This window comes from Bos mutus, chromosome 1, assembly GCF_027580195.1.
Source record: "Bos mutus isolate GX-2022 chromosome 1, NWIPB_WYAK_1.1, whole genome shotgun sequence".
NCBI classification, from domain to species: domain Eukaryota; kingdom Metazoa; phylum Chordata; class Mammalia; order Artiodactyla; family Bovidae; genus Bos; species Bos mutus.
The window spans coordinates 111345166-111489344 of NC_091617.1; the positions used below are offsets into that span (position 1 = coordinate 111345166).

The 144179-nt window shown below is 38.8% G+C and overlaps 1 protein-coding gene across 4 annotated transcripts; it reads right to left on the reverse strand.

Annotated features, from left to right (window-relative positions):
- Positions 1-1362: 1362 nt before the first annotated feature.
- On the reverse strand, positions 1363-117474 carry MME (membrane metalloendopeptidase). Of its 4 annotated transcripts, none has more exons than XM_070374443.1 (23): positions 117302-117474; positions 111902-112064; positions 111162-111197; positions 78044-78205; positions 76787-76867; positions 76605-76700; positions 76368-76486; positions 71088-71153; positions 58319-58453; positions 54035-54136; positions 52273-52409; positions 52070-52163; positions 50801-50929; positions 49949-50047; positions 46554-46634; positions 45182-45285; positions 30046-30104; positions 20294-20413; positions 18686-18819; positions 18497-18562; positions 15186-15281; positions 14765-14841; positions 1363-2586 (listed from the first exon to the last, which is right to left on the reverse strand). In XM_070374443.1, exons 2-23 carry the CDS (start codon positions 112059-112061, stop codon positions 2487-2489), a joined length of 2253 nt encoding a protein of 750 aa, XP_070230544.1. In that variant the 5' UTR covers positions 112062-112064; positions 117302-117474; the 3' UTR covers positions 1363-2486. The 4 variants fall into 4 exon arrangements, with proteins under 4 accessions (XP_070230544.1, XP_005896780.1, XP_070230534.1 ...); XM_005896718.3 differs by having other exon boundaries at positions 111902-112071; positions 117302-117473; XM_070374433.1 differs by lacking the exon at positions 117302-117474 and adding an exon at positions 117032-117185 and having other exon boundaries at positions 111902-112071.
- Positions 117475-144179: the final 26705 nt, after the last annotated feature.

A 144179-nucleotide genomic window follows, 5' to 3' on the forward strand; every position in this document is an offset into this window, starting at 1 on the left:
AAACACGTGCCACTTGGACACCAGTCACATGTGGCTTCTCTCGTCACCTGATCAACCAAAAGTCAAGTCTCAGTCCTGGTACATTGCACAAAAACACTTTGGTTCCTGCCTAAGTCATCTGATTATACCTGTAATTCTCTATAGCATTTGGCAATCTTTTTTCTTAACTTCTGAAAACAAATCAGATCAGAAAACTATGGTATCTTTGCAAGATAGGTGTGGTGAAAACAAGAAAATACAAGTCAAAAACATCTGTCATTCATTTTTAAAAGATTCAATTTGAAGCTAGCAGGAAGTATAAGATTACAGTGACAAATGCTCCGTTTGGCCTTAATGTTTTTCCAGGCATAAATGCTGTGAGGGTTTACATGAGGGGTGGTGGGGAGGCTGGAACAGAGACTAGAAATAAGAGCAATAGTATGAAATATATGTGTTTTCACTATATATTTTTGAGACTGGAACCTGATAACAAAGGACTCCTCTCCCAGGATAGCATCCTTTCCACTTTGCTTCTAGAATTTATGTAGACAGTGCAGCACAGAGCAGGCACCTCACCAAAGTTGTTGCCAAGAACTTTTTCCTATTTTCATTCATGAGTAACATCAGCCCCCAACCCTTAGTGTCTCAGCTTAGGAACTCTTTTCTTGACCAGGATTCAAGCATGGTTAGACTTATGTGTGAGATCATTATAGATAGCTTTTATCTGATGGGATAATACCAAGTGATTGGGCATGGTTAAGAGAGACCATATCATCCCATACAACTCAACACAGTGCCGCGTACAATGGATGATGTCCACATGTGTCAGGGTGGGGAGGCGTTGGTATTCTGACTTTGGTCTATCTGGTAGTCTTCTATTTCTAGAGATAAAAAGATCCAGTTGACAGTTGGGAGGAGGGGCTTCTCAGGCACTGGTAATGTTGAGTTTCTCAGAGTCCTAGGCTATAGGACGTGCTCAGCTGAAGAAAGTTCACTGAGTTGTATGCTTATGCTTTATGAAATTTTGGTATATGTATTTCAATACCATTAAAAAATGTAAACAGGCATTTTTCAAGAGGTAGGAAAACCAACACTTGTATTTTGGATATTCCATTTTCATGTTTCACTAGGAAAAATAAGGATTTTGGACCCCTTCTGTAAAATATTACTCAAGTAATGAACTGAACTAGCTAACAGTGACAGGAAAAGAGAACAAAAAAGCTTCAAGAACTGAACTGCTCTCAGGGACTAGATCCCTGCTTCCAGAACTCTAGGTGAGTCAGAATTTTAGAAACAAGCCCACTGGATATGCAGAAGCCTCTTATTTCTATTCAGAAATGCGCTTCCAAAGCTGGACGGCTGGTACAATAAGCTTAGTGAATAATGGGTTCACAATTTCAATTTATTATCAAAATATTTCCATCATGACAAATTTGAAAAGACAGGAGATGCAGAGCTACATAAATGCAGTTGTGCCCTTTTATCATAGCCACCCTCAGAGAAGATTTCACATTGAAAATCCTGCTTATAAACTACAACTTTTATGTTATCTTTAAACCACAACTCTTATGTACCTCTAGCCAACTGTCCAGGGGCAGTTTTTAACCCAAAGTTTGTGCTTAAAGCTTTTCATCAATATGATTTATAAGTTTAAAAAGTCTCAAATCTTTATCTGTACATCACTTTACAGACCTTGTTGGTTCATTAACTATTTATCTTGATCTGAAGCTTCAATATTCAATGGTTACTTATAATAACAATTATTTAGTCATAAATGTAGTTAATAATTAAATATAAAAATTATTATTTATACATTACTACAAATCTCTTAAAAAGACCAAGTTTTGAGAGAGAACAAGAAACTGCTTAGAAAATTGCAGGGAGCCTCAAGAATCTCATTATCAGTGGAAATAGGTACAACAAAAAACAGTTTTAGACATTCATTTTAGCCCTAAGAGTGCTTAGAATACTCTCAGAATGAATAACTGATAACTGGTAAAATTAGATTAAAACTATGTTGAGTCCCAAGGCCCCAATATGTATAAGATTTCTTTGGAAGAGTTCTGAAGGAGTGTAAATGTTGCAAATAAAGGTAAAAATAGGTACACAGGCTTCATGTTTTTAACTCTTATGCTACTGCTGTACTTTTGGGGCCAAGTGAATTATTCTACCTTTTCTTTCTCCGTTTCATTAGAAATTCCAGTCCACATCAAGAGACAACATCAAACTGGCAGATCATATGGGAAACTGAAATGAATGGTAATATTCTGTCTAGAGATTAAGCATGATTTAGACACTGAGAATGAGTGATTTGATAGACAGTAGACCCTTCCTCCCTCCACACCTTTTCCAGAAAACCAAACTTCATTTTTATTGCCATGTTCTCACCCCTGTGAACCACCTCCATGTAATCAGTGACCTCTCTGACCCCTTCTCTCTCGGATAGAGTTCCCCATTTCTGTGATTTGGGCAAGCTTAGCCAAGGGCTGCACCACTTCTTCTGAAGATTACCAAACCCGGCATTTCTTTTCTGGATTCATGTATGAATTCTTGCGACAATGGAAGGCTTCTGAAAACTGAGGAGAGTTCTGCAAAGTCCCAATAATCCTGGGAAACAAACAAAAATCACCATCAGCATTTGATACTCATGTCCATGCCATGTAAGAGCTCTACAGAATTTATGTAGATCAATTGAGTGAGTTTGGAACTTTAAGTTTAAAAGGAAACTAAAACAAAATAAAACAAAAAAACTGGTAGCCCACTCCTTTTCATTAACAGAATGTTTTAAATAGAGAGATAGCAAACTACAGGGGTTAAGTGCACAGATTTTGAAGACAGACCACATGCTCTGAATCCCAGTTATGAGCTGTTTTTATTTAGCGTGTCTGTGCCTCAGTTTCCTTTTCTGTAAAATGCATATAATAATATTACCTGCATTTTAAGCTTGGTTTGGGGAGTTAATTTATAAATACTCTCTATATTTTGGTAGGATAAATGAATAATTCAAGTTTGGAAGTGCAGTTATTTTAAGAAGAATTTGGTCAAAGAATAAAATTATGATTTCTTAAAAAGCAGAGACATTTCTTTGTCAACAAAGGCCCACCTAGTTAAGGCTATGGTTTTTCCAGTAGTTGTGTATGGATATGAGAGTTGGACCATAAAGAAAGCTCATTGCCAAAGAATTGATGCTTTGGAACTGTGGTGTTGGAGAAGACTCTTGAGAGTCCCTTGGACTGGAAGGAGATCCAACCAGTCCATCCTAAAGGAGATCAGTCCTGAGTGTTCATTGGAAGGACTGATGCTGAAGGTGAAGCTCCAATACTTTGGCCACCTCACGTGAAGAACTGACTCACTGGAAAACACCATGATGTTGGGCAAGATTGAAGGCAGGAGGGGAAGGGGACGACAGAGGATGAGATGGTTGGATGGCATCACTGACTCAATGGACATGAGTTTGAGTAAACTCCAGGAGTTGGTGATGGACAGGGAGGCCTGGCATGCTGCAGTCCATGGGGTCACAGAGTTGGACACAACTGAGTGACTGAACTGAACTGAATATATCTTGAAAGGTATCACAGTGTAACTTTATGATAGATTTTAAATAGGTATCTGTTGATTTAATAGGAAAAATAATAATTATTTCCCTTTCCCTCTCAAAGAACCCCATAGATTATCAGAAACTGGATTTAACCTGAGAACCTGGGAAAGGTTGGAAAAATGCCAATTTCCTCTTATCTCTGAACCCCAGTGGGCAAAACCAACACTGTCCAACCCACTATTGGCACCAAGCAGTACTTGAAGGACACTGGTCAGTACAGTGATGGAGAGGTGATGTTTTCCCATCAACCATGAACCAGCTCCTTCCCTTCTCTTTCCACTGGGACCATCCCAACTCAGCCACCTTGGGTTGGGGGCATGGGGTCAAGAGGCAAGCAAACTGGAGTCGTCAGAAGACTATGAACATGTTCTAACTTGCTGAGATCTCCCTACATGGCAGATATATGAACTTCATGACTGTTGTTTAGTTACTAAGTTGTGTCCAACTCTTTGAGACCTGTGGATTGTAGCCCATCAGGCTCCTCTGTCCATGAGATTTCCCAGGCATGAATATTGGAGTGGGTTGCCATTTCCTTTTTTGAACTGTATACATCCCAACATTTCTCTCCTCCTCCAACCCATTTTCCACACAGCAGTGAGAGTGATGTTGTAAGTCAGAAAGAGAAAAAACAAATATTGTAAATTAATGTATATATGTGGAATCTAGAAAAATGGGACAGATGAATCTCTCTGCAAAGCAGAAATAGGGACACAGATGTAGAGAACAAACCTATGGACACCAAGCAGGAAAAGGAGGGGTCAAGTGAATTGGGAGACTAGGACTGACATACATACACTACTATGTATAAAGCACATGACTGATGAGAACCTACTGCGTAACACAGGGAGCTCTACTTAATGCTTAATACTGAATGTGGTGACCTAAAAGGGAAGGAAATCCTAAAAAGACGGGATATATGTATGACAGGTTCACTTTGCTATACAGCAGAAAATAATACAACATTGTAAATCAACTATACCCCAATAAAAAGTTTAAAAGTATTTAAATCAGTAATTCTTTTACTTATAACCTTCTAGAGACTTGAAGAAAATCCAAACTCCTGTCCATCATCTCCAGTGTCCTGATGGCTCCAGCCTACCTTCCAGCCTCCTCATGATCTGTTTCCCCTATTCCTCATTAGGCTCAAACTACATGGATCCACCTTCCATTATGCAAACTGGCTAAGCTCTTGCCCTTGTCTGGCATTGTTGTGCCTGCCAACCCCACTCCCTACAAAGTTACTCCCCAATGACTATGTGGCTAACTCCCCATTGACTATGTGGCTAACTCCTCAGCCCCTGCTTCAACACATCATCTTAGAGGCCTTCTTGGAATACTGTCCATGTGAGCCCCTCTCACCTGTACCAGCCCCATCACAGCACTTATCATGAAACGTGATGATTTTTTTCTCCTTCTTTCCTTCCTGACATACTCTCGACACTGTAATCTCTATGAGGACAACATATGGAATATACTTTGCTCCCTGCTGCTCCACCACAGCTTAGCACAGTCCTTGTTTATTGCAGAACTCCAGAAATAACGAATGAGTCCATCACCTGGTCATGGTGATTACATATAGAGAGTAACAGGACATTATGAAGAAAAACAAAGCTCAGTGTTTTTGGTATATTTGTTATAATGAACCAACAGGAGGGAAAGAAAGCATTTCCTTCCTCTATTTCATTCCACATAGAATTTGTAAAAGTCCTACTTCCTAATGTGTAACCCATCACCACATTAGTTATTTCTCAAATTTCCCATTCAAGGAGGATGTAAATTTTTTTGGTTGTATGTTTTTGAGGATTCCTAGAGCGATCTTTGGGGAAGGCAATGGCACCCCACTCCAGTACTCTTGCCTGGAAAATCCCATGGACAGAAGAGCCTGGTGGGCTGCAGTCCATGGGGTCGCGAAGAGTCGGACACGACTGAGCGACTTCACTTTCACTTTTCACTTTAATGCATTGGAAAAGGAAATGGCAACCCACTCCAGTATTCTTGCTTCGAGAATCCCAGGGACGGGGGTGCCTCGTGGGCTGCCGTCAATGGGGTCGCACAGAGTCTGACACAACTGAAGGGACTTAGCAGCAGCAGCAGCAGCAGCAGCAGCAGAGCAATCTTGGGGCTACCCTGGTGGCTTAGACAGTAAGGAACCTGCCTGCAATTCAGGAGATGCAGAAGACACGGGTTTGATCTCTGGGTTGGGAAGATCCCCTGTAGGAAGGCATGGCAACCCACTCCAGTATTCTTGCCTGGAGAATCCCATGGACAGAGGAACCTGGTGGGCTACAGCCCATGGGGCTGCAAAGAGTCGGACACGACTGAGTGATCTCTCATGCATGCGCTCAGAGCACTATTAAAGATCAAAAGGAATCTTCCCAGCATAAAGTGGAATAGGGGAGAGGGGTAGAGCAGAAGAATCTATCTGTTCACTGGCTGAAGAGGGAGGTCTCCTCAAGCCTGAAGAGGGGCCCAATAAAGGCAAGGATGTGTCTGCCTCTGAGCAGGGTCCAGAGAGGACCCCTGATAGGATGGTACATGGCTGTCAGTGAGGCTGAACGTCAAGAGCAGTGGTTGCTGCCTAGCTTGACCATGACCAACGGAAGGAAAAGGAGCCACTTGACTTCAGATAGGACGAGAGGACTGCAAGGATGCCAGTACCCATGGCAGACCAGAAAAGGAGGTAATTTCTTGATTTCTAGGCTCATCAGATGCCTTTGGATTCCTGTATGACCCCAAGAAGGACTACACTGAAAATGACTGAAACTGAATTTCTCACCTCCTGGCTTAGTGTGGGAGCTTAGACTTTGAGTTAATTTGATTAATGATAATAATAATGTCCATGGTGTAATTTCTTACACTTGAAAGCTCATGAACAGATTTACTCGATACCTGGTCAAAGTGATCATACATATAACAATAGGAAGATTTCAGACATCAGGGATTTATAGGTGTACTTAGTCTTTAAGGTTGTAGGCTCATAGACTTGGAGTTGAGAAGGGCTTTGGTTCATTTAATCTGATTCTCTTCCTTTATTAGAAACCCTAAGTGCTCGCTGAGGGACAGTATGCTGGTGGTCTGACTATTCCTCTGAGGAGCAAGCTCCCTGATGGATGGGGTCATGACCATTTGAGCATCACTGGCTGGAAGAGCTGATCTCTTTGCTCTTACTTTATTAATATTTTTTCAAGGGATCATTATCTTAGACATCACCACATGGGGATAAGTACTTCAGTAAAAATGTCCAAACCCAAGACTTAATTCTACGTTTCTCTTAAAAATATTAAAGACATTTAAAAGAATATACCTCAAAACAAGAAAGCCCACAAAACACCACTGGGAGTTGGCCATGCAATGACACTCAAAGTAAGGAACACTCAGCCCTCCATTTCCATTCCAATTCCTTTCTTTCCATCCAAAAACTCCAGTTTAGATAATCTGATTCTGAAAAATTAGGTCAACAGTGTACCAGGGCTTCACTTACTTTCCTAGGACTCTAATTAGTGCTTGTGTGTTTATAACATCAACTCTTTGGATGGATGACATAAATAATCTATTTCAAAAAGTAGATATATTATTGATAAATATAAATTTCTTCTCTAAGAATAGGATCATATTTCATAATTTTTAAATGCTATATGAAAACTATATATATTTGTGTTTATAATAAGAGGAGACAATAACATCTTTTATTATTTCCTAAAGTAATTTTCTTGAAACTTTTAGTTTATTATATAAAACATATATTACTGCTATCTTATCATATTCCTACTGCTTATTACCTTGGCAAATAATCACTTGTACTGAAAATATCTAAGAGATGTGCAGTTGAACATCATGTAATCAAGAATGAACTTTATCTACCACAAATCTGACTACTCCTGCTTGAAATTAACTGTTTTTTAAATTACTGAAGGAGCTTTTAACAATTTATGAGTTCTCTGAAAATCTTTTGTTACTTGTTTAAAACACACAACAGGGATACAAGGTTAATTAGCTTCATTCATGAATAAACTGTTTAAAATTTATCATTAACTAACATTCATGATTCTTTTAAGGTAAGGTCACATTGGTCCACATGTGTTCCATTATAAATTCATCAAGAAATAAATGTGTGAATAGATTCGCAGGCATGGGCTAAAGATTAGTAAGTGCTAAAAGAAATTCTACAAAGCCCACTAATATCCACACCATGTATAAAATACCAGAAATGAATCCTAATATTTAAGGTAAATGGAGGAAACATCAGTATTTCAAAGAGGGCTTAGCTTCGACATGCTAAATCATAGAATGTGCTGTGTTGTGCTTAGTCACTCAGTCGTGTCCGACTCTTTGAGACCCCTTGGACTGTAGCCCACCAGGCTCCTCTGTCCATGGAGATTCTCCAGGCAAGAATACTGGAGTGGGTTGCCATGCCCTCCTCCAGGGAATCTTTCCAACCCAGGGATCAAACCCAGGTCTCCCACATTACAGGCGGATTCTTTACCATCTGAGCCACCAGGGAAGCCCAAGAATACCGGAGTGGGTACCCTATCCCTTCTCCAGGGGATCTTCCCACCCAGGGATCGAACCCAGGTCTCCCACATTACAGGCAGATTCTTTACCATCTGAGCCACCAGGGAAGCCCGAGAATACTGGAGTGGGTAGCCTATCCCTTCTCCAGGGGATCTTCCCAACCCAGGAAATAAAACTGGGGTCTCCTGCATTGCAGGTGGATTCTTTACCAGTTGAGCCACCAGGGAAGACCAATCATAGAATAATAAGGAATAAAATAGCCACATTACTTTAAAATGTCTAAATAAATCATTAGAAAGAATATTCTTTTAAAAATATTAGATATTGCTGCTGCTGCTAAGTCGCTTCAGTCGTGTCCGACTCTGTGTGACCCCATAGACAACAGCCCACCAAGCTCTCCCGTCCCTGGGATTCTCCAGGCAAGAACACTGGAGTGGGTTGCCATTTCCTTCTCCAATGCATGAGAGTGAAAAGTGAAAGTGAAGTTGCTCAGTCGTGTCCAACTCTTAGCGACCTCATGAACTGCAGCCCACCAAGCTCCAAGCTGTGTTAAACATTTCTAGCATTAATAGTGGTATAGAATCTATCCAAGAAAAAGAACACATGACTTTCTGAGGAGGCCTTACACAAAAAAGCAACATGGCTGTCTGAGGAGGCCTTACAAATAGCTGTGAAAAGAAGAGAAGTGAAAAGCAAGGGAGGAAAGGAAAAATGTACCCATTTGAATGCAGAGTTCCAAAGAATAGCAAGGAGAGATAAGAAAGCCCTCCCCAGTGATCAGTGCAAAGAAATAGAGGGAAAAAATAGAATGGGAAAGACTAGAGATCTCTTCAAGATAATCAGAGATACCAAGGGAACATTTCATGCAAAGATGGGCTCAATAAAGTACAGAAATGGTATGGACCTAACAGAAGCAGAAGATATTAAGAAGAGGTGGCAAGAATACACAGAAGAACTGTACAAAAAAGATCTTCACGACCCAGATAATCACAATGTGTGATCACTGACCTAGAGCCAGACATCCTGGAATGTGAAGTCAACTGGGCCTTAGGAAGCATCACTATGAACAAAGCTAGTGGAGGTGATGGAATTCCAGTTGAGCTATTTCAAATCCTGGAAGATGATGCTGTGAGTGTTGCACTCAATATGCCAGCAAATTTGGAAAACTCAGGAGTGGCCACGGAACTGGAAAAGGTCAGTTTTCATTCCAATCCCAAAGAAAGGCAATGCCAAAGAACGCACAAACTACCACACAATTGCACTCATCTCACACGCTAGCAAAGTAATGCTCAAAATTCTCCAAGCCAGGCTTCAGCAATCATGAAATTCCAGATGTTCAAGTGGGTTTTAGAGAAGGCAGAGGAACCAGAGATCAAATTGCCAACATCTGCTGGATCATTGAAAAAGCAAGAGAGTTCCAGAAAAACATCTATTTCTGCTTTATTGACTATGTCAAAGCCTTTGACTGTGTGGATCACAATAAACTGTGGAAAATTCTGAAAGAGATGGAATACCAGACCACCTGACCTGCCTCTTGAGAAACCCATATGCAGGTCAGGAAGCAAGTTAGAACTGGACATGGAACAACAGACTGGTTCCAAATAGGAAAAGGAGTACATCAAGGCTGTATATTGTCACCCTGCTTATTTAACTTATATGCAGAGTACATCATGAGAAACACTAGGCTGAATGAAGCACAAGCTGGAATCAAGATTGCCGGGAGAAATATCAATAACCTCAGATTTGCAGATGACACCACCCTTATGGCAGAAAGTGAAGAGGAACTCAAAAGCCTCTTGATCAAAGTGAAAGAGGAGAGTGAAAAAGTTGGCTTAAAGCTCAACATTCAGAAAACTAAGACCATGGCATCTGGTCCCATCACTTCATGGCAAATAGATGGGGAAACAGTGTCAGACTTTATTTTGGGGGAGGGGGTTCCAAAATCACTGCAGATGGTGATTGCAGCCATGAAATTAAAAGACGCTTACTCCTTGGAAGGAAAGTTATGACCAACTTAGATAGCATATTCAAAAGCAGAGACATTACTTTGCCAACAAAGGTCCGTCTAGTCAAGGCTATGGTTGTTCCAGTGGTCATGTATGGATGTAAGAGTTGGACTGTGAAGAAAGCTGAGCACAAAAGAATTGATGCTTTTGAACTGTGGTGTTGGAGGAGAGTCTTGAGAGTCCCTTGGACTGCAAGGAGATCCAACCAGTCCATCCTGAAGGAGATCAGCCCTGGGTGTTCATTGGAAGGACTGATGCTGAAGCTAAAACTCCAATACTTTGGCCACCTGATGCAAAGAGCTGACTCATTTGTAAAGACCTTGATGCTGGGAAAGATTGTGGGCAGTAGGAGAAGGGGACGACAGAAGATGAGATGGTTGGACGGCATCACTGACTCAATGGACATGAGTTTGGGTAAAGTCGGGAGTTGGTGATGGACAAGGAGGCCTGGGGTGCTGCAGTCCATGGGGTCGCAAAGAGTTGTACACCACTGAGCGACTGAACTACTACTACTAGGATCTGTAAAATATACTTTATTCTGACTGGTGGATGATCTCAAGCAATCTAAGTATCTAGATTAGCACCCGTACTATTTAGGAAGCAGACATGGGTATCATTTTTGTCTATTTGGATTTACTTTAAAAATGATCAGACCTTTATATCTTATACAGAAATATTATATCTGAATAACCTTAGAAACACATTTATAGATTGTATAATAAATAGTATCATAGCAACCATTCCCTGAAGTGACTGTAGAGAGCTAACAAAAACTAGATTTCCAAATGAAGTCATTTAAATTTCCAGAATATCAGGAGGAAAGGTTTTTAAATACTAAAGTTTAAAGTACATAAGACTTTAGTTAGGAGGAATAAAACAATTATAGCCTAAACCTAGTGTTGTGTGTGAGCTTCCCAGGTGGCTCAGTGGTAAAGAATCCATCTTAAATGCAAGAGATGCAGATTCAATCCCTGCGTATGAAATGGCAACTGGGTCCAGTATTCTTGCCTGGAAAATCCCACGGACATCGGATTCTGGCGGGCTACATTTCATGGGGTTGCGAAAACTCAAACATGACAAAGCAACTGAGTGCACACACACACACACACACACACACAATGTGCTTCTATAGATTCAACTTAAACCAACTATACTTGGCCTTATACTTTTGATAGTGTGGTTATTTAAGTATAAAGTTACAAACTCTCCCTTCATTTCAGGTATATTTCTACAGAAACCACTATGCACAGTTTTTCAATAGCAACTCAGTGTCTATTGGTTTTTAAGGTTCTTTTAAAAAAAATGTATTTTACTTTGTACAGCCAGGAAGCAGCCTGTTTCCAAAACTAAATATGACCTCAACCTTTTGCTGAGGAAATCCCTTTACCTCCAGAGAAAATAATAATTTTCCTGGAAAAAAGGTTGGCATTCCATTTACTCTTTTATAAAAAAATCAACACATACTTCTCTTATTATGAATGAAAAATAGTCAAAGAGGCATCTTTTGGGCCAGAACAAAGAAAACAAAAGTTACAAATAATTTTACATATTTATAACAAAATACTATTTTCAGTTTAAAATTGGGAGTGGAAAAAAATTCCTTGTTTACCTATATGATCACTTACTGGTGATCAGTTATTGACATTTTGAACTATGAACACATAAGAAATGAGAGAAAAAAACCCAAAAAACCCTTGACTGTCAGCTAAATAGGGAATGACTGCAATATCCATATGCTTTATTCATAGGAACTCTTATTCTGTTCACATTTCTCTCACATAAAAGTAATTCAGGCACTAATTTTCAAGCACATACATGTAATAGAGATTTCATATACATTAACATTAGCCCCCCAAGCAACTCTTATTATAATTTACTTCTCGTTTTATATATCAAGAAATTGAGACCCAGATGATTAAGAAACAGCTCATAAATGGCAGAGCCCTGAATGGAACTCAACACTTTTCTTAATTCAAGGTTTGCATTCATTTTCTACCATAAACTGTAGGATATGTTTTTTGAGCCAATAGGAATGGACAAATGGGATGGCTGAAGGCAGGCAATTTCATAATAAGAAAAAAAAAATACTAGGGAAGAGACAACAGGTAGAAAAATCCTAATAAAAAACCTTAACTGAAAAGTAAATAAAATCACCATAATGGCTCTATAGTGTAGGAATTACTCCACATGCTACAGCCTCTGAGGCCGTCTCTAACCTAATAAACAGTGAAACCATAAGTATTACTCATAACAAAAATCTGTATCATCAAAAAAGAAAGCTGAGGTTTTCTTCAGGATGCTGTGTTAATAAGGCAGGAAGTTGGAAAATTTATTTTAAACACAGAAATTTTAATCCACTGGTTAAAATAAAAATGGTAATACTCAAGAGATAAACATTAGCTGTCAAAATATTAATATGCTACCCCTTGTTCTTTGAGGATGCTGTACATACAAAGTACTGGATAAAATTACTTAAATTAACCTGGGCATTTTATGGATATATGCTTTGGTTCATGATGCTCTATAGGGCAGAGCTTTGACAGATTAGTTATGGTCATTTGTGTGAGCTTATAAATACTCTGTTATCCCCAGATTTTTAGACCTTAACTTCTAAAGACTTCAGTAAGGAAAAAGACAACTTTAAAAAATTAAAGCTATTGAATCACTGTTTTGGAGCAGGAATTAACATGGTATTGTAGGTCAATTATACTCAATGCATGATACAGGATGCTTGGGGCTGGTGCACTGGGATGACCCAGAGGGATGGGATGGGGAGGGAAGTGGTAGGGGGGTTCAGTGGGGAACACATGTACACCTGTGGCGGATTCATGTTGACGGATGGCAAAACCAATACAATATTATAAAGTAATTAGCCTCCAATTAAAATAAATAAATTTATATTAAAAAATAAAATAAAGAAACACACTCAGAGGAAAATCTATCAGATTTGTGGTTATCAGGGGGAGGGGAATTGGATGAAGGTAGTTGAAAGGTACAAACTTCCGGTTATAAAAGAAATAAATACTAGGGATGCAATGCACAACATGACAGATAAAATTAACACTGCTGTATGTTACACATGACAGTTAAGAGTGTAAGATGGAAGAGTTCTCATCATAAGGAAAAAGAATTTTTTAGTTTAATTTTGTATATATTTGAGACGATAGTTCAATAAAGTTATTAATGTTATGGTAATCACTTCATGATGTATGCAATTTGAACCATTATGCTATACATCTGAAACTTATACCGTGGTGTATGTTAATTATATCTTAATAAAACTGGAAGTAAAATTTTTAAAATTAAAAAAAAAAAAAAAACACCTAAAAATTACAAAACCATAATGAGAATTGGTCCAGGGATTATGCTGCTCATGCCTCAGACAGTACAGGATCTGCCTGCAATGCAAGAGACCAGGGTTCGATCCCTGGGTTGGGAAGATCCCCTGGAGAAGAGAATGGCTTCTCACTCCAGTATTCTTGCCTGGAGAATTCTATGAACAGAGGAGCCTGGCGGGCTGCAGTCTGTGGGGTTGCAAAGAGTTGGATGTAACTACGTGACTAGCACTTCACTTTTTTATCTAAAAAAGAACTTAATTTGTACATCTTAGCAAGGATAAATTTAGTTTGCACTATACATATAATAGGCATACAATAATCAATTGTTGAATGAATGAATTTGAAAAAACTGTTAAGGCAAATACTAAATGGTGATGATGCTACACCAAGATGAGTAAATTCTTTAATTTTAAATATGCTTTTTTATTATTTCACAATTGAATGTGTATTTTTCTCAGGAATGAATGATCTGGGTAGTATGTTTGTGTTTGTTTTAGGAGAAGCTTTTAAAATTAGCCCATTAGTTTCCTTTTGTTCTCAAACTGTTTCCCAATAAGCCTACAGAAATTTTAATTTGTTTCTCATACATTCATGCCTGAGAGGTGCTGCTGCTGATCAGCAAATCAGTGAGGAAGAGTTTAGAACCTGAGGAAGGGGTAGGAATTAGGAACTCGGCCCTAAAACAGACACACAGGGACTTAAATTTAACATTCAAATGATAGCTGGTTGATCTTCTTTCAATCTGGTGTTCTCTTAGATTTTCTGAATTGGGAAGGACTTTAGATACCTTATAATTCAACCTTCTACTCTGCACAGAGTAGAATTTTCCTCCAGCATCCCTGCCAGGCTATTCTCTGACCTCTGCTTCATCATACTCTTTCCTGGAGTTTTGGGAACAACTTTACTCCACGTTGGGACCTTTTAATTACTAGAAAATTTTCCTCTGTGTTGAATGGAAATCTTTTTGGAACAGCTACTCACTGGTTCTAGGCCTTTGCCTTTTGTAGCCTTAGAAATGTCTCTGCTAGCTTTAAATAGAGCCACTGTTCCGAGGTGACATCTTTGTTGGAATTCATTAACAACTGGGCCTAGGTTATATACAATCTGAAGATAAGAGCAGTCAAGGCTATGCTTGGGTAAACATGACATATATCTTGACGTGTTTGGTTAATTCTTTCTGAGACCCTCAAAAAACAAAACGAAAAAAATGAAAGGAAAAAGAAAAGCACTGGATTTCCAAATTGTACAGAATCAGAGTCAAAAACAACCCTCCAAATCTGAAATAATGGAGCCAATATTGGAGCACTTTGACCCTATTGATACCCACACACCTGAAATTGCCTGGACTGTGCACATCTGTTTTAATGGAGTTGAGAGCATACTCCGTCCTGTAGGTTCCACACCACACCTAGGGACAGAAATGGAGAAAGGAAAGCAGTATTCTCAGGTTGCATCAAGGATTATTTGTTTGGGCAGTTTGGAAGAAAAGCAAACTTCCTATTGCAGAAATTAAATAGAAGTTCTGCATTCCACAGCCAATTACTCTTCAAATAATGTTTAATAATAGGCAACCAGAAACACAATTATCATTAATACGGTCTGACAGACTATTACACACAATGAAAGTCAGTCAATCAAATGCTCTGCCACAATCAATTAAAACAAGAAAACTCAGTATGCAATATCTAACTTAGTATGAAATTATAACTCAAAATGATTTTCATATCTATCAATCAAGAAAGATAACAATACCTGGGCAAAATTCAGGAAGAACAGTTGTCTGTGATTTAGGTCAAGTCCAGGAAGTAATTTTTCTTCACCATGCTTTTTAACATAGTTTTGATAGGCCTAGGCAGTTAACGAAATAGAAACATGATGTTTATAATTTTTAAATTTATACATAAACCTATTTGAAGATCATGTGACCAAGTAATTAATATCAGAATCACCATAATAATACATTTAGTTATGGCAACCTTCAAGTATTTAATGGATTAGAAAGAAAACTAGAATTTATTTACAAATACTCTGAAAAGAATAAGATTAATGATTAACAGATGATAAAAGCCTAGCTAATGTCAGAAAATCAACAAATGTTAACTGAAAGGATGGATTTACATAAGTGATAAAAAACTTATCTAAATGTTGTTCTATAGATGAGTAAGTCTAGCTAGTTGGAAGAAAGAGTAGCCAAGAGAATCTGTAATTGTTATACTTGACTGGGTTATCACTCTCGGTAAAAAGAGATTCACAACAGATTTCATTTGAGAGATACTTGAGAAAAGTTAAGGGCGTCTCCTGAGATTCCTTAGAGGTTTAGCACCATATGATTCTAAGAATAAGGATGAGCAATTATTATGGCCCCTGAAGACAGGGCAAAATAAATTGAACCTCAGTCATCCTACGAAGGAGGAATTTAGATTACTGAATGTCAGGAAATGTCCTTAATTCTTAAGGATTTATAGACACTATTGGAAAATATAGTTTTCCGCTACAAAATATACTTAAGAATGGGATTGACAACAAATTTCTGAGATGTGTTAGCTTTAACTGAAAAAAAGAAAGGTGATAATTAGATACACAGAAGATATATTTCATTTCTTCTTGCTTGTCATCAACATAGATTTTCTGCATCTCTAATGTGCAAAGATGCTGGAGATATAGGAAAGACATGAACCTACTCCTCTGAGGGATTTCACAATCTACCAGGGAGTATTACAAGTCAAGACTTCATATATAATAATATATTTGCACAATTGTAATTTGCTTTGTTATTCTTAACCTGTACTTGTTCTACATGAGGATCTCCATGGAAGTACACTTAACTCAGACTTTGGCCGAATTTTTACAGCAGTGATTCTCAATCTGATTGTGTATTAGAATCACCAAGGACTATTAAAAGGGTCAATTCCTTCCACTTCCAGGCAAGATGGAGAGACTGAGACTGAATTTATCCTTCCGCTGAAACAACCAAATAATAGACAAAATATATTAAACAATGGTTTGCATGACGCTAGACATCAGGCAAAATCTGATCTCTAGGAGATAGTAAACAAGAGGAGCCCTATGACTGCCCTAGCTAATAACTTGAGCACTATGGAACACAAAATAGAGCAGGAAACCCCAGTGGAGCCTGGTGGACTTTGCGAACGGGTGAGGAAAAGGCATTGAGAATTCAAGGACATCAAGGACAGGGTGAAGAGGAGAAAATGCAGAGAAAGAGACTCTCAGAAATCAAACATCCCCTCAGTATTCAGCTGAGTACCTGAGTATACATGTGGGCAAACTATCCAAGGCTACGGAAGGGACTGCAGAAAAGGATTCGAGATAAAACGTCTGGTACTCACACAATACAAGATTGGAAGACCTTTAGGTTCACACAGGGTGTTGCTCAGCAGTGAAGAACTATCCCTAGACTGAGCACTACCCCAGACATACCTAACACGATGTAAAAGCAAGATCTAAAAGGATCTAGCCATTTCTGAGGGACTTAACTGCACCCTAAAATAAAGCTCAAGAATATTAACAGGAGAACAAAAATTTTCCCCACCCAAAGATGTAAAATGTACAATATGTGGCATCGAGTTTAAAAAAAAAAAAAAACAGATCAAATATTCAAAGAAGCAGTAATCGACCATCCCCCAGGACTTGGCTGGGATTCATTCTTTAGGAAAATTTCCAGCCAGATTTATCTCCCAAGTCTCACACTTTGATCATTCGGGTCACTGCCAATTTACAGGCCTCACAAGTCACCTCTCCCACATTGTTCTGATCATTCCTTCTTCCTGACCCAACCACCAAGTCTCTTCTCCCCTCCAACCCAAACATCTCTATGGTGAACAAATAACACTACATCTTCATCCACTACAATGAACATTCCATCCATCTTATGTCAGTAGCCTGATTCTCTCCTGTGGACACCTTGTCCCGTGTCCTCTCACGTAGCCTCTGCCTTTTTCTCCCACATGTGGGCTATCTCAGGGTTGGGAAAACAACTCAAAATCATACTCACTCCGTATTTACTTCCAAGATCATTATTCCCCCACTCTTTTGTGAAAAACTCTACTTTTTTTTGTACACATAGTATCCACTAGGCCATCTTTGGAGAAGGCAATGGCATCCCACTCCAATACTCTTGCCTGGAAACTCCCATGGATGGAGGAACCTAGTAGGCTGCAGTCCATGGGGTCGCGAAGAGTCGGACACAACTGAGCGACCTCCCTTTCACTTTTCACTTTCATGCATTGGAGGAGGAAATGGCAACCCCCTCCACTGTTCTTGCCTGGAGAATCCCAGGGACGGGGGAGCCTGGTGGGCTGCCGTCTACAGGGTCACACGGAGTCGGACACAACTGAAGTGACTTAGCAGCAGCAGCAGCAGGCCATCTTTAATCCTGGTTCAGATCATCAAATAATGGCATCTTTTATGAAGGGTTTGAAGCTGGATCTCTAGCACCAAGAATAGTGCCAAACACAGAGTGAAGGCCTCAGAAAGTATTGTTGAATGCAAGCCTAAATGAGATTCTAAAGGATATTCCAACAATATACTCCTCTGCGTTTACGGTATGGACCATTACAAGGCTACTTGCAGGAACCATATCACTTCAATCCTTCACTTATCACTGTAATTGGACTGGGTTTATGTTGATTATTATTCCCAAATACTGCTTCACCTGCTAAGAAACTGAGAGTCCTGTTCAGTACGTCAGTGAATGATTCTATAATAAATCTTTTTGTAGACTATCTTTCCTAAAAAACTATCTCAGAGATTATTTCTTAGGAAAATGTTGCCTCCTCTATGGAACTTGCATACTCCTCAATTCTGTCATTATAATATTCTGTTTCCTTTTCTCTTTCCTTTCTTTGAAGCTTAGAGAATGGTATCTAGCTCAAGCCTATCAACTGTATTGTCCCTTCTTATTAGCATATTTACAATCCCCTTTCTCCTGTGTATTTTCAATTTTCTATTGTTACATGTATCTTTTGCAAAAAGCTTTAAAATGAATGATTAAATGTCATCAATATCCACTCTAACCACTAAAATGGAAAGAAAATATTACTCACTCTGTATGCTTGGCCAATACCACCATTATCAGCAATGTTTTCTCCCAGTGTATTAATTCCATTGAGCTGTTTAAAAAAAAAAAAACAAAAAACACTTAAAGATCCTTAACTATGTTTGGATTGTTAAGAAAACATCAGTAATTCACTTAAGGTTGAATACAACTTTTGAAGAGAATGCTGATGACATACATGCTGTCCATTTGCTAGGTCCCAGGAGAAGTTCCCATACTGGTACACCATGCACTGGGATAGGTCTTTAAAATTATTTGCAGACTGTTGAGTCCACCAGTCAACAAGGTCTCCATCCTTGTTAAAATTTCTGCCTGGAATATATATTTATCTAAGTAAAATGAGAACTCATTACATCAAGAGTTGCAATAAGATATCTTTAATTCAAAGTGCAAGGACTGAAATACCAAGCATGCAAGAGAACATTAACCTGGACAGATGAGTAGATAAACTGTTCTGCTTTCTCATCTAGGGTTGATAAAAACCAGACCATTTGGGCTCTCTATGCTGATATGCCCTAGTATTAATCCAGATTAATCCAATTTTACCCACTTGGTTGTTGATGTCTCAGCCAAGGCCACCAGATAAATACTCCTGAAATCATGACTTGTTTCTGTTGGATGATTTTTGTTTGGATGAACCAAATCTGTTCACTTTGATGTTCTGAGATTTTTAAAGAGGTCAGTATTTCACTATGGCGTTCATTTCCTATCTCAAACCCTTCATTAGTAATTGTGGGCTCATAGTTTTGCCCTACTTCAAGCATGAACAAAAAGTCACTTTTACTCTTGGGGCTTTCTTGCTGATCCTAACTACATTGATCTTTCTCCTTTTTGAGCTTCAGCAGCATTTATATACATTATAATTTTGACACTTGATTTTGTCATCTTTTAAACAGTTATCTATGATGTAGTGAATAAGGTAAGGGCTATAAAGACAGACTACCTGAACCCATATCCTGGTTCCACCAATTCCCAGTTTTGTAACTTTGACCAAGTCTTATGTGTCTCTATATTTTTCTGTTTGAAACGTGGAAATAGTATTAATATCTACTTGTGAAGATTGCTATATAGTTTAATTGAGTTAACAGACCCTTAGTATATCCCTCCTGTCTCCTTTTCTTCTTCTGAAGCTTTGAAGTTAGATTAAGGCTTAATTATTTTCTCTCTACTGTTTTTATTTTCTTTCCAATTGTGAACTGATCTTTGTTACAGCTTCAACTCCTACCTCTTTACATCTCTCATGTCTTTACTTCTATTCCTCTCAAATTTCATTGAAACTCGAAATCTATGTTGCTGTTTGGGGCAGCATGTAAACATTTAATTTCCTACTGTTTGCAAGGCTGTGAACTAAGTAGTAGATGTGAGATGCAGTCAAAAAAAAAAAGTCTCTGACCACAGGAAGTTTAAAAGTCCTGGGGGCACCTTACTTTCCGAGTTTACATCTAATTTTAAGACATGGACTCTACCCTCTAAAATTCTGGAGAGATAAGACATAATCATGAAATGAGAACAAACATTATCATTGGTGTTGACAAATATCAGTGTTTTCTCAATGTGGATATTGTTTTATTCTGTCAGAGTAAAAAGCACACGTTACTAAACCTCACTATTAGAAAATTCTGATCTTCTAAAGCAACAATTTAAAAGGAACATTAAAAGTGCAGTGATTGTTAGGCTAATGATACACTGATGAATAAATGTGTTTTATATCGATACATTATTATAACTCTTAATTAGGTTTACTAGGGTATATCTCAGGCAAATAAAAGCATCAGTTGTACTTTACCATTGTCATCGAAGCCATGGGTGATTTCGTGTCCTATGACCATGCCAATGCCCCCGTAGTTCAATGACTTAGGCTGCTGGGCACTGAAAAAGGGTGGCTGCAGAATGCCAGCTGGGAAGACTATAAGCAAAGAAGATGGTTAAAGATTGCTTGTAGTTTTTTTTCTGTAATGACAGGCATTGGATTGGCTGTTTGCCTGCTAAGCTGCTTTCCAGTATGTCAGTTTCACTTAATTGTATACAAAAATCTTCTGTGACAGAAACAAATGCAGGTCATCTATTGGTTTTTTTAAAAAAAAGGATATTAAGATGCTGTTATTTCTTTATATTTTATTTTATTTATTTTGGGTGCACTGCCAAGGCAAGCGGGATCTTAGTTCCCTAACCAGGGATCGAACCCATGCTCCCTGTAGTGAAAGAGCAGATTCTTAACCACTGGGCCACCACGGAAGTCCCCAGGTCATCATTTATTGTTGATGACAGTAAAGAGTTTATCCCAGAATACATCATATCTGTGATTTATAATTACAACTGACTGTATAACATCCGTTAAGATTGTTTTCATGCTATAAGGAATTTAGAGCAAGGGAAAATTATCATCTCATTCAGAAGGTCTTTCCACTGCAAATATTTGGGAGAAACAGTTAATAACAGAAGTATTGTTTTTACCATGTCTAACAGTTTATCCATCTACAATAGCTTAGTAAATAAACAGAGACAATCAAAAGTACCCCCTAATCACATAACCTTTTTAAATTTTCATCAAGGCATGTGACTATTTATTTATTTATGGTTGTTTAGTCCTTCGTTTTTCATGTCTTCCTCAAAGCACCTCAAGTATTAGCTCTTTGAGAGCATAGATTTGTTTGCACATACATGTATTTGTTTATTTGTTTTTGAGTCCATTTGAATTTTTAATTATCTCTAGCACTTTAAATTGGATAGTGCCTGGAACATAACAGGTACTCAGGAAATGTGCTGAATAAATCAATAACTGATGAATGAATGAGTGAATTTTGTACAGTGTCCTAAAGACTTGTAAGTAAATGAATTGTGATTTTTATATCTACCCTGACATCTGTCTTAACTAGCTAATTTTCTATACTTAGACATTTCATACTGTTTAAATTTCATGTGTCACACATCTAACTCCTCATTTCCCTTCTAAACCATCTGAGTTTATTATTTCTGCTAATAGCATGTGAAGAGTCTCGATCACCCAAAGTGAACATTTTTCTGTTTATCTTTCATGTCTCCTTTCTTTCTACAAAGTCCCTATATGATCTAGTATGGAAAACATCAGGTCCTGTGCCTTCTTTCCAGAAGCATTTCTTCTGTTTATCTCCTCCTATCAGTCCTACTGGCCACCTTCTGAGTTCATGCTCTCATTTCTTACCTGAAGAATTACTTAATTTCCTAATTGGCTTTCTTAGATCTTCTTACTTCCAGTCTCCCCCAACTTCAGTCTATCCTAAATCTACTCTATCCTGCCTGCCAATTAAAGTGCCACTGTGGTCATTATCACTATCCTGCTAAAACACCTTGGATGGCTTATCATTGTTTCCTAACTAAAGACAGCATATTCTTCCTGGCCTTTGTCTCTATGGTGTTCTACTTCTCCACCTCCCCTATGCCCTTCCCTTCCCTCATAACATTCATAGTTTTGAGATTTTATCTTTCACATTGTAAAATTCTAGTATCCACTGAAGTATTATGTTCTGTAAGCAAAAATAAAAAATCATTAGTATCAACATCTGCTACATGTAAAGGCCTGGGCTATTGCTGCATGGAACATTAACAGCACAAAACAAAGGCGCTTATTTTAAGAAATATAAGACCTAGTTAATACAGAGTAGCAAACGTTGTTTTGTGTCATTCAGCTGGTGTGTGAGTATGACCTTAACTTGTAAGTGTTTCAGGGATAAATACGAGCTATTTACAGAGGAGACTTTAAAATATACACTGGGCAATTTAAGTGCTCGTTAGATCTTTAAAAAATATCTGGAAAGTTGTCTTAACAATCAAAATGACTAAGTTAAAAAAAACACACAAAATTTTTGTCCTTGGAGAATTCTGATGAACATTATACGTCACGTGTAGCTGCCTGAGCTATCAACGGTGCCAAGAAATTATTTTTAGCTTGAAGTATAAAAATTATGTGCAGTACTTTATTAACTTAAAGTGAGGACTATCTCCCACACTATGTACTTTGATTAAAATCCATCCGTTATATAAAATGCTCTTATGAAACACACTATTAAGACTAAACATTAACTATAAAGATCCTGCTGCTTTAATTATACCCTGATATACATTTTTCAGGCAAGTGATAAGATTTTTATGGCTCATATTAAATACTAGTCTTCAAGTTCAACTTTGCAAATCACGATTTCTCCTTTTACTCCGTCAGCTAAATATTTATGAGGATTTTACTGATTAGTCTTATCGTTGTTACTAGTAGACATCACAACTGTTGATAATTACCAACTGCTTAGTTGTGCATTTTTTATGTTCATGACTGTCAACAAGTTAGTTAGTTAAATACACCATTGTTCCATGAAACAAAAGACAGTGTTTCTCCTCACGCCTATCCCCTCACTTCCCTGGTTTATTTTGTCAAGGCTGCAAGCAACTCAATTTTAGAATCTTTGATATAAAGCTCAAGAGTGCAATCAGATAAAATCAATTTTGGTGGAAAAGTTAAACATTGTTTTTATATTAAATGAAATAGCAACCTGTTTGGAAAAATTTACTCTTAATTCTCAAGTCTGAAAATAAGAATCCTAATGACACCACTCTTATGGCAGAAAGTGAAGAGGAACTAAAGAGCTTCTTGTTGAAAGTGAAAGAAGAGAGTGAAAAAGTTGGCTTAAAGCTCAACATTCAGAAAACGAAGATCATGGCATCTGGTCCCACCACTTCAGGGGAAATAGATGGGGAAACAGTGGAAACAGTGTCAGACTTTATTTTTGGGGGGCTCCAAAATCACTGCAGATGGTGATTACAGCCATGAAATTAAAAAAGACACTCCTTGGAAGGAAAGTTATGACCAACCTAGATAGCATATTCAAAAGCAGAGACATTACTTTGCCAACAAAGGTCCGTCTAGTCAAGGCTATGGTTTTTCCAGTAGTCATGTACGGATGTGAGAGTTGGGCTGTGAAGAAAGCTGAGCACCAAAGAATTGATGCTTTTGAACTGTGGTGTTGGAGAAGACTCTCGAGAGTCCCTTGGACTGCAAGGAGATCCAACCAGTCCATTCTAAAGGAGATCAGTCCTGGGAGTTCATTGGAAGGACTGATGCTAAAGCTGCAACTCCAGTACTTTGGCCACCTCATGCAGAGTTGACTCGTTGGAAAAGACCCTGATGCTGGGAGGGATTGGGGGCAGGAGGAGAAGGGGACGACAGGGAATGAGATGGCTGAATGGCATCACCGACTCGACGGACATGAGTTTGAGTAAACTCCAGCAGTTGGTGATGGACAGGAAGGCCTGGTGTGCTGCGATTCATGGGGTCGCAAAGAGTCGGACTGAACTGAGCTGAAGGATGAGTAAGACAATTTTACAAAGTTTAATTATGTCAAGGTAGTCATAGATCACCCAGGCTGAATATACTCTAAATTACTTATAAATTACCTAAAATTGGAAAAGAATTTTGTTGTTATTGAAAAAGGAGAATGCAGCAGTATTAAGACTTCTCAAATGACTTATCATTTCCTTGGATAAGACTTGAAAGTTTAATAAGATGATTGGATACTGCCTGAAACTTACAGAGAAACACTTAACAAAACATTCAAGTGCAGCTTTTCTAATAACATGAAAGGTCCCTAAAGCTCTATGGTACAATTACATAAGGAAGAGGAACAAGTGAATTTACTGCTTTCAGCATGTCTTCCTGTCCTGAAAGTTGACTTTTTGTTTTTGAGAAGGGGCAAGGGTAATGGCACCCCACTCCAGTACTCTTTTGCCTGGAAAATCCCATGGACAGAGGAGCCTGGTAGGCTGCAGTCCATGGGGTCGCGAAGAGTCGGACATGACTGAGCGACTTCACCTTCACTTTTCACTTTCATGCATTGGAGAAGGAAATGGCAACCCACTCCAGTGTTCTTGCCTGGAGAATCCCAGGGACAGGGAGCCTGGTGGGCTGCCGTCTATGGGGTCGCACAGAGTCGGACACGACTGACGCGACTTAGCAGCAGCAAGTGTGCATAAAAATTGGAATGTAGCCTACATGTGTGAGTTATGACAAAAAGTGGTCATAACTTTTTGACCACTTTTAGCCTACATGTGTGAGTTATGACAAAAAGTGGTCATAACTTTTTTCTACTTTTTAAAAAGTAGAAATTTTTTAAAAGTAGAAATTATTAATATGGATAACTCCCTATATAATGATAAAACAAGTTCTTTTTTCACCATAACATAAAAAGATCAATCCTGCAAGAAATTGCATGTGATATAGTTTAAGGGATTTGTGTGAAGGTGGGGGGGTCATTTATGAGACATGTTATTCTATACCAGTTCTAATTCTGTGATGCACATGATATCAAATCCATTAAGAGAGTTGCAAAAGCTGTATATCTAGGTATGGATGGACATGGATAGGCATACAAATACACTTTTATGAAGAAGAAAGTGAGAGATCAGGATCTTCAATTGTTTTTAGTTAAGACAATCCCCATTTTGGAGATTTAAATGAATTGTCAAGGAGAAAATGTACGCGTCAAAGCGTTCTCATGCATGACACTTTCCCTTTCTCTGAACTGCTGTTATTAGCAGATAAGCATATGAAAAGAGGTTAGCAATTTTTCAGATTTCTTATTTCCATCAGAGGAATTTATATTAAGCATCTTTAAGAGGTCTTTCTTATACATTAAGAATGCTTATTACAGCCAATTCTTGATTATTCAGATGATAATTGTCTGCTTTGTGAGATGTCAGGCCACTTTTAACTTCTTTTTCCTTTTGCTGTAGCTTGTTTGGTTTAAGGGTATTAAATTCAAAATGAGAACATACCCAGGTCTTCTCTGCTCAGGGAATCTCTGAGGGAGACCAATTTTGAGCCAGCTTCAGGAACAAGGGGTAATTTAGAGACAAACGAAGTCTGTCTTGACCTGCCCTAGAGGACTGAGAGGATGAACATGCCAGAGTGGTCTTCTTGGGAATGCTTCAGCACTAGGTCTGATAGGATACTGAGCTGGATTAATAGAAAGCAGTATCCTTTAGTCTGCCCTAATGCACAATTGAAGTTGAGGCTGCCTCACTTTGCCTTGGGAATCCTTTAAAAGTCAATTATCCTATTTAGTTTAAGTCTTGAATGAATGAGAGGCTTCCTAGGTAGCTCAATAGTAAAGAATCCACCTGCCAAGCAGGAGATGTGGGTTCAATCCCTGGGTTGGGAAGATCCCCTGGAGAAGGAAATGGCAACCCACTCCAGTATTCTTGCCTGGAGAATCCCATGGACAAAGGGGCCTGGCAGGTTATAGTCCATGGGGTTGCAAAGGGTTGGACGTGACTTAGTGACTAAACAGCAGCAGCAGCAGAATGAACTAGACTTTACACCGACAGAACTACTGAACATCAAAGAGGTCTTCAAAGTAAAGACTCTCCAGAGAAAAAGCAAAGGTCTTTAATGATAAAGAGTTTCCCTTGTGGCTCAGATGGTAAAGAATCTGCCTATAAGGCAGAAGAACTGGGTTCGATCTCTGGGTCAGGAAAATCCCCTAGAAAAGGGAATAGCTACCTACTCCAGTACTCTTGCCTAGAGAATTCCATGGAAAGAGGAGCCTGGCAGGCTACAGTCCATGTGGTCACAAACAGTTGGACGCGACTGAGCAACTTTCAGGAAAAGATCTGAATGGTTTCTAGGAATACTTTACAAAGGACAGACTGCATGGGTTCTCAGTTGATAATTAAACAGGCTCTGACCTAGTTTCAGGTAATCATTTTACTAGCTGGGAGATGTATCAGACTAGTTTTAAAAGCAATGTTAAGAAGTATCATCAAACTTTACCTTCCCACTTGATTTTTGACTACACTTAGAAATGAAGGGCTAGACTGAACAAACCTGGAGAAGCTGGCTATACTGTTGAGAATACTTCCACTGAAGTACTAAATCAGTTGGTTGTCTTTCTTCATACTAAAATCCTTGGGGCAGGGGGAAATGTATCTATTTGTAAGATACTTAAGAGAGAGCTTCAAGATGACAAGGTATTCCCAGGAAGAGAAAAAATATATCTTTGGTTTATTAAGCCATTGCATTATTCATAGTGTTATTCACCCAGGTATTAATTTCTTTTTTTTTATTTTATTTTAATTTTAAACTTTACATAATTGTATTAGTTTTGCCAAATATCAAAATGAATCTGCCACAGGTATACATGTGTTCCCCATCCTGAACCCTCCTCCCTCCCCATACCATCCCTCTGGGTCATCCCAGTGCACTAGCCCCAAGCATCCAGTATCGTGCATCGAACCTGGACTGGCATCTCATTTCATACATGATATTTTACATGTTTCAATGCCATTCTCCCAAATCTTCCCACCCTCTCCCTCTCCCATAGAGTCCATAAGACTGTTCTATACATCAGTGTCTCTTTTGCTGTCTCGTACACAGGGTTATTGTTACCATCTTTCTAAATTCCATATATATGCATTAATATACTGTATTGGTGTTTTTCCTTCTGGCTTACTTAACTCTGTATAATAGGCTCCAGTTTCATCCATCTCATTAGAACTGATTCAAATGTTTTCTTTTTAATGGCTGAGTAATACTCCATTGTGTATATGTACCACTGCTTTCTTATCCATTCATCTGCTGATGGACATCTAGGTTGCTTCCATGTCCTGGCTATTATAAACAGTGCTGCGATGAACATTGGGGTACATGTGTCTCTTTCCCTTCTGGTTTCCTCAGTGTGTATGCCCAGCAGTGGGATTGCTGGATCATAAGGCAGTTCTATTTCCAGTTTTTTAAGGAATCTCCACACTGTTCTCCATAGTGGCTGTACTAGTTTGCTTTCCCACCAAAAGTGTAGGAGGGTTCCCTTTTCTCCACACCCTCTCCAGCATTTATTGCTTGTAGACTTTTGGATCATAGCCATTCTGACTGGCGTGAAATGGTACCTCATAGTGGTTTTGATTTGCATTTCTCTGATAATGAGTGATGTTGAGCATCTTTTCATGTGTTTGTTAGCAATCTGTATGTCTTCTTTGGAGAAGAAGAGCTAACACCTATCCTGCTCAAACTCTTCCAGAAAATTGCAGAGGAAGGTAAACTTCCAAACTCATTCTATGAGGCCACCATCACCCTAATACCAAAACCTGACAAAGATCCCACAAAAAAAGAAAACTACAGGCCAATATCACTGATGAACATAGATGCAAAAATCCTTAACAAAATTCTAGCAATCAAAATCCAACAACACATTAAAAAGATCATACACCATGACCAAGTGGGCTTTATCCCAGGGATGCAAGGATTCTTCAATATCCATAAATCAATCAATGTAATACACCACATTAACAAATTGAAAAATAAAAACCATATGATTATCTCAATAGATGCAGAGAAAGCCTTTGACAAAATTCAACACCCATTTATGATAAAAACTCTCCAGAAAGCAGGAATAGAAAGAACATACCTCAACATAATAAAAGCTATATATGACAAACCCACAGCAAACATTATCCTCAATGGTGAAAAATTGAAAGCATTTCCTCTAAAGTCAGGAACAAGACAAGGGTGCCCACTTTCACCTTTACTATTCAACATAGTTTTGGTAGTTTTGGCCACAGCAATCAGAGCAGAAAAAGAAATAAAAGGAATCCAAATTGGAAAAGAAGAAGTAAAACTCTCACTATTTGCAGATGACATGATCCTCTACATAGAAAACCCTAAAGACTCCACCAGAAAATTACTAGAGCTAATCAATGACTATAGTAAAGTTGCAGGATGTAAAATCAACACACAGAAATCCCTTGCATTCCTATACACTAACAATGAGAAAACAGAAAGAGAAATTAAGGAAACAATTCCATTCACCATTGCAACGGAAAGAATAAAATACTTAGGAATATATCTACCTAAAGAAACTAAAGACCTATATAGAAAAGTATAAAACACTGGTGAAAGAAATCAAAGAGGACACTAATAGATGGAGAAATATACCATGTTCATGGATTGGAAGAATCAATATAGTGAAAATGAGTATACTACGCAAAGCAATTTATAGATTCAATGCAATCCCTATCAAGCTACCAACGGTATTCTTCACAGAGCTAGAACAAATAATTTCACAATTTGTATGGAAATACAAAAAACCTCGAATAGCCAAAGCTATCTTGAGAAAGAAGAATGAAACTGGAGGAATCAACCTACCTGACTTCAGGCTCTATTACAAAGCCACAGTTATCAAGACAGTATGGTACTGGCACAAAGACAGAAATATAGATCAATGGAACAAAATAGAAAGCCCAGAGATAAATCCACGCACCTATGGACACCTTATCTTTGACAAAGGAGGCAAGAATATACAATGGATTAAAGACAATCTCTTTAACAAGTGGTGCTGGGAAAACTGGTCAACCACTTGTAAAAGAATGAAACTAGAACACTTTCTAACACCATACACAAAAATAAACTCAAAATGGATTAAAGATCTAAACATAAGACCAGAAACTATAAAACTCCTAGAGGAGAACATAGGCAAAACACTCTCTGACATACATCACAGCAGGATCCTCCATGACCCACCTCCCAGAATATTGGAAATAAAAGCAAAAATAAACACATGTGACCTAATTAAACTTAAAAGCTTCTGCACAACAAATGAAACTATTAGCAAGGTGAAAAGGCAGCCTTCAGAATGGGAGAAAATATTAGCAAATGAAGCAACAGACAAACAACTAATCTCAAAAATATACAAGCAACTCCTACAGCTCAACTCCAGAAAAATAAATGACCCAATCAAAAACTGGGCCAAAGAACTAAATAGACATTTCTCCAAAGAGGTATTAATTTCTATGCTTATTTATGTGATATTACTACTAGTGAACATAAATTTTGGGGGGGATCAAAAGTGGTTGCTGCTGCTGCTAAGTCACTTCAGTCGTGTCTGACTCTGTGCGACCCCATAGACGGCAGCCCACCAGGCTCCCCCGTCCCTGGGATTCTCCAGGCAAGAACACTGGAGTGGGTTGCCATTTGTGGTTAAGTAAACACAATTCCACATGGTTCAACCTAGTAAAACCGACTTTGCAACTTTCTGAGCTTCTCTCTTGGAACCTTCTAGGAAAAAACAATGATACAGAGCAGGATCATCTCTACCAATGCCTGCATACAGAATTGAGAAAAAAATTGGATTTCTGAAACTTTGGTTCTTGAAACTTAAACCACTTAAGATGCTGATGCTTAGAAAGTCCTAAAGTTAGTATAACTTTATGGAGATATAAGGGAATTTTTTTAAAAAGCAGTTTGAAATAAAAGTACTTAACAATAAGATAAACCACTTAGCTATAAATGAGAATGTTATAAAAGAAACAAAACCACTTAATGTGACTTATACTGATTTAAATTTTGCTATTATAGTGAAAAGAGGTACATGGATACATTTATTTCCAAGGAGGATATTCAATAAATCAGTAACTCAGCCTCAACATTGCTTTTATAGGGAATATAATAAATTGGTCATGCAAAGCACTAAAGCGTGGGACCAACAGAGAAATATTATACAGTTATTTAAGAACAGACCTTACCTATCTGATTTCTGCCTGACGAGTAAAATGCATTGACTACAGCTGCTCCGCTTATCCACCTATAGAAAACATAAGAACTTGTTACAAAAGATACTAAATTATCTGATTCAATCTGTTCACAACCATAAAAGCATTACCACTATTCCAAGATGAATTTTAATTTTCTGTTTGAAATATGATCAACAAATTAAAATTAATTCACTAGATGAGAGCATTCATTTAAAAATATTTCCACTTCTTGAAAAATGAGTGTACACAGGTCTGCAATCTGTTATTTAATTTGCATACATTTTTAATGATGGCATCTCACAGTGCAAAACCCATTCTAACACATCTCTTTGGAAACTGCAATGGATTAAAATTATATTGAAATTTATTTAGTTCTGTGTTCCTGATACTAGGTGACTATGCCAACAATTCTGGAACAGTTGACAAAATATAGAAATAATGCTAAAATTTCAATTCAGCAGATTTCAGGTTGCTAAAAAGTACATTTAAACTTTTTAAATTCTTGGTTTACAAAGAGCCTCTTTGGGGACTAAGAGATCCCCTTGACAGGTATTTAGCTTTGTGTAGTGTGCCTACTCTGATTATTGTCACTTAAAATTTAAAAAAAAAAATATGACAGATAAGTGAGCAAAGGTATATTTTTGTATAATGACTGCAAAATGAAATCCAGGTGATTCTTAAATAAATCTGTCTGTCTGTATATGCCATGAATTAGGCTCTATATTGGACCTAGAGATTTTATAAAATACAATTCTTGACTTCAGAAGACCCTAGTTGAGGAAATGATAAAGAAGCATAAATAGCTTATACAAGAGTGAGTGAGAAAAAAACCAACAATCCAGTTCCCCAAACAACAATCTGAGAGCAGCAGTAAGGTAAAGGATGGAGCCAGTGTTCCCATGTCTTTCTGCTAAGATGTTATGAAGACTGCATATCAACAATCACTGTTAAGCACTTTTGTGCAACAGGAGTAATACTGTCTTCATAGGCTGTATTCTTATATACTCATTAATAGACACATATCCTTATATTGAAAGTGTCAATTTACTTGAATTCTGATACCTTCTTAAATGTCAGCACACATACACACACACACTCAAAACAACCATATATTGTTATCTAATGGCCGCATAGTTACCCCACTTTTAGGGCAACAATTCAAGTGAAAATTATTATCCTACTCATGAAACAAGTTTATAGTAATTAACACAATGAGGTTAAATCAGAACTGTTTCCAGACCCTGCTTTGCAAGGTAAGCAGTCCAAAGTCAGCTGCCCAAATCAGCATTTTAGTTAAATTTTCAGTAACTATTCTGGGATATCAGATGTAAGTCCTATTTTGATCTATTAAAAGTAACTCAGACAGGGTCACATATAACAACTGTTAGATAAATTCTAATTAAGCATGAGTTTTACCTCCAATAACAAGACTAAGACATTCATATGAAGGATATATGGCTTAAAAAAAATTCAGATAGAGTTTCTGTAGATAAAAAAAATTCAGATAGAATTTCTGGGAATTTTTCTTTAGGAAGAAAATAAGTTTGAAGATGGAGGGTTTGGGTTGGGGGATGGTCAATCAATGTGTTTCTTCTTTAGTTTGATTTTGTTGTTTCAAATAGAGAAAAACATTTTCAAACAGGATGGTATGACCAATATTTCAGTCCTCCCTAATTGCACCACAGCTGAGTCATCAATATTTTAATTTCTTGCAGGTTGATGATTATAAGCATACAATTTTATTTATTTTAATTAAACTTGACTTGCTTCCCACGTGCTTTGTAGTGACTCACAACAAAAACACGTATTTGTAAACCCAGGGATGTTAGACTAAAATCTTGATATCAGAAGCTACATAGGAAAAGTTGATTTTGTGTGGCCCAAAAGTATTATGAAAGAAAATATATAAATAAAACTCACGATCAGGAAAAATGATGCATTAGGACTATGTTTAAATAAATTCACACAGAACCACATGACTCACGTATGGTTCAAGGCTATCTGGCAGGAGCAGAAAATAGGAAACATGCTCACCCCACTCCTGAGCAGAAACACTGCTCCTTGTGGTGAGTTTAGAGGTATTTCTGATGTGTCATCAACATTCTGAAAGTGTAAGACAGCAAAACTTGCCACCCATAAAAAGTCTCTTTGGCATGAAGATAATTTTGAGATGAAAACAAATCTCCCGGAAGACTTAGGAAGAAACTTCGACCTGCCCCATGACTGCCTAAAAAAATTTAGATAGAGGAGACCTGTTCCTGAAAAAGAGCCATCACCAGAGGGATCTTCAGGGAATATGGACCAGATGTGGTGGGGCAACTATTCAGAGCCTAGAGATCAGAGTCCATTCTGTATCCCTTTGTGACAGCATGACGCACTGAATAAGCATTTCCCAAACATTTGATTTTCCATCTTCATGTGAATTGTCTTCCTCCCCTTTGAGGTCCCAAACCACTATTCTCAACATCCTCTTTTGTCTTTAGCTGAAGATGGTATTTAGGGTTAGGGGTTCAGCCTTGGCAAGTTACTCAGTTTTCCTGGGTCTCTCTTGTGTATACATGGTATTAAACCTTGATTTTTCTCCTGTTAATCTGTCTCATGTCAATTTAATTCATAGACCAGCCAGAAGATCCTGGAAGGGTTGAAGAAAATTTCTTCCTCCCTGATAATAGCCAACATAACAGATTTTATGCATAAATAGCTTATACCTATTAGAATTTCAATTGTTTAAAAATTACTTTAACATATTTCTAGGCCCCAGTTGTTCAGTTCTGAACTTCTGATTTAGTGATAATATACTCTGCATGGACATTAGTGGGTAATCACAGATAATATATACAAATTGTTGGTTTTGCACTCAGGCACAGTACTAATAATGAAACACAAAAGGTGCCAAGTCAACATGTTTTCTATTTTTAAATTAGTATATTAGAGAGGAATAAACTAGATACAGCAATCTGATGTTGCAGATAGCAACAGATCTCAAAAGTTGGACATAGATGAATGGAGTTTGTATTATCCATCTCATGTTTATTGCTTTTGTAAAAATAAATGTCCCACCTGTTGTTTTAATGATTTTTTTTTTCTGCTCTTCTGTTTAAAATTGTACTTTGATCAATGTTTGTAACTTCTTAGCAGGGAAAGTTTTACATATTAAAATGTCCACTGTGAATTACACCTTCAAGAAAATAGGTAGCTATTTATGACCACAGAACACTCACATAAAATTAGAATCATAGTGGTTAGTTTCACAGAGCACAAGTGTGTAGTGTTTGCCTTTTCTTCCCCGAGACCTTTCACAGTGCATCCTCAGGCCAACCCTGGGTAATTATCCAGATCCAAAAGCACAGGGCACTTTGTCCCTGGGAATGACCAGAACTTAAGGTACTGTAATTGGATCATTCATCTTAAAGTGATGATAGCAGTTACAGACTCAGTGTCTAATATTTGTGGTCAATCATGAAATATCTCACTATGTTACAGCAAAAGCTAAATTAAAGGACAAAGAATATAGTTTTTAAAGTAAATGGTGATATAACAAAAACTGTAAGATCTTCTGATTTGGATGCAGCCTCAGAGTTTCAGGAGAGGCTTTCGTTTATGGAAAACAGACAAATGTGACCCTGAACAGCAGCACAGAAAAGAGAAAATGCACAACTAACGAGAGAACCAAGTGTCCAGTAACAAAATGGATAGTGCAAGTTATCTGAAGATACCTTTAAAGTATGGAGGCCAGACACTAGCATCTCCTACAGCAGGTACTGGAGCTGAGAGAGAGTGCACATCACTCTGTTCTTTGACTTCTCTTCCTGCCTCCACTATGTGGCTGTAGAAGGATGGGTATGTGCAGTATAAAGTGAAGGGTGGGGAAGCAAGAGGTAAGCAAACTTTACTTTCCATTTCTGAGAAACAATTTTGTCAAGTAATCTTATTCTGGTTTGGGGGCATTTACATACAACAAACTGAACTAACAATGTAGTTGGGAAATATAACTGAAATCTCCTGGAGAGGCGGACCAGGTGCGTTTCTCCTCCACCTCTTAATTACCCTGAGGAACCTAAGTGATGATGAGATGAAAGCACAGGACACCGTTTTACCCAGGGCACTGAAAACAGAAGTCTACAGCCTGATCCTATAGCCTCTTGGATATAATAAACCCACTGGATTGCAAAGACGTATGGAATAAAACTTCTTTCACTTATTCATGTGTAACTTTAAAACAAACATCTTTAAACAACAAAATCATGAATGCTCCTTTCCCTGAAAACATTTAATTTCCCAGCATCTAGTGGCTTTGAAGCAATTCCTTTGAAATCAGCAGTATAATACAAAGGTTTTCTCTGTCTTCCTCAAATACTTCTGGAAAGGAGAATTCTCATTTGTAATGGTAATTACCACTGTAATTCTTTATATTTATTAATATCCCCTCAGCAGGACTTCAAAGTTTTCTATATATTTTCATTCATCTTTCAAACCACCCATATAAGATAGATGATACCTCAATTTTCATGTATAGAAACTAAGGTACATCATAGATCAAACTCTTTTTCCTAATTTATTTATAGAGTTAGTGATACAATTGGGAAAAGAATATATAAACTACTGAGAAATATGACACACTCATCTTCTAATCAATCCCCAACTTCTAACATGTCGATCTGCACCATGCATAAAATTTCATTACAAAAATCAATGCCATTTCCTTGCTAACCTCTTTAAAAATGAAGGTGTTCACATTTTTCATCTTTTTTAAAGATTTGTTTTATTTTTTGGCTATACTGTGCTTAGGATCTTAGTCCCCCGACCAGGGATCAAAACCATGGCCCCTGCATTGGAAGTGCAGAGTCTTAATCACTGGGAAGTCCCAGTGCTCATTTTTACATTACTTTATATTTAGGGCGGCCCCTACCCTAACAAGCTTTAGGATGCTGGCTTATACACCACCCTGAAGTCTCATCATGACCCAATCATAACGATGGCTACTGTTTAATGAACACCTAAGTTATGTGGCACAATACACAATACACAATGACCTCACAAAGCAAAAGTAAATGCTATTATCCTCAGTTTATAAAGGGACCATTGAGGCTCAGAGGTATCATGGTGGTTGTCTAACTTAACACAGTTAATAAGTGGCAGAGCAGGAATCTTAACTCATGGTTGCTCACTCTCTCTACCATCCACCTCAGCCCCCTGGTTCCAGAGTACAAGCTCTTTCCATTGCTGCATAAAGTACAATATTTTATACAAAGGCAAAAGCATAGTAGGACCAAAGAGCCTCAATAAATTGGTCCTTTAAGAGTAGTTAACAAGCACTCTGAGTGATTCACCTGATCCTCGGAGGTGAGAGCCAAGGTTCTTTCTCTAATAGCACAATAAGAGAATCAACTTCTCTTTCAACCAAAAAAAAAAAAACCAACCCCAAAATTATTGATTTTCTTCCTAGAAGTCATCAGTTGGTTGTGTATGGTTGTAAGTTGGCAACAAGACGCAATCGCTTTAGTCTTCAGTAACTCTATGTGTGTGTACATGCATGATGTGTGCACTCATGTGAGCAATGTCAAATTCAGAGAAATTCCCAATTTGGAACATATAGGGGTGGGTGGATTTTTTTCTGTTAGAATTTTCTTGTAGTATTTATTCTCCTGACTGAGAATAATCTTGTGATCTTTCAGGAAAGAATTGAAAGCTCTTACATCCTATATACCCCTTAGCAAGGACATAACATTACAAGTCTATTGTCTGTCTAGCTCATGAAATAGTGACTCCATGAAGGCCGCAATGTTTCATGTTTTGTCCTTTTTCTAAATTATGGCAATAACACTTACCACGAGATCTACCCATTTAATATATTTTAAGTATCTAGTACATTATGGTTGACACTAGGCACAATGCTGTAACTTACTCATTTTGCTTAACTGGAAATTTTTTGCCTGTTGATTAATAACTTCTCATTTCCCTCTTCCCCCAATGATTCCCTCCTTTGATTTTATGAAATTTGACTATTTTAGAAACCTCATATAAGTGGAATCAGGCAGTACTTATCTTTCTGGGCTTATTTCAATTAGCACATTTTCTTAAGTTCGTCAACGCATACTGCATAATTTCCTTCTTTTTAGATACTGAGTAGTGTTCCACTGTATACACAGATATTTTTTTTCCAACCATTCATCTGTTGAGGGAAAGAGGCTGCCTCCACATCTTAGCTATTGTGAATGGTGCTGCTATGAACACGGGACTGCTAATATCTCTGAGATCCTGAGTTCAACTAGTTTGGCTATAGGCCCAGAATTGCTGGGTCTTATGACAGTTCTATTTCTAACTTTTTAAGGAATGTCTATGTTGTTTTCCATAACTTTTGCACCCTTTTGCATTCCCACCAATTGTGTTCCAATTTCTCCACATCCTTGCCAATACTTGTTGTCTTTTTATTTATTTTTTTAACAATATGTCATCCTGACAGGAGTGATGTGATATCTCACTAGGGTTTTGATTTGCATTTCCTTGATGATTAGGTTTCCCAGGTAGCACTAGTGGTAAAGAAACCACCTGCTAATGCAGGTAGACACAAGAGATGCAGGTTTGACCCTTTGACGGGTGGGAAGATACCTTGGACGAGGGCACACCAACCCACTCCAGTATTCTTGCCTGGAGAATTTCATGGACAGAGGAGCCTGGTAGGCTATGGTCCATTGGGTCACAGAGCGGACATGGCTGAAGTGACTTAGCACACATGCATGATGATTAGTGATGTTGAGCATCTTTCCATCTACCTGGTGGCCATTTGTACGTCTTTGGAGAAATGTCTATCCAAATCCTTGTGTGCACGCTCAGTTGCTAAGTCGCGTCTGACTCTTAGTGACCCAATGGACTGTAGCGCACCAGGCTCCTCTGTTCATGGGTCATTTTAAATTGGTTATTAGGGTATTTTTTTTTCTGCTACTGAATTATAGGAGTGCCTTATATATATTGGAGATTAATCTGTTACCAGATATGTGATTGGTAAATACTTTCTCCCATTCCTTAAGATCAGATGAGATCAGTTGCTCAGTCATGTCCGACTCTTTGCGACCCCATGAATTGCAGCATGCCAGGCCTCCCTGTCCATCACCAACTCCTGGAGTTCACTGAGACTCACGTCCATCGAGTCAGTGATGCCATCCAGCCATCTCATCCTCTGTCGTCCCCTTCTCCTCTTGCCCCCAATCCCTCCCAGCATCAGAGTCTTTTCCAATGAGTCAACTCTTCCCATGAAGTGGCCAAAGTACTGGAGTTTCAGCTTTAGCATCATTCCTTCCAAAGAAATCCCAGGGCTGATCTCCTTCAGAATGGACTGCTTGGATCTCCTTGCAGTTCAAGGGACTCTCAAGAGTCTTCTCCAACACCACACTTCAAAAGCATCAATTCTTCAGCACTCAGACTTCTTCACAGTCCAACTCTCACATCCATACATGACCACAGGAAAAACCATAGCCTTGACTAGATGGACCTTTGTTGGCAAAGTAATGTCTCTGCTTTTGAATATGCTATCTAGGTTGGTCATAACTTTCCTTCCAAGGAGTAAGCGTCTTTTAATTTCATGGCTGCAGTCACCATCTGTAGTGATTTTGGAGGCCCCCCAAAATAAAATCTGACACTGTTTCCACTGTTTCCCCATTTTTTTCACATGAAGTGGTGTGACCGGATGCCATGATCTTCATTTTCTGAATGTTGAGCTTTAAGCCAACTTTTTCACTCTCCACTTTCACTTTCATCAAGAGGCTTTTGAGTTCCTCTTCACTTTCTGCCATAAGGGTGGTATCATCTGCATATCTGAGGTGATTGATATTTCTCCCAGCAATCTTGATTCCAGCTTGTGTTTCTTCCAGTCCAGCGTTTCTCATGATGTACTCTCTATATAAGTAAATAAGCAGGGTGACAATATACAGCCTTGACGTACTCCTTTTCCTATTTGGAACCAGTCTGTTGTTCCATGTCCAGTTCTAACTGTTGCTTCCTGACCTGCATACAAATTTCTCAAGAGGCAGACCAGGTGGTCTGGTATTCCCATCTCTTTCAGAATTTTCCACAGTTTATTGTGATCCACACAGTCAAAGGCTTTGGCATAGTCAATAAAGCAGAAATAGATGCTTTTCTGGAACTCTCTTGCTTTTTCCATGATCCAGCAGATGTTGGCAATTTGATCTCTGGTTCTTCTGCCTTTTCTAAAACCAGCTTGAACATCAGGAAGTTCACGGTTCACATATTGCTGAAGCCTGGCTTGGAGAATTTTGAATTTACTAGCCTGTGAGATAAGTGCAATTGTGCGGTAGTTTGAGCATTCTTTGGCATTGCCTTTCATTGGGATTGGAATGAAAACTGACCTTTTCCAGTCCTGTGGCCACTGCTGAGTTTTCCAAATTTGCTGGCATATTGAGTGCAGTACTTTCACAGCATCATCTTTCAGGATTTGGAATAGCTCAACTGGAATTCCATCACCTCCACTAGCTTTGTTCGTAGTGATGCTTTCTAAGGCCCACTTGACTTCACATTCCAGGATGTCTGGCTCTAGGTCAGTGTCGATTCCTTAGAACCTTAAATTTTTTTTTTTTTTTTGCTGGGCAGAAGCTTTTAAATTCCAAGGAGTCCCACTCCCACTCATTTATTTTATGCTTAGTTCTTAAAGCATCTCTAGGGCTTAACACAATATTGAGAACATGAAAGGCATGCACACACATATAGGTCTTGGGATACCAATGAGTCCTTCAGGCCCCAAGAGTACTGACTCTTTTCAATCTGGAAGGGTGATGCCTGGTAAGCCTAGGTGAGGCACTGCTGCCCTGCAGACTGTGGAGAGTCATGACAACCAGAAGCCACGCACTATCTGGGCATTGTCCTCTCAAGAGGGCACACTGGTATCAAGTTCTAGACTTCTTCTGCAAAGCTCTTCAGTTTAAACCTTTAACTTATTAGCCTTCCTTCTCTATCTCTTCTTTCCCCTCTGAAACAAATCTTCCTTGGTGCTAATTAAAATGCAAAAAAATTTTTTTTCACTGATAAGATATATTTTGCTTATAATCCAAAAATGTGTTGAAAAATCACAGTCTGTTATCTTAATGGGAATCTAAATAGATGGAACTTAATATTTTAATCTATTATTATAGGTGTAGAACATGAGCACACCAAGGCAGATACTGCCACAGGAAATCAGAGTGACTTGTCCAGGTTTAGTCTGTTAGTCTTTCTGACTAAGTAGTGCTTGATGAGTCAAAGCCATCTGCTTTATGTATCTTCCCATACATCTACACCATGGAGAGTCACTTGTGTCCCAAGTCTCCAGCACTCTAAATGCCCACCCTGCATGAGTCTTATCAATTTTCCACCTCTGGGCCATCTCATTACTTCACAGAAATCCTCTATAGCTATTCTTTTGAAATTCAAGTTCAATGATACAAGACTTAATTAGAAGACTAAGTCTAGAAACATCCCTGAAGGGGAAATAGCAGAAGAGATACTTCAGAAAGAAGTGAGGTACATCCCTACCTTGTAAGAATATGGTCTTTCTCTCCTGGGTCACTTGTGGAAAAGCCAAGGACTAAAACATCTTGGCTCTTATCAAAACTTCACAGTAAGAGCCCAAAATTTTTAGTGCTGGAAAGAATCTTAGAGATGTTATAGGGTCTAAATCAACCTGCTCATTTCACAAATACCGAAACTTCAAGGCTTTTAAAAGGCTACAGATAGTAACTGGCAGAACTGAGACACTGAAAAAGGGGTAGCAAGTCACTGCAGCAGCAAAACAACAGTGGAACCAGCCACCCTGTCTTTTTGGTGCTGTTGGTTTTTCGGGAAGAACTACACAGAGCCACAGCTGTTGGCCGCCAACCTCCGTAGCACCACTTATTGCAGGGACTAGCAAACATCCAGTTGGTCCAGATTAGAAAAAACAGCAGACTTGAAGCAATAAAGGAGAAGAAATGAATCAATCATTTTGTTTGTTTTGCTCTAGTTCACCTCAACATTAATTTAAATGCTGACATGTTCCTTCCAGAGAATGTTTTACTAATAAGTAAAAGTTTAATTGTGGTTTTAGAAAAGTGCTATCCTAGCACCTTGTCTTGTAATCGCAACAGCCAACTCCGCCTTCCATCGGCTTTCACTGTTACATACCTGCCTCTTCCATTAGATTGCTAGCTCGGAGTCTTACTCATCTCTGTATCCTCTACAAGGTAGCACAGTACTTTGCACACTGTAGCTATTTGGCAAAATGTTTATTGCTGCTGCTGCTGCTGCTGCTGCTAAGTCGCTTCAGTCGTGTCCGACTCTGTGCGACCCCATAGACGGCAGCCCACCAGGCTCCTCTGTCCCTGGGATTCTCCAGGCAAGAACACTGGAGTGGGTTGCCATTTCCTTCTCCAGTACATGAAAGTGAAAAGTGAAAGTGAAGTTGCTCGGTTGTACCCAACTCTTAGCGACCCCATGGACTGCAGCCTACCAGGCTCCGCCGTCCATGGGATTTTCCAGGCAAGAGTATTGGAGTGGGGTGCCATTGCCTTCTCCAATGTTTATCGAGTTGGCTGCTATTACTGTCAGCTTGTTTTGAGTTTCATGTACAATGGCAGGAAAGATGCAGCAGTGAAATAAGTCATTGTAGTTTATGAAATGCAACTCCACATGCTCAACAGTCATAACTTACCAAGGCTGGTACTACTTGTCCAAATTATATTACAGAAAATCCTGTCTTGAGAAACTAACAAAATAATGTCAAGTCTAAAATTAAGGAATTCACTTTATTTTGTCCTAGTACATTGCTTCTTTTTAAAGGTTTATGTTTGTTCCATAGAGTCTAAGTGAATACTCATGTTACTGAAAGTAAATTATTTCAGATACTTCGCCAAGTCATTTTGCCAATGGATATTACATTTTCAATCTAACATTATTACTATTTGATAACATGATGTGCTTGAAATTATTTACAAACTGTCATTAAGTCCGCAGAGAACATAATGTTTGAGGTAATTTTGGAAACATAAACTAGGTACTCAGAAACCCCATGAACCAACAGCCTTGTAAATTTAAATCTTTGTCCTTTGCAGTTGCCAGCTGCTTGAATGGGCAGAAGGAGGTTCTTTTAGCCAAATGACTAACTTAGGCATATCACACTCAAACTTTCTGACTTTCTCAATTTTTTGAATTCTTAAGCAGAGAAAACAGAGATCATATTGGACGTATTCACCAACGATGATGGTGAAATGCTTGGATATATCAGTATTTATTTTAGTGGCTGAGTTCACTTTATCAGCACTGTTACAAATTGACTGTTTTATCAATCATTCACTCTGTCATCATTGAAGGAAGGTCCACATTCTATTCATCAATGTTCAATCTCTGGTGGCACAAATACATGACTTCTGCTTTCTTTCAACAAGGGCTATTCCAGCTAAATGTAACATAATATACTGGTGACGAAAATATGTGTAAGGTATCATACAAGGACAAGGTGAAGAGAGAAATGTAAGGGATGCATGAGTAAGGAGATAACACTCAAGAAGAATTATAGTAAGTGTAGGTTTCTGATAAATGAACAAGGGTGGAAAGAGTGGTCCGAGGTAAGGGATAAGGAGGAGGAAGAGATGGAGCAGTGATTTTAAAGTAATTCCTATGGCTGGAGATTTGGGACAATGCTGTGGGGTAGGGTGACTCTGAAGGGATTCTAGAGTGTGAGCAGTAGATTGTAGAGCTTTGTACAAGCTTCATGAGATGGGCAGAACACATTGAAAGGTTTTCATCAGAAAACAACATGACTCAGTCTGTGTTTTTAAAAGCTCTCTAAGGTGGTAGCCTGGAAAATTAGCTCAAGATTGACTGTGAGATGATTGAGAAGATTAGGAAAAATATTGTAATCACTCTGGTGAACAATGAGAAATGTCCGAATAAGGCATGACAATGGAGATGTAAGATGGATCCACATGCCCTCATGCCAATAAAATAGTTAATTAGCAGCTGGTGGATATAAACATTTTTTAAGATAGGATTTGTAGTAAATATCACAGCAATTGCGAGAGATGATAGAAAAGAACTGCTCTGAAATGATGAACCCATGTGTGTGTGTGTGTGTGTGTGTGTGTGTGTGTTAGTCGTTCAGTCGTGTCCGACTCTTTGTGACCCACGGACTGTAACCCACCAGGCTCCTCTGTCCATGAGATTCTCCAGCCAAGAATACTGGAGTGGGTTGCCATGCCCTTCTCCATGGGAATCTTTCTGACCCAGGGATAGAAAACACTCATATCAGGACCTCCCTATTAGTCTAGTTTCTAACACACTGTGCTCCCAATGCAGGGGGCTTGGGTTCCAAGCCTGATCAAGGAACTAGATCTCACATGCCATGGCTAGGATCCAGTGCAGCCAAATAAACAAATAAATATATTAAAAAAAAAAAAAAAAGGAAAGCAAACTTATAGTTACCAAAAGGGAAAGGGGGAGGGGGATAAATTGGGAATTTAGGATTGACATATACATACTGTTATATTTAAGGTAGATAACCAACAAAGGCCTAGAGTATAGCTAGTATAGTATACTAGAGTATAGCTATACTAGAGTATAGTATAGTTCCCTAGCATAGGGAACTTTACTCACTATTTTGCAATAACCTAAATAGGAAAAGAATTTGAAAAAAGAATATATATATATGTATAACTGAATCACCTTGCTGTACACCTGAAACTAACACAGCATTGCAAATCAAGTATGCTGCTGCTGCGTCACTTCAGTCGTGTCCGACTCTGTGCAACCCCATAGACGGCGGCCAACTAGGCTTCCCATCCCTGGGATTCTCCAGGCAAGAACACTGGAGTGGGTTGCCATTGCCTTCTCCAATGCATGAAAGTGAAAAGTGAAAGTGAAGTCGCTCAGTTGTGTCCGACTCTAGCAACCCCATGGTAGCGACCCCCGCAGCCTACCAGGCTCCTCCGTCCATGGGATTTTCTAGGCAAAAGTACTAGAGTGGGTAGTCCAATATAAATTTAATTTTTTAAAAAAAATCAAAATTCCTAAGTTAAAGGTATCATCTTGTAAAAATATCTCACAATATTGAATATGAGCAAGTATGATTCAATATAAAAAGGAATTAACATTAATGCAAAGATTCTGACCTGAGAAGGGGGTGTGGTACTTAAAAAGAATACCAGTACCTGAGACCCCACCTAGAGGCATGTCCATCACAATCTAGGGTGGGAGAGCTGGAGAATCAGTCTATTTCAAATGCTCCCCAGCTGAATCTAAAGTGCAGTCAAGAGTGTTGAACCCTTGTATTCAGCATACAGGTAGAAGATGAGGAAGGAAGAAAAACTAGCCTCATATGGCAGTGAAGACCTTAAAAGGCATATTGCACTTGTCATTGACTGTCAGAGGCTCATGAAAGGATCCAAAAAGTACTACTGAGCTGTGCATGCTATTGAGAAAACATTCATTAAATCTTAGATACAGTCTTTGCTATTGAGTATCTGTGGTAAAGAGAAAAGAACTCAGAGAAGATCAACACATATGATGAAAAGGAGTGAAAATTACATACTACATTACAAAATTATTAAGGAACTGAGAATATATTAACTTCCAAAGAAAACATCAAGCAATAATTCAACAACGATTTTTTAAATTATGAAGAAATATTCTGATGTCAGGTGGATGCAGCTTATATTAGCTCTTTTCGGAAGGAATATTTGATGATAATTATATATAGGTATTTTACAAAGTGCTAACAATTATTAAATGTAAGTATATAGTATGTAACTATATTTTGTAAAGAAATAAAAACATTCAGACTTGATTATAAATTTTTCCACAAGGTATTCTTTTTGATGACTTTCTGTCAATTTCTACAGCTAGGACTTGACCACTGAGTATGACAGAAGCCATATGTACCCAATCTCTTTCTTTCCCACCTGGGGCACTAAACGTTCTCTGACATTTGCTGCCCTATTTTTAGTACCAGATAACATAACATTTGCTCCAGTGGAAACACAGGGGTCAGTAAAAGAAATTGCTGTCTTTTTCAGAATACCTGAAGGATTAAAAATGTTGTACAGGGATTGAAATGTATTGGCATTTTCATACTGGGAATTTTGTCCAACCTGTACTTGGTTTACTGAGAATAGAACACTCTGTCATCAAATAGTTCTTCTGCACTTTGTCCCTTTCTTGGCACATTTCCCTGCTGGAGGCAGTTTGTTATAACACATCTTTCCTACACTCTACTATTGTAATATAATGTAATTGAATCAAGGTTCACCTTTGATTTTTCCAGTTCCCATCTTGACTTGGTCGCTATTCCAAAATACTAACTTAATAAATGTTAGTGAAAGAATAAAGGAATATAGGAGTGAACCATACACTTCACTAGCATGGTATTGTGTCAGTTACCACAAAGATCAAGTTAGTATATTTACTTTGCACTTGCTCACTCATTAATTTATTTTTAATTGAAAATCTCCTATGTATCCAGCACTGTGCTGAATGATCTCCTATTCTCTTGGAGCTGTGTGGGGAAAAGTCCACACAGTTCTAGGGACTTAAGTGCATAAACACTTATGTTGATAAATATTTTAAAGACATCCATTTAACCAAAAAATAAACATTAAGCTGATCATTACTATGATGTACTAATACCACTAGTAAGCAGAGACTGAATCATTTGAAAGCTATGAATGTGACTGAACCCTGATATCTCAGATTTGGTTCTCACAAGGTTGAGAGAAGTGTTACCTGGACAAGCTAGGTAGGGGATGGAGTTGCAGGATGGCTGAACAATAGAAAGGTAGGTGGGTCTGAGGGTAGATGATAATTCTGAGTACAGTAATAGACCCAAAGAAGGTTTGAAGGATCTAAGGACTGCTTAGACTAAAGTGTTCTAGGGAGCTCTGTCCACAAAGTAGAAGGGACAGACGATAATATGAGAAGAAACCAAGGGTAGTCTAACACCGTAAGGAAAAAATTTATATTTTGATTAAATCCTCCTATATTCTTAGATGCTCTTAGAAGTACTCAATAGAAAGAGAACATTTCACCTTTTAACATTTATTCTAAGTCAGGTTCTTAATCCAACAAAGGGCCTCTTCTGAATGAACATATTAGAAAATTGAAATATACATACTCATCCTTGTCCACCTTTTCTCGAAGCTTCTTTAGTTGTCTATTTTGGCCAAACTTCAAGTTTTGAATTATATTCTCAAAGTATTCTTCTTCCTGGTAGCTCAACTATATTAATTTAAAAGAATTTTGAGAACAATATTAAAAATGTGTCTCCAAAGTTTTGCTAAATAGCATTAAGAGATTATTACTTAATAAAGTTAGCAGAGAGCATTAAAACTTACCAAAGAAAAATTAAGTTCTAATTAATTCTATACAAGTCACTGCTGCTCTGGCTGAATTATTTCTTCAGTGTATTCTTTTCTAATTAATCAAATGAAACTAAGTGTCAAACAAGCTTTTCTATATTTGTATCAATCCTTACATGACAGATAACAGCATTCTTATTTACTGTGTTATAAGAACACTTATTCTTCTAATCCTCAAAATAATTTTATGAAGATGGGCTATTATCACCATTATTAAAGTTGAGGAAACTGAGGCACAGACAAGTCACTTGTCCAAGTTAATTAGTGATGAAGTTGAGATTTGAACCCTAGGAGTCTGACTTTGAGTTGATGCTCTTAGCCAGTTAGTGTGTGGTAGAGCTGAGATCTGAACCCATGCAGTTCAGCTCTGAGGCTATATGCTCAGCCACTAGACTCCTGCCACAAGGGCCCCAAGGATGCACATGCTACAGTGAGCTCATTTTTTTTTAAAGTCAAGCTTTTCTGCAATAGAAAAAGAAATGAGGACACTGTGCCTTGCAAACTCTCAAGTTAGGCTAGTAATCAATGATTAGAAATCATCATCCCCGGATCTAGGCAAGGACCATCTTGTCACCAAGGTGGCAAGTAGTCGTGGAGACTGCAAGGTTAGCAATAAGCTCTTATGTGACTCTGAAATCCATACTTCAATCAATTCTGGTTTCATCATTTACATTACACAGGGGAATAAAACAGTTTCTTATTCTCGAATAATAGATGCTTTTTTTCCAAATAGAGAAGACATGACCAGGTTAATCCAGTGGAGAAATAATTAGAAATTGGAAAGAAACCTGAAGATTTGACTTTTCAGGCATGTATAAGAAGCCTGAGTACTGCCGGTTCATCACTTAAATATCCATGCCTTGATGCACTTAAAAAAAAAAACACCAAGTTTTTATCACTACTCTTAAAATGGACTATATGGAAAGCAAAATAAGAAAACCAAATACAGACCAGGCCAATGAAACAATAAGCTAACACTAAAACAAACAGTTCTGGCTTCAGTGTTAAAGGCTTAATATAATAAGAGCTCTCTGTGTAGGCCCTCATATGTTCTGGCCCCCCCATAGCAAGAAATGACATTGCCCCCAGCCTCAGGCATCATCAGTGTAGAGTCCTTTTAAGACTTACCTCAAGGTACTCATTATTCAATTTGTCATCATTTGAAATAATGTCATCAGGATAGCCAATTCTTTCTTTAATTGCTAAGGCCTATGAAAATTATAATATTGAATGTGAGCATGATTATGAACTTTCAAATGCAAACTTTATGATTGTGCCCTTGACTGGAAATTGAATAACTTGATCCATACTGTTTACAAAATGAGTATTTGACCACACTTAAACAGAGTCTTTGCCATGGCTTCTTCCTGGAATTCAAAATAAAAGTGTCCTGAAATTTAGCTTCTAATACCCTATTCTCATAGTCTGAAGCTTGCCCAAGAAAATTAACATTAAAAACTGACAAATCTTTGTTCCACAGGTATTGAAACAAAGGTATTACAAGCACAGGTATTACTCTTATGAACTTTTTCTCTATAAGGCTTTTTTCGTCAGTCTTACAGTCCATGGGGTCGCAAGAGTCGGACACAACTTAGCGACTTAACTACTACGACTACTACTACTATAGGAGAAATAATATTTAGAACTTCCATTCTAGTAGCTTATCTTTCCACTTCACCAATTTGGCTGAGAAAACAGATGTGGGCTTACAGGTTCAGTGCCAAATATTCTTCTTGAATATTGGTTCCTGGAGTTTTTATGTTCTCTTTCGGTCTCCAGAGCTAGAGTACCCAACTTTCCACAGTTAAATGAATGATATTAGTTAAATGAGTAGAAAGCAGGGTTTTCCTTGTTATACCATCTCATGTTTACCAGTTGCTTACTACTGTTTGTATATGTGCATGCTAAGTTACTTCAGTTGTGTCTGACTCTTTGCAACCCTATGGACTGTAGCCTTCCAGGCTTCTCTGTCCATGGGATTCTCTAGGCAAGAATACTGGAGTGGATTGCCATGCCTTCCTCTAGGGAATCTTCCCAATCCAGGGATCAAACCTGAGTCTCTTAAGTCTCCTGCATTGGCAGGCCAGTTCTTTACCACTAGCACCACATGGGCCATCCTTAAAATTGTTTACTTATAATTATTTCATTATTACCACTTGCTTGTGGGTGCTAAGTCACTTCAGTTGTGCCCAATTCTATGTGACACTATGGACCATAGCCCACCAGGCTCCTCTGTCCATGGGATTCTCCAGCCAAGAATATTGGAGTGGGTTGCTAAGCCCTCCTCCACGGGATCTTTCCAACCCAGGGATTGAACCTGTGTCTCTCATGTCTCTTGCACTGGCTGGCGAGTTCCTTACCACTAGCGCCACCTGGGAAGCCCACTTGCTTACTACTTGCTATTTCTATTTTTCACTTCTCTCATTTTTCTCAAAGATATTTGATTCAATCATGCCACACTGTTCTTAAGCAATTTAACTAATTTACATTTTTCATGAGGTATTAAGCTTGCATCTCTGAGTTATTTGTTTTGCCATCAAATGGATGCGGTTTTGTTACAAATCTGTTTCATGAGTCTAGGATTTCCCCAGTGGATCAGACAGAGGTGTCAGCTAATCTAATAGGCCCAGCCTATTTTCTTTCCATACTGTCAGCTCATAATAAATCACTCCCCTCTCAGTGGTATTTTCTTTTCTAGAAGATATTTCCCCCAAAAGTATTCTAAGGGATACAAAATCTACAGAAATGGGAGGTACTACATAAGAAAGGATATATTGTAAAATATTTGGGGTAAATACTGTGACCGCTTCCCAGGTGGTTCAGTAGGTAAAGAATCCACCTTGCTGGTGCAGAAGACTCAGGAGACATGGGTTCAGTCCTTGGGTTGGAAAGATCTCTGGAGAAGGAAATGGCAACCCACTCCAGTATTCTTGCCTGGAAAATTCCATAGACAGAGGAGCCTGGCAGGCTACCGTCCATGGGGTCGAAAAGAGTTGGACATGTCTGAGCGACTGAGCACGCGAGCGCTATGACAGAAACATGAAGCAGGCTCTTTCACTGAAGGACATCTTAGAGTCCATAATTAAGTAATTGCAAGTATCCAAGAGGATGAATTAGTCTGCCTATTTATTCATTCAATTTGTGTTCTAGGATCTACAACAAACCAGGTACTTTGTGAGGGGTTGAGGATACAATGCAAAAACTTCTGCTCATGGAGAGTTTATTGTAAAGGTCAATGGTAGGCAATAAAATGAATATTAACTCTCAAGTGTGATGTATGATGCCATAAAATCATACTCTAGAGGCATGTAACCTAATCGAGGGTAGGATCAGGGAAGCCTTCCTTCAGGAAGTGTTGCCTAAACTTTTTGAGTATGGGACTCTTTCACAAAGCAATTTGCAGATCCAGAGTTTTATATCACCTTGGGAAATTATTAAGTCTAGAACAACTTAATTAGTTACATCAAAAAGAACCATGTTATGACAGCTAGAACACTAAACGAGCAAATCCAGCCTGAACTTCTGAGGAGCTAGACACAGTGCTGCAAAGACAGCTATCCTGGGGTGCCAAATTCTAGATCTGAGTCATCCAGGGTTCTATGGTCACTGAAGAAGATGATCCTTCTATGTGATCTAATCCTGAAAGAAAACTAGACTTCAGTTGGATTCTCTTATTATAAATAGATTTATGGACTCTTTCTGTGTTAAGTTTAGAGAATGGTCTGTTCTTCCTGCTACTCTAACTACTGAGGAATAATCAGGTTGCATGTGAATACTGCTTATAAAGCACATACAGTTTTCACTGGACATGTTCCTTCTAGTTTTATATAGTTATCAAGACAATGGCATAGTAAATTTAAACCTGGGATTTCCTTAGAATTTCCATTTTGATTATTCTATGCAAGATGTTAAAAATCTCAATAAAAGGTAAATAGTGATGGTAAATAAGAATAGTTTATAAAGAGCTCCATCAACATCTCTGTAACTGTAGGACACTCCATAGTATTCAAATAATGCACTACCTCACATTGGCTTAATAGAAATTTGGTATTATTTTCCCTAGGTTATATTTAAAAAAAAAAAACAACTAAATAGCACATGTTTACAAATTTTTAGCTAGAAATTTGCATTAAAGATTACTGAATATTGGTAGAAGTCTTTTAAATATGTTTCATAAAAGGAAAAATATGAACCACTGATAATATCTTCTAATGCTTTCTTATTCACATAAGATTTTTCTCTTATTTTCTTGGTTTGTAAAGACTTCTTTTTTAAAGAAAAGGAGTTTTTCAAAGTTTTGAGCTGAACATGGAGAGTAGGAGCTAGTTGCAAAGAAATAATGAAAGACGAAAATCATAGGAAAAAACTTCATCCATGAAAATTGTTCCTGGATATGTTACATCTTGAAAGAGTGTATTTTTATTTTATACAATTCTTGATTAGCATATTTTCCCCAAATATCATAAAAGTTCATCATTTCTTATAGATTTTTCTTTGGTAGTTAGCTCTGCCTTGCTCTTTACCTTTTCTTCAGCTTTCTTTTTTGTTTCAGCATCCATCCAAGTTAGGTCATCTAAAGTTTGAATAAAAACCGCCCGGATCTGGGCAATTAAATCCTCAACCTTAAACCAAAAGAACAGAAAGCAAATATGAGCCATGAGATAATTTTTTGTAATAAAAATTAAGAAAAATAGAATTATAAGCTGTGTTGATGTGATTCAATAATATGTTAATAAATATAAATGGTCTAAACAAATGGATATATATGGATAATTATATTTTTAAAGCAGCACTTCCATTATCAACACTAACGACTGAATAGATCCTAATGTATACATTAATAAAATTCTTCTTTAGAATGTATGGTTTCCATTTTCAAGAAAGAAGAACTAACATAAAATAGTAGCTGTCATTACTATTAATAGTTCAGTTAAACATGAAGTAGCATTTCAATAGATTCTTTCACCTTGCCTATAAGTTCCTTTGTCTTCCCTTCAGTAACAATAAAATATACAGTACTTGGCTTATACTTCAAATGAACTCTGATTTATTTTCTGTTTTTTTTTAAGAAAAAATACTAATTCTTAGTCAATTTTGCTAATAGAAGAGACTACAAATGACTATATTATAAGAACATGTGATTAGGTATTGTGAATACACTGCTTTTGGAAAATGGACAATTGCTTTTGGGTTAAACAATATTAGGATTAGAAAAATACGCAGACCCTTGGGGGAGGGAGGATAAGATTTATTGGGTAATAATGGCAAATGGTAATTCAGAAGTTCTCAGCCAATCAGTAAAACTTTAGGAAATGATGGACTACTGTGACTTCCCATTGATGCAAACTGATAGAGTACTGTGCTTAAAACATTACCACATGTTTACTATCTCCAGGAAATGCCGCTTCCACATAGAGCCTTCCCACGGCATTTTCCATATTCCCATTGACATAGTTTGCGCAGCGCCTCCAAGTTGCTGTTTCTGATGTTGTGCCATAAAGAGCCTATGGGAGAGAGAAAGGAAATGGCATTTGAGCAGGCGTAGATAGCCGAAGTGCGGTGAGAGCACAGATTTCATAGGACTCTACTCTTACATCTCAAATTCTTTCAATATTCATTGCTTCTCCTCACACGTCAGGATGTCCGTGCACAGGAAAAAATGTAATCCAATAGAATTATTACTTATATATGATCTGGAAATAAGGTATATTTTCAGTAGCAAGTCCTAGAAGAACTGTTGGCTACTGCAAGTTAATATCCTTCTGGACCACCTTAGGGAAAAAACTCTGCCCCGCCAAATCTCAAAATAATGCTGTTGCCACTGCATAAACATAAACATGAAGCAATATTCAATATATGTACCAAGGGAGAGACCTGGTATACAAGAAAACACATTGCTGTTTTTCAATGCTTTTACTGAACTTCCAGTACTTAGAAGAACTGCATGTGTACACATTTAAGTACCAATAAAGGGATACATTTGTGGAAGGAAAATTTAGCAAAACACAGCTTTTATCTTCTTTAATTTTTAAAATATCTACATTTTCTTTTAAAGGGTAAAATATTAAAAATTTCAATCAATGAGAATTATTCCCTTCCCATGACACCAACCAATACATTTGTGAGAATTTCTTCTTTTTCACATTAGGACTTTGTCTTTCCCCTCACATTAGGACCAAAATGATGATTGTTTAAATAATATGGGTACAGCCCAATAAAAGGTCTTAAGGGTATCTCCAGGTAGGTGTGTTCTCAGTGGGTAGTCCACACAATGTAGTCCATCTGTTTGTATGTCTACTGTGCTGTGAGTACTAGAAAAATCAAATTAATTGAGATAGATAGCCCTGAAATTACTTGGAACACAACACCAAACCAAGCCAGTACTCTTTCATGAACTGTGTAAATAACCAAATGCCCTTCCTTCCAGGGCAATTCAATCATGGTGCCAAAGTAGACAGGACAACAGAGCACCTGAAACCTGGCTTTCCTAGGCAACACGGCTTGAATACAGGCAAAGTAAGCAACATTTGGCCTTCTGTCTCTTCGCAAAGTTTACCACATTCTAGCAATGGACATGGCAAGCCTTCATAACCATGGATCTCTTTATGCTTTAAGTCTTAAGAAAAGAGAGATTTTTTCTTCACCTTGCGGAAAGCATTTCTGGACTCCTTGTAGTTTCGGCTGAGGCTGCTTACAAGATCCATTATGAACCGCCAGGACATTAAATTTTGAAGATCTCTGTATAAAAAAACCCACCACCCAGCAACAGAAAAGATGAGGCTGCAAAGCTTCTAAAGAATGATATTAAATGCAAACTTTGGGGACACGGGGACGCTGACATACCTACCTGGCAGAATATTTGGCAAGAATGAGCTTAAGATTGGTTAAATATTCTGGAGCATAAACAATCACTTCTTCCTCATGTGGAATATTGATATTCACGGTTGACATGATTTCATTTGTGAAATTTGACCAGCTGAATGGCTGGAAAAAATCAGGCACAAAACATTCAGTAATTATGGATTTTTCTTCTTGGTTCCAAGAATCAGTTATGGTTACATGGTCAGACATGGTTATAGTGTCAATTGTATCCTATATAATTATCACAGTGGTCAGTGTGATATTTGTTTGGGCTTCTTCTTTAATTGCTTCTGTCAGTTTTTGAATAAAAATTAGTTCTACGGCATAATTATTTAAATGCAGAATTAAACCAACCATTTAAGAGCAATAACAAAGCCTCTAAGAGTAGTAGTCATATGGTAGAAATCAGGCTCAATGTCATATTCTTGGTCTAGCCAGAAGAGAGAAAAAGAAATTTAGCTATAATGTTTTCTAGGTTTAAGCAAACATTTAAATGGGTATAATATGCATATTCCTTAAAAGTGTATGTTAGTAGACAATTTGTTTTAACACAGTGATCCATTTCAGTGGAGACTGTGTTGTACATGAAGGTGAAAGCACACTATTGTTCTAGCAGAGGTATGAGTAATGGTAATGACACAACACACATGGTCTCGTGAGGATGAACAAAACGTATTTTACGCTATCAATGTCAGGTCTATATAGACATGCAGTTTTCACACTTCAGAAGCTGGATTTGGAGTTACTGAGAGATAGAATCTTGTTTCTCTATTATTCTTTCAGTGGGAATTGTGGGTATTCAACCACCAATGGATATAAGGAAAGATAGCAAAAGTGAAGACTATGCAAATCTTGCTGAAATGTCACATTTCAATGCTTGAGAATGTTTAAGATTACAGATATATTAGGCTACCTAGAAGTACATAAATACACTGATCACTTACTCAGTATGAGGTGCTATGGCTTTTCTTGATTTCTTTTAGTTGCATGGACTATTTTTTCAAAACATTTATTAAACACTTATTAAAAAGCTTTATGTAAGAAATTCCTTGTTTATTGCAATTAGACAATAAACAAAACAACAACTGCAATTGTTTATTGCAATTCCAAATAGAATTCCATCACTGAATGTGGTAGTTTGTAGATTTTATGAATGTTGCTTCATTATTCAATTGTGTGCATCGGCTCACACACAGAATATACGCATAGCTTAGAAAAGATTATTAGATACTAGCTAAGGAATTACTACTAAGCAAAAAGATGTCAATTGACATTTATAAATGGTACCCACAGATTTTTCTGTTTCCTGTGTTCTATCTCTCCATTATTGCTTTGAACACCTCCATAGATGGCCCTGATGAGAACATGGCAAGTTCTATGAATAAATTATTCTTTTTTCGGAGGTAAGAATTCTGGTACATATTATATGACTGTCCAAGTCCCATAGTTATATAATGGCCTTTCAGAAGGATTTTCCCTTTTAATGTTTCTAAATCCTTTTTTATGATACTTTCTAACACTATTCCATAGCTGCTTTGAAAAGGCTTTTTATCTTTGAAATTCACTCTAATTAAATATAAATAGAATAGTTTTTTTCAAGTCTTTTCCTAAAATCAAATGATTGGTATCATCTAAATTCATTTTGATGTTCAATTTATCTCAATAAATTAAAAAATCATTGAATTTTAACTTCATTTTAATATTAACTTTGAAAATGACATAATAAGTACTTAAATCTTGCTACTTACCTTCCCACTGAATTCCAGTGAAAATTTATTTTGGACCTCAGCTAATGTCATTTTGTTATAAAGAAGCATTGGATCATTTCGATCTTCAGATTTAGTTGTAGCCTATGGATTTAATGTTTTATTATTATTTTAGATCAAGAATTCTTTTGAAAAATACACCTTTATACAAGGGGGAAAGAAATATGGCATTGGTACAACATAATTATATTTGTTTTTATATTCTGTATTTGTTTCATGATTTATCTTGTCACATCAAGATGAAAAGAGAAATTAAAAGATTTTAAGTATATTTAGTAACAATCATCAAGATTTGGTTAGTGTTAAGTCTGAGGGCTTCTTTGCTGGCTCAGTCAGTAAAGAATCGGTGAGCAGTGCAGGACATTGCCTGCAATGCAAGAGACCTGGGTTTGATCCCTGGGTCAGGAAGATTTCCCTGGAGCTACCCACTCCAGCATTCTTGGCTAGGAAATCCCATGGACACAGGAGCCTGGCAGGCTACAGTCCATGCGGTCTTCAAAAATCATTTTATATTTTTATAACAACGAAAAACATCAGCAATATTTGCAGCCCTCCTTCCTTCCATGGCTAATGGGCAGCACAGTTGTGCCTGTGGCTATTTCATATAATGATTTTCTTGAATAAAGTCATTTCCAATTAATCCCTCAAATACTCTGCTGCTGCTACTGCTGCTAAGTCGCTTCAGTCGTGTCCGACTCTGTGCGACCCCATAGACAGCAGCCCACCAGGCTCCCCCGTCCCTGGGATTCTCCAGGCGAGAACACTGGAGTGGGTTACCATTGCCTTCTCCCACTCTGTCTGCTACCCACCACCATTCAGTGTCCTAGTTAAAATTCAGACAGGAAAACACACATACACACACCCACAATGATTTCTGCCAAGAACTGAAGGCAAGTGAGACCAAGAAAATCCCTAGTACACAGTGTAGGTAGGTGCCAAATTATCTGAGGAGAGTGCTAGCACTTACTTCTGTGACTGTCCGCTCATGTGGCCTAACGAGTTTAGTAATATCATCATCATCCAGTATTACTGTTTTCACTGACTGAAAAAAGAAAATTTCAATAACAACTCCCCAACTAGTGGTTGAAAGGAGTAGAAGCAATTTTAAGTGAAGAGAGACAAAAGGTAAAAATGGGAATTATTTCTCTAGTTAACAATGACTCGTGATTTCAGTTCACGGATTTATTTATTTACTTCAAGAAAAATGCAAAAAGGCAAAATGGTTGTCTGAGGAGGCCTTACAAAGAGCTGAGAAAAGAAGAAAGTGAAAGGCAAAGGAGAAAAGGAAAGACATACCCATTTGAATGCAGAGTTCCAAAGAATAGCAAGGAGAGAGAAGAAAGCCTTTCTAAGTGAACAAAGAAAAGAAATAGAGGAAAACAATAGAATGGGAAAGACTAGAGATCTCTTCAAGAAAATCAGATATCAAGGGAACATTCATGCAAAGATGGGTACAATACAGGACAGAAACAATATGGACCTAACAGAAGCAGAAGATATTACAAGATGGCAAGAATACACAGAAGAGCTGTACCAAAAAGTCTTAATGACACAGGTAACCACAATGGTCTGGGCACCCACTTAGAGCCAGACATCATGGAGTGTGAAGTCAAGTGGGCCTTAGGAAGCACTGCTATGAACAAAGCTAGTGGAGGTGATGGAATTTCGGCTGAGCTATTTCACATCCTAAAAATTATGCTATTAAAGTGCTGTGCTCAACATGCCAGCAAATTTGGAAAACTCAGCAGCAGCCACAGGACTGGAAAATGTCAGATTTCATTCCAATCCCAAAGAAGGGCAATGCCAAAGAATGTTCAAACCTCACAGTTGCTCTCATTTCACTTGCTAGCAAGGTAATGCCCAAAGTCCTTCAAGCCAGTCTTCAACAAAAGGTGAACTGAGAACTTCCAAGTACACAAGCTGGATTTAGAAAAGGTAGAGGAATCAGAGATCAAATTGTCAACATCTGATGGACCATAGAAAAAGCAAGAGAACTCCAGAAAAAGTCTACTTCTGCTTCATTGATTACACTAAAGCCTTTTACTGTACGAATCACGAAAAACTGTGGAAAATTCTTAAAGAGGTGGAAATACCAGACCACCTTGCCTGCCTCCTAGAAGCTTGTATGTAGGTCACGAAGCAACAGTTAGAACTGGATATGGAACAACAACCGGTTCAAAATTGGGAAAGGATTATGACAAGGCTGTATATTGTTATCCTGCTTATTTAACTTCTATGCTGAGTATGTCATACAAAATGCCAGGCTGGATGACTCTCAAGCTGGAATCAAGATTGCTGGGAGAAATATCAACAACCTAAGATAGCAGATGACACTACCCTAATGGCAGAAAGTAAAGAGAAACTTAAGAGCCGCTTCATGAAGGTGAAAGAGAGCGAAACAGCTGGCTTAAAACTCAACATTCAAAAAAAATGGCATCTGGTTCCATCACTTCATGGCAAATAGATGAGGAAACAATGGAAACAGTGACAGACTTTATTTTCTGGGGCTCCAAAATCACTACAGATTGTGACTGCAGCCATGAAATTAAAAGACGCTTGCTTCCTGGAAGAAAAGCTATTGCAAGCCTAGAAAGTATATGTATTAAAAAGCAGAGACATCACTTAGCTGATAAAGGTCCGTATAGTCAAAGCTATGGTTTTTCCAGTAATCATGTATGGATGTGAGAGTTGGACCATAAAGAAGGCTGAGTGCCAAAGAATTGATACTTTCAAACTATGGTGCTGGAGAAGACTCTTGAGAGTTCCTTTGACAGCAAGGAGATCAAACCAGTCAATCCCAAAGGAATCAACCCTGAATATTCACTGGAAGAACTGATGCTAAACTGAAACTCCAATACTTTGGACACCTGATGCGAAGGGCTGACTTATTGAAAAAGACCCTCATGTTGCGAAAGACTGAGGGCAAGAGGAGAAGGGGGCGACAATGGACAACTTGTCAATGGACATGAGTTTGAGCAAACTCCAAGAGATACTGAATGATAGAGAAGGTTGGTATGCTGTAGTCCTCTGGGTCACAAAGAGTTGGATATGACTGAGTAACTGAACAACAACAACTTAAAGATTATGTTTGTAAAATCTGCCTGCAGTGATATGCTGGACATTGTTAGAGACACATAGGTGATTCAGAGAGCACTAAGACCCCACTAAATCTCAGTGTCTGAGAGGAGAGAAAATATAGACACAAAGAATTTTGAAGTAAGATACGACTATTATAGAGCTGAGGCTGATCAAAGGAGCACACAGTCTGATAAGGTACAAGTGGTAAAAACCCAGGGTAATAAACTATGCTTCTCTAAGAATTCTGTTTCCAACACAGAACCATGTGTAACCCATCAAACTGCCACTCATCCAGCTGCAGCTCCAACCAATGTCTGGTTGTGATTCTAGACTTTTAGTTTCATGTGGCCCCAGGAAAGCTAAAATTGCCCTCAAAGATCTTTCATTTTCAAGATTCTGATGGCAAACTGCCAAGCAGATGGGGATTTAGGACTGTAGGTTGCTGGTGGCAATGTCACAGCTCTGTGGATCCTAGACTGAAACTGACTATGAGATCAGTCAATAACCTGGATGCTGTTTAGACAGAGTTCACTTGCTTGAGACTGCAGATCCTGTCAGAGGAACGTCAGAACAGAATGTGCCAACTCAGCCTCTAAGGGCTGACCCAGAACCAGAGGAATCTCAGCAACAGACCCCTTTGGCTTTGCTGATAAACTCCTCCTGTCAGATCTTCCCTGAGCTAATAAGCAGCCTGACAGTCTGAACTCAGTGAATTTCATATGGTAGTGTGGCCATGTTAAGAGGCTAATACTTCTTAGCAAAGGGATAGAGACAATTTCTGTGGTCACCTTAAATTTTAAAACTTTAAAATAAAGCAAAATTGTATACATTAAAATTAAAACAGCTTTGCTGAATAGTCATCACATGTGTCCTGAATCTCAAGGGCATCTCAACAACAGTGTGACTGCAAATAGTTAAGATCTTGACGTGCTCCAGTTATAATAGGTCATTAAACAAATCTAGTTTAATATTTGTCAAAATTAGTATGTCTCCTGGATGTCTGGAATTTGGTTTACTGAAAAACTCCAGTTTCAAAGGTCCTCTTGAAGTCAATGATCCATTACTGAGCTGTACATTTTTATCACTTAGTTGAGGAGCTGTACCTTTTACCCTTAAAATACAATAGAGAGGAGAAAGAAATAAAAAGCAGTTGACATTATTCATTGTATAAGAGAATATGTGTTTTACATTGGCAATTTCTTTTTCCAAATCCATAACTTTATTCATTTCCAAAGAAAGCTGGTTTTCATCTATGGGCAGTCCTCTTTCCTGACGAATCAATTTGGCCACAGAAATCATAAAATCCACATATGCCGTACAAGCCTGCAAGAAATAAATAACAGTACATTACTGAAGAACCTTCTAAATATTCATCATGGCACTTAAAATTAAAATTTATTTTCAATTCAATATTCATTTTTGGTAACAGATGAAGCACAAAATAGAAATTCATTTCTGAATCTTAAAAGAAATGACCTGCACAGATTCAAACTCAGTGTGTCTTTGAATCATAACAGACTCTCAATGTACCTTTGAATTAGAACAGAACAATGAGGGATCACTCTAAAAGTACTAAGTCATTTAAAACTATATGGTTATGGAGATTTTATAATCTTCAACTTTTAACCAAGTTATACTGCTTTAATAAGAATACACTCGCAAAACACTTGGTAAGCAGTAAACTAGTATTTTTTCCTTAAAAATACATTATTTTGCCAAATTTCCTTTTATCAGGTTTTCTCTGCTCATATAAATTTTTTTTCAATTATCCATGAAGAGATGGCCACAAGCATATCATATTATCAAGACATCTTTTAATTGTCTCCTCTAGCCAAGCAATATTTTTTTTTAATGAGACTGTTTTCCCATGAGCTCCTCCAAGACAAATCTGTGGGCTTTAGTTAATTCCATAGCTGGTTCTCATTACTGTGAAATTTCTAATATGCCATTTTGACTATCAGCTTTCTTCCAAAAACTCAAAATTTTCCATTTTCTATTCACACACATTTAACTGTATGAAGATAACCTATAACCTAATTATGTTATTGACCTTTTACAGAATATATAAATCCCTTATTCAAGTTCTGACTGGCACTGAACCCAGGAAATTGAATAACACTTTCATAAATCTCAGCCCACTGCTATTTAGTTATTATCTATCAGCAGTTTAAACAACTTAAAATTTATTCAAAATTTCAAGTCCCACATCAAAATTTACTCAAAATTTCAAGTCCCAGCATCAATTTGGTAAGGGCTTCCTGGTGGCTCAGTGGTAAAGAATCCACTTGCCAATGCAGGAGACTAGGGTTCAATCCCTGGGTCAGGAAGATCCCCTAGAGGAGGAAATGGCAATCCACTCTAATATTCTTGCCTGGGAAATCCCATGGATGGAAGAGCCTGATGGGCTATAGTCCATGAGGTAGCAAAAAAAATTGGACACAACAGCAACTAGACAACTACAATTAGGAAGGCCATACCACACATTTGGGATCAATGGGTAGTTCTGAGCTTCAAATATATGTCCACACAGGATAAATATGAAGAAGAGCTGAAGAGTACTTAACCCTTTCACAGTTTCCAGGGGGTTTTATAACCCTACTGATTATCAGTGAAAGGGGCATCCTTCCTGTCACGCTGAGTGAAAAGGCACATTTAAATTCACAGTGACTCAAGAGGATCACACAAAAAATTTGTAGGGAAATGAAAATATTTTATCAAACAAGAACCTAAGCAAAATGTAAGCTGTTATTAATTTGAAATTCAAGAGGACATCTTTAAGTAACATTTAGATACTGGTATTCCATGACCATTATTAAATGCTAAGTAAGGATACCCTGCAATTAGGAGGCTGTCTAACTAGCATCTCTATCCTGGATCTGCTGTTCAATAAAAATTTCATCTGTTTCTGTATTAAACACTTAATCACTAAGGTAACAGGGATAAAAGGATGTTTTTATGTATAGTCCTGCCAACTCCATTCTTTTCCTATTAAAAAGTAATCAGAATTCTTGTTTCACTTTGAAGAAAATAAACATGTCTGAGTTCATACCTAATGGGACCAACGATTCCAAAGTACAAGCATGCAGTGTTTTGAATTAACTGTATTTCAAATCATATAAATTCATCTGCATTCAGCAGGGAATTACTACTTGACTGCAAAGAAATGGTAATTTGAATTTTCCAATATCAATCTCTAAGATTTTTTTTGTACACTATGGGATGCTTTTTTGTTAATGAGGTGAGAAAACAATAGCAAGAGTGCTCTCCTCCATTTCATTGACTCTGCAAGGGTGTTACTCCTGTGTCTTTATCCCTAAAGATGTATTTAAAGGCTACAGAACTTGGTAAGCACAAGAACTTTGTACAATGCTTCCAACCTAATGAACTGGTAAAGCTTCCCAGAAAGCTAGAAGTATATGATATCATGGACTTCTGAGATGCTTGAATATTAAATACAGTTAACACAAAATATACTCTTTCCTTTAATGAGCTCCATTACCTGGCAAAATTTTACAGTGTGACTGATTAAAACATGTTTCAGTATGTTTTTTTTTTTAATTGGAGGATAATTGCTTTACAATGTTGTATTAGTTTTTGCCATACAACATGAATCAGCCATAAGTGTATATATATATATATATATATATATATATATATATATATTCCTCTTGAGCCTTCCACCCACCACCACCCCCATCCCACCCCTCTAGGTCATCACAGAGCACCAGGCTGAGCTCCCTGTGTTATACAGCAACTTCCCACTAGCTAACTGTTTTATACATGGTAATGTATGTATTTCGATGCTACTCTCAATTTATCCCACTCTCTCCTTCTTCCACTGTGTCCACAAGTCCATTCTCGACATCTGCATCTCTATTCCTGCCCTGCAAATAAGTTCATCAGTACCATTTTTTCTAGATTCCATATATATGCATTAATATGGTATTTGTTTTTCTCTTTGGAGATTTCCTTCAAAAACTAGGAATAAAACTGCCATATGACCCAGTAATCCCACTACTGGGCAAAGATTCTGAGAAACCGTAATTCAAAAAGACACATGTATCCCAAAGTGTTCATCACAACACTACCTACAATAGCCAGGACATGGAAGCAACCTAGATGTCTACTGATAGATAGTTGGATAAAGAAGTTGTGGCATATATGTACAATGGAATATTGCACGCTCAGTCACTCAGCTGTGTCTGACTCTTTGTGACCCCTTGGACTGTAGCCTGCCAGGCTTCTCTGTCCATGGGATTTTCCAGGTAAGAATACTGGAGTGGGTTGCCATTTTCCCCTCCAGGGGATCTTCCTGACCCAGGAATCGAACCTACAACTCCTGTGTCTCCTGCAGTGGCAGGCAGATTCTTTACTACTGAGTTACCTGGGAAGCCCACAATGGAATGTTACTCAGCCGTAAAAAGGAACAAATTTGAGTCAGTTGAACTAAGATAGATGAACCTAGAGCTTGTTATACAGAGTGAAGTATGTCTTAGTATCTTGATTTTATCTTCTTTGGATTCCAAATTTATCCAGTAGCTGTCAAAACCCAGGCTTACTGCTGCTGTTAAATCCTTTTTACAAGAGAGGTTTCCCTGGTAGCCCAGTGGTTAAAAATCCACCCTGCAATGCAAGGGACACAGGTTTGATCCTTGGGTCAGGAAGATCCCATATGCCACAGAATAGCCAAGCCTGTGTCCCACAACTACTGAGCCTGTGCTCTAGAGCCCTCAAACCACAACTACTGAGCCCCTGCACTGCAGCTACCAAAGCCTGCAGCACGTAGAGCCTGCGCTCCACAAAAGAAGCCACCTCACTGGGAAAACTGCACACTGCAGCAAAGAGTAGCCCCTGCTCGCCACAACTAGAGAAGTCTCATACAGCAACAAAGACTCACCATAGTCAAAAAAGAAAAAATAAATAAAGCTTTTAAAGTCTTTTCTACAAGATATGGTTCTACCTTAACATATTAATTTTCTTCCTTGAGATACTTCTAGATATGTAAAATGCCAAATAATACCAATTATAATTTGGGGAGAAAGTAATCAACACATATTTTAACCTTAAACAGTATATTAGCCAGAATATTTTTTAAATCAAAAATTTAATTTTTATTCTCTGTCACTAATAGAGCAACTAGATATTAGGACAAGGGTGAGAGGCAGCTATCTTCTTTGACAGTCGTAAGGTAGCCTAGTTAAAGCTTTGATACAGTGAATCCTTTACATGACAAAAAAAAAAAAACACAGAAAACAAAAAACCTAAATATCTATGTAGTCTTTCCTTTAAAAATAAAACATTATAAATCCCAATGCTTGTAATAGCAGGTTCGAAGATGATAATTGGTTTTAAATGGTTGGGTAAAATCCACAATCGCAGTTTTGTGAGCTTTTAAGTTATACACTATTGGTGAGATATTTACCAATACCTAACACCAGGAACTGTTACTCTAATTCTTTAATCTGCAGGACCAGGCAATAATATTTTTATGTTGGCTCTGTTCAGAAATTAGATTCCTTCTGCTAAGAAAAAAAGCTACTATTTGTTTGAGTTGCCAAAGAGCAAGAGAGCAATGCCATTCAACTATTGTCCTTCACACTTAATATCTTTGTTAATAAGTAACAGCAAGTCCCAGGGAGGAACAGAGAGCACTCTGGAAATACTGCCTGATATTTGTGCACCTTGGTATGCCAACAACCATGGACCAGAAATTTCATTTCCCGGACACCTTAGTCTTAGCAATTTTCTGCCCTTCCCTTTCCCAGATATTATGTGGAGCATTAAACAACTGAAAAGTCACAGAACTGTCTTATTCCTAGCCGCTGACGCCAGGGGTGTTATTTAATAGTGTTACACAGGATGTTTCGTGAGGGAACACACAGGGCCCCCACCAGGAGAGATATGTTTCCTCTCAGAAGACTATGAATTTTTTTCCACTTGACGAAGCATGTCAGAGATCATGCAGCTGCCAGAACACAGAGACTTGCTCCCCAAAGATGGATACGAACATACAGAATCACACAGCGGATCCTGGAGACAGGAAGTGAGAAAGTCCCCAGAAGCTAACAGGGCTCAGAAACAGGAGAAACATAGGCACAAGAGAATCTACTGTGGACGAACATGGGGATGGTCAGAGGCTTTTGTCAGGTTACTAATGAGAGCACCTGCAGATTCACATGAGAATTTATTGTGTAACTTCTAAGGTTTGTTGCTTATGTTTGGGAAGGTGCATGTACTTCTTTTTACAAACTGAGTTCAGATGATCTAAAAAAATTTCCCTTGACATACCCACTAAGTCCCAAGTTCAAAAGCTCCTTTATGTTTTGTTAAATACAGATACTTGGGGGAAACCTCCTGACTATTAGTCACCTGATGCCCAGAAAGAACAAAACGAGGTCAGCAGTTTCCCTTGCAGGATCTGTTTTATCAAGTCAACCAAGCAGCAGTCAGAGCAATCCTTGTAAAAACCAAATCAAATCACATCTAAATTATCCACTGACCTGGAGCGCCAGTCATTCACCTTTTATAACACTGCCTCCATTCACCTCTTTCCTTAAATTATTTTTTATTGTCTATCTCCTCTGATTAGAACATGAGCATTCTATGTGAATTAAAGACCATTTCTGCCTTGTTTCCTTGATATCCTTCCTGTCCAGAGGAGTATCTGTCACATAGTAGAAGCTCAATAAAAATAGTTAATTGTAAGTATACTGAGTAAATATCCCTCACTTACTGTGTCATCAGCCTTCTAATCGTAGTCCAAGTTCAGAGCAGTTTCTTTGAGGTTGCATTTTGGGTAAGCAGGCAAACAAAATCCTCTCTTGGTTTACCCTAAGTTCTAAAACCTGTTCATCTAAAGGACTGAAAATCTCAGTTTGTGCTATTTCCAGAGTAGGTACAGCTTAGAGAATTTCCCTGGATTGTGGTTGATTTCTCTTATTCAGTACACAAGCCTTGGATCATCTCTTTTTGGCTTCTAACCATCTCAGCCATATTCTAAGTCCTCTGTCTTCATCCCTAAAGTGTTTTCTTTTTACCTTTTTTTTTTAAAATGAACATCATTTTTTCTAACTGCTCTAAATTTCTTCATAACTCTCATCTCCTCTTCCTACCCTGCCATGCCTCATAGCAATATACTATATAGCTTCTAATCTCGAACCCCTTTGCTACCTCCTCAGGCTTTCATGGGAGAAGGCAATGGCACCCCACTCCAGTACTCTTGCCTGGAAAATCCCATGGATGGAGGAGCCTGGTAGGCTGCAGTCCATGGGGTCGCTGAGGGTCGGACATGACTGAGCGGCTTCACTTTCACTTTTCACTTTCATGCATTGGAGAAGGCAATGGCAACTCACTCCAGTGTTCTTGCCTGGAGAATCCCAGGGACAGGGGAGCCTGGTGGGCTGCCGTCTATGGGGTCGCACAGAGTCGGACACGACTGAAGTGACGTAGCAGCAGGCTTTCATTAACTAGATGAGAGATTTTCTCACTTTTATTTTAGCCCTGAAATGCTATATTCAGATGAATGTTTTGTTAATGTATAAACAAGTGAAATGAATCTTTAAGAATGTATACTTGAAGGTGTGGCTACACAGAGCATTGTCATTGGCACACGCCAAGTGGTCCGAACATTCAGAAGCCACTCCTGTGGCTTATTCTACCTTCTCAGACAAACAGAACATAAACATAGCTACAATCCAATTATGCTCCAATATGCTGGTTACCTAACCTGTAGATTTCCTTATGAAGGAGGACAAGATAACAATTAGCCTTGAACCACTAAGGAGGTAGAGAAAGAGAAGATTTGAAACCAATTCCATTCTCCCGAATAGAGTTTAAAAACTCTTCTGAAGGTGTGATTGTTCAAGAAAATTAAGGTTGCTATTCCTTTCAGTGAATCAATATGCAAGCACTTTCCCACACTAAGTAGTTGGTTGGTTCCATTTGAAAATTCTGTGAATGGGATGATTATTTTTTATGGGCAATGGGTATCTCTCACATTGTTTTGCTAGCATAGAAAAATGTATGCTCTTGTACAGGATGGAGTTGTCTCAAATCTCATTACTTCTGTCCTCTGAGGTAGCAGTGTGTCATTAAGCGATCTCTTCAGATAATCAGAATACCTCCAAAATAAAGTTCTATCTCTCCAGCCAGAGACTTCCAGCATGAGTGGCTCCTTAATGAACCCATTTTGAGAGCACAATTAAATCCCAATTTTTTAAATAAATGTATGTATTTGTTCGGTGTCTATACAGATGTCTATGTGGCCTTTCGCCTAATACTTGGCTGGAGGGACACTGTGTTATCAGTTTTACACTATAAACTCCTGAAAAAAGACAGTGTTTGTCTAGTTGGGCACCTTATGTCATCCACATGAGCCAGCTTAGTTCACTATTTTCAATGAGAGCTGCTCTCCAGGTCTTTTTTTAGAAATTGCACCATCTAGAAGTAAAACTAGTTGGGAATCGGAAGACAGGATCATGACAAGGGGAGCTACCCAGTAGCTATTTCTCGACAACTGCTCACAACAGAACCCTCTGTTCTCTTTCTTCTTGGTGGACAAGGGGTCTAGTTTCCTGAGCCATTGAGATGGGTTGACAGTCAATCAAGGGGTCTACTTTCCTGAGCCACTGAGATGGGTTGACGGTACCGACTAGCTGTTCAGAGAGCCTGGTTCCCTGGACATAGTGCTTGGTCAAAAGAAAGGCAGGTGGCTCAATCAGGATCAGAGCCCTTTCCTCAGAAATCGATAGACAATAACAGAGATGGGATTTCTTTTCTCTAGATTGCAAAGCTGCCAAGGATCATCATTTAGCTCTTAAAGTCTGTGCATAAGTAAATATACTATGAAAATATATGATACTATGTAAAAAATATAAGAATATATTTCTTTGAGTTGCTACTGCCTTTAAGGCCTATTCCCTCTTTAGGAAGGAAAGCACAGAAAACAAAAAGGAACTGAGGTATTTAAGTTCAGAACATTAACTAGAGGAATACAATATGCATTTCTCAAAATATAACATTCAAAACTACTGAATAAAAGCACACGTTTGAAAAACAGCGTGTTTTTTTTTTTTTTTAACAAGAGAAAAATAGGTTTTGTTTTAAGGAAGGAGGTTAGATATAGTTCTTTTTAAAAAATGCATTACCTATTTTCATCACTTAGTGGTATAATGACACATTTTACTATTTTGAATGCCAAACAAATATTTGAACACAAAAATTCCATTCCTAGGATATCAGAAGCCCCCAAATACCTCAGTGTGGTGGAATGGACTTCCTTGTAATCACAGGGGCTGTTTTCATTGCTCATAAGAAGTCTGGTTGTAGAATTGTAAGATGATTCCCTAGAAACAGGGATCAAAAAAGACCTGGGGGAAATGGCCTTAGGTAATGATTTGATCAAGGAAATCTATAATTAGGGTCCCTTTGATCAGAAAGGGATGCTTCCTCTTCCCCAGCCCCTGAGACAGATCTGCAAACCAGACGCCATATCATAGTGTGAAAATCACTGGCTACAGTGACAGACAAAGAAGCCAGTCTTCTCTAGTCAAAGATAAAGTACCTTTCCTGTCTTCCCTGACATCTTCCCTCTCAACCATTCAGCCATAGATTCCACTGCTGCTGCTGCTAAGTTGCTTCAGTCGTGTCCGACTCTGTGTGACCCCATAGACAGCAGCCCACCAGGCTCCCCTGTCCCTGGGATTCTCCAGGCAAGAACACTGAAGTGGGTTGCCATTTCCTTCTCCAATGCATGAAAGTGAAAAGTGAAAGGGAAGTCGCTCAGTCGTCTCTGACTCTTAGCGACCCCATGGACTGCAGCCTACCAGGCTCCTCCATCCACGGGATTTTCCAGGCAAGAGTACTGGAGTGGGTTGCCATTGCCTTCTCCAAACCATGAATGATAAAATCCTAAAAAAAAAAGTACTTGAAGGGACTGAATTCTTTCAGAGACTGCAGAGTAGTGGAAAAACTAGAATGAACTTTAATTTGATATCTGGCTGGGGATGCAGATGAAACTAAGTGAGGGATTACAGGTAGTAATGAATGGGAAAGAGTAGCAATTATCATGAGGGAAATAGGTAGAAAATTGGAATTTTCTCCATAGTTATATACTCTTCCCCCTCCCCCTAACACTCCAAAAGAATGGATTTTAAGATGGGAAGAGTACAGAAATGTTCTAGCAATTACCCATTTTCAGGATGACAGAATTTCATCTCATTAAAAAAAAAAAAAGAATTCCATATTATATGCAGACTCCTTGCAACTGGAAGCACATTGCTTGGAGCTTGGAGCACTAAGCTGAGGCATATTCTGAGGTCGGAGGTTAGGGGGAAAGAGTGCAGTGACCATATAGCCATAGTTATGGAAGCGGGGTAAGGCACCCAGCATGCTGTGTGTTTGCTTCTCTTATCCAGATCATGGGAAGGCACCTAATTTGAGCTAATAATAACTTCCTAGCTGAAAGTGCTACTGCTACTGAGTTTTCTAAATCATTTGTTCCCGTAAAGAACTCTACTACTATGAAATACTACTCTTAGGAAGTTGGAATGATGTAACGGAAGGAACAGAAGATAGGGACTAAAGTTCTATCTCTGGTTCTACTATTGTTTGAGCGTTCTGACAAAGACTGACAATCTTTAGGCCTTGGATTTCTCACTTATAAACTCTAATCACATTACTAATTCCAGATTTAATCTCCACTCCATTGTTTGACTACAAATATTTTGACTATAAGTATTTTCCCGACCAGTGGATGCAATGGGTAGTACAGACTGCCAAATGTAAGTATCTGTGGTCTGAGCTCCTCTTCTTTTCAGTAATAGAACCTTGTTCCCATTAACCAAATTTTAATAAGGCATACACATGGCCACTTGTTTAACACTACATTTCTCAGCCTCACTGATACTTAGCTGTGTCCACATGACAATATTCTAAGCAATGAAATGTATACAACTCCTGCATCACTTCCATGACAAGAAATTGCTTGTCTATCACTACCTCTTTTCTTTTTCCTATGAACTGAAATGTGAACAGGGCACTGGTCAACCAACTTTGACCAAACAGACTACAAATAAAACACTTGAGGAGGTCGATATTAGAGGTCAAAGAAAACAGTGCTCCTGGCCATTCCCATGAAGAGAGCTTCCTACCTCTCTGGAGACAGAAATGAACTTCTCTCTTGCTTTTTCAGTCTCTTTTTTACCACAGTTTAGTAAGATCCCAACTAATTTACAAACTCAAATGTCTAGAGGAACCACAAAGTCAATAAAAATCAATGAATTATCTCGATGAGGACTGCCCAAGTCTGGAGAACAAAGGCCCTACCTGAAGCAAGAACCATAAAAAAACTCTGTCCCATAACTACATGGGGATGTAGGCCTAGGGTTTCCAATTCTGCTAATTTATCAGGAGATCTGGATTCTCAAGTAAAATCTTCAATTTTTAGAAAATCTTGGCAACTAATATAAAATTTTAAAAAAATTAGCCACAGGTTAAACAAAATGTCTCTCTATGACTCAAACCTATGACCTAGATTATGACATTCTATTAATTATGAGACAATATTGAATACAAAATGCACATATACACCATCCTCTTAACAACAGGATCCTTTCCAAAAGAAAAAAAATGCAAAAAGGAAACTTTATCACATTACGTGTATACACTGACTGCCAGGTATACCTTGATATCAGGAATTTAAAATACAAAAAATATGTATCCTTTTTGTTGCTGTTTAGTTGCTAAGTCACGTCTGACTCTTTTGAGTCCCCATGGACTGGAGCCGGCCAGGCTCTTCTGTCCACCGGATTTCCCAGGCAAGAATACTGGAGTGGGCAGCCATTTCCTTCTCCAGGGGATCATCCTGGACCAGGGACTGAACCAACATCTCCTGGATTGGCAGGCAAATTTTTTGCCACTGAGTCACCAGGGAAGTCCTCACACATCTTTATAAGGTTGGATAAATATAGTATGTTTTTAGGACAAAATCCTAAATTTGAAAAACATTCCGGTTAATAACAATGAAAAGGTAGTGTAATGAGCCAAAATTCTTCAATCACCCTCAACTCTGCAATAGGAAGCAGCTAGATAGCTTGTAAAGACAACTGCAACCCACATGATACCTGCATTGTCAAGAACTCAAATATCCCACGCCCATTTGATTGTCTATGACATTAATTGTGGACTTTTATATTTACCTTTTTCTTCATTTCAATGCTGTGTAGCCACTCATAAAGTTACTTTATACTGAATTTATTCCATGGCTTTTGAACTTAATAATGAGGTAAAATGCACACTCAGTATGAACATATAGAGCTAATCATTTTAATTAAGAAGTAATTTCAGCCACAACACCTCTGATCCATTAGAATAAAAGGTAACTAAACTTACTTCTGAGCCTCAAATTAGGAAAGAAAACATTTATGGAACCAAAACCTTCCCCAAATACTTAATACCCTACTCTGCTAAGTTCATCTTCTGTGGTTCCCTTATATCAACAAGCAAGTACACACCAACACCAGCTTGAGCAAGGCAAGGCTGTGAGACAATAAGAAGCAGTGTTGTGGGGTGTGACGAACAGAGTCAGAAGGTGGCCACAAAGGATTGTCTAACCCAATGCCCCTATGTGGGCAGCCCTCTGAAAGTCAAATAGGAAGGCTCTAGAAAGAATGGTGCCGAGCACAATGTACGTACTTACTGGACCATTCCCTGGTCTTCACTGGCACTGACCTAGACTATGATTCATCTGTTCATTTTTAAATCATTTGAATTTATAAAGAAAAAAAGACATTTAAAATTGGCTTTTCAGGGAAAATGGATATACCATGATATGGTTGTTGATAACAACCTCAGATATGCAGATGACACCACTTTAATGGCAGAAAGTGAAGAACTAAAGAGCCTCCTAATGATGGTGAAAGAGGAGAGTAAAAAAACTGGCTTAAAACTTAACATTCAAAAACCGAAGATCATAGCATCTGGTCCCATCACTTCATGTCAAACAAATGGGAAAAAAGTAGAAACATAACAGATTTTATTTTCTTGGGCTCCAAAATCACTGTGACTGCAGCCATGAAATTAAAAGATGCTTGCTCCTTGGAAGAAAAGCTATGACAAACCTAAACAGAGTATTAAAAAACAGAGACATTATTTTGCCAAAAAAGGTTCATATAGGCAAAGTTCTGGTTTTTATAGTGGTCATGTACGGATGTGAGAGTTGGACCATAATGAAAGCTAAGCACCAAAGAATTGATGTTTTTGAACTGTGGTACTAGAGAAGACTCTTAGGAGTCCCTTGGACAACAAGATCAAATCCGTCAATCCTAAGGGAAATCAACCCTGAATATTCCTTGGAAGGACTGATTCTGAAGCTGAAGCTCCAATATTCTGGCTACCTGATGTGAAGAGCTGACTCATTAGAAAAGACCCTGATGCTGGAAAAGATTGAGGACAGGAGAAGAGTGCAACAGAGGATGAGATAGTTGGAAGGCATCATCGACTCAATGGACATGAGTTTAGGCAAATTGTGGGAGATAGTGAGGGACAGGGAAGCCTGGTGTGTTGCAGTTCATGGGGTCACAAAGGGAAGGACAGGGCTTAGTGACTGAACAACAACATACGTATGCTGAGCCCCTTCATTGTCCATCCGAAACTATCACAACATTGTTAATGGGCTGTACTCCAATATAAAATTAAAAGGTAAAAATAAATAAGTAAATAAAATTGGCTTTTAAAAATGGGCCACATGACTTAAATACTAAGAATCAAGACACAAACAAGGAATTTCAAGTTTCTTTGTTTCTTAAAAGATCTTCATTTGTTCTGTTGAGAATACTCAGTCAGTCAAAGGAAGCTCACTATTATGTATGATTTTCAGTATCTGCCTGAGTGAAGAAGATAGAGGGTTAAGTTTAAATTCTGTAGTTTAGTTTTGTTGGTTTTTTGTTTTTGTTTTTACCTCTTTATATGCTGCAGTGCATTCATAGTAGTCTCTGGAAGGCAGGCCAAGTTGAGGTTGGTCAATCTATAAAAAATGTACAAAGAAGAAAATATTTAGTTGACAAATTATAAGCATGCCTACCTATGTGTAAACAAGATCTTAGTGTTCTTGCTCTATATAACAAGCTAACACTGAATGAATATACAATTAAGAAATGGTTTCCATAATACTTCTCAGTGTTAAACATGGGTAGGTGAGACAATCTGGAAGATCATATTACAGATATTTGAGAGAAACCAATGAAATCTTAAACCCACAAAAACCATATGGGGAAAGAGTTTACTGTATAACAATGGGAGAGATAAACAAACACACATTAGAATCTAGGGCTGGGGAGTTTTATACTTTTATAGGACATTTCAGGTCCCTGAGTTTCTAATATACTCCCTTGCTGGATGTTTTCTTTTGCCCCTACCCTTAATTGTAATGGAAAAAAAAAAAAGTGGAAAACCTCTATGGTGACTCAAGAAATTCTAAGCTAGTAGAAATCTTGCCAGAGATTTTTTTGAGACTCTGTACCCTAAGAGGGGGCTTCCTTGGTAGCTCAGTTGGTAAAGAATCTGCCTGCAATGCAGGAGATCGGGGTTCAATCCCTGGGTCGGGAAAATTCCATGGAGAAGGGAATGTGTTAGTATTCTTGCCTGGAGAATCCATATGGAAGAGGAGCCTCATGGGCTATAATCCATGAGGTGACAAAGAGTCGGACATGACTGAGCAAGTAACACACACACACAACACCCTAAGAGGACAGAGGAGACTCCTCTTCAGAGCTGCCCTGCTCAGGAGGTCAGCAGACCCAGCTGCCAGCTGAGCATATGAAAGAGGTAACCTATTTCTGCTCCAGCACGTCCACTCCACCCTGGATACCTCATGAAAGCTCCTAGACATCCTCGAAGCTTTGTGAGATTCCCTCCTACATGCTGCACGATAAGTGGGTAAAGCAAACTATGGGTGGAAGTGAGAATCCTAGCAGTGTAAAGAAACAGGGCAATATAAAAGAAACAGAACGCAGAAGACTGGCAGGGAAAGAGCCAGAAGACATCCCCACAGGAGGGGCCCTGTTCCTTCTCTAACCTTCTGAGCCTCCTTAGCAATCCTCATATGGTGATCAAGCAGGATGCTGGCATTCCACAGCCAAAGGAGAGACTCTAGGAAGACAGAAAGGGTCCACTGCAGACAAGAGTCAGGTTCAATTGTTTTCATGGTTTTAATAAAAATGACCATAAGGATTTATATAACTGTGACATACATAAGCTTCTATGATCTGTAACTTTTGGTAGTTTCTTTTACAGGAGACTAAGGAAAAGCTCTGTAAATGTTTTACTCCATTCCAAACATACTTATTAAGTACTAATCTCATGTTATGTGATTCTTCAGATCAGATCAGATCAGATCAGTCGCTGAGTGGTGTCCGACTCTTTGCAACCCCATGAATTGCAGCACGCCAGGCCTCCCTGTCCATCACCAACTCCTGGAGTTCACTCAGACTCACGTCCATCGAGTCAGTGATGCCATCCAGCCATCTCATCCTCTGTCGTCCCCTTCTCCTCCTGCCCCCAATCCCTCCCAGCATCAGTCTTTCCAATGAGTCAACTCTTCCCATGAGGTGGCCAAAGGACTGGAGTTTCAGCTTTAGCATCATTCCTTCCAAAGAAATCCCAGGGCTGATCTCCTTCAGAATGGACTGCTTGGATCTCCCTGCAGTCCAAGGGACTCTCAAGAGTCTTCTCCAACACCACAGTTCAAAAGCATCAATTCTTCGGTGCTCAGCCTTCTTCACAGTCCAACTCTCACATCCATACATGACCACAGGAAAAACCATAGCCTTGACTAGACGAGCCTTTGTTGGCAAAGTAATGTCTCTGCTTTTGAATATGCTATCTAGGTTGGTCATAACTTTCCTTCCAAGGAGTAAGCGTCTTTTAATTTCATGGCTGCAGTCACCATCTGTAGTGATTTTGGAGCCCAGAAAAATAAAGTCTGACACAATTACCACTGTTTCCCCATCTATTTCCCATGAAGTGGTGGGACCGGATGCCATGATCTTCGTTTTCTGAATGTTGAGCTTTAAGCCAACTTTTTCACTCTCCACTTTCACTTTCATCAAGAGGCTTTTGAGTTCCTCTTCACTTTCTGCCATAAGGGTGGTGTCATCTGCATATCTGAGGTTATTGATATTTCTCCCAGCAATCTGGATTCCAGCTTGTGTTTCTTCGAGTCCAGCGTTTCTCATGATGTACTCTGCATATATGTTAAATAAGCAAGGTGACAATATACAGCCTTGACGTATTCCTTTTCCTATTTGGAACCAGTCTGTTGTTCCAAGTCCAGTTCTAACTGTTGCTTCCTGACCTGCATACAAATTTCTCAAGAGGCAGATCAGGTGGTCTGGTATTCCCATCTCTTTCAGAATTTTCCACAATTTATTGTGATCCACACAGTCAAAGGCTTTGGCATAGTCAATAAAGCAGAAATAGATGTTTTTCTGGAACTCTCTTGCTTTTTCTATGATCCAGCGGATGTTGGCAATTTGATCTCTGGTTCCTCTGCCTTTTCTAAAACCAGCTTGAACATCAGGAAGTTCAAGGTTCACGTATTGCTGAAGCCTGGCTTGGAGAATTTTGAGCATTACTTTACTAGCCTGTGAGATGAGTGCAATTGTGCGGTAGTTTGAGCATTCTTTGGCATTGTCTTTCTTTGGGATTGGAATGAAAACTGACCTTTTCCAGTCCTGTGGCCACTGCTGAGTTTTCCAAATTTGCTGGCATATTGAGTGCAGCACTTTCACAGCATCATCTTTTAGGATTTGGAATAGCTCAACTGGAATTCCATTACCTCCACTAGCTTTGTTCGTAGTGATGCTTTCTAAGGCCCACTTCACTTCTCATTCCAGCATGTCTGGCTCTAGGTCAGTGATCACACCGTCATGATTATCTGGGTCATGAAGATCTTTTTTGTACAGTTCTTCTGTGTATTCTTGCCATCTCTTCTTAATATCTTCTGCTTCTGTTAGGTCCATACCATTTCTGTCCTTTATCAAGCTCATCTTTGCATGAAATGTTCCTTTGGTATCTCTGATTTTCTTGAAGAGATCCCTAGTCTTCCCATTCTGTTGTTTTCCTCTATTTCTTTGCATTGATCGCTGAAGAAGGCTTTCTTATCTCTTCTTGCTATTCTTTGGAACTCTGCATTCAGATGTTTATAGCTTTCCTTTTCTCCTTTGCTTTTTGCTTCTCTTCTTTTCACAGCTATTTGTAAGGCCTCCCCAGACAGCCATTTTGCTTTTTTGCATTTTTTTTCCATGGGAATGGTCTTGATCCCTATCTCCTGTACAATGTCATGAACCTCATTCCACAGTTCATCAGGCATTCTATCTATCAGATCTAGGCCCTTAAATCTATTTCTCACTTCCACTGTATAATCATAAGGGATTTGATTTAGGTCATACCTGCATGGTCTAGTGGTTTTCCCTACTTTATTCAATTTAAGTCTGAATTTGGCAATAAGGAGTTCATGGTCTGAGCCACAGTCAGCTCCTGGTCTTGTTTTTGCTGATGTATAGAGCTTCTCCATCTTTGGCTGCAAAGAATATAATCAATCTGATTTCGGTGTTGACCAGCTGGTGATGTCCATGTATAGAGTCTTCTCTTGTGTTGTTGGAAGAGGGTGTTTGTTATGACCAGTGCATTTTCTTGGCAAAACTCTATTAGTCTTTGCCCTGCTTCATTCCGTATTCCAAGGCCAAATTTGCCTGTTACTCCAGGTGTTTCTTGACTTCCTACTTTTGCATCCCAGTCCCCTATAATGAAAAGGACATCTTTTTTGGGTGTTAGTTCTAAAAGGTCTTGTAGGTCTTCATAGAACCATTCAACTTCAGCTTCTTCAGCATTACTGGTTGGGGCATAGACTTGGATTACTGTGATATTGAATGGTTTGCCTTGGAAACGAACAGATATCATTCTGTCATTTTTGAGACTGCATCCAAGTACTGCATTTTGGACTCTTTTGTTGACCATGATGGCCACTCCATTTCTTCTGAGGGATTCCTGCCCGCAGTAGTAGATATAATGGTCATCTGAGTTAAATTCACCCATTCCAGTCCATTTCAGTTCGCTGATTCCTAGAATGTCAACATTCACTCTTGCCATCTCTTGTTTGACCACTTCCAATTTGCCTTGATTCATGGACCTGACATTCCAGGTTCCTATGCAATATTGCTCTTTACAGCATCGGACCTTGCTTCTATCAAGCCCTTTAAGAAGAATGACATTTTGCTTACCTTAACTGGGGAAAAAAAAAAAAGTACAGATGTAGCAAGCATCAAAATTATGTTCAATATCCCATTTTTGGGAGAAGGCAATGGCACCCCACTCCACTACTGTTGCCCGGAAAATCCCATGGACGGAGGAGCCTGATAGGCTGCAGTCCATGGGTCGCTAAGACTCAGACACGACTGAGCGACTTCACTTTCACTTTCCACTTTCATGCATTGGAGAAGGAAATGGCAACCCACTCCAGTGTTCTTGCCTGGAGAATCCCATGGACAGAGAAGCCTGGTAGGCTGCAGTCCATGGGGTCCCACAGAGTCGGACACGACTGAAGCGACTTAGTAGTAGTAGTAGTAGTAGTAGTAGTAGTATCCCATTTTTATGATCTTTTTGGAGTCAATTAGGAATTTCTGATTTCTAACCCATATTACTTATATAAACAAGACCATGCTCCTTTCATGAACGTATAGAGAAATCAAGTGCTTTTTCTAAATTGTTATTGTTTAGTCACTAAGTTGTGTCTAACTCTTTGTGACTCCATGGACTGTAGCCCACCAGGCTCCTCTGCCCCTGGGATTCCGTGAGTCAAGAATATTGGAGTGGGCTGCCATGCCCTCCTCCAGGGGATATTCCTGCCCCAGGATCAAACTCAAGTTTCCTGTATTAGCGGGTGGGTTCTTTACCACTGAGCCACCAGTGAAGCCCCTTTTCTAAATAGGAGAGACCTAAAGTCTTTCATTTCTTATCTAAACAAAGATAGCAGAAAGGAGAGTTGAATGTCTAAAACATAGCATCAAGAAAACAGTTTCAAAATTGGAAAGCCAGGTATCTGTCCTTGAATTTATTACCACTTTGTTCCTACAAGTCAAATAAGAATAAGCCTTATTTTTTCTAAATATCAATAACAACAATGCATGTGAATGTTTTATCACGTTAAAGATAACTCTGGCTGTTGGCCATACAAACTTACATGAATTATATGATTCGTAGAGTTTTTATCATCAGTGCCAACAAAAAAATTAATAATGACTTTTTTTCCATATTTAGAATTCAGTTGTGCAATAGATTTCTCAGCTGTCCAAGAAGAACCTAAAGAAATGAAAGGTGAAGTATATCATTAGATGCTTGATGCATTAATATGATACTATAGTATAATAATAACAGATTTTATACAGAAATAATTTTATTAAAGGGAAGACTGTCTTACCATATTTTTGCTCCCAGTTTTCTAGCGCCACTGGCCAATCATATATATCTGGCAACAGTCTAAGTAGAGGTTCCCCGCCTCTGCTCTCAATAGCAGCTTTTAAAAATAATGAATATAAATATATTATGAAGTATATACATATTTTGGCATACTCCTAGTAAAATAAAATAAAGAGCACTTACTTTCATTTATACAAGATCTATATAACATTTTTGCTTTCTGCACTGCTATTATATCTTCAGTTTTGGGTTCCTGAAGGACATCTGAAATGGAGTGTTGGTAAAATGCATCAGTATAATTGTTCATTTGCAGCTCTAAATAACATTTTCAATGCAAGTTTGGTTTAAAAAAAAAAAAAAAAACTTGTATGTGTTCATACCTCTCCCATTCCAAAACCCTATGAGAAAAACCAAACTCCTTATCAGATCATTATTCCTAGTGTAGAAGGAGGAGTTACTTTCATTAGCCAACTTAGATGAAAGTCTTTTTGACTAGATTATTAGTTTCTGGTAAACAGTGATCTGTACTGCTCTGCCATACAGAAGTTACTTTTTCTGATATTGAGATTAAAAAGAAAACAAATTTGTTTTGGAATATGTAATTTAATATGATAGTCTTCTTGATGGTTGGAGGGTAATTATTTTTGTGTGATCATACTGTTCATGCTCCAAATGAAATGTTCTACTTGCTTGGATATTAAAAAATAGTAAAAAAAAAAAAAAGTTTTGATTTTTACAAAGAATTCTAAACAAGAACACAGAATGTAGGATAACAAAGGACTAGACACAACTTCCTCAGCTTCCCGGGCAGAGTGTCTTGATCATATCTGGATTAGAACAGATATACCTAGTCTGGGAAGGCAAATCTTGGTACTATCTTACAGCAACTTCAACACAGGGCCAGGGTAAACATGCATGTCCTGTTTAGTGGCAATCATTTAATTTCTCCTGTAAAATGCATAGATACCACCTTCATGGGTAATAGAGCATTTATCATGTTATATTCAAATGAAAGCAGGAATGCTGAGATGTCAACATATTCATTTTAGTGTCTTCCATCCTTAGAGTGACTCAGCAATGGTCCACAAAACTTGGAGGGATTATCAACTTTTAATTTTGTGTGACACTCCCTGTAATGGCTTTTACATTCCCAAGTAAAATCTTGAAAATGGATGTTATTTAGTTGCTAAGTTGTGCCTGACCCTTTTGTGACCCCATAGACTATGGCCCACCAGGCTCTTCTGTCCATGGGATTTCCCAGGCAAGAATAATGGAGCAGATTGCCATTTCCTTCTTCAGGGTATCTTCCTGACCCAGGGGACCAAACTCACATCTCCTGCACTGGCAGGCAGATTCTCTACCACTGAGCCACCTGGGAAGGCCTTAAAATGGATATATTAAGACAGAAATCTTTGATACATAGACTTAAACTTCACTAACCTTTCAAAACGACTTCTAATTCATCTCTTAAAATGTCAAAGTTACTGTAACGAGAGCTGGTCTCCGGAATGACGTTACGTTTCAACCAGCCTCCGCAAGCATATTTGAAAAAGTCTGTGCAAGGCTCAACAGTGGCATCCATGTTCTGGATCAGTCGAGCGGCTGAAAGACCAGAGAAAGGATGAGATAAAGTGAAGGGTTTGTTTCGTAAGTAGTTTGGAAGGGGGGAAGAAAAAGAGACATGTTACTTCTTTATGATCAGGTCAACTGGACTGATGCTCTTCTTTTTACTTGTGGAACTGTGGACTTAGGTTGAATGATGAATAGTACGTGTGTATACTTCTTCCTCCTTTACTGTAGTGGGTTGGTTTTATTCTTAAGAGGTCTGGGTCCTCCTGTCCTGCATCTTATCTCTTTCTTTAAATAACCAAGTGTCTCGCTAGTTTCTACCTCAGATGAAAGAGAAAATGCAGGCCTGCCTTAGCTGTCCTGGGCCTGGAGTCACTCTGCACTCTGATAACTTTGGCTGTTGACTTTGTTCTTCAAGGTGCTGTGACCTTTGAACATCTAGGAGGCTCTACGGTATGTGGGATTGTTAAGGGATTTTATTGTTTCAGTAAAGATCTGAAGCTACAGTTAATACTTCTTGGACTCTGCTTACAATATTTCTGCAATTCATACCGGATATCCAATTTGCATTTGTTTATGTAGAGTCTGTCATTATAAAATTAGCTGTAAGCTTGTTAGTTTTTCTTTCATCCATGATTTTATCTTTGAGAATTATGATGAAAAAACAAATCAACTAATGTTGAGTATTTAAAATGTGCAAAACACTGACTGTACTAGGTGTCTCAATTAATAGAAAGATAGATAAAGAGAAGATCTATGAAGAGAAAAATACTATATTATGTACAGGACTCTTGTGCTCACAATTTCTACACCTGGAACAGTGAGAAAACCCTACCATTGCCCTCCCCACATTCTTTCTCAAACAAGTTGAACTGTTTTGCAAGGAAAACAAAAGAGCAATTGAGAATTCATCTGCATCAAGAGAGTATAAGTTCTCAAGTGAGCTTTTGAAAATACTTTGCCTTCTGAATAAATTAATTAAACACTTTTAAAGAACTGCTGAGCTGTGTGGATTTTTCCAGCTTGGAATGGTAAATCTGTCTTCCCGCTGAGCCTCGAGCCCCCGCTTCTGACCACTTTTGGACATGTTTGCCTGACTGTCATCTCAGTCTCCATCTCTTTTAGACTAAACTCTGTGGGTCACCTCCAAACCAGTCCTCTCTGGATGTTTGTACTTTGGCATGTGGTACAATTGTTATCACAGCCTCCCAGGTTTGAAATCTTGAGTAGAATTCTGTATTTCATGCTCTCCCTTGGGCTATCAGTAACTCTTCTGCCTCTTTCAATCTATACTCTAGATAATCAATGTCAACCTAGTTTACATCTTCCTCCCTTTTGACTAGACGTCACCCAACTACTCCTCTTGCTATTCATAGTATTATCTCTCTACTTGTATACATATGTTGTGTATCTTTCACAGGTTAAACTTCCCCAAAGACCCTTTTGCTCTAGCTACTCCCTTGCTCAAAAATGTCAGTGGCTTGACACTGCCCAGGTTAAATTACGACTCTTCAACTTGGCTAATATAAAGTCTCTACCTTCTGTCTTTTTTCCTCCCTGCGTTTTCACAAAAACACTGTACTTTGGCCAGGTGGGTTTTGCCGCAAGGACCACAAACACTCCTGTGCTTCTCTACCCTGCATCTTTGTTTCTCTCCTCCTCACTCCACCCTTTTTTAAAAAACAGTTTTATTGGAGTACAGTTCCTTTGTAATGTTGTGTTAGTTTCTCCTGTACAGCAAAGTGAATCAGCTATACATAAATATATATTCCCTCTTTGTCACCACAGAGCAACGAGTGGAGTTCCCTGTGCCATACAGTAGGTTCCTGTTAGTTAGTTATTTTATACATAGTAGCATATACATGTCAATCCCAGTCTCCCAGTTCATCCCACCTTCTCTTTCCTTGCTTTTGTATCTGTATGTTTGCCTCTTTATTTCTGCTTTGCAAATAGGTTCATCTGTACCATTTTTCCTAGATTCCACATACATGTGTTAATATACAATTTTTTTTTCCTCCTTCTGACTTACTTCCCACTGTATGACATGCTCAAGGTCTACCCATGTCTCTGCAAATGGCACAGTTTTGTTCCTTTTTATGGCTGAGTAGAAACTTGACCCTTTCAACTTCTCCCATTCTTTCCAAATTCTACCCACTATTCAAGGTTCAGCTTCTGTCCCATCTCTTCCAAACCATAGAGAAAATTTCTTTCTCTGAACTCCTGGGAGGTCACTGTCTCACTCAGTCTTAAATGCTCTAGATTAGGCTATTTTGAATTTCTCATATAAATACCTGCTGAGTCTTCCTAACCATTCTGTTGATGAACTCAACCTCTTTGTATTCCTGTCACCTGGAATGTTCAGTAAAATGCGTTAAGTTTGTATGATGACATTACTGAATCATCAATGAGTCCCTTTACTTGTTCCTCCTACACATCTCCTTCCCTAGTTCCTGCAGGTCAGACCAGTTCTCATTTCACAGCCTCCAGGGTCAGTCCCATACTTCCAGTTCCCACTGTTTCCATTCTTTCTTGGGCCTTCGTCTCTAAGGCTCTATTCATGCCCTTTCACCAAAGTATGGCCCCAGGCCTCTCCCCATGCCATCCATCCTGTGTGTCAATTGGATTCACACCATCCTAGCATTTCAGTATGCCATTTTCCACTCCAAAGTATTCAATATTTCCACTCCAAACTATTCAATATTCCACTACAAAGTATTCAGTCCTCTCGCATTCATAATAAAATCCAGATTCATAGTATATTCTAACCTTAACATACCTAGTGAAGCTTCTCTCATCACTTTCTTACATGAGCCATCTGCCCCAATTAAATGAATGTATTCATTTTATGCTATGGAACATCTTACAGTTCTCCATTTCTGTAACTTTGACTATGTTGCCTCAACCCTTGTCAAAATATCCTTTTTTATTTTCTCACATTCAGAAATTTCAGGCTTGTTCAAGGCCCAGTTCAAATCCTTTTTCTTCATGAAGGACTGTCCCTACAAAGCCCATACTGGCTGACATTCATTTTTCTGTTGGAAAACCCATTGCCTCTTCACCTGGATTGTGGTTCCCACAAAGGTAGAGATACAATTTCCAGTTTTCTCTCAGAGCCTAAGATTGTGCTTGATCAAGACTTGTCAGTAAAAACTCTACTTGAAACCTCAGGTAAAGATTAAGAAATAGATCCTAAAAAGGTAGAAAGAAAATGAAAATCTCTTAAAGTTTTAAGGAAATGAAGATATGATGACAGGGGAAATAAAAATAAAGACCCTAAATAATAGATTATTATGTAAAGTGAAAAGCCAGAAAACTGGAACCTGAAAGGACTACTAGCTAAAGACATTCTCAGCACACATTTTTTAGCAATTTTATACAACTCTTGTCTTTCAACAGACTTTAAAAAGTGTAAGCTGAATGTTGTAAAGGCAACCACCATTTTGAAAGCACTTCTACTTTCTTCTATTCTCGGAGGAAATAGATGGCTTCTATCCTAACACCACAAAGAGCCATAGACTCCTAGTTAGGAGGGCATCGAACACATACTGACCCACCCTGAATGAAAAGGAGGAGCAGTGGCTGAAGTCCCACATTCATGAGTGCAAATACACGCCACGTTCACACAGCCTCACCTCCCACCACGGAAAAGACGATCCTTCCCATCTTAGGTTGAATTCCTCACTTGATACACAGTGAAACTACTTACATCTGGACAACAAACCAAAGAAGCAGCATTCAAGCAATTGTGAGGTATGTGCAGACGAGAGAGAGAGAAAGAGAGAGAGAGAGAGAGAACCTCTGCCAACCCCTTCTGTGCCACTTTTAAAGTTTCCCTTTGACCAGAGAGCTCATCGGAGCGCAGGAGCTTCCAATCACATCAAAGAAAGTTCTGTTCTGATGAATATTTTGGGGCCATGGGCCAAGGCAAGTCATGGGCTAGCACTTTCATGCTGGGGCTTTGATCAACCTTCCTTTAATCTCTTATCGTGGGTTTTGATTCTCGTTTTGCACCTTATCCTCTGGACCTCCTCTGTGCTGGCTTTCCTTTGAAGTCAGCAGTAGACTCAGGGGTAGGAGGGCCATAGGAAACAGACGCACCACTGTCAAACTGACTGTAATTGTTTTTATATTTTGCACTTTGTTTTGAATTACTCAACCTCTCCACAAAGCCACACCTGGGGCTCTTCAGATGTTTCCGAATCTGTGAGTTTCTGACTTCTAAGTAAACAAATGTGGTTTAAAAACAAACAAAATTATTTTACCTTCATAAGCAGACACAAAAATGATGTAGTAAATACCAGTGTATTGACACAAAATGCTGTTGACCAGATGTTTATAAAGGTAAAAGAAAGTGTATATTATGACTTTTTGAAAATCTGCATAAAAACAGAGGAAGTCTAAAAGGTCTTTAGAGCAATTGTATCTGGGTAGAGAGATTATGAGTGTGTTTAATTTTGTGTTATTTGCTTATCTCTATTTTCCAGTTTGTATTAGATAAACATGCTTTGCTTTTACAATAAGAAAAGAGTTTATTTTTAATTTAAGAAAATAGTCACATAAAGACAAGAAAAGTAATCTTTTATTAATAATGAGCTTATTTCTCATGAATGACAATTCTGAATGTTCTAGGCTGATAATAAATGGCACACCGTTTTTTTCTCCAACTAATCTTTTTGTAACATTTGCCCAATGTATTTGACCATAGGAATTTAAAAACAAGCTCAACTACCATCTGGGACATTATTAATTGCTGTATTCATTACCAGGCCCTATTGTATGGGTATGGATTAGAAGATGCTACATAAGCTGAGAAAATGTTTAGAGTTCTTAAATCAGTCAGGCTTGTTTTGAATCCCTGAGCTTCCCCACTTTTTAGCTGTAAAAGACTAAGTAGTTCCTGGACTTCCCTGGTAGTCCAGTGGTTAAGAATTTGCCTTCCAATGCAGCGGACACAGGTTTGATCTCTGGTCAGGGAAGTAAGATCCCACATGATGCAAAGCAACTAAGCCCTCACTCAAGACACCGCAACTACTGAAGCCCACACACTGTAGAACCTGTGATCCACAACTAGAGAAACCTGTGCACTGCAACTAGAGAAAGCCTGTGTACCACAAGGAAGACCTGGGGCAGCCAAAAAGAAAACAAGCCAAAAAAGTAGCTTCCCCAAGATCCAGAAGCTAGTAAGTAATGGAGACCCAGAACTTCCACTTGGGTGTGTGTGGCTCCCTGCTCACACTCTTCCCTCCACACTCTGGCCATAGCCGGAGTGTGTGAGAAGCAGTGAGTGTGCTCCATCCCTCTCTCCTCCTCCACTTCTTCCCAATTACCCTTTATTCTCCCCTTGCCCTGCCCTCTTCTTTACTTCCTCTCCTCCCCTCAGTGTTGAGCTCATCACCAGAAACTAGTGCAGAGTCCAAGGAAGGAAAAGGCCTCAGAATTTGGAGTCTGTAGGGGCCAGGAAGAAGGACAGGGAAAGAAACAGATGAATTCTTCACAGGGTAACAAGAGACAGAGGCACACCCAGGAGAGCCCTTCTTGAGGTGGACACGTAGCAGGGGTCTTGCCTAACCCTCCTCTAGATAGAGCAGGACAGATGATGGAGAGTGAAGATTTTCCGTGATATATTTAACTGCAACAACTTTCAACTGTGGTTAACCATGTGAATCACCTTAGAAGCCTTTTAAACATAAAGATGCCAAGGATCAAGGATAGATCCCTGATCAATCAAAACCTTTGAGATGGTTCCAGCATCTTTTAATGCTTCCTGAGTGATTTTAATGTCCATCCAAGGGAAGAACTATCAGATTAGACAATAGAGAAACATGGAAAATGAAAACAAGAGAACTCAGTATCAGCAAGTAAAAACAGTACTATGCTTAGATGTGTGTGTGTGTGCGCTCAGTTGTGTCCATCTTTTTGCGACCTGACAGACCCATGGACTCTAGCCTGTCAGGCTCTTCAATCAATGAAACTTTCAAGGGAAGAATACTGGAGTGGGTTGCCCTTTCCTACTCCAGGCATACTTGGATGGATCAGGCCTATTCCTTCTCGCCTTTCCAGCCTGTAAGTGTGAATGGGCTCGTGTCATGACAACCCATATTTCTAAGTGCATTGATCCTTTCCGAGTCCCTGGCACAGTATGGCAAGGAATCACACAAGTGTCTTCTGTACAAGCCCACTCTCCTTAGCCCTCCACTATACTGGCTTTGCCTCCACAGCCTCCTTTCCTGGATCCCATCCACAACCTCTGGTGCAGGGAACATGCTCTCTTCCATCAGTCACTGTCTTAGGGGAGTCCCAAGAGGGCTCATGGCCCCTCCAGGTGAGGAGCTCTCTTGATTTTATCTCCATGCCTTCCTCTACCAAGAACCACAAGGACCAGTGGGCCTGGTTTGGGAGGAGGGCCAAAACAGCAAAAACTGGACTGCATACAGAATCACTTCTCTGATGGGAAAGATTTTCTTCAACAGATATTTCTGTTGAGCTTGACTTTTATTCCTCTGAGATGAGCTCTATCTATCTCGGGAGGACCCTGACCCTCTCAGCAAACAGACCCAAGACACAACCACTCCACTAGTTATCAGACATGATTAGGCATGGTGGAATTCTAGCTTCACTGGAAACCAGCTACTGGTCTTCAAGAAGGGGCAATCCATGATCTGCCTTTGAATGCCAATAGCTTCCAATGTTTTAGGATCCCCCTTTTTTATCTATATGCCACGCTTTCAAATAACATCAATGGTTTGCTGAGTGAAAATGGAATTTGGGGCACTATCAAAAGAAAGATTTCTAAGTTTATACATGTACATTCCATAGAGGCCAGTTTTCTCGTCCTGTGTGTATGAATCTGTATGTGTATTTTAAAGAGACTTCTGCATGTCTCAAGTGCTCCTAGGAAGACTCTCAGGAACATAAGATAATCTGAAATAAATGATTGCCACTGGATAGCAAGAAGCTTTGTGCTGTGGCACTTTGTTGTAAGTTTAATTTTCTTTAATGTTGATCTTTACTTAGTAGATCACTGATACATTCCCGTGCAAATGAATTAACAGGAATTATGAATAGGGTTCAGACTTAAACTGAAGAAAGTAGGGAAAACCACTGAAACATTCAGGTATGACCTAAATCAAATCCCTTATTGATTATACAGTGGAAGTGAGAATAGATTCAAGGGATTAGATCTGATAGACAGAGTGCCTGATGAACTATGGACAGAGGTTCGTGACATTGTACAAGAGGCAGTGACCAAACCATCCCCAAGAAAAAGAAATGCAAAAAGGCAAAATGGGGGTCTGAGGAGGCCTTACAAGTAGCTATGAAAAGAAGATAAGCTAAAGGCAAAGGAGAAAAAGAAAGATATACCCAATCGAATGCAGAGTTCCAAAGAATAGCAAGGAGAGATAAGAAAGCCTTCCTCAGTGATCAGTGCAAAGAAATAGAGAAAAATAACAGAATGGGAAAGACTAGAGATTTCTTCAGGAAGATTAGAGATAACAAGGGAATATTTCATCCAAAGATGAGCACAATAAAGGACAGAAATGGTATGGACTTAAGAGAAGCAGAAGATATTAAGAATAAATGGCAAGAATACACAGAAGAACTATACAAAAAAGATCTTCATGACCCAGATAATCACAATGATATGATCACTCACCTAGGGTCAGACATCCTGGAATGAGAAGTGAAGTGGGCCTTAGGAAGCATCACTACGATCAAAGCTAGTGGAAGTGATAGAATTCCAGTTGAGTATTTCAAATTCTAAAAGATGATGCTGTGAAAGTGCTGCACTCAACATGCCAGCAAATTTGGAAAACTCAGCAGAGGCCACAGGACTGGAAAAGGTCAGTTTTCATTCCAATCCCAAAGAAAGGTAATGCCTAAGAATGCTCAAACTACCGTACAATTGCAGTCATCTCAGTCAGTTCAGTTAAGTGGCTCAGTCGTGTCCAACTCTTTGCGACCCCATGGACTGCAGCACGCCAGGCCTCCCTGTCCATCACCAACTCACAGGGTTTACCCAAACTCATGTCCATCAAGTCGGTGATACCATCCAACCATCTCATCCCTCTGTCATCCCCTTCTCCTCCCGCCTTCAATCTTTCCCAGCATCAGGGTCTTTTACAATGAGTCAGTTCTTCACATCAGGTGGCCAAAGTATTGGAGTTTCAGCTTCAACATCAGTCCTTCCAGTGAACATGCAGGACTGATCTCTTTTAGGATGGACTCGTTGGATCTCCTTGCAGTCCAAGGAACTCTCAAAAGTCTTCTCCAACATCACAGTTCAAAAGGATCAATTCTTTGGCGCTCAGCTTTCTTCACAGTCCAACTCTCACAACCATACATGACTACTGGAAAAACAACAGCCTTGACTAGACAGACCTTTGTTGACAAAGTAATGTCTCTGCTTTTTAATATGCTATCTAGGTTGGTCATAGCTTTTCTTCAAAGGAGCAAGCATCTTTTAATTTCATGGCTGCAATCACCATCTGCAGTGATTTTGGAGCCCCCAAAAATAAAGTCTGCCACTGTTTCCACTGTTTGCCTATCTATTTACCATGAAGTGATGGGACCAGATGCCATGATCTTAGTTTTCTGAATGTTGAGCTTTAAGCCAACTTTTTCACTCTCCTCTTTCATTTTCATCAAGAGGCTCTTTAGCTATTCTTCACTTTCTGCCATAAGAGTGGTGTCATCTGCATATCTGAGGTTATTGAGATTTCTCCTGGCAATCTTGATTCCAGCTTGTGCTTCTTCCAGCCCAACGTTCCTCATGATGTGGTCTGCATATAAGTTAAATAAGCAGGGTGACAATACACAGCCTTGATGTACTCCTTTTCCTATTTGGAACCAGTCTGTTGTTCCATGTCCAGTTCTAACTGTTGCTTCCTGACCTGCATACAGATTTCTCAAGAGGAAGGTCAGGTGGTCTGGTATTCCCATCTCCTTCAGAATTTTCCAGAGTTTGCTGTGATCCACACAAAGGCTTTGGCATAGTCAATAAAGCAGAAATAGATGCTTTTCTGGAACTCTCTTGCTCTTTCAATGATCCAGCGGATGTTGGCAATTTGATCTCTGGTTCCTCTGTCTTTTCTAAAACCAGCTTGAACATCTGGAAGTTCACAGTTCCTACATACTAGTAAAGTAATGCTCGAAATTCTCCAAGCCAGGCTTCAACAGTATGTGAACCATACTGTTCCAAATAGTGTTCCAAATAGACTGGTTCCAAATAGGGAAAGGAGTACGTCAAGGCTGTATACTGTCACCCTGCTTATTTAACTTATATGCAGAGTACATCATGAGAAACGCTGGGCTGGAGCAAGCACAAGCCAGAATCAGGATTGCCAGAAGAAATATCAATAACCTCAGATATGCAGATGACATCATCCTTATGGCAGAAAGTGAAGAAGAACTAAAGAGCCTCTTGATGAAAATGAAAGAGGAGAGTGAAAAAGTTGGCCTAAAGCTCAACATTCAGAAAATGAAGATCATGGCATTTGGTCCCATCACTTCATGGCAAATAGATGGAGAAACAGTGGCAGACTTTATCTTTTGGGGCTCCAAAATCACTGCAGATGGTGACTGCAGCCATGAAATTAAAAGACTCTTGCTCCTTGGAAGAAAAGTTATGACCAACCTAGATAGCATATTAAAAAGCAGAGACATTACTTTGTCAACAAAGGTCCGTTTAGTCAAAGCTATGGTTTTTCCATAGCTTTGTGAGAGTTGGACTATAAAGAAAGCTAAGCGCCAAAGAATTGATGTTTTTGACCTGTGGTGTTGGAAAAGACTTTTGAGGGTCCCTTGGACTGCAAGGAGATCCAACCAGTCCATCCTAAAGGAGATCAGTCCTGAATATTCATTGGAAGGACTGATGCTGAAGCTGAAACTCTAATATTTTGGCCACCTGATGCAAAGAACTGACTCATTGGAAAAGACCCAATGCTGGGAAAGATTGAAGGCGGGAGGAGAAGGGGACGACAGAGGATGAGATGGTTGGATAGCATCACCGACTTGATGGACATGAGTTTGGGTAAACCCTGTGAGTTGGTGATGGACAGGGAGGCCTAGTGTGCTGCAGTCCTTGAGGTCGCAAAGAGTTGGACATGACTGAGCAACTGAACTCAACTGAACTGAACTGATGAATAGGGTGAATATCTATTATTTGATGGATTTGTTCTAAAGTCAACAGTAACACTGAATTAACAAATATTGATACTTATAGCTCAGGGAGCTCAGTGCTCTGTGGTGACCTTAATGGGAAGGAAGTTGACAAAAGAGGGGATATATGTATATGTATAGCAGATTCACTTTGTTGTACATAGAAACTAACACAAATTGTAAAGCAACTATTCTCCAATAAAAATGAATTTTAAAAAATTCTGAAGCATTGACCCTTGGTAAATGCAAGGTTAGGTTCCTATGAGCCTCTGATCACACAGCATTTTCATCAACTGATCAATACATAACCTCATTTTATGTGTTCCTGTTTAATTTCTGATTTAATATATACATCATTGATTCATTAACATTGAAGTCAACAGCACTACAACTCATACCTGAATGAAGCTTATGTATCACATGTCTTTTCTCTGTAAGGCACATCACAGCCTTCTTGCACTTAGGAACACTAGATAGCACTTCAGCACTAGTCCTGGGGACCATTTTAAACAATAAAATAATTAACAAATAGTATAAAAAATGTGAAACGTGTGGCGGTAAAAAGACCAAGAGAAGGACCCTCGTTTACAATCTCATTGGACATCAGAAGGGTACACATATGCGGGTGACGGAAATGTTTCATCAATCTATAAATGATCTCAAAAGTGTGAAGACTGATTTGGAGGTTACAAATAAATTTTAACCCATAGGCAAATTAGCAAATAGAAAATTTGTAAATGACTAGGGTCAACTACAGTTTTGTCCATTTTTTTCTTTCAGGCTTTTAAAAAATATCCAGGAAAATGTGCAAAACAAGCAACAATATTAAGTGGAAATGGACTCAAATCATTTCTTTCTCAGTTACTATTGCATTATTAAAAACTCCTGGCCCTATATGTTTTAGTGTTGAACATTTTAAATAGACTAGCCATCTTTTTATTTACAACATATATGAAACATTCCTAGCTTGGTGGCAAATTCTCTTGACTATTCTTTCCATGCTTAAATCAGGTTTAAGAAAGCTGTTATGAGCAAAACTGTTTTCAGCTTATTCTCTCTCAATCGGCTTATGCCCTTGGTTTTTTGCTCCCAACCACACGACATTTTCATTTTGATACCTTAAAAATTATTATAGTCATCAGCCTGGTCTATGACCATTTTGGAAGTGTCCAGAAGACATCAGAGAAATGCTGGGCATCAAGGAGCAAACACTCCTGTGAAGACCAGAGGACATTCATTTCTGACTCAACCTCCTATCCTGTCTCCTTTATTAACACATACCAAGCTTGATACTCGGGTTTCCCTGGTGGCTCAGTAGTAAAGAACCCACCTGTCGATGCAGGAGACACAAGAGATGCGGGTTCAATCCCTGGGTTGCAAAGATCCCCTGGAGAAAGAAATGGCAACCCACTCCAGTATTCTTGCCTGGGAAATCCCATGGACAGAGGAGCCTGGCGGGCTACAGTCCAAAGGCTTGCAAAGAGTCGGACATGACTAAGCAACTAAACAGCAACAAACCACAAAGCTTGCTATTACTTACTAGGCAATTTTTAACAATTTAAAAATCTTCTTTGACAACATTCTGAAAGTACTGCTGACCTCATTCCCCTGCTGCCACCCTCCTCCCACCATCTCCCAACCAAAATCAAGGCGAAGTCAGAACGTTTTGAAAGAACACAAGGAAAATGCAATGTAATTACAATGGGTCACAAAGGACTCCATTCAGAAGGCAGCAATGTAGAAACTAGAATCCGGGGGACCATTCGTAAAGAGAAAATGACTGAAAATTAGCAAGAACACAGACTAATGCTAATAAAACCAAACAGTTTTCATTACAAATGTTCAGATTCTTGCAAAATCCAATCCTCCCTTTTAAATGAAATCCCTGTTTCAAATGGCTTTTCTGATACCTTGGTTAAAGAAAGGTTAGGGGAAGCAGGTGAAGGAATACCTGATGCTAGGTGTAATCAAGATGTAATAAGAACTGCTAGTTAATCACTTAGTTCAACACTCCCTGTCAACCACTGGGTAAGTTCAAGCTAAGCCAAAGTCAAGTCTTGCACTAGTCCAACTGGTCAGTGCCAAAAGCCACCTCTATACCACTGTTCAGAAACTGTGGATTTACACAAGTAGATTCGAAGAAAGTTTCAAGATAGTGAATTTTCTCTGTAGAGTTGAAACTCCCAGGAAAGGAGATTTACTTTTTGTGTTTTTGCTTGAAGAGTAATTAGTTTAAAATTATATTTCATATACGACATGCATGTGTGCTCAGTCATGTCTGACTCTTTGTGACCCCATCTGGCACTGTAGCCTGCCAGCCTCCTCTGTCCAGGCAAGAATACTGGGGTGGGTTGCCATTTCCTCCTTCAGGGGATCTTCCCAAACCAGGGACTGAATTCTGCGTATGGCACATCTCCTGCATTGGCAGGCAGATTCGTTACCACTGTACCATTTACCTTGAATGCATAGGCACAAACATACACTACAACCACGCCTCCACAGGCTCCATACCCACATACACACAGACACAAGCTATACATAGTTAACCTGGAATACATTTGCTATCAGATTTACAGATAAACTCACTGTCAAATTTATAGGTAAAATATGAACTATAGGATTTTAATTAAGGTTCAGCCAAAGATGCGCATGTCATAATAACAATAAAAAGTCAATGTTTGACATGTGTTAGGCACCAGGCACTTACTTAATGCATTTGCTTCAAACTTTAAGTCTGAAGTACGGCAACAATATTTTTGTCCCCACTTTGTATGCTTAGTCACTCAGTCATGTCCGACTCTGCGACCCCATGGTCTGTAGCCCGCCAAGTTCCTCCATCCGTGGGGATTCTCCAGGCAAAAATACTGGAGAGGGTTGCCATGCCTTCCTCCAGGGGATCTTCCCAATCCAGGGATCGAACTCAGGTCTCCTGCATTGCAGGCAGATTCTTTACCGTCTGAGCCAACAGGGAAGCCCACTTTAGAGCCATAGTAATTGAGTCCCCACTTTAGAGCTAAAGAAATTGAGGATAAGGAATCTGTATGTGAAGTCACACTGTTGGTAAATAGCAATGCTGAAGGTTTTAATTATTTTTCTTTCTTACAACATCTTCCCATTGCTCTATAAATAGGACATATTATGTTTATTTTAAGGAAACCTAGGCATTGAGTGATTACATGCTTGAAGTTATCAATACGACTTTAGAGAGAGCCTAGGTCTAACTTTAAGCTGATGTCTTTCTACGGAATCATCCTTCCGTAACTCCAAATAACACTAAAAAACATTTTGAAAGCTCCAAGAATCTAAATTAAATTATATAGCAGTCACTGTTTTTTTGATGCCCAATTAAGATTTTAATTGCTTCATAACATGAGTACAGCTACATAAAGTTTTTCACCTCGTTTGACCCTAGACTTTAAAACTTGTATAGATAATTACAGAAATCTCAAGTCTAATGGACCTACAGTAATAATCCTTAGTTGGCGTTTCCAAATTAGTGAAATTCTTCAGCCTTATCTTACAGCCCATTTAAATGAATGGCTCATAGCCAAGAGAGGATAGTCAATAATTTTCCAGTAGGGATTCCTTCAAAATTCACAACCCAAAACATCCTGTTAACAAATGGAAGCCCTGAAACTGTGTTACAATTAAGTTAAAGTGCCCTAAGTCTAAAAATAAATTTTCTTTTTCAAGTCAATTTGCATTTTAAATCCTAAAAGATTCTCTGCTGGCAAAAAGCTATTAAAGATTATACTGCAATTTAAATACAATATATCACTTAAAATAAGTTATCAAGGCTGCATGTTGATTATAATATTAATGAATAATAATGTTCCTCATTTAAGGAAAGATACAGAAGGTTATGAAAAGGCTACATTGTTCCCTTAGTAACTTTATTAGGTAGATCTCAAACTCTGGACACTGGTAGGTATCTCTAAGGAGAAAGCAATGAGATTACATAGCCATGTTTCTCCCATTTAAAAATTTTGCTATTTTGGATCATGCTGTGGAACAAAAGTGATCAGTCCAACTTCAATGATATATAATTACTGGGAGTAATTCAAAACATTCTGCCTTTGCATCAATTTTGGATAGGGAGTGGTGCAAGATCACAATAGAAGGATAAACTGGGTCACTGGTGCTTTAGAATGCTGCCTAAAGTGAAGTCAAAATTATAAAAACAAAACAAAACTCTAGTGGGCACTATGACATTGAGTACATATTAACAAATTAGAAATTTAGTGGATACAAGGTAGCGTAAGGCTCCATATATTTATCTTTTTAAAACCTATCTCTCTTCTATTACAGAAGACGCAGAAGATTATGTTAAATCATTTGCCTTCTCCAAAAAAGATTTTTTTTCTTTGTGGACCATGAAAAGACTCTGAAACTTTTCGACAACTATTTTGAGTACCCCTACATGTCTGACACTATTGGGATCTGAATATATGTCATGGTGAATAAACAGGTATAATCCCTTCCCTCACAGAAATTGCAGGGTTTCCTCTGACACAAGACTATTTCTTTCATGATGCACATGAATTCCTATAAAGTAACTGTATCTAGAAAGGAAGGGTTGTTATGCTCCACTCTCAGTGTGCTTCTATAAATGAGCTTCTTATGGGTGATTGTGTGGACTAACCAGGAGTCTGAATGAGCATACTATGAGTGAAACATATTCCTAGGATAGAGGAATCTTTAAGGATGATGGTCAAAAACCAGCCACACTTAGCCAAACAGAGACATTCAAGAGAAGGTGAGCACGGGGTCTCATTAAAGGAGAGCAGAGATGAGTTACTGAGAAGGGAGAAGCTCTGAGAGAGCTGGTGTTGGAAAAAGAAAGGCCAGACTAGTGGAGATTTTGGTCATATGAAGTTGGAAATGCTTATGTAAGTAGAACATTAGTTACAAAATCTCCCTGAAAGAAGAAAATAGTGGGAAGAGAAATACATACAGAAACTGTCTTCTTGTTGACCCAGTTCTACCTTAGAAGGGTAGAATTAACAAGGAAAATTAAACCACCAAGAAGAGAATAATTGACTTTACTGCTAGCAAAAGAGATAGATCAAACAGAAAAGGGCTAAACTCCGGAAATCTGATGGGGAGATACAAAACTAAGAAATCTGATTTACATATGTGGAGCAGTCAGAATGAGACCACTTCTTTGCTACTGCATTTATGTATAAGGTGCCCTGAAAACACCTTGCCTAGACAACAGTGGCTTTGTAACCAAGATAAGGAACCTGACAGAATAAATATAAACAAATATAAAATGTAAATAAAATATATAAATATAAAACATAAAATCGTCATATATGCAATCAGTATTTATTGGTGACTTACAATTTGCGATGCACCTTGTTAGCTGCTAGAAACAGACTGATGAGTAAGATAGAAATAGTTATTATAGTGGGGCAAATCTAGACATTGGAGAACTAACTACAAGTGTGATGGGAGTTATGGGTAAACATATAGGATGTGTTGGGAGCAAAGGAGTTAGCTAGGCAAAGGTGAAAGAGGGAAGACATTTCGTTCATTCACTCAACAGATAGTGGAGTCAGGAACAGAGCTGCGGTCCAGGCAGAGAAGGTGAGTGACAGGCTTCACAAAAGAGGCAACTGAAAGAGGACTGGAGAGTAGAGCGGCTCTCTGTGAGTATGGAAAGGTAGGCCATCCTCAGAAGGAAGGATACAGCATGGATAAAGAATGAAGGGCTAGATCCCCAGGGCTTCAACATCCCCAGGGCAGAGCATCCCTGAGGAGGATCCCTGCCTCTTCAATTGGTGGAAAGAGATCTGTGGGAGCCAACAAGCAGGGCTTGGCCTTTGTCACCCTGTCCAGTTTAGGGAAGGGAGTTGATCACAGGAAAGGATTTCCTCTTGCTGAGCTTGCAGGAAACAGCCAGCCTTGTCCTAGAAGTCCTCATCATGTGCATCTAATAGAAATGGGCCTTTTGATCCTCAATCTATCTGGATGGCTGGTCAGAAAGTTATAAACCAACTTTCAGCACATGCCCTTGCCCAGTCAACTTAGGCTTTCAGGAGCCCTTGCTTGGACAAAGCCTCCCCATGAATCCAGACAGAGTTCTCATGGATTACAGATATTAAGCTGCTGGTTGACCTCTTCTGTAAGATTTGTACACAAAGGCATCATTTGTATGACTGTATGGGCTAGGTTAGAGATGGAGCTTCAGACTATCAATCATGCAATAACTTAAAAGTATGAGATGTGCAGTTTCTAAGAATTAACTCAAGGTGTATTTCCAGGTAACCCACAGACTATAAAAGCAATGATAATTACAAGTATACCCTTTACCCACAGCAATGATTCTAATTCCAATACCTTAAACAATGACTATTCCATAAGAGATACTCCCAAAGAACCCTTCCTTCTTGTCTTCTGTTAGTGAATTATCACCACCTGTTATTTTAAAGCTGTACTTTAACTGTATCAAAATCTTAAGATATTTTGATACTGGCTTCTTTTTTCCTGTTACTACAGTTAAATATGGCTTTTATTGTTCATTTAAAGTCAGATAGATCAGATCAGATCAGTCGCTCAGTCGTGTCCGACTCTTTGCGACCCCACAAATCGCAGCACGCCAGGCTTCCCTGTCCATCACCAACTCCCGGAGTTCACTCAGACTCACGTCCATCGAGTCAGTGATGCCATCCAGCCATCTCATCCTCTGTCGTCCCCTCCTCCTCCTGCCCCCAATCCCTCCCAGCATCAGAGTCTTTTCCAATGAGTCAACTCTTCGCTTGAGGTGGCCAAAGGACTGGAGTTTCAGCTTTAGCATCATTCCTTCCAAAGAAATCCCAGGGCTGATCTCCTTCAGAATGGACTGGTTGGATCTCCTTGCAGTCCAAGGGACTCTCAAGAGTCTTCTCCAACACCACAGTTCAAAAGCATCAATTCTTCGGTGCTCAGCCTTCTTCACAGTCCAACTCTCACATCCATACATGACCACAGGAAAAACCATAGCCTTGACTAGACGAACCTTTGTTGGCAAAGTAATGTCTCTGCTTTTGAATATGCTATCTAGGTTGGTCATAACTTTCCTTCCAAGGAGTAAGCATCTTTTAATTTCATGGCTGCAGTCACCATCTGTAGTGATTTTGGAGTCCAGAAAAATAAAGTCTGACACTGTTTCCCCATCTATTTCCCATGAAGTGATGGGACCGGATGCCATGATCTTCATTTTCTGAATGTTGAGCTTTAAGCCAGTAGGCAGTATCTAAAAAATTTTGAACTTTTGACACATAGATTTTCTTGTATTGAAATAAAATAAGACAAAAAATTGATTCCTCCCTCTCTAAATTTTTTAATTTAACAGGCATGATTGGCTGATAGTTGAGAGAAAAGCCAGATCCTTGGCTTTCTGTATCAGCATACAACATCACCGAGCTGTTTCTTCGTCAGCAAATGAAGAAACATTTTCCTTCCATATAAAATGTTGTCATGTACATAAAGTGGGCTCAGGTAGAAGTAATCTGAGCCAGTCCTGGGAGACTGAATCCCAATTTAGATAGACTATGAGGGATCAGCAACAGAGGAAGTTCCTGCCTAATAGCAAGAAGCTACCCAGGGACAAGGAGCAGTAGGCAGCTGTGATGAGGGCACTGTAACCAGCAGACTGTGTGCAAAAGGCAATAAGGTAGGTGCCAGTCCCAGAAGACAGGGAAGAAAAAGCAGAAACTCAATTTCCAAAACTGGGGGATGAGCCAGAAGTGAGGTCCCAAGGGACAAGGTAGGAACCCAGTCACTAGAGTTAGGTCAGAGGTAGTTCACCAGGCGCGAGACTGACCAGACTCGGGAGCCAGAGCCAATGACCTTGGCTTAGTAAGTGCCTGGGGCTGGAATGGAGCTGATCCTGCAACAAGGGCCTGCATGGAACTCAGCCAGTTTGTCAGCTTTGCAAATCTTTCCACTTCTTTACTTTAAGTTTATTACCATAGTTGTCGAAATATGTCAAGTTTCACAGCATCTGTAGCTGCTACCTTACATTCTCTTTTAGAGATTCATATTTGCATGGATTTGAGTTTAAGGAGACTTTCAAGGTTTCACTTGTACCATTTTTTCCCAACACATTGTCACTTCCTTACTACAGAATATTATACGCAGGGCTTAGAGAAACATTCTGTTCAGTTAATGACTTTTTAAATATTGTTTTTTTCTTTGATTCACTTATATATAATTAAATTATTTCTCTGAACATATATAATTTTAATACTTTGCTTTTTGGTTTCTAAGTTAGTGAAATCATTAATTACTATATATATGTGTTTTGGGGTAATGAATTCATTCTGGCTTCAGATTGGCAAGAGATATCAGAAACATCTTAATTTCACTCAATTAATTTAATTAAAGCAGAAAATTAAGCCTCTAGATTTAACAAACTTTCTTTTCTGGTAGTATTTTAAAATAACTACTAGATCCTCAACAACGTTTTATTATAAGTCTTTAATGATTTGCGAGTTCTTTAAATAAGAAATTCTCATGGCATCTGATCCCATCACTTCATGGCAAATAGATGGGTAAACAGTGGAAACAGTGGCTGACTTTGTTTTTCTGGGCTCTAAAATCACTGCAGATGGTGACTGCAGCAATGAAATTAAAAGACGTTACTCCTTGGAAGGAAAGTTATGACCAACCTAGATAGCATATTCAAAAGCAGAGACATTACTTTGCCAACAAAGGTTCGTCTAGTCAAGACTATGGTTTTTCCAGTGGTCATGTATGGATGTGAGAGTTGGACTATAAAGAAAGCTGAGAGCCAAAGAATTGATGCTTTTGAACTGTGGTGTTTGAGAAGACTCTTGAGAATCCATTGGACTGCAAGGAGATCCAACCAGTCCATCCTAAAGGAGATCAGTCCTGGGTGTTCACTGGAAGGACTGATGTTGAAGCTGAAACTCCAATACTTTGGCCACCTGATGCGAAGAGCTGACTCATTTGAAAAGACCCTGATGCTGGGAAAGATTGAGGGTAGGAGGAGAAGGGGGCGACAGAGGGATGAGATGAGTCAATGGCATCACTGACTCGATGGACATGGATTTGGGTGGACTCCAGGAGTTGGTGATGGACAGGGAGGCCTGACGTGCTGCAGTTCATGGGGTTGCAAAGAGTCGGACACGACTGAGCAACTGAACCAAAGTTCAATAAAATCTTAATTAACAAAGGAAACTACTTAAAGGTATGGCCTAAGCCATCTTCACCACTTTATGGTTGGCTTCTTTATTCTTGCTTTAAACATCAAGCCCAGAGAAACAGAGGTACTGCTGGCTATTGGTTACCTGCTAATCGATTTCAATTTGATTTCCTAATCCACCTAGTCCGTGCTATGGACCAAATCCCTTTTTATTAGTTTCAGGTTAAGGTACTACTTTGAAAAGTTTTTTTAAAAGACGTGTTGTGTCTAAAATGTGACAATTTTGTTTGGGCTTTTTTTTCCTTTTGATTTTGAAGGAAGATTATGCCTCTGAAAAATATTTAAACAAACATTTTGCTTTAAGAACTCACTGGTTCACTTTGAGTTTTCATCTGGGCTGATAAAAAAAAAAAAAAACGAATTCATGACTAATTCTAATTCCATCAAATGGAGTTCCCACACAACATGCTGGACGGGTGGCCCTCCAGCATCTCCTCTTACCCACTGCTGCGGACCCACTGGGGTGATACAATAACTGGTGACACATAGAAGTCGAAAACCCTAACGAGAGTGGGTTAATTTCCAAAGTACAAATGATACATTTTATTTCATCTCTGAAAACAAAAACAAAAATGTCCACATCTAATGAGAAACTGAACAACTGTTCCCAAACTTTACCTGGAAATGATATGTAAATAATTTCTTCACAGTAAGGCAGGGTATAGAGAAGGGTTTGGAAAGATACCTTTCATGAAATATTTTCCCATACTTATTTTAATAAAACATTATAATCATTGCTACTATGTCTGGCAGTGCTAACTTCTAGATCAGGTGGCCCATACTATGATTCTAGAATCTGATTCCTATCAGCAAACATTTACCTCCATTCAGAAGGGTATCTCCTGCAAGTCTGCCTTTAGAGAGTGAAAGAAAGCATTTTGGGTTGTGTGAGGAAGCATGATCAGAAGAGCATTTCTAGAATTATCTTGGACAAGAAGGCATGATTTATTAATCCCTAAGCTTACTCACAAGTGGTAAAGAATCTGCACACGATGCAAGAGACCCGGAAGATCCTCTGGAGGAGTAAAAGGCAACCCATTCCAGTATTCTTGCCTGAAGAAATCCATGGACAGAGGAGCCTGGTGGGCTACAGTCCATGGGGTCACAAAGAATTGGACATGACTGAATGACTAACACACACACAGCCTACTCACAGGACACTCCCCCAGCTCTCTGATTTAAGGGAGGCCCTTTTCCTTGAAGCTCTCTCTCCGTCAGCACTCCACACACTGAAAAACAAAACCAGCCTCCTACCGTCACTCTACAAAGCTTCAGATCATTCCTCTCTACTGGGTTTATTTAGGCTTCTGCCAGCTGACCACCCCCACTTCATCTGCTTTATCTCTGTTGTCTACTAAATTCCTAGACATTCATCTGTATTAAAGACTCGACATCTCGCTCAGTCTTCCCTGCCACAAATGTTCTACCATGTTCCCAGATAACATGAGGGACTACGTGGACAATTGCTGCTACTATCTAACTTAAGAATTTCTTAACCTTACAAAGTCTCAGGACCTTCACCTCCATTCCGCATTCATATCTGCGTTTTCAGGGTGATGTTCTGTTGTTATCATATGGAATAGTTACCTTTGACATCTTTTACTTGCGTCATCTACACATCAGCCTTCCCATCCTCAGAAGCTTTTTCACTTCTTTAGTCCCTCTGCACCGGCTCTTTTACTTTGCTGAGAATTCTTACTTCAGGTCTACTCTGCTCTTTCTTGGCTTTTCCTTTACCTTCTATTAGGCTACATCCTATGGTGCCATCATTTAAACTGTCATCTCACCAGAGAATTTATTCCCTTCCCCTTGCAAATGAGCCCACCCTGAATGCTCCCTGCCACCTACCTTTTCCCTTCCAACTTTAGGTTAAGATAGTTCAGAATATTTGTATAGAATTATCAATTGACTTCTTTATTATCAGTCTCCCTTTTTACTGCATGCTCATTTTGAGCAGGGACTTTGTGTTGTTTACTTCTACATCTGCAGCAACTGGAACAATGTTCAGTAAATATCTGTGGAAGACATTATCTGTGATGCTGGGAAAACCCTGTAACTGCTTAGTTTAATGCCATTTCAAATAAGAAAACTTCAACAGGGCCATTAATTCTGTGCAAAGCCTTTCTACACGGGCCTGGTTAGTCTTTCCTTTCAACTCCACACACTGGCCCTTTCCAGCCTTCAAAACCCGTAATTTCTCTTACAAAGAGAAAACTGAAGTAACTGGGTGATGTGTCACACAGGTTCCCATCCTTGCCAGCCTCTAACCATACTAGCACTCACACTATCATTACCACTTTCCGCCTGGTAAGAGAGGAAGAGGGGTTCCTCCCCTGTTTAATAGTAGCCCTGCTGTCTTTTCTCTGAATGTATCCTCTCTTATGTCCCCAGGAACAAGATCCATCATTTTTCCCATCTTCCAATGGAATCTTCAATCTCTTCCTTCATTAAAAAACATTTTTTTTTTAATGTGGACCATTCTTTAAAGTCTTTATTGAATTTGTTACATTTTGCTTCTGCTTTATATTTTGGCTTTTTGGCCATGAGGCATGAAGGATCTTAGCTCTCAGATCAGGGATCAAACCCACACCCCCTGCATTGGAAGGCAAAGTCTTAACCACTGGACCACCAGGGAAATCCCAACCTCTTCATAGTTTCATTTCTATCTTATCAACTTCTCAGCTGCATTTAACTCCAATGATCAGACTCTAGCTTTTAACATACTCTCTAATTTCTTCCCGTGTCCCCTGGCTGAGTGACTGGCAACACTTATCACCCAGTTTCCCAAGCCAGAAACGTCAGTTACATTTTACTCACTTCTTTTTCACAACCTCACATATTTACTTTATGCCTATATTTACTCCTAAAGAGCTCTCAAGTCCATCTATTCTCTCCACTCTGTTACCATCAAATCCAGGCAACCATTAGGGTTATGGTTAAGGGGTAGTAGACTAATTCCCTGCCCACAGCCCTTCTTTAGTTACAGTCAATGAACCTTCTCAACAATTCTGATCTTCACTGAAAACTTCATTCCATAACTTTTCACTGGTATTGGTAGAAGGTTCAAACACTTTACCATGGAATTTACCATGGACTACAAAATCCTGTGCCAATGCTGACATACCCTTATCACCCCTACTCTCACATCCACACACACGTCACCTATGACTTAGCCTTATAGTCATTATTCTAGTTCTTTGATCTTGCTAAGCTCTCCCTCATACCCAGGACACAGAAATAGTATTCCCTTGTATGGGTAAAGCTCTGTCTCCGCTTCACCAGGTTGGCGTGAGCTAGCAGGCAAGCCTGACAATGCCATACCTCTGCTTAAATCCTTTAGATGCTCCCTAGAACATACTTATGCATTTTCTATAGACTTGAAGAGGAATTACAACCCAGTGCATTCCACATTACACTCCAGTCATCATGAACTCTTTGCAGACCCTACACTTACCCAGGTTTCCCAGGCGTATTGCATCCAGCCTGTGCACATGCTGCCCTCTGCTCCACTGGCCTGCCAACCCCTGCCTGGCCTTCTGAACCAGCAGGCAATGTTTCCTCTTGCAAATGCTTTCCTGGCCCTGTTACAATCACTCTAGCTGCCAAGCTATGTAAGGATTGATTTGGTTTTAGGTGCTCTGTTCTCAGAGCGCCTGAGGCACACTGCTTCTCTCTGCCCTAGCACTTACCCAAACCACATGGTAACTTTGTTTATTGGTCTGTCATGCTGAACAGACTGTCACTTTCCTGAGGGCAGGGTATATCTAAGTTCAAACTCCCAGTGTCTAGAAAAGTGCTTAATATTTAGAAAGTGTTCAATTAATGTTTTGGGGAACTATAAATGAATGAAGAGAGGAATAGATGAGGAAAGATGTTGTTCTGAAGTCTCTATGGAAATATCTGTGCCTATATTATACTAGGAAATTCAAAGGAACAATCAGGTTCAGCTTCTCCATTATAATTAGTTAAAAAAAAAAAAAAAAAAACAGGCCCAGTGTCCCTCAGCTCTGACTTAGTTTTCACTGAGTAGCACTGTCCAAAATTGCACCTTTTAAAGCAATCAGTTGGTTACATATAACTTCTTGTAAAAATGCAAATGCCTAGGGAATTTCTATATACCTTAATGTCACTTTATTTACTTAAATTCCTTTTCTGCCAACACTCAGCAGAAACCACTCTGCTGAAGGACTGGGAACTTTGTGTGTCAGGGAAAAGAGAGAGGCTGGCATGGGTATATTTTAAAAGTTTCCCCAATTATCGTAATAAGCAGCCATAGTTGAGAATCACTATTGCTCAGTGCTTCTCAATCCTTACTGTGCAGTGTCCTCTCCTGGCAATTTGACTAAAAATGCAGTTGCAGATTCAACAGGTCTGAGTTGGGATCTGAGAATTTGCATTTTTGCAAGTTCCCAGCTAATGCTGATGCTGCTAGTATGTGGACCACACTGTGAATAACAAGAATCTAGTTATTCTCCTCTTACTGTAGCCCTCTGGCTTCTTTACTTTTAGAGTTTAATCCCTGGGGAGGGAAGGGATAACAGTGAGTGTCTGCAAGGGTGAGCACAGAAGAGCTATGTGTTCAAATCAAAGTGTGCCTGACTGATTTCACACACACCCAAAAATGTGGTTTGCTTTACAGGAAACATGGATGCAAGTGCCCATTACTAATTTTGCTCGTTTTACCTGATTTGCAGGCTGAACTGTCACTCCTTGTGCTAAGACAGAGCACAGTAGTCAAGGAAAATGTTAATAAGAGATGACACATTTTTACCTGAGTATCTAAAATATACTACTTTCTCTCTCTCTCCCCCTCCAGCCCCTACCCTCTCTCTTTTTTAGATACACCTTCCACTTAAAAAAAATACATTGACTGCCTTTTGATTCTCAATAAATAGATTTTTACCCTTCAAAACTCAGCCTTAAATAGTGCATCTGCAACTTTCATGAAAGAACATATTAAATGGAATACATCTGTGCATTATACCTGTGGTGTATCTCCTTGAAGAATGCATAAAATGAAATGGGCTGTCATTAGTCTTTGCTGTTTCCCTGTAAAATGAGACACTTTTAATTTCAATTTTGTAGATAAGGAAAATGGAATGCAGAGAGCTAAACTGACATAATTAAGATCACATACTAGCAACACAGGATGTGGCCCAGACTTACATCTCAGTTCTTTGGTGCTGCTGGCTTTGTGGAAAAAGAAGCCATAATCTTTCAAAAGATTTTGCCTTAATTATTCATAACACATCTCTTTGAAATAAAGTTTACCCTTTAACAGTCTTTCTCATGCACATATCTATTACTGGAAGTTCTCTATATTCTAGTCATCTAATTATTAACCTATGTGGTTCATAAAAGAATTCAAAGTGGCCTTACAGGGATATATAAAATAAAATCATATACATCAGCTGAGAAAGAAAAAGGAGGGCAGGGATAATGCTAATGAATCAACTGTATACAAAGAGGTCCTATCATTAGAGGTTAAAGACAAATCTCTTGACATATTAGTAGTCAGGATGAAAAGGGAAACAATTCACAGAACTCTCGGGAAAAACCAACACCTTTTCCCAGGAGCACGATTATCCCCAAGAACCACTCTGTGGTAGACCCTGTATCCTGCCTTTGATTAAGAGGTGGTTGATCTACCTGGCCTACCATACCACATATATCCCGGACTTCCTCTGAAAATGCAACTCGAACATATGCAAACAATGCTTCCCATGTCCAATTCTGAAATAATTTTAACTTCTTAGTTGACTTACTATTTCCATAGACTTTTCATCAATATAATGTTAATGTAATCAGATAATAGGTACTCACTCAAATTGAGAAGCTTAAATTATTTAGTGATTTGGTAGGCATAGAAAATGACACATAATTGCTTTGAATTGTGGATATGGGAATCAATGGACTCAACATTTACTAACGATTCCAAGTATAAGATCAAAACAGAAGATAACTACTTATAAATGGACACTGGAGAGATGGAAAAAAGGGATAACGGTGATTTTGCTGCTTTTAAATCATATACCATAAAATTCACCCAGTGACTTTTAATACATCTACATATTTGTACAATGATCACCACAATCCAACTCTAGAAACATTCCATCACCCCAGAATGTTTCCTTATGTCCATTTGTGGGAATCCTTGTTCCAATCTCAGCCTGTAGGCAATAGCTATTCCACTTTCTGCCCCTATAGTTTTGCCTTTTTAGTAAAATAAACCTTAAGATACCAAATGAACTTATCAGACATTGCCAATTTTTTTCCCTTTAGCCACTGAATCCAATTTATCTATGTTTTCCATACCTTGACCATGTACTAAAAAGAGACGGTGCATGACTGCTTAAAATCTACCTAGAACGTAAGAAAGATATGTTATATATGAGTGTACCTATCACATAATTGACTCCCTTTCTTGGAAAGGATCTGACTGACAAATGCTAATTTAGACTGGAGAATTTTTGAAGCTAGTATTTTTACACAATTGTCAGGAGAATGGTGTCAGGGAAGCCCAAAGCAAATTGCCACATGCCACATTTAAATTAACAAAGCTATGCTTCAGCAGTCTTCCCACTAAGATACCTGCTGTGTTCTTATTGCCTGAAGGATTTTTTTCAAGCTTAATTACATAATGAAATCGCCTCATCCACTCTGAAAGGCCATTACATGGCTGGCAGCTCTCATGAGTCAGTCTGCAGTCTTCAGTGTACTTATCTAGTTGGTCATTTTTCTTCTTGGAGGTCTCGGGTGTCAGCAGACAAGGAGGGACCACGACCCATATCAATGCAGATATTCCCTGCTGTTGTCAGGAAAAGGCCAGTTGCTAACAAGATGCTTCACTGAGGTTACTACCAGGATCTGGCCTTGCAGAAACGATCAGATATTTGGAAGGTTCATTTACTTCAAAGATTATAGCTTCAGCCACACAAAAGTGATTATATATCAGAATAGGAATACATTATCTCACCAAGCTGAATATATCTATCAAATGAATAGAATGCCTCCTTTCCTGTATTAATATTTAATACTTATCAAAAGTTTGCTTGGTAAGTAGAGAATTAAAGTAAAGAAAATGGATAGTTCTGAGAGGTTCATCCAGATCCTGGTGCTCCATAAATCTCTCAGGACTGCCACAATTGTGCAGTGTACAACCTGCACACCTGTACGGGTATTCCTGCTGTCTTGAGAACTGGACTGATCATGTATCTGAACTTGGTTTCTCTATCCCCTGGAGAGTTGAGGACCACACCACTAATGTTTGCTTCTATAAACGCCTCAATTCCAAGTTGAGTTTGATGTACTAAAGTCACTGATAAAGTTGCTTACTGTTCTCAGTAAAGTAGCTTGGTTCTTGGTCAAAGAGATATTCATTCTTCTCCTTCTCAGTTTGGATTTAATTATTTCAGGTCTCTGAGAGTCATTTATGTCCTTTAATTCCAAGTTCTAGCACGAGGGGAGGCAATTTGCTTTCAAATACTATATGTACAAGTATAGAGCATTAGAAGTTTGACAGATGCCTAATTTTCTTTAAGGCAACATGGAGAAGTGGTCATGAATACAGGCTCTAGAGCCAAGCTGCCTGGAGTGCAATGCTAGCTCAAGTTTGTTCATCTGTAAAAAGAATGTATGCTGCTGCTGCTGCTGCTAAGTCACTTCAGTCGTGTCCAACTCTGTGCGACCCCATAGACGGCAGCCCACTAGGCTCCCCCATCCCTGGGATTCTCCAGGCAAGAACACTGGAGTGGGTTGCCATTTCCTTCTCCAATGCATGAAAGTGAAAAGTGAAAGTGAAGTCGCTCAGTCGTGTCTGACTCTTTGCAACCCCACAGACTGCAGCCTACCAGGCTCCTCCATCCATGGGATTTTCCAGGCAAGAGTACTGGAGTGGGGTGCCATCACCTTCTCCTAAAAGAATGTATAACGGTACCTAATTCACAAGGTCACTGTAAGAATCAAATGTAAACTGCCTGCAACTGGGTCAGACACACAAACAGTCAATAAGTGTTAGCTATTATTATTCTATTTTATTATCTCCTATTTTTACTTTATTAGATTCGATTATTATTCTCCTGTATTATACCTCTCTGTTAATCTTTTTAACATTTCTTCCTTATTTTTATATGTTACACACAATTTAGTAATAAAAGACTAGTTTAGCAAGAGACACTGTGTATGCATGTTTAACTCTTCAAAGACAGGCCTCAAATAAAGAAACTATAGAAGGGTATATTACTAGTTCCCTATTGCTGCTACAACAAACTGTCACAAATGCAGTGACTCAACAGAAATGCATTATCTTACGGCTCTGGAGGTCAACAGGGATACATTCCTTCTGGATACGCTAGAAAGAACCATACCTTTCCCTTTTCAGCTTCTAGAGGCCACACACTTTCTCTGGCTTATGGCTGTATTACTCCAATCTTGGCTTCCTCTGCTTCAGTTCTCACATCTTCCTCTCTGATTCTGACCCTCCTGCTCCCTTCTCCTTATACTGGGTTGGCCAAAAGTTTCATTTGGGGTTTTCTATAAATGGTACCTGAGTGGACATTCTAGCCAACCCAATAAGAACTCCTGTGATCACATAAGACCATCCAGATAACTCAGGATAATCTCCCTGAGTTATCCTTAACTTAATAATCACATCTGCAAAGTATCCTTTGCCTTATAAGGTAACACATTCACAGGATCCAAGGATAGGAAGTGGACCTCTCTAGGGAAGCATTATTCTGCCTAGTACAAAGAGAAAGCATTAGATGATCTCCTGAGATTATTTAAGCCAGTGGTACTCAACTGGAGATGATTCTGCTGCCCCAAGGAGACTTCTAGCAATGTCTGGAGACATTTTTTGATTGTCACAATTGGGAAATGATGCTGCTAGTCACCTAGTGGTAGAAGCCAGGGATGCTATTAAACATCCTACTGTTCACAGGACAGTCCTCTCCACACAGTAAAGAATGATCCAGCCCAAAATGTCAACAGTGATGAAACTGGAAAACCTTGATTTAAAGTTCATGATTCTTTGACATCTCAGTAAGTTTTCAGTGCAATGGAAGCCAGTTTCAAGATATAGATTTACAGAGACATTTGAGAAATCACATTCAGGCTCTGTAACTCCATGTTTTTTACAACCTTGTATGGTAAATAATATTACTCAGACTTTAAGAGTAGGGTTTTGAACACTGACATAACTTGTTAAATAGTAATTGTTTCATTTTAGGTGTGGTGTAAGGCTCTGGCTTTTCCTGTGGTCATGTATGGATGTGAGAGTTGGACTGTGAAGAAAGCTGAGTGCCGAAGAATTGATGCTTTTGAACTGTGGTGTTGGAGAAGACTCTTGAGAATCCCTTGGACTGCAAGTAGATCCAACCAGTCCATTCTGAAGGAGATCAGCCCTGGGATTTCTTTGGAAGGAATGATGCTAACGCTGAAACTCCAGTACTTTGGCCACCTCATGTGAAGAGTTGACTCATTGGAAAAGACTCTGATGTTGGGAGGGATTGGGGGCAGGAGGAAAAGGGGACAACAGAGGATGAGATGGCTGGATGGCATCACCGACTCGATGGACATGAGTTTTCGTGAACTCTGGGAGTTTGTGATGGACAGGGAGGCCTGGCGTGCTGCGATTCATGGGGTCGCAAAGAGTTGGACACGACTGAGCGACTGAACTGAACTGAATCTTTGATAGTGATGCAGTTTTTACACAAGCAAGTTAAAGTGTGTATTATAAACATAATTTTTGTGTATATTATAAATACTGGGTTGGCTAAAAAGTTTTTCAGGTTTTTCTATAACAGCTTATGGAAACCCTGAACTAACTTTTGGCCAAACCAATATTTAATATTGGCCAAACCAATATTTAAATTTATAGAGGTTTAAAGAACAACCACTAAATTTCAAGATGACCCACAGCCTTCTGTAATATTTTATTTTTGCCTTAGTATGGCTTGACCTCCATCCCTTGACTTCATAGGATCAAAGAGAGAAGTATACTTGCCATGACTTTCCCTTCCACGGGGAGAAAGATTTAAGCTACAACCAACTTTTACTTAAAATAAACACCATGGGTATCAATACCTAAACGTTCCAATGCTCAACAATTTCTGTGCTCAGATTTGAATCTTCCCAACTGCAGATAGTGACTGCAGCCATGAAATTAAGACACTTACATCTTGGAAGGAAAGTTATGACCAACCTAGGTAGCATATTGAAAAGCAGAGACATTACTTTGCCAACAAAGGTCCGTTTAGGCGAAGGCACCCCACTCCAGTACTCTTGCCTGGAAAATCCCATGGATGGAGGAGCCTGGTGGGCTGCAGTCCATGGGGTCGCGAAGAGTCAGACACGACTGAGCAACTTCACTTTGACTTTTCATTTTCATGTATTGGAGAAGGAAATGGCAACCCACTCCAGTGTTCTTGCCTGGAGAATCCCAGGGACAGGGGAGCCTGGTGGGCTGCCATGTATGGGGTCGCATGGAGTTGGACACGACTGAAGCGACTTAGCAGCAGCAGCAGCAGCATGGTTTTTCCAGTGGTCATGTATGGATGTGAGAGTTGGACTGTAAAGAAAGCTGAGTGCTGAAGAATTGATGCTTTTGAACTGTGGTGTTGGAGAAGACTCTTGAGAGTCCCTTGGACTGCAAGGAGATCCAACCAGTCCATTCTAAAGGAGATCAGCCCTGGGTGTTCTTTGGAAGGAATGATGCTAAAGCTGAAACTCCAGTACTTTGGCCGCCTCATATGAAGTGTTGACTCACTGGAAAAGACCCTGATGCTGGGAGGATTGGGGGCAGGAAGAGAAGGGGAAGACAGAGGATGAGATGGCTGGATGGCATCACCGAGTCAATGGACGTGAGTTTGAGTGAACTCCGGGAGTTGGTGATGGACAGGGAGGTCTGGCATGCTGTGATTCATGGGGTTGCAAAGAATTGGACACCACTGATCGACTGAACTGAACTGATCTGAACTGAACCTTTTAAAGTAATCTATAGAATTGCTGGTGGGAGACTTTATATTTTTTTCAACATCCTTTTCTCCATCTTTCTTTTCTTTTCCATCCATTCCCCTCTTTCACTTTCTCACTTTTTTTTTCTTTCCAAAATTTCCCCCAGAGTTTTCTTAATCTACAGAAACTTCCAAAACTGACAGTTGTATTTTCTGACACAGAAAATATTTTCTAACCAGTAGAGGACTGTGTGTGTGTGTGTGTGTGTGTGTGTGTATGTGTAAGTAGAGCATGAAAACTCTATCCATAAGTGTAAGTTTCACCATTCTTCCCCCAGGGAGGAACAGTAACTAGGAATACAAACGTATTCTTAACAGCTTGTGAATCAACAAAGCAGAATGAAGAAAAACATACAGCTATTCAGCAATCTTGTTTATCACTGAAGTTATTCCTACTGTATACATTTCTCTGCCAAGATACAGTTCTGTGAGGTATTTTTTACATTTGGTATGATTTCTAAGCTACAATTAAAGGATCCAGTTTAAATACATTTTAATGAGTTAAGCCTGGCAGCCACTATCAAAAAGAGCCAGAGCCTTACCCCCAAACATTAAGTCACATGTAAGATTTCAGATTCCAAATGTCACATTGCTCATTGGGTGGGTATCACTGAAGAAACCTGCTCAGATCTCTAGGGTACAATCACCTAGATTGTAGGTGATCCTACAAATCCTAGGAATCAAAGGATCTAGTTTCTTCAAAAATAAAATCCAAGAAAAAAAAGTGAGAGGGAAAAAAAGAGTGCCTGAGAGAATCTACAGATTAAGAGACTTAATAGGTCTGTCAAGTGTATTGAAAAACAGAGATAATTAGAAGTCAACACGTAAGTGGGGTTTTTTCAAAACTGAACAGCATGAGCATATCATAGGGAACTGGTAGAGAGAAAGGAGGGATGGGACCCAGGGAGAGGGCAAACAGTAATTCAGACAAACAACTTGAGCATTACCAGCTTTAGCACAGAGACCCTGGACACCACCCAGCCAAGGGACCTGTGTAGCCATTCCCCTGAGGAATAAGGAAACTTTGGTTTCTGGGAAGGCCTTTGGATGGGAAAGTATGTGTTGTTATGCTGAGGAGCAAATGGCTGGTATCCTAATCAGGTTGCCCTTAAGCTACCCACATCATGTCCCAAAATGTCTATATGGCTAGTGCCCTTAAGATCCAGTGGTTGGGGAAGGGTAGGCAAAAAGAGCACATATACACTCAGGACATTAGACTACAACCTATAATCCCATAGTTTTCCTATCATTATTCTGCACAAATCAGTAAATAACAAAAAACCACATAAGACAGTCCAACAGAAAACGTTTAATTTGTGACAGGTTATTTCTTAGAAGAAATGTAGACACTAGAAAGGAAGTTTAGAACCTCTTGCTAAAGGGCATATATATTATGTCCATCTCCAAGGTGTTCACATATCTGCTACCACCTTTCTTCTCTTTGTCAAAATGTTCTTTTTTTCACCACACTCTAATTGATATGACGTCTAAAAGCATCATATACTTCTCTGTTCCCTTTGCTGATTTTTCTTCTCCTTCTACTCTAATTCTTGATGTCCTCTTAATTTCAACCTTATACTTCTCCTTTTAAGAACTCAGCGATTCCCAAGGCTTCAACCATCCCCTCTTGGCTGACAGACCCTAAATCCACTGCATCTTTACTGTCTTACTGTCGATCTTCACTTCGATATTACCCCTGACTTAGACCCAACACATCTAAATCCACATTAATCACACCGCCCCCGAAAACAAACTTACCTAACTTCGTTGTTTCTGTGTGAACTGCCACAGTCGCCCAAGTCCCTTGAGGTTTCATACTTGGTGTCATGTTCAAATTATTCATATCCTTCCTTTAGCAAGTCAGTGCTATTGAGCCATCCAATTGTTTCATTGCTTTTTCATCCCACCGTAGGTAGCCCTCCTCAGTTCACATCTGAGTTACAGAAGCAGCCCCTACCTGCCTACTCTCCCTAGCTTCTCACTCAGTCCACCTACCCTAGCATTCCCAGAATCACCTTCCAACTATTGCCTTATTGAGTGATCTGTTTAGGAAAATATCCTTTCCACTCCTACTACAAAATCAGGGCTAAACATGAATTTTCAATGCTCTCTGTAACTTTTATCTATCAAGTCTATACTTTCACTGCTTTTCTACATGATTTATTCCTGTCTTTTCTCCTAGTTTAGAATTTTCTCTTCTGTACTTCCACTTCCACATCCCAGCCCTGCTTTAAGACCCCTCCCAAATCTCAGTTTCTCTACCTTGCTTATGATCTGCATTGAGAAATTTAAAACTAAATGATACGACGTGTGCCATTTCAATGTGCTGATTTTCTTTCTCCAATTATAAGGCAAGCTTCATAAAGCTAGAGACACAGTTCTCCATCTCTACCCTACCATATACTCTGGGGTTCAAATGAGTGAATTCCTTTTTAGAATGAATAAATTAACTATCTACTACTTAAATGTATTTTTATTTTCTTTGACTATAAATTAGTGATTTATAATAAATAAAAATATACCCAAATATAGAGATATATTAGCATTTGATTTTTATATATTTATACAATAATTATAAAACTATTCAATTTAAAAACCATATTCTTACCTGATTTTATGCACTCTGATGACTTGCAAATACCATCTAGAAAAAGGAAGATATATGCATAAATACTTGCAATACATGTTTTCTATTTTCTCCCTACCTTTTCTTCTTTTATAAACTATCAATTAAATAATCAATTCCTTAGAGCAAGAATTAAACCCCAAGTATTATATACCACTGACAGAAGTTAGAAGAAAATAAAGAGGAATAAAATAAGCAAATCCTACATTTTTAAATGAAGAGAATGTATTTCTTATATCATCTCTGTCCCCTAAGCCCTTAGTACTATTAAATTGAAATATCAGTTGTTTTAGTCTGATAACCATACCATTTTTTTTCCCATTTGTGAAAAACTTTTAAGACTCAAATTAGACCTCTTAAATTCTCGTAAAGCTGTTTAGAATTTCAATGACACAACAAAAGTTGACCAAATGAAGTTGGTTTTAAAATTGTGAACATTGTCATCATGTAAAATTATACATTAGAATCTTCATAAAATAAGTATGAGTGCACTAACTATACTTGGCAATTAATAACTTAGTTCAAGCATAAAAAAACATTGTACTTTAGTCAAAGTTAATTGCTCTGGCATATTGATATTACATTTTATAAATGAATCTTTATATCACACAGTCTTTAAGTGTCTCTCTCCTTAACCTATTGTTTAATAGATGGGGAAAGTCTAGGATAAAGACTTCACTCTCTTCTGCATGTTTGTGGGCATGAGTGTGGGAATAACTCACCATCATAGGTTGCATAGAGAGCTATCATTGTCACTGCAATGATGGTGAGCAGCAGGACGAGGACGGAGAGGCTGATCTCCAATGGGGTCCATCTCTGTTTCTTCTTTGGCTTTGGTGTGTTGATATCAGTTATATCCATCTGACTTTCTGATCTGCCCATTACCTAAAATCTGCAAAAAACTGTTTCTTAATTTTTAAAAACTAGTCATAACAAATAAATAGATAAAACGAAGAGATCTATACACAATTTTCTAAATGCCTAACGTGGCTGAATAAAAGTAAAAGGCTGCTGCTGCTGCTAAGTCACTTCAGTCGTGTCTGACTCTGTGTGACCCCATAGACGGCAGCCCTCCAGGCTCCGCTGTCCCTGGGATTCTCCAGCCAAGAACACTGGAGTGGGTTGCCATTTCCTTCTCCAATGCATGAAAGTGAAGAGTGAAAGTGAAGTCACTCAGTCGTGTCAGACTCTTAGCGACCCCATGGACTGCAGCCCACTAGGCTCCTCCGTCCATGGGATTCTCCAGGCAAGAGTAATGGAGTGGGTTGCCATTGCTTTCTTCAGTAAAAGGCTAACTCAGTATAAAATTAGAAATAGAAGTTTTTTTGCTGAAAGTCAAAATTTTGATTCTGAAAGCAAGGAGTATATAGTCATATAAATTAGACAGATCCTGGCCACAATCTTTCGGGTTTTTTGACATATCACTAAAGATCCAAGCAAAATTAGACAAGGAAAGTTGCTTAAATACTCACATAGAATTTTTTCAGCGGTTCATAAGCAAGTAACTTCTGTACCATTAAGGAAATTTTTAAACTCACCCTTCTGAACTTTGGACAACATCAAAGGTGAATTTTATATCTTGTTCCACTGTCTTCTTTTACAAGCTTGGAAATCAACATCTAATACTTTGTGGTTTTGACTAAATAATAATTTGAAATGTGAATAAAGATAAAAACAAAAATGAACAAACATATGTGGTAGTTTTTTTTCAGTCTTAAAAAGTCTTTTATTTTTACAGTTCCAAATTACAACTGCTAACATGAGTATCTATTAACTAGTTAGACCGTCTTGGAGATGGTCATTCACTGGACCAAAAGTCATGGTTTACAACCTGGGATGAGAGATATTAACCACAATCACAGCTTCCTTGTGCAACTAAAGAAGGAAAAAATATGATTAAAAAAAATTCAACTTTGCAGGTCAAGATAACAAGATACTTATTTAACTTGTTTTTAAATTACTAATATTAATACTTCTACTAATAATAGGTGACATTTATTACTTCCCCTGTGTCATTCATAGTTCTTAGTGCTTTGCATGTGCTTATTCTCTGAATCTTTGTGAGTTGGATTTTAATATTCCAGTTCTATACCTTAGGAAAGTGGGGCAAAGAAAAACCAGGTAACTTGCCCAGAGCTACACAACTAAGAATACATTTACAATGAATACATTTCAAAGAACACAATTACAAAGAATACATTTTGAAATAAAATTGAATCATCATAGAAAGATAGCTACTTTAAACCTTATTGCAAAAAAAAAAATAAAATAAAATAAACCTTATTGCAGAAGTCCAGGGGGTAAAATTAAAGGGATATAAGCCTAAATATTAAATTTCATTATGTTTCTTTTAGAGGCCTAGTGACTCTTTATCAGCCATTTACCAAAGCTTAGAACAGACAACTTCAATTTTCCTGGCTGATTGTAGAAAAAAGGATCGTAAACTAACAGATTAACTGTTTATAGCCTGATGCAAATTAAGCATATAATTTAGTTCCCAGATGAAATGACTGCTCAGAGATGCTCTTACTGTTAGAAATCTTTGTAATCTTCTGTGTTTTGTGGAAACTGAGGCACAGGATAAAGTAGATAAGGATTCTATGTTTAAAGGAAGGCCTGGATGATCCAGCAGATAACTAGGAATTTAATATGCCTAGTGAGTTATTACTAAGTGAACCACAACTGGACTTGAAATTTCTGGATACATATTTTTAAGTATGCTGTCCCCTTGATTACATGAGGCTATAACCAAGGACAGACTATCAAATAAAAATATTTTATTAGACCATGAAAACCGGGTCTACTCAATAAAAACGGAATGTAATGTACCTGAATGTTAAAATGTCTTAATGGTTATGTAACTCATGTTACCATAACATGAGGCTTCATCTCACAGCCTCTTTCTTGGGTTACGATATGGAATTGCACTGATAGTAGTCCTTGGAGTTTTAACAGGGGAGGTAGGTGGGGAAAGAAAATGGGCGACAAAGTGAACACTTGTATGCTGTACAGAAAGATAAACAATAAAAAGAATAATTTTCCCACTTCTCCCAGATGAATTCAAGACTGACTTCAAAAACATCTTAATATTAATCACATTTACTTGAGTATTTCCCTTTCCTGAATATTTCTCTCCCTTCTCTAATAATAGTTCAGAAGACAATTTAGAGAAACATTCTCTGATACATTATGACCCACTTCTCTTTTTAGTTCCTTCTTAGAAACGTCGGTTTCTCTAGCAAAACTTAGGGCCAGGAACCAGGGCAGCCATGGGGTTAAATTAAAGGTGCTCTTTGGCGCCACCAGGCTTCCACTATACAGGAAAACTAGTAGGCATGTGTATCTTTCTGTCTTCTGGGATACTTTTCCCAGGTTTCTCCTCCTTACCCATGAGATTGGGGTACTGAAGCAGTTGAGCTCTTAATGGTTCTGCACCTAAGGCAGCAGAAATTGTTACAGGGGTAAATGAAGGCCGTGACTGAGGCTGTTTAGTCCTTCTACCTGCATCAAAAGAATATCATTTTTTAACTACATGCTAACCCCTGGGATTTCTTTGGAAGGAATGATGCTAAAGCTGAAACTCCAGTACTTTGGCCACCTCATGTGAAGAGTTGACTCATTGGAAAAGACTCTGATGCTGGGAGGGACTGGGGGCAGGAGAAGGGGATGACAGCGGACGAGATGGCTGGATGGCATCACTGACTCGATAGGCGTGAGTCTGAGTGAACTCTGGGAGTTGGTGATGGACAGGGAGGCCTGGCGTGCTGCGATTCATGGGGTCGCAAAGAGTCGGACACGACTGAGCGACTGAACTGAACTGAACTCTCCATCTGCCCTCTTGTAAACGCCCAGTAAATTTGCAATCTTTGCTCCTAAGACACATTTTTCAACAGCACTTAGCAAAGCAAAAAGGAGGCAGGCATGTTTAACCACCTAATCAACTTTGTCATTCATTTCCAGTCAATTCCAGTGGATTCACTATTTTCTTATATGAAAATAAGTGTCAATATCTTGAATTTCAGGAAGAAACTTACCACCATCTCTCAGATACTTAGATACCCAATGCAATCACACCCAACTCGTTTTAGAGAGGGGTAAAGGAGGCAATTATACAAAAGAATATAAAAATTATACAGCTGATACTTTTAGTCCCATATAAAGCAGGATATGCCAAAACATATCTACATCCTTAAAGTATTTCACCTCAATTGGAGATGTGTTGGCAAGTTCAAGCAAAAAAGTAGATACTTCTACGAGAAGAGAAATAGAATGTCTAACCTAACAAACTGCAGACTTCAGACAACATCTCCAAAAGAAAAAAATGATTATTTTGCCTAGGTAGAAACTGAGTTTCAAAGCAATATAAAGTAGCAATTTTTATGCCAGTTGAGCATACACATTACTTTTATCACATCATCAAAGAATCCAGAGGGTAACTGGTTTGTTAAAAAGAAGTCTATAAATCCAAGCAATGTTCATCTTCACAGTACATTAACATTTTTCTACTAGTCCCTGAGGTTAATCTATGCAATTACAGTTTGTATTATGGAAACTGAGGCATAGAAAGCAAGAGAAACAGGTTCCACCTGTAGGGGAGTATAATCTGCAAAAATACTGAACCACTATGCTATATGCCTGAAACTGACACATATAAATCAACTATACTTATGTTCAAAAAAAGATGGTAATGGGTCCCATATTTAGAGGGCAGCACATATACTAGAGGGTAGCTGCAGATCTGAGGAGGCACATATGCTAGAGAAATCACCTCCTTGTTTGCTCAGACATTAACTTGAAGGTATTTCCAGGATCTATTAATAATATACGGAGTTCTGAGCACAAAGTCCCAACCACATTACTCCCATATGCAGTATAGCAGCTATACAACAAAAGACACAGCATGGAGCGCAAGAAACTGTGGGACAATATTTCTGTAAGTGCTGAAACCCACCAATAATGCAAGGTAGATGGCTTCATAGCCGATTTGCGGATTAGCAACTTCCAAATGCTGACACTGCAAATCAAGGTACTACTTTTCAGTTTAATAAAATTACTATTTGCATCGTATATTGGGGAGGAATAGGCTTGATCAAGCGGCTAAAGAGAACAGTTCAGTTGCAATTACCCTTTTGTTCGAATAATACAAACTGGTTGAGACCGATTAAGGAAACTTTCATCTGCTAAAGAACTACCCACCCACTCCCACCAACCAACCCTCGAGAGATTTAAGCACTCTATCAGCATAAATTATGTAAGAGGAAACTAAGGTTCAAAGCAAGATGAAGAGGTGGGATAATAAAAAGATCTTCAGGTTAGGGAAAGTAAAAATAGAAAAGTGAGCTACAAAAAGGAAGAAAATCTGACAGAAACCAAAATGAAAACAAACCTTACTTTAAATATACAATAACACTGTCTGTCCAGCGGAATGGCAAATGCCCAGTCCCCAAATCAGCCCCGCTGCAATCTGGTACCGCTGAACTCAGTAACCAGACCTAACTCTCCGAGGAAGAGGCTACAAGAAAGCTATGGAAATGAACCTGAAGAGTCGACCTCACATCACTTGCAAAGCCCTCCTCCAGGTTACCCTCTCTGCCCTGGTCCCTCACTCTTTAAGTCTGTTTCGGCTTTTCCCAGGGCACGCCTCCCTCGCCCGCAGGGTCGCGGGCGCTCTGATCGCGCCGGACCTGAGTCGTCAACCCGGTTCCGTGCACCTCCCGGGCAGCCGCGCCCCGCGGCCAGCTCTGCCCTCCAGCTGTCGTCCCAACAGCTCCCACCGCCCCAGGGGAGATCTCACGCCCTTTGGACCCATCTCCCTCAGCTCCCAGGTGCCCGCTCGCTCTCCCGGGACTCACCCGTGGGATTCGGGGGAAGTTGGCGGCTGCTGAGCAGACACATCCCCGACCAATGAGCGCACAGGGCCGGCGGCCGGCGGGGAGTCCCGCAGAGCGCGGGTGGGTAGGTGCGTCCGCCCAGGCGCGCCCGGAGCAGCGCGGGCTCCCGGCAGCTGGTGGCAGCGCAGAGCCCAGGCCGGACTCCAGGGAGGTTCCGGGCCCGCCTCGGCCGGGGCCCCGGGGGCCACGGGGAACCAGGGCATCTCCTGACCCGCATCCGGAGAGACTCACCGTGGCCTCTCAGCAGATCCCGCGCCGGGAGTTGGGCGGCTGCTCCCGCCTGCGCTGGGTCCAGCTTCGCCACTCGCACATCTCCGCGCCCCGCGCGTCTGGGCGCTCTCACCCCCCACCCCCCACCCCGCCTTGCTACTGCAGGACCAGCGAGAGGAGCAGTTCCCTGAGTGACCTGAAGGTTTCCTCTAAGTCTCCCAAATCCTGCCACATCCTGTGATGGGGCCAGGGCTGCGGGCTAGGGGTATGAGAAAGTCCTCCCCACTCGTCCCCTACCTCACCCTTCTCAAAAGGTCTTTGCCAAACATTCTTGGAATTGCTTAGCTTCTGGGCTTTCAAGAAAACAATACATTGCTTCTTCGAGATTCTGTTGTGCTGATAAAGGTTCTATTTCTCTTCCTAATGGACCTGAGACAAAAACAATTCTCCTCACACTCCCTTTTTCTCGTTCCCATCAGCGAAGCTTCCTTCCTTTCTCATTTTTTCTTTATTTTCTTTCCCTCCTTCATTTATGTGTTTTCTTTCGTTCTTTTCTTTCAATCCCTCCCTTTATTCCTTCTCTCCTTCTGTTCCTTTTCCTCCCTTCCTCTTTGCTTACCCTCTCGTCTCTTTCTTCCCTTCCTTTCTTTTTCTTGGGGATGTCCAGAGCTACAATCTGTAGTGAAACTCTCCACTTCCATCTTCTGACTCTAGGGAATCTTGTAATGTGCATACCTGGGGGCCTGGAATGGGGAGTGAGAAAAAGAAACTCAAGTGTGTCTGCTTTACCTATTAAAATTAGCTATATAAAATAAAAAAAAATTTTTTTTAATTAGCTATAATGTATCTGCTGGACCCTCATCATTTTAATGCAGTCAAGCAACATACCATTTTCATGTAAGACATGTGATTCCTTTTCAAGGGCACAAAAAACAGTTTAGCTTAGAAGAACTAAACCTCTTCTAATTTCTTTTTTTTTTAATTTTTTGCTTCAATAATTTTTGGTTCAGTTAATCAATGCCAGGTACATAGGTAGCTTTAACATCGATGTCTTTTTCCTTATATGTTTGTCAACATATGTACACACATATACACACATGACACATCCTGGGGTATTCATACTGGAATTCAGGTTGCGTTTTCCTGCATTTCCCGTTACTGTTTTTAACATCACAATGACTCAGTGCTTGAGAGAAGTCCCTTTGCATTAACAAATTTTGAATCTTTCTCATAACAAAGAAAGCTGAAAAGCTAAGAGAAAAAGTGATACTTGCTAATGAAAGGGCAAATGGGATACAATGGAGAGACATTAAGAAAAAGAACAATCATTGTATAATTAGATTATATAGCAAAATCAAAAGGACTCTCCTCAAACCTCTGTTCTCTACTCTTTCTAGATGCATGGTGCAGACACTACTTAATCCTCACAATATTACAATATGAATGTAATTACCCCACAGATAAGCATAAGGAACTCAGCTCAGGAATTTGAACCCAGTTCATTTTGACTCAAATAAGAGTTACTCTTATTCTCACTTTACAGAAAAGAGTGAAACATAGGTGATTTACTCAATCTGTGAGAAATCTAGATTTTTCTAACACTCTAGTACTTAATTTTTATTACTTTTCAGCTAAATCATCAGAATGTTATTTCAACCTTATGCAATTAACAATAAATTAAAATGAGCTAGAAAAGTCTTTTTTTTTTTTTTAATGTAGTCAGTCCTCAGTTTCTTCATAAGGAGCCATGTACGTTAAAAGTTTAATACATTTCTTCTGATTAATATGTGATGAAAGTTGGTGGTGGAGGGGGAATACCTTGGCCAGAATAATCACCAAGTTTGCATATCAACAGGAAATGTAAGTAAAACTCAGTCCTGGTCCTAACATTTTTATTTGAATTTTTCAAGCTATGTTCTGTTTTCAAATTTGCACAAAACTTTTAAAAAGAAAATTTTCCTTTGGAAGGTAATATTTATCCTTGCAGTTCAGGAATATCTTATTTCTGGTAGAAACAAAGATGGTCTGATTTGTTTATAGTGCCTCTGAACTTAGAGTTGAAACATAAAAACAAAGCTAATTCATTTAAATTGTCTTAAAAATTAAGATTTGTTAATGAAAACTTTTCAGACTATTCTTAACAGAGCATATGTCATAGATTTAAGTCTATTCAATTGCAATTAAAAAAAAAACTGCAGGAATCCAATTCAAAATTCACTTTTGATAAGGTTGTTTCATAGAGAAAAAGACTGGATATAGAGTATACAGTTAACAACAAAAAAAAGTGCCAAGTTATTTTTAGAATGAGACTTCTAGCTGTTGGTCAAGTGTGTGTTTCCTACAAGAAAGCTTAATCTCATTAAAGTTCCCCAGAAATTTAAGGGTTATATCAAAAATGCCAAATGTCTTCCTAGACAGAGGTTAAACTGGGAAGATTTCTTTTATAATAGATCTAATAAAGAGTCAGGGGCTTCCCTTGTAGCTCAGTTGGTAAAGAATCTGCCTGCAGTGCAGGAGACCCAGGTTCGATCCCTGGGTTGGGAAGATCCCCTGGAGAAGGAAATGGCAACCCACTCCAGTATCCTTGCCTGGAAAATCTCATGGACAGAGGGGCCTGGTGGGCTGCAGTCCATGGGGTCGCAAAGAGTCGGGCACGACTGAGCGACTAACACTAACTAATAAAGAGTCACTAGATAAGGAAACTCAGAAAACCGAGGTTTGTAGAGGTTTTCCAAAGTCAGGTAGTTTGGTGAGTTACAGAGATGGAGGAGAAGATTTTAGGGAACTGTTGGCCAGGCATGAGTTGCTGCACAACAGGAAGTCATGATACAGAACACTATGCTGCTGCTAAAAACTAACAGAGAATTTAGGAGGGGTCAAAAAGAGGTGAGAGATACCATCCCCTGATATGTCTTGTAAGACTAATTGGGAGAATTTGGGAAGGGACAAAAGGAGGGAGGGGATGCCAGCCCATAATATGTTCTGCCAACCTTCCAGAAACCCTTGGGCTGGAAACCACTTTAATTAACAGATGTGTGCACTGCCAGGAAGGGTCTTGAATCATTTTGCAGGGGCAAAATGATTGGCCAGAGGCAACCCAGAAAGCAAACCCCATCACCATAAAACCTAAGACTGCAAACCTCATGACAGCACAGTTCTCCTGAGTTCCCTTACTCTCCTGCTTTCCACCTCGTGCCTATTCCCAATATATTCTTTTGCTTTGTTAGCATGTGTTTCTCCTCAGACAATTCATTTCTGAGTGGTAGACAAGAGCTCACTCTCGGACCCTGGAAGGGGTACTGTTTTGGTAACAAAAGTAGTCCTCCCGGCTGCTATGCATAAGTTATTAAGAGTGGAACGCAAGTTCTAGAAGGATGCAGAGTAGACCCTTCAAAGCTGTCCTTGTATGCAACACTTACAAATTCTTGATATTTTTTAAAGGCCCTTTAAGTGCACCACTGAGCTAGCAAGAAATGGAAGGAAAATCTGAAAAGCCAAAAGCTAGGAATCCAGAAAGGCATTTGAGTGATGAAAGTGGTGCTGCCCTGGTGACATTTACCTATCTCAGGAGGTCTTATCAAACCTAGGTGATCTAGAGCTTCAATTTTAACAAAATCTTACAAAACCTCCTTACAAAACCTAGTCCAGAACAAGGTGAAAGCCAGGTCAGATTCCTACATAAAGTCGAGATGACTAAAAAGGAACATCTGCAGTGAAAAGGTGAACTAGAAAAAAAGAAAAAAACTCAAATCCCACTTTCACTCTTTCCTACTCCCTAAACATAAATACATAAATATATATGTATTTTTAAGCCTCCACTTCAGGTACGTAAATTTATACCAAAAAGCTTCCAGTGAAAATTCATGATCAGACCAGACCTCAGATGGATATAGGGCTGAGATTTACACTAATTGTGCAGCCTGAAAATTCCCAAGTTAAAAATTCTTAGTAAAGTGGTCCCAGCTAGACTATGCCAAACAAAAATTGAGAGAATTATCACTACCTAACTCTCACTAAAGGAACTTGTTGAGAATGAATTTCTGAAACAAAATAATACTAGATATGAGATCTTATATGCAAGAAGAAATAGTAAGCAAATAAAATAGTAATAATATAGGTAAATCTAAGGAAACACTGATGACAAAATGTATGGGAATAAAAAAGATCAACTAAAATACTAGGCAATGGTGATGTGTAACTCAGGAAAGTATTAAATAGAGTTCAAACACTCTAAAGCGCTTACTTAGGTTGCTGGAAAGGAGGATAATGACATTAATTTTAGACCTTATTAAATTAATTATACGTGTAAAAATTACTAGTTAACCATAAAAAAAATGAAGTGTATAAGGTCAAGTTTTACATAAGGAAAATAACTAGAATTAAAGGCAATATAATTTTGAACTGTGGTATTGGAGAAGACTCTTGAGAGTCCCTTGGACTGCAAGGAGATCCAACCAGTCCATCCTAAAGGAGATCAGTCCTGGGTGTTCTTTGGAAGGACTGATGCTGAAGCTGAAACTCCAATACTTTGGCCACCTCATGCGAAGAGTTGACTCATTTGGAAAAAACCCTGATGCCTGGAGGGACTGGGGGCAGGAGGAAAAGGGGACGACAGAGGATGAGATGGCTGGATGGCATCACCAACTCAATGGACATGAGTTTGAGTGAACTCCGGGAGTTGGTGATGGACAGGGAGGCCTGGCATGCTGCGATTCATGGGGTCGAAAAGAGTCGGACATGACTGAGTGACTGAACTGAACTGAACTGAATGATAAGGAAAGAGAAAAAATGAAATTCTAGAAATAAAATTGTAAAAATTAATCCAAATATGTTATTTATGGGCTTCGCCGTTGGCTCCGATGGAAAAGAATATATTAATTATAATAAATATAATTTGATCCAATTTTCCAATTATAGGACAAAGATTGTAATACAACAAATAAAAGCCAGCTATCTTCTGTTTAAGAAACACGGGCATCCTAAGGTGTTTCAGCCATGTCCGACTCTTTGTGACCCTATGGACTGTAGCCTGCAGGCTCCTCAGTCCATGTGATTCTCCAAGCAAGAATACTGGAGTGGGTTGCCATTCCCTTCTCCAGGAGGTCTTCCTGATCCAGGGATCAAACCTGGGTCTCCTGCATTGCAGGCAGATTCTTTGCTGTCTCAACCACCAGGGAAGCCCAAGAGACACACTTATAACCTAATAATATAGAATGGTTGAAAGCAAAATGATGTTAAAAAAAGATACTTCAAACAAATGTTAACCAAAAGATAGCTGGTATAGCTATATTGTAATCAGACAAAATAAACTTAAAACTTATCAAAGAAAGATACCAGTCAGTTCAGCAGGGTGATACAATTCTAAACTTTATTAGATCCAGTACTATAAGTTTAAATATGTACTGTAAAAAAAATAACAGCAGAATTGCAAGAGAAAAATGATAATTCACCATGATAATGGGTGATTTTAATACATCATTCATGATATTTGACAAATCATGTACATAGCAGTAATGATACAAAAGATCTAAATAACAATATTAAAAGCATGCCTAATGGAATATATTGAACATTTTAACCAAGAACTGGAGAAAACACATTTTTTAAAGCACCCGCTGAATATTTATAAACATTGATTACATATCAAACCGTTAAACAAGTGCCAATGAATTTCAAAGACTTTTCATTATAAATAACAGATTTTCGGAACTTAACACAACTAAAGAAAGCTAAATCAAAATCACATGTACACTTAGAAATTGTTAAATGATGCACACAAACACTTTTACATATGTTAAAGACAAGAATACAGGCCCCAAATGGAGTGTAGCATATGTTAATTCCCACAACACTTTAAAACTGTGCCTGGACTTAATTATAGTTTAGGCTATTCCAGAAACGGAATTTTAAACTAGTCAATCAGGATTGCCTGATCAGCACTAGGTAGCTAATCTGCCTGGTGGACTCCTGCCAAAGGAAAATAATTTTGCAATAACTAATCTGTCTTCTTTTTTATTTTGTCTAGTACAACTTCCGTGTTCCTCCTTCCTTGTATCTATAAAATCTCTTGCCCTGTATAGAACTTCAGAACTCTTATCTACCTGCTAGGTTGAATGTTTCTGCTTTTAAGAATTGTTGATTTTTATATTTTACTCAGTTGAATTGTTTTTAAATAAATAACACATGAATCAAAGATGAAAGTTGAAAAACAAAACTGGATGACAATGAAAATACTGCCTATCAATTGACTTATCTATAGGGAGACTTACAGTCTTAAATGTTTTTAATTTAAAAAGAAAAATGTTGAAACTTCATGAGGTGAGCATTAACTTAAAAAGTTAACGAACAACAGGAAACATTCTAACAAAATGAAAGGAAAGAAATAACTACCTTAAAATAATAAAATTCATGAAATATAATAGAAAGTGAAAGTGAAGTTGCTCAGTCGTGTTCAACTCTTTGCAACCCCATGGACTGTAGCCTACCAGGCTTCTCCATCCATGGGATTTTCCAGGCAAGAATACTGGAGTGGGTTGCCATTTCCTTCTCCAGGAGATATCCCAACCCAGGGATTGAACCCAGGTCTCCCGCATTGTAGGCACTTTACCATCTGAGCCACCAAGAGCAACAAATCCAAAATTGGATCTTACAAAAGACAAATAAAACTGCTACTGCTACTGCTAAGTCACCTCAGTCGTGTCCGACTCTGTGAGACCCCATAGACGGCAGCCCACCAGGCTCCCCTGTCCCTGGGATTCTCCAGGCAAGAACACTGGAGTGGGTTGCCATTTCCTTCTCCAATGCATGAAAGTGAAAAGTGAAAAGTGAAAGGGAAGTTGCTCAGTCGTGTCCGACTCTTAGCGACCCCATGGACTGCAGCCTACTAGGCTCCTCTGCACATGGGATTTTCCAGGCAAGAGTACTGGAGTGGGGTGCCATTGCCTTCTCCAAAATAAAACTGGCAAGGCTAAATGTAAGGTAAGGGAGTTAGAGAAGGTGAGGTTCAGAAAAAGGAGACCGGCACTTTACAGGAACAGATCACCTTTAATGAGGCGAGAAGGGGCAGCAGTCAGATTATCGAGCTGCTGTACTTATCCAAGAAAAGAGTAAGTATATATAGGCATGTATGTGGAAAGTTACTGGCTGGGAACTGGGTGTAACCATCCTTAATGTCCATTTTTTTCCTCTGGATGAGAGAGTTCTTTGTTTTGCATAGAATGGTGGGGAGGATCTGGAAGGGAGTTTTAACTTCAGGCTATTTTGAGCCATGTAACTTTTCTTTTTTTTTTTTTTTTGCCATATAACTTTTCTTCACTAAAAAAGATGGATGAGTCAAGGTTACAATTGAACCTTGCATGGCTTGAATAAAAGAAAAAACAAAAAATAAACAGAAATTAAAGATAATGAAAATGTTGTATGCTGTTATATCCAATATATTTAAGAAATTAGGTAAAATGAACAGATTCCTAGGACAATACAAATTACAAAAATTGTTTCAAGAATAAATAGAGAATCTAAATAATCTTATAATCATTATAAGTTTAACAGTTAGGAATCTTCCCATAAAGAAAAAAGAAATAGGCCTACACATTTTTAAGGCAAATTCTATCTTATTAATGGGCAATTCCATTCTCATACAAACCTCCCTAGCAAATGAAATAAGGAACAATATCTCCTAAGTCATTTTATGAGATTAATATAACCTTGATGCTAATAACAGAAGAGTATCTGAAGGGAAAATTAAGATCAAACATCCATGAGTTTTGAAGCAAAACCAAAATAATGGTAAACTGAATACAGGCAGTATATAAAAATGATCCAAAAGCTAGAAATACAAGTTTGTACATTAAGTGTTGTATTTAGAGAACTGAGACAATACAGTTAGAAATTAAACAAAGAGAGAGAGGAGGCAGGAAAAAGGAGAAAAGAAAAAAAGAAGGAAAGAATGAAGGAAAGAATGTCAAACTGTCATTGTTTGAAAATAGTATGATTGTTACCAAGTCCAAGCTTGCTCTGCTCACTGGACAACAGGCCAAGAAATTTACAAATGAGGTGTTGAGGCAAGGAGTAAAGACTTTATTCAGAAAGCCAGCAGACAGAGAAGGTAGCAGATTAGCGTTACCAAATACCCATCTCATCAGGGTCTGGATGTCAGTTCCTTTTTTAAAATCAGGGAGTGGGAGGAGGTGAGGAAGTAAGATAAAAAGGCCATTTACCTCACAAAATAGGAGAGGATGTATTAATTTCTTCTTTTCGGTAGCCATTCACAGGTGGGCAGGGTTCTCTGAAGCAGGTCATTATGTAAGATTATATAACAAAAGCAATGGTTAAAGTCAAAACAACAGATCCAACATGGAGTCAAAATTGGCCCTTCCCTGCTACATGATCATCAATATAGGAAAATGAATGCAATCAATAAAAAATTGTTAGTATTTGTAAAAGTGTAATAACATCATTGAATATAAAGTCAGTATTAAAAAGCTAATTGTATCTTTATACAGCAGAAATAAAATTTTAGAAAGTGTAACCTTTAAAAGACCTGTCTACAGTAACAAAGATAATATATATATATATATATATATATATATATATGAGAAAATGAAATATTTCTTGCCATATCAGTAAACAAGGATGTCCCAGTCATCAGTGATTGCAGCCCTTTAAGGTGAGCCCTAAGGGAAACTCTGGAAGAAGAGTATCTGTGAACTAGCAGCCATCAGGACTGCAGCCACTCCCTATGGTGAGCCCCAAGGAAGCTCAGGATGTGAAATAACACAGGATACTGACCCCAGATAGCTGAGATGCACATGAAAGGAATGATTTCAGTGAACCCAGACTCTTGCATTTTCCCATGCATAGAAAAGCACTAAATTCCTTAGCTTAGGATATCTGGTTTTCTTTAGTTAACAATAGTCTTTTGATGTTCAGACTATCTGCCCTTTGTTGCAAAATTTCTATATAATCTGCCTCCTCCCCTCATCTGCTTGGAGAAGTTCTCACAGGGTTACTTAAAATGCTGTCTCCCAGGCTTGAAGTCCTAATAATCCATACCAAATAAAACCCAACTTTCAACTTTTAGGTTGTGACTATTTTTTTTAGGTTGATATATGTATAGATAGATAATGATATAATTATGGACATAAAAAGATTTTTTTCCTAAAAGTAAATCTCATAAAAAACATACAAGCTATAAATCTTCCCAAAAGTTATGAAGAAAACCAGGTAAACTGAGAAACAAATCAAGAACTCAGAGTTGAATATTTAATATTATAAGAATATCAATTCTTAATCTATAGATTAAATTAGATGTCAATCAAATGCCCAAAATATTTTTGGAAATATGATAAGCTGATTGTAAAATGATCATGAAAGAAACAGAAAATTATAGCTGAGACAATCCTGAAAATGAGCAGGTAGAAGGAATTTAACCTTCTAGAAGATAAGACTTATAAATTAATTTTAATAGTAATTTACTAATTAGCAATAGTTTATGGTTCAAAGAAAAATGTATCAAATGAAATAGGGATATAAAATATAGACTCATTTTTTTAAGAAAACTTGATATATCTATCAGATCAGATCAGATCAGATCAGTCACATAGAGTTGGCTTATAGATAGAGAAAGAATTTTAAATTATTTAAATAGTGATAAAACCTCAGATGGAAAATACATTGCATTTCTATACAGTACACAAAATCAGCTATATGTGAATTAGAAATTTAAATGTGGTAAGCAAACATTTTTAAAGTGTTAAAAGTGTTAGAAATAAATATAAAAGCATATCTTATGAAATGGAATTATTTCAAAGCCCCAAAAGTTCAAAACCTAAAGAGACTGATAAATATAATTACAAATTGAATTCTATTTGCTTACCAAAAAAAAAAAAAAAAAACTTTAAAGAAAATAAAAAGACAAGTAATGCACTAGGGAAAGATATCTCCAACACATAAAAGTGGAAAATTATTAGAGTATATAAGGATCTGCAAATAGAAGCCAAGTTAATCACTCCAAATGAATAAGAGACATAAACAGACATTAAATAGAAATGGGCTTCCCTGATAGCTCAATTGGTAAAGAATCTGCCAGCAATGCAGGAGACCCCAGTTTAATTTCTGGGTTGGAAAGATCTCCTGGAGAGGGGACAGGCTACCCATTGCAGTATTCTTGGGCTTCCCTTGTGGCTCAGCTGGTAAAGAATCCATCTGCAATGTGGGAGACCTGGGTTCGATCCCTGGGTTGGGAAGATCTCCTGGCAAAGGGAAAGGTTTCCCATTCCAGTATTCCAGCCTAGAGAATTCCGTGGACTGTATAGTCCATGGGATCGCAAAGAGTTGGACAAGACTAAGCGACTTTCACTTTCATTTTAAATAAAAATGATACACAATCTCATTAATTAACAGGTAAATATCAATTAAAACTCCAAGATAAAACCAAATTTTACTCACCTGACTTCTTACATACCACAGATAAGAGTATCAATTTGTTCAGTCTCACGGGAGGAAAAAACAATTGTCCTTGTAAAGGACAAAAGAGATTATTTTTAATGGAATTGAGAGAATTGGCTAGCACAAAAGTAGGAAAACTTGTTCTGTAAAGGACCAGAAAGTTAATATTTTAGGGTTGCCCACATATGTTTGTTGCGTATTTTTTTCTTTTTAAAAACTCTTTAAAAATGTAAAAAAATTGTATGTGGAATCTAAGAAGCAGGCTACTACTGGATTTGGCTAGCCAGTGGTAGCTTGCAGATCCCTGGCTAGCAGATCCTGCAGGACTATCTGATTCTATTGGTCTGTACAACTTTGGCTGACTCTTTATTGGCCATGCTATTTTACAACTCTGCAAAGATATCCATTTTTGGAAATTGATAGGAAAGTACATGTATTCAAATATTTAGTAATTTGTAAGAAACTGATAGGAATCAAAATAATTATTGCTTAAAAAATACAAATAAACTTTTTCTGACAGAAATTCTGTTAATTTCCATTGAAAAGATAACCCCAAACATTACATTTAACTGGCACTGGCCAATCAGTTCAGTTCAGTTGCTCAGTTGTGTCCTACTCTTTGCGATGCCAGACTGCAGCACACCAGGCTTCCCTGTACATCACCAACTCTCTGAGCTTGCTCAAACTCACGTTCATTGAGTTGGTGATGCCATCCAACCATCTAATCCTCTGTCGTCCCCTTCTCCTCCCCCTTCAGTCTTTCCCAGCATCAGGGTCTTTTCCAATGAGTCAGTTCTTCACATCAGGTGGCCAAAGTATTGGAGTTTCAACTTTAGTATGAGTCCTTCCAATGAATATTCAGGACTGATTGCCTTTAGGATCGACTGGTTGGATATCCTTGCAGTCCAAGGGACTTTCAAGAATCTTTTCCAACACCACAGTTCAAAAGCGTCAGTTTTTCGGTGCTCAGCTTTCTTTATAGTCCAACTCTCACATCCATACATGACTACTGGAAAAACCATAGCTTGACAGACCTTTGTTGGCAAAGTAATGTCTCTGCCTTTTAATATGGTGTCTAGGTTGGCCATAGTTTTTCTGCCAAGGAGCAAGTGTCTTTTAATTTCATGACTTCAGTCACTATCTGCAGTGATTTTGGAGCCCCAAAAATAAAGTCTCTCACTGTTTCCATTGTTCTATTACTGGCCAATAGAATTTTGAAAAAAAATTATATATATACTTTAGCAAATCATTTTGAAAAATTTTTGCATTGTCTAGAAAAATTGAAGTACATGACATTCCAGCAATTTTACCTTCAAATGCATACTTGTGTACATGTGCATCTGGAGATGTGTGAAAGACTTCATGGCAACATTGTCTATAATAATAATAATATACAAGAAACAAAAGTCAACTTATGGAAGATTGGATAAACTATTCTAATACATTCATAAAATGGAATCCTAGAATATTACACAGAATGTAAAATAACCAATTGCAGCTAAACAAATCAATATGGATGACTCAGAAAGAAATTTTGAGTGAAAAAGCAAGCAAATCCTTTGCAGGATTGTGTAGATAAAAAGAAAACAAAAGATAAGATGATTAGGTAATCAAGGAAGTCATAGTTTAGTGAGTAAGACAAATACAAACAAACTTTTACAATAGAACATAGTTATTTTTGTAACTGAATAATATACAAAGTTCATTTGAAATATGTGACAGGGCATTTTTTTTTTATCATTGGGTACATCAGAACACTTCATCACTTAATATATTTCTTATTTGACTTGAGGTATTTGGCAGATAAAAGAGAGGATAAGAGCAGTCAAGACAGAGAGAACATAGAGAACCTTTCTATGTCCTGAATATTGTATGAGATACCTTGCAATAGTCTGATGACTTTGAGTAGCTAGTTATTGCTGAAGTGTAAAAGACATAGGGAGGAAGCAGGAGGTTTCTCAAGAGAAGACTGAAGAGAGGAACCAGATAATGAAGAAATTTGTATGTGCTACAAACTGTTTACATTTGGTTGCATGCAGTAGAGAGCATGGTAAAATCTGTACAAGGGAGAAATACTATCAGAGTGGTACATGAGAATACCTCTGCTGCATGGATGGTAATGGGAAGCACAGCTGGAGGAGGCAAAAAATGGAGGCAGAGAGACCTGTTAGAAAGCTAGTGCAATAGTTCTTATGAGAGGTGTCTTAAAAGCAAATGATCTAAGGCAATCAAAGGAGAGATTTTTGAGGTGGAATCATAGGACTTTGGATTTTTTTTTTTAATATTAAAGGTACAGAAGAAGGAATCTAGAATGATTCCTGTCGTTTGGGGCAAGGAGATGGATCTATCACTTCACTGAGACAGGGAACATTTGGTGGTGGTGAGTTATAGATAGAATGTAGAACAAATTGTTGAAATTGCTGTATTTCTGTGAAATGACAGAACGTAACAATGGGAAGTTTGTTGTTTCTGACAAACTGACAAAACATCTAAATATTTGTTATGTGCCAAAGGCAATCAGAGTCTTTCCTGGTGGCTCCAATGGTAAAGCATCTGCCTGCAGTGCTGGAGACCAGGGTTCGATCCCTGGGTTGGGAAGATCTCCTGGAGAAGGAAATGGCAACCCAACCTGGAGAATCCCACAGACGGACGGAGGAGCCTGGTAGGCTACATTCCATGGGGTCGCAAAGAGTCGGACATGACTGAGTGACTTCACTTTCACTTTCAAAGCAATCATTAATTGTGACAATGATACAAATAAGGCTCAGAAACATTGTAACACCAAGCTCTACTCATCAAGCAATTTTTTGATTGACGTGAAAGTGAAAGTGAAGTCACTCAGTTGTATCCGACTCTTTGTGACCCCGTGGACTGTAGCCCACCAGGCTCCTCTGCCCATGAGATTCTCCAGGCTTAAGAATACTGGAGTGGGTTGCCGTTTCCTTCTCCAGGGGATCTTCCTGACCCAGGGATCGAAGCCAGGTCTCCCGCATTGCAGACACTTTAACCTCTGAGCCACTGAAAATTGCATTTTAAAACATGGAATCGAGCCTCTTCTCTGGCTAAACTGTTCCATATGCTCTGATATTGTGGGGCAGGAAAATCCGTCTGGGGACAGGCTGCACTTACCCCTCACCTAGAACGTGACTAAGCTCAGTTACAAAGATGTGCTCATCCCTCACATCCCCAAGATGATTACATGTTTCATCTCAGCAACACTCTAACATTCCATCGCTGACACTGTACTGAGAAGGGGAAGGAGAGGCGGTTTTCCAGCACAACTTGTGCAGACACTCGGCATTCACAAGCCTGGAAACAATTCTGGCCTGAGGGAGCCCTGCCTGTGGCCGGCACTTTGAGGATGCCCATCACCACATACCAAGGAACATGTGCATCTGATTCACTCCCCTTAGACCTCTCAGATGCATTTCCTGTGGACATCTGTGGCCCTGGCTCTGGGGTAAGAGTGGGGAGTTGAATACAACACAGCAACAGCCACAGGAAGAATCCAGACTGTGGACAGCTGTTCAGCCTTGGCACAGTTCACCTTTAAATATCTGGTACTTTCTGACTCTGACTGTGGAGGGGGAAGAGGGATGTTTACAAATAGTCAAAACCAGGAGAAGCACGATAAAGAAAAGAAATGTGTCTTCTAAGCAATCCTGAAGAGGAAAGCTGGTATCTTACCTTGATATATTCATATTTTAAATATAATTGATTCCCAACTTCTTGAATGCCTAATGTTTGCAGGAAAAGTGCCAAATGAAATAGAAATATCTTGATTTTAGACTCATGTTTTCTGCTTTAGTTTCTACCAATTCATTTGCAAAGATAAAGCTGACCTTTAACCCCATCCATCTTAATCCTTTCCACCAGACAGTCATTCTTACCAATCAGATTATTACATTTACCTACATTCTTTAAGTTCAATTGTAAAGAAAACTTTAAAAACTTCAATCGGATCTGTACAAGCAGATGTATGTACCTAGTGGCTTTCAGTGTATATTTTTAATAATGTTCAAAATTTCTGAATGCCAATTCCTAAATAAAACCAACTGCTCATTGCTACAAGATACTTTTTAATGTAAAAAATCTTTTCAAGTATCGTGATTGGGGAATATTACTTAAAAAGTTTGTTCAATGTACATTAATGCATTGTAACTTTCAAAACTGGGCCAGGAAAATTAAAGAAATTTCACTAGGGAAAAATTGATGTACTTGAAAGCTTCAGACATATTAAACTGTGTGGTCTGCCATGTTTTTACTTCTATCAAACTAATTTTATTTGTATAGACAAGTTATTTGGAGAAGGAAATGGCAACCCACTCTAGTATTCTTGCCTAGAGAATCCCATGGTCAGAGGAGCCTGGTGGGCTGCTGTCCATAGGGTCGCACGGAGCCAGACACGACTGAAGCGATTTAGCATGCATGCATGCATTGGAGAAGGAAATGGCAACCCACTCCAGTATTCTTGCCTGGAGAATCCTGGGGACAGGGGAGCCTGGTGGGCTGCCGTCTATGGGGTCACACAGAGTTTGACACGACTGAAGTGACTTAGTGGCAGCAGCAGCAGACCAGTTATTGTCCCTTCCCCTAGTCCACCTGTGATATCTGTTGGTTTTGGGTAGAGGTGGCAGTTACATTCCAAAGGGAAAATAATCTCTTCCTGTTCTCTCTGGTTATGCTCATTTCCGGCTGCTTCTGGAGCTGGGTAGGAAGGCAAATCCCAAAGAGGTGTTTTTGCTGGGGTTGCCTGACATCACAAAGATAAGGAATAGGTTCAGTGTCATTCTTGCCAAATTGAGTCAGTATCTGGGTATTAAAATAGCTGAAGGTAATGGAGCCTATTCTCAGTTTGTTAAGCTGATGGTATTGCTTCCTACTCATCTGAAACTCAATGAGTTTCTTTCTGCTAAGGAATTCAGGGCCAGACTAATTTCTCCAAGAACTCTTTGAAGTAGGAGTTAATATAAAAGTAAAAAAGATTTCTCCATAAAGTACAATTTTTCTCCTCCTCCAGTATCTTCAGTAAATTGCTAGGGCACCATTTCACATTCTAGCAAGAAATTAATACTCCTATAAAGTGCCTCAGAGCGAAAGGGTCAGGTTAGTGCTCTTCATTTACTGGAATGTTCATCTTCCCTCTAGCCTTATCCCGGGCCTGGACAAAGCTCTCAACTCTGAGTTGTCCACTCTCTTACTGAAAGCCTTCAATTTTCTCGATTATTTCTTCTCCTGAAACCCTTAACACATATATTTCTTGAACTTTTAACTCAGCTTCTGCCATGCTATGCTAACACTGTGCCTACACTGGCCTCCCCTGTCCTCTTTTCCCTCTGTGTGTCTAGTAAACAAAGCATCTTTTCTTCTCTTTTCATCTCTCTACCGTTTCTTCCTTGATTATTTTTATCCATTCCCATTATCTCAGCTATGATATCATGACAGACAACTACCAAATTGATGTCAGTCTGTCCAGTGTATTTCCTGAGTGGTAGACCCAACTTTCTTTCCATCTGCAGGAAACTCCACATACCCATGCTCTTATGAACCCATACATTTTATAGAATTACCATTGTCCCAGGTCACCTAGGCTTTACACATTCAAGTGACCTTTAATGACTTCTTTATTACTAACCATACAATAGGTTTCCAAATCCTAATGTTTTTACCTCTATAGGATCTGCTATATTCTTCCCCTATACCCTATTCCAAAGCTAACATTAACCAGCATGAATGCTCTTACTTTTTCTGAATTATTATACTAACATTTTAACTATTATTCTTACAAATGCACAATTTCATCTTTTCTTTATGCCAATTTATTGTTCACTATACTCTCTGGTAGATTGTTTTAAATAGAAGCTCAGATTATTTCACTCCTCAACTGTTCAAAAACTTTCAATAATTCCCTACTGCTGTAGACTTCTGCAGTCTAAAATGTTACTCATGCTACACTAAATTTAGTAAAACTTGTTAAGTGTGTGGTGGGCCAATTAGAATGGGAAAGGTGTTTATAAGTACAGAGACTTCAAGCAAAGTAGTTGATAATAACACCAATGATACTGTATCAGACACGCTTATGGTATCCAAGTTTTGGGGGGGCATTATTTTGGCTTCAACAACTTTATTAATGTTTAATTGACATATATTTAAGTGTACAACTTGATACATTTTGGCATATGTACATATCAATGGAAGACTCATTGCAAGATAATAAATTTATCCGTCACTCTCCAAAAATCCCTTCTGCCCCTTGATAATCTTTCTCTCCTGCCCCTCCTCTACCTTTCTCTTATCCTTAGGCAACATTTAATGGGCTCTCTGTCACTATATGATAGTTTTCACTTTCTAGAATTTATGTAAATATAATCACATATATATGTATATTTATTAATATGTAGTTAGTTACTTAGATTTATAAAAGTATACTCTTTTTTTGCCTGGCTTTTTCACTTAAAATAGTTATTCATCCATTTAATAGCAAAAGTCTGTTTGTTTTTTTTTAATTGTTGAGTGGTGTCATCGTATGGATACACCACAGCTTGCTTAGCCATTAGTCCTTGTGCTGTTTCCCATTTAGGCTACTACAAATAAAACTGCTATGAAAATTAATGTGCAAGTCTTTGTACAAGCATATGAGCATATGCTTTCATTTCTCTTGGATAAATACCTAGGAGTGCAATGATTGGATATGGTAGTCATGTTTAACTTTTCAGCAAACTGCCAAACTGTTTTCCAAAGTGGCTGTAGCTTTCTTTCTTTTCACCAGTAATGTATAAGGGTTCTGTTTGGTCCACATCCTTGCCAACACTGGCATGGTCAATCTTTTAATTTTAGCCATTGGGTCAGATACATAGTAATGCCTCATTGTGATTTCAATGTATATATTTTTTAATTACTAGTGACTTTGAATCTTTCCATGTGCCTGTTTTTTTATCCTTATATCTTGCTTGTTAAAGTGTCTATTAAAAAACAATTTAAAAAACTTTCAATAAGGTAAGTAATATTCAATTGATACTCAGATATGCCAAACTCACTAACATAATATACAAATGTGGCTAGCAGAAAGCAGTTGTATAGCATAGGGAACTCAGCTCAGTGCTCAGAGATGACCTAGAGGGGTGGGATGGGAGTGGATGGGAGGGAGGCTCAAAGGTGGGAGATATATATATATATATATATATATATACACACACACACACACACTATAGCCGACTCATGTTGTTGTACAAGCAGAAACCAACACAACATTGTAAAGCAATTTTCCTCCAAATACACACACATGCACACAAATGACTGAAATTTGGGAAAAGCTGCTTTAATATTTATCCTAATTACTTTAAAACTATGCTACCCAAGAAATGAGAGTTTACATGGGGGTGCCTTCATTATTGGCAACTGGTAAGCAAGGAGAGATGAACAAACAAATTTAGGGTGCCCAACCTTGGGACCAATCATAACAGCTCATAATATTTATTTATAGGAAATAGGAAATATCAGAAAATGCAAAGAAGACAATAATCATCTGTGTTCGTTTGTGCTATCATTTCCTTTCAGTGCACATCCTGTACTCTCTTTCTATGTCCATATGGATTATTTTGGGGCTTCCTTGATGACTCAGTGGTAAAGAACCTGCCTCCCAATGCAGGAGACGCAGGTTCAATCCCTGAGTTGCGAAGACCCCCTGGAGAAGGAAATGGCAACCCACTCTAGTATTTTTGCCTGGGAAATCCCATGGATAGAGGAACCTGGTGGGCTACAGTCTATGGAGTCTCAAAGAGTCAGACACAGCTTAGCTACTAAACAACAACACGTTATTTTATAAATAAGATTGTGTCATTATTTTATATATTTCTTTAAGAAATAAATACTGGAAAAGGTTTATTTTCTGTCATTACATAGTCTTTGAAAGTTGATTTTTGAAACAGAGTACTTAAACTGTGAGCCTCAGTTTCACTTCTACAAAGTGAGAGGTGGACTATATGATATCTAGAATACTTTCCTGCTCTAACACTCCTTGATTCATTAGGTGAATCAGCTAGAAGCTCTTGAATGGCTTAAAAATATCAGTCCCTCCTTATTCATCCTAGAAGGCACTATACATATGGAGCTGTCCATGTAAAAGTAGCTCCATATACAGCAGTGACAGTAATTAGGAACATCAGTGCATATCAGTACAATTTGGGTTCATATTTAAAGCTACTGTTCTTTTACAACCACAGTGTCTTATTATGTATGGAAAGCTTCTTCTAGTTAATCTCTGACCTCTCACTTCACCTCAGCTTTGGTTGCTCTGGACAATGACTGCCTGTTTATTTAAGGCACCTCCTAGTGCTCTACAAGGTAGATTGTGTTTATGTCATATAGCTCATATTTTAAGTTAGATAATACAAAACTCACCCTGATGAAAGAATGCCTAAAGTGGTCAATTAAAAAAAAAAGAATTCACACAGATTGTCTTTGAAGAAACTGCCAAACACTACTTTATTGGGCTTAATAATGTTCCCACTCCAAATTCATGTCTTTTTGGAACCTCAGACTAAGAATTTATTTGGAAATAAGGTCATTGCAGTTATAATTCATTAAGATGTGGCCCTATTGGAGTGCATGCATGCTGAGTCATTCGGTTGTGTCCGTCTCTGTTACCCCATGGACCATAGCCCTCCAGGCTCCTCTGTCTAGGGGACTTCCCAGGCAAGAATACTAGAGTAGGTAGTCATTTCCTTCTCCAGGGGATCATCCCAATCCAGGGATTGAACCTGTATTTCCTGTGTCTCTTACACTGTAGGTGGATTCCTTACCACTGAGCCATCTGGGAAGTCTTGAAATAGAGTGAGTCTTAATTTAGTATGCCTGATGTCCTTGAAGAGAAAAGACTCAGAGCAGAGTCACGCAGGGAGAAGGTGACCATGCAACAGTCAAGGCAAGGGTTAGAGTGGTGCTTCTACAAGCCAAGGAATGCCAAGGGTTGCTACCAACAAGTACCAGAAGCTAGAAGAGGCAAGAATGAATTCTCCCTTACAGACTTTACGGGGAGCCTGGCCCTATTTACACTTGGCTTTTGAATTTCTAGCTTCTAGAGCAGTGACACAATAAATGTCATGATTGTTTTAAGCAGCCAGTGGTGGTACTATGTTAAAAATGTCCTTGGGAGACTAGGACTAGGTATCCTAGTCCAGATACCTAGGAGCTCACTGAGTACACTGAAGGGAAAGATTTTCTAAGTAAAGGTGCCAGCATGTTCAAAGGCAAAGGAATAGAAGGGTCCTATTAACACAATTGAGTTATAATTCAACATGCTATGTGTGGTTAAATGAATAATAAATACAACCAGTGATGTTCCTTATCATGCTGTACAATTGAGCATATGCCACAGGAAGAACACGAGAAATGAGACACAGACTTTAGCCTGTTTTTTTTTTTTTTTTTTAAGCTGGTCACCATGCCTCTCATCTGGAGAAGGCAATGGCAAGCCACTCCAGTACTCTTGCCTGGAAAATCCCATGGATGGAGGAGCCTGGTGGGCTACAGTCCATGCGGTCGCCACGAGTCGGTTGCGACTGATCGACTTTACTTTCACTTTTCACTTTCACACAATGGAGAAGGAAATGGTAACCCACTCCAGTGTTCTTGCCTGGAGAATCCCAGGGACAGCAGAGCCTGGTGGGCTGCTGTCTATGGGGTCGCACAGAGTCGGACATGACTGAAGCGACTTAGCAGCAGCAGCAGCACGCCTCTCATTGAGTATTTCGCAAATTGGAGGGTTCATACAGTTGTTAAATATAGTTTTTAAAAAAGCACCATGGCCCCAAACACTTCATCTGGTACTCAACTGAAGAAACAGTTCTATTCCAATATGAACTAAAATTGGATATCTTAATTACTCAGAGATCATTAATAAGTTTCCAGTTTAGCAACTTTCTAATGGTTTACAAGAGTAATTTTGGCTCTACCTAATTTTTGTCTATCACTGGACTGATCTACAGTGAAGATTCTACTTCACTGTAAAAGGTTATAAAATGACAAGTTTTCTGTTTCTATTCTCCTCAGAATTGGAGGGCAGGGTGTAGGTCATTAACAGGTAAGCAATTATTATTTTCTTCTTTATCAGGTCAATGAAGTATTGAGAAAGTTTACAAAGCTATTTTTCACAGTTTGTTCTTGTATGATCCTTTTAAGGATACTACAAACTGCCATATATATTAAATAGCTACATATATTTACCCACATTTGTATAGCATATGAACATATATATGCATCTGTGTGCATGTGTACAGTGGGGAAGCTGAGATGGGAGAAATTAAGGAATTTTCTGAAGTTCATTGATTAATAATGATAAAATCTAGCATATTAATTTAAGTATTCTAACTTCAAATTTAGCATCTTTCCCACTTGAGTTTGATGACTAATTATATATACATGATTTTCAAGCAAAGAGGTTCTCAACCAGGAATTTTTTGTTTTCTAGACAATATTTGACAATTTCTAGAGACATTTTTAGTTGTCCCACTGAGGGGATACTGCTGGCATCTGATGAACAGAGGTCAAGATAACCTCTGAAAATTTTACTATATATAGGATATTTTCTCAGAGAAAGTTATTCAGTCCAAAATGTCAAGAGCTAAGGTTGAAAACTGTGATCTAGCATAATGGCTAATAATAAATATCTTTATTAAATATTTATCAGATACCAAGCATTGTGCTAAATAAATCATTTCTAAACAATGGTTTCTTTATCCTCAAGATATTCTTGATTTAGTACATAGTATTATGAATACCATTTTACAAATGAGGAAACTAAAGGTTGGAGAAATTAATCTGTCCCAGCAAATGATGGGCTACAAGTCAAGCATGGGTGTTTTTGTTGCAAAAGACTCTGCGTTTAACTGCTACATTCTGTCTCATTGACAGAAAGGTCATCATATGACACTGTGTGATTCTAAATAATTTTTGTTAAATATTATTTTATAGTTTGGTTGCCTTTGCATGATAACAACTATTGCATCTTTTATAAGATGATGATATGGTATAAAATTTGCTGAGATCAGTTGGCATAACAAAATCAATCACATAATTAACACAGGATCCAGTTATATTGCCTTAAAAATAAATATTTCTTCCTGAATTATATCTTGAAAAGCTAGAAATACAATTTTTAAATCCTTTTTTACCTCTTTTAAGATAAAATTTATAAAGTAATTCTATGATCAGCAACTTCTTTTTAGCTATATCATGGTTAAGAAATTAAAAAAAAAGGACCAGAAGACCTTATGAGTTTGAATTAGAAAGAATTGGCTTATCTATAATAGCAGACTAAATGCGCTCAGTCACTTTAGTTGTGTCCCATTCTTTGTGACCCTATTGACTGTAGCCTGCCAGGCTCCTCTGTCCATGGGATTCTCCAGGCAAGAATCCTGGAGTAGGTTGCCATGCCCTCCTCCAAAAGTGAAAGTCACTCAGTCATGTCCGACTCTTTGCGACCCCACGGACTATGCAGTCCATGGAATTCTCCAAGCCAGAATACTGGAGTGGGTAGCCTTTCCCTTCTTCAGGTGATCTTCCCAACCCAGGGATAGAACCCAGGTCTCCTGCATTGCACGTGGATTCTTTACACTGAGCTATCAGGGAGGATCTTCCCAACCCATGTCTCCTGTGTCTCCTATATTGCAGGCAAATTCTTTACCCACTGAGCCACCTAGGAAGCCCCAGCAGACTGTGTAATTCAGAGCAAAATTTCTATTGTGAACAACAGAAAAAGCAAGGAAGATAATATAATAAAATAGTGGGACATCAAAGGGTCAAAATCCAGGAGAAAAAGATCACCTAGGAAGTGAGCCCTCAGTTTGGAGCACTGTTCCTCCAGGGTCATACGCTCATATTTGAAGAGATGTCTGAGAGCCTGAGATGAAGCAGTGCTTTTCACAGTTTTGCACAACTAGATTTAAAAAAAAAAACAAAAAACAAAAATTGAGTATAGCACCAGCCAATAGAAAACAAATGAAACAGTAAATGTCTCACTGCTTTGAGTTGAGACTGCACTTTAAGAATTAAAGTGTTTGAAAATAACCTGTTTCTTCTAGGAACTGAAGTTCAGTGTAAAACACATCTATCCCTTAAATTGAATTAAGGTAACCCAGCATTGTTAGCCCCTCACCAGTAAAGAAACCTGTTTCAGTATTCTTGCCTGGAAAATTCCATGGACAGAGGATCCTGGTGGGCCCTCTGAGTCACAAAGAGTCACAGGGGGTCACAAAGAGTCAGACACAGCTGAGCATGCATACACCAGTAAAGAAGCAAATCTAAATCCTCCATGGTTTAGAAAAATTATTTCAAAAAATAATATTACACTATGCTTAGAATTGTTCCACAGTTTTTAATACACAATTTTTAGCACTCAGTCAAAAATAAACAGGCACATGAGCAAAAGAGAGAAAGGAAACAAAACATTGGATAAACAATATACAAGAGAAGTGACTGAGAAGTAATGGACACTGGAATTATCAAAAATAGATTTTAAAATAATTCAGTTCAGTTCAGTTCAGTTCGGTGGCTCATTTGTGTCCGACTCTTTGCAACCCCATGAATCACAGCACGCCAGGCCTCCCTGTCCATCACCAACTCCCGGAGTTCACTGAGACTCACGTCCATCGAGTCAGTGATGCCATCCAGCCATCTCATCCTCTGTTGTCCCCTCCTCCTCCTGCCCCCAATCTCTCCCAGCATCAGAGTCTTTTCCAATGAGTCAACTCTTTGCATGAGGTGGCCAAAGTACTGGAGTTTCAGCTTTAGCATCATTCCTTCCAAAGAAATCCCAGGGCTGATCTCCTTCAGAATGGACTGGTTGGATCTCCTTGCAGTCCAAGGGACTCTCAAGAGTCTTCTTCAACACCACACTTCAAAAGCATCAATTCTTCAAAATAATTATGATTATTATGATCCAAGACATAAAAGCCAAGCTTGAATACTTTTTCATATAGCTGGAAACTTAAAAAAAAAAAAGAACTAAATTTGAAGATAAATATAGGATTATTTACCTTGAATCTAAGTCAGACAAACAAATCAAAAGAAAACAAAAATTACCCAGAACAAAACACTAGGAAACAAAGGGGTGGACAATAAAGAAAAGAAGGTAAAAGGCAGGAGGATACAGAATACATTGAGAAGATCTGACATACTTGTAACTGAAGTCCCAGAGGAAGAGAGAAAGTAGGGTAGAAACATTGTTTGGAGATAGTGCCTAAGAATTTTCCAAAACTGATAAAAGGTATCAATCAACTAATTCAGAAAGCTGAAGCTAAATTTAAAAAGAAATAAATATGAAAGGAATGGTTTCAGTGAGCCCAGAGTCCTGTATCTTCCTATACACAGAAAAGATAAGTCCTTGAGGTCAGTAGATGTCCAATATGTCTTATGGGGAAGAGCAGAGAAACACTCCAGAGGGAATGAAAAGGCTATGCCAAAGTGGAAACAGTGCTTAAATGTGGGTGTGTCTGATGGTGAAAGTAAAGTTGGATGCTGGAAAGAACAATATTGCAGAAGAACCTGGGATGTTAGATCCATAAATCAAGGTAAACAGGAAACATCAAGCAGGAAATGGCAAGACTGAACATTAAACTCTTAGGAATCAGTGAACTAAAATGGACAGGAATGGGTAAATTTAATTCAGATGACCGTTACATCTACTACTGACGGCAAGAATCCCTTTGAAGAAATGGGGTAGTCTTCATAGTCAACAAGAGAGTCCAAAATACAGTACTTGGGTGCAATCTCAAAAACAACAGAATGACCTTGCTTCATTTCCAAGGTAAACCATTCAACATCATAGTGATCAAAGTCTATGCCACAACCACTGATGCCGAAGAAGCTGAACTCAAATGGTTCTATGAAGATGTACAAGAACTTCTGGAACTAACATCAAAAAAAGGTGTCCTTTTCATCACAGGGGATTGGAATACAGAAGTAGCAAGAGATACCTGGAGTAACAGGCAAGTTTGGCATTGGAGTACAAAATGAAGCAGGGCAAAGACTAACAGAGTTTTGTCAAGAAAACACACTGATCATAGCAAACACACTCTTCCAACAACACCAAAAATGACACTACACATGGACATCACCAGATGTTCAATACCACTTCCCTGGTGGCTCATATGGTATATCATCTGCAGGCAATGCAGGAGACCTGGGTTTGATCCCTGGGTCAGGAAGATCCCCTGGATAAGGGAATGGCTGCCCACTGCAATATTCTTGCATGGAGAATGCCATGAATAGAGGAGCCTGGCAGACTACAGTTCATGGGGTGTCAAAGAGTCAGACACAACTGAGCAGCTAACACTTTTTCACACATACTTTGGCTTTGGAATACAAAATGAAGTAGGGCAAAGGCTAACAGAGTTTTGCCAAGATAACATACTGGTCATAGCAAACATCCTCTTCCAACAACATAAGAGATGACTCTACAAATGGATGTCACCAGATGGTCAATACCGAAATCAGATTGATCATATTTTTTGTACCCAAATATAGAGAAGCTCTATATAGTCAGCAAAAAGTGAGCTGACTGTGGCTTAGATCAATGGCTCCTTATTGCAAAATTTTGGCTTAAAATGAAGAAAGTAGGGAAAACCACTAGGCCATTAAGGTAGGACATAAATCAAATCTCTTAGGATTATACAGTGAGAGTGATGAATAGATTCAAGGGATTAGATCTGGTAGACAGAATGACTTAAGAACTATTGATGGAGGTTCATAATGTTGTACAAGAGGTGGTGATCAAAGCCATTTCAAACAAAAAGAAATTGTGGTTATCTGAGAAGTCTTTACAAATAGGTGAGAAAAGCAAAGAAGTACAAGGGAAAGGAGAAAAGGAAAGATATACTAAGCTGAATGCACAAAGCCTTTGGGCTTCTCTGGTGGCTCAGACTATAAAGAATCTTGTCTGCAATTCAGGAGATCCAGGTTCCATTCCTGGGTTGGGAAGAGCCCCTGGAGAAGGGAATGGCTACCCACTCCAGTATTCTTGTCTGGAGAATTCCATAAACAGAGGAGACTCACAGAACAGACTCACAAAGAGTTTGACATGACTAAGTGACTAACACTTTCTTAAATGAACAATACAAAGAAACAGAGGAAAGCAACAAAATGGGGGAAAACTAGGGATCTCTTCAAGAAAATTGGAGATACCAAGGAAACATTTCAGGCAAAGATAGGTACAAATAAAGGACAGAAATAGCAAGGACCTAACAGAAGCAGAAGAGATTAAGAAGAGGTGGCAAGAATACACAGAACTATACAAAAAAGGTCTTAATGACCCATATAATCACAATAGACAGAGAAGGCAATGGCACCCCACTCCAGTACTTTTGCCTAGAAAATCCCATGGATGGAGGAGCCTGGTAGGCTGCAGTCCATGGGGTCGCTAGAGTCGGACACGACTGAGTGATTTCACTTTCACTTTTCACTTGCATGCATTGGAGAAGGAAATTGCAACCCACTCCAGTGTTCTTGCCTGGAGAATCCCAGGGACAGGGGAGCCTGGTAGGCTGCAGTCCATGGGGTCGCACAGAGTCGGACACGACTGAAGTGACTTAGCAGCAACCACAATAGGGTGGTCACTCACCTAGAGCCAGACATCCTTTAGTGTGAAGTCAAGTGGGCCTTAGGAAGCATTACTATGAAAAAGTTAGTGGAGGTGATGGAATCCCAGTTGAGCTATTTCAAATCATAAAAGGTGATGCTATGAAAGTGCTGCACTCAATATGCCAGCAAATTTGGAAAACTCAGCAGTGGCCACAGGACTGGAAAAGGTCAGTTTTCATTTCAATCCCAAAGAAAGGTAATGCCAAAGAATGTTCAAACTACCATACAATTGTGCTCATTGGACATGCTAGCAAGGTACTGCTTCAAGCTAAGCTTCAATAGTACATGAACTGAGAACTTCCAGATTTATAACCTGGGTTTAGAAATGGCAGAAGAACCAGAGATCAAATTGCCAACATTTGCATCATAGAAAAAGCAGGGGAATTTCAAAAAGCATTTACTTCTGTTTCGTTGGCTATGTGAAAGACTTTGACTGCATGGATCACAACAAATGGTGGAAAATTCTTAAAGAGATTGGAATACCAGATTATCTTACCTATCTCCTGAGAAACCTGTATGTGTGTCAAGAAACAACAGTTGGAACCAGATATGGAACAAGTGACTAGTTCAAAATTGGGAAAGAAGTATGTCTGGGCTGTATATTGTCACCCTGCTTGTTTACCATATATAATAGAGAGAACATCATGAAAAATGCCAGGCTGGATGAATCTCAGTCTGGAATCAAGATTGCTGGGAGAAATATCAACAACCTCAGATACTCAGATACCACTGTAATGTTAAAAAGTGAAGAGGAAATAAAGATCCTCTTGAGGAGGGTAAAAGAGGAGAGTAAAAAATTTGGCTTAAAACTCAATGT

What these genes read in the sequence shown, in the direction of transcription:
- MME (XM_070374443.1), bottom strand. Translation starts at nt 112,061, where the DNA reads ATGGGCAGATCAGAAAGTCAGATGGATATAACTGATATCAACACACCA. An exon ending in TCTCTATGCAACCTATGATG is followed by an intron (nt 111,198 to 111,901) that starts GTGAGTTATTCC and finishes TCCTTTTTCTAG; the next exon opens with ATGGTATTTGCAAGTCATCA. An exon ending in CACTGGAATTCAGTGGGAAG is followed by an intron (nt 52,410 to 54,034) that starts GTAAGTAGCAAG and finishes GATTTTTTCCAG; the next exon opens with CCATTCAGCTGGTCAAATTT.